General features: G+C 39.7%; 3 protein-coding genes and 15 non-coding genes across 21 annotated transcripts; 1 reads left to right on the top strand and 17 right to left on the bottom strand.

The window, feature by feature from the left end:
* Positions 1 to 3,646: 3,646 nt before the first annotated feature.
* scaf11 (SR-related CTD-associated factor 11) lies at positions 3,647 to 21,369 on the top strand. 2 transcript variants are annotated; one of them, XM_067582076.1, is made up of 15 exons: positions 3,647 to 3,831; positions 11,871 to 11,917; positions 12,125 to 12,270; positions 12,777 to 12,860; positions 14,237 to 14,316; positions 14,462 to 14,538; positions 14,619 to 14,656; positions 14,776 to 14,849; positions 15,314 to 15,439; positions 15,945 to 16,045; positions 16,747 to 18,960; positions 19,337 to 19,668; positions 19,808 to 19,981; positions 20,094 to 20,213; positions 20,528 to 21,369. In XM_067582076.1, exons 2-15 carry the CDS (start codon positions 11,899 to 11,901, stop codon positions 20,621 to 20,623), a joined length of 3,681 nt encoding a protein of 1,226 aa, XP_067438177.1. In that variant the 5' UTR covers positions 3,647 to 3,831; positions 11,871 to 11,898; the 3' UTR covers positions 20,624 to 21,369. The 2 variants fall into 2 exon arrangements, with proteins under 2 accessions (XP_067438177.1, XP_067438174.1); XM_067582073.1 differs by having other exon boundaries at positions 14,459 to 14,538.
* A 2,282-nt stretch (positions 21,370 to 23,651) lies between these two features.
* On the bottom strand, positions 23,652 to 35,430 carry slc38a2 (solute carrier family 38 member 2). Of its 2 annotated transcripts, XM_067582078.1 has the most exons (17): positions 35,328 to 35,416; positions 35,097 to 35,190; positions 33,727 to 33,843; positions 33,504 to 33,585; positions 33,292 to 33,407; positions 31,318 to 31,391; positions 31,124 to 31,216; positions 30,630 to 30,705; positions 28,891 to 28,973; positions 28,627 to 28,685; positions 27,971 to 28,138; positions 27,787 to 27,866; positions 27,514 to 27,614; positions 26,339 to 26,463; positions 26,099 to 26,243; positions 25,905 to 26,002; positions 23,652 to 25,586 (listed from the first exon to the last, which is right to left on the bottom strand). In XM_067582078.1, the coding sequence occupies exons 3-17, from the start codon at positions 33,840 to 33,842 to the stop codon at positions 25,470 to 25,472; spliced, it is 1,533 nt and encodes a 510-aa protein (XP_067438179.1). In that variant the 5' UTR covers position 33,843; positions 35,097 to 35,190; positions 35,328 to 35,416; the 3' UTR covers positions 23,652 to 25,469. The 2 variants fall into 2 exon arrangements, with proteins under 2 accessions (XP_067438179.1, XP_067438178.1); XM_067582077.1 differs by having other exon boundaries at positions 35,097 to 35,430.
* A 34,161-nt stretch (positions 35,431 to 69,591) lies between these two features.
* slc38a4 (solute carrier family 38 member 4) lies at positions 69,592 to 107,681 on the bottom strand. Of its 2 annotated transcripts, none has more exons than XM_067581147.1 (16): positions 107,546 to 107,681; positions 91,453 to 91,687; positions 90,475 to 90,571; positions 89,056 to 89,171; positions 87,085 to 87,158; positions 86,674 to 86,766; positions 86,270 to 86,351; positions 86,098 to 86,180; positions 85,298 to 85,356; positions 84,568 to 84,828; positions 83,283 to 83,362; positions 82,854 to 82,954; positions 81,828 to 81,952; positions 74,848 to 74,992; positions 73,931 to 74,028; positions 69,592 to 73,738 (listed from the first exon to the last, which is right to left on the bottom strand). In XM_067581147.1, exons 2-16 carry the CDS (start codon positions 91,575 to 91,577, stop codon positions 73,634 to 73,636), a joined length of 1,644 nt encoding a protein of 547 aa, XP_067437248.1. In that variant the 5' UTR covers positions 91,578 to 91,687; positions 107,546 to 107,681; the 3' UTR covers positions 69,592 to 73,633. The 2 variants fall into 2 exon arrangements, with proteins under 2 accessions (XP_067437248.1, XP_067437247.1); XM_067581146.1 differs by lacking the exon at positions 107,546 to 107,681 and adding an exon at positions 95,311 to 95,508.
* Positions 107,682 to 110,290: 2,609 nt separating this feature from the next.
* On the bottom strand, positions 110,291 to 110,373 carry trnal-cag (transfer RNA leucine (anticodon CAG)). Its single transcript has one exon. It is a non-coding gene; the product is annotated as a tRNA-Leu (tRNA).
* Positions 110,374 to 111,205: 832 nt separating this feature from the next.
* Positions 111,206 to 111,277, bottom strand: trnaq-cug (transfer RNA glutamine (anticodon CUG)). Its single transcript has one exon. It is a non-coding gene; the product is annotated as a tRNA-Gln (tRNA).
* Positions 111,278 to 112,167: 890 nt separating this feature from the next.
* Positions 112,168 to 112,250, bottom strand: trnal-cag (transfer RNA leucine (anticodon CAG)). The gene has a single exon. It is a non-coding gene; the product is annotated as a tRNA-Leu (tRNA).
* Positions 112,251 to 112,887: 637 nt separating this feature from the next.
* Positions 112,888 to 112,959, bottom strand: trnaq-cug (transfer RNA glutamine (anticodon CUG)). The gene has a single exon. It is a non-coding gene; the product is annotated as a tRNA-Gln (tRNA).
* Positions 112,960 to 113,909: 950 nt separating this feature from the next.
* Positions 113,910 to 113,992, bottom strand: trnal-cag (transfer RNA leucine (anticodon CAG)). The gene has a single exon. It is a non-coding gene; the product is annotated as a tRNA-Leu (tRNA).
* A 588-nt stretch (positions 113,993 to 114,580) lies between these two features.
* Positions 114,581 to 114,652, bottom strand: trnaq-cug (transfer RNA glutamine (anticodon CUG)). The gene has a single exon. It is a non-coding gene; the product is annotated as a tRNA-Gln (tRNA).
* A 232-nt stretch (positions 114,653 to 114,884) lies between these two features.
* trnaq-uug (transfer RNA glutamine (anticodon UUG)) lies at positions 114,885 to 114,956 on the bottom strand. The gene has a single exon. It is a non-coding gene; the product is annotated as a tRNA-Gln (tRNA).
* Positions 114,957 to 115,667: 711 nt separating this feature from the next.
* On the bottom strand, positions 115,668 to 115,750 carry trnal-cag (transfer RNA leucine (anticodon CAG)). Its single transcript has one exon. It is a non-coding gene; the product is annotated as a tRNA-Leu (tRNA).
* Positions 115,751 to 116,527: 777 nt separating this feature from the next.
* trnaq-cug (transfer RNA glutamine (anticodon CUG)) lies at positions 116,528 to 116,599 on the bottom strand. Its single transcript has one exon. It is a non-coding gene; the product is annotated as a tRNA-Gln (tRNA).
* A 739-nt stretch (positions 116,600 to 117,338) lies between these two features.
* On the bottom strand, positions 117,339 to 117,421 carry trnal-cag (transfer RNA leucine (anticodon CAG)). Its single transcript has one exon. It is a non-coding gene; the product is annotated as a tRNA-Leu (tRNA).
* Positions 117,422 to 117,710: 289 nt separating this feature from the next.
* trnaq-uug (transfer RNA glutamine (anticodon UUG)) lies at positions 117,711 to 117,782 on the bottom strand. Its single transcript has one exon. It is a non-coding gene; the product is annotated as a tRNA-Gln (tRNA).
* A 2,312-nt stretch (positions 117,783 to 120,094) lies between these two features.
* trnaq-cug (transfer RNA glutamine (anticodon CUG)) lies at positions 120,095 to 120,166 on the bottom strand. Its single transcript has one exon. It is a non-coding gene; the product is annotated as a tRNA-Gln (tRNA).
* A 510-nt stretch (positions 120,167 to 120,676) lies between these two features.
* Positions 120,677 to 120,759, bottom strand: trnal-cag (transfer RNA leucine (anticodon CAG)). Its single transcript has one exon. It is a non-coding gene; the product is annotated as a tRNA-Leu (tRNA).
* Positions 120,760 to 121,040: 281 nt separating this feature from the next.
* trnaq-uug (transfer RNA glutamine (anticodon UUG)) lies at positions 121,041 to 121,112 on the bottom strand. The gene has a single exon. It is a non-coding gene; the product is annotated as a tRNA-Gln (tRNA).
* A 1,381-nt stretch (positions 121,113 to 122,493) lies between these two features.
* Positions 122,494 to 122,576, bottom strand: trnal-cag (transfer RNA leucine (anticodon CAG)). Its single transcript has one exon. It is a non-coding gene; the product is annotated as a tRNA-Leu (tRNA).
* Positions 122,577 to 139,361: the final 16,785 nt, after the last annotated feature.

The raw sequence follows: 139,361 nt of genomic DNA, 5'->3' as shown, positions 1-139,361 counted from the left end.
TCTTATGCATTACAGAGATCTTGCTGCATTCACCACAACTGCTCTGTGTCACTTTTGATGGATACTTAAAGCAATAATCTGAGGATCTGTGGTGGTTCTGCAGTCAACCAATTATTGCAAGCAAAAGCAACTGTTAGCCATTGAGGTTTGGGTTTAATAACCTGTGCTGTCTTTTCAGTCATAGCCATCACTGCTCATTTTAACTGAAACAAATATAAGATTTACAGTCGTTTTAAGCATCAGATTCCCTCTTTGTGTTTCCTCGGACAGTGTTTCCCTGTTGAGCTGTGGTGGAAGGATAGTAACAAAAAGAGGAACTTTGGCACTAAAAAGACTAATGTTGAATGTTTTTCAGTAGTATGTAAACAGTTGTTTAATGCCCTTTTGTATGCTTTCATTTGCATGGTGAAACTAGACAAAAGAAAGCACCTTCTTAATTTTTACTGTCAGGTTTTCGTTTTGATATGGGGAGCCAGAAAGCATTTTAATGAATAACATCAACTTTGCAGTGTGACCATCTTGTTTTTTAAGGTAAGTAACGCAATAAAGTAAACAATTATAGCAACTATATTTGTCTCCCAGCAAGTGTTTCAGTCCCACACAATGATATTTTGAAAGTATTGACCAGAAGTGTTACTCAGTTATCGTGTCCTGCCTTGTAAGTTCCTAAATGTGACCACTATTACAAGTGAGTAATATTTTTGTACTAATATTGGTGTTACTCTTGTTATTTTTTATAATCACACAAATAATTACATGTACATATTTATATCCATAAAAATGGTACAAACAAAACAATATATGTTAGCCACGCATTTTTGTTGTGTTAGTGTTGCAGTTCCTTGCTGTAGCCACTGGAGGGCAGTGAACACTCACATTTAGATGACGTAAAACCTCCCTGGCTTTATGTTTGTGCTCGTCTGGCAGCACCATGCTGACACTAGCTGTCCTAGCTGATTTTATGTGGACACAACTGACAACATTTCATCAAAGATGATCTTACTTAAGTGAAAGCCAAGACGTGAACATATCTATTAAATATTCAGTTCGTCATGAAACGTCACGTCACTACCTAATTAGCCTACATGGGTCACAGGGGTGTGCCTGCATACAAATACGTTATTTGGCAAAGCACAAATAATGTGTTTTTTAGGAATATTTGTTTCATACAAAAATTTTTTTAAATGATTTGTTTTTGGGAAGAAAAAAAGTCAAATACCAGCGTGCAGGTTGGTCACATCGCTATCTCAGTCTCTCTCCTCTGCTCCGCTGTTACGTCTATTAGCAGGTCTCAACGAGGGAAGTCACATCCACCTGCTACATGACGCACATTTCCTATTTTGGACATCACTCCTTGAGTTGGGGGTGTTCCCCAGAGATAAAGCTGAGCTACTGACACAAGCGATGTGCTCTCAGGGGACTCTCCATAACCTGTTGTTCCCTTTCTCCTTTCCACAAAGTTGGGTTGTAAAAAATAGGCAATAAATGAAAAGTGCAAAGCATTAATCGCTTTGAAGTTCTTCCCTACATGTTACATGCTTTGCTGTCTCTGTGTTACGGGTGTATAAATAGGTAGAGGTCTGTCTGCAATGAGGCGATGAGTAAAGTTTTAGCTCCGTCTATCAGTCGACTATAGCAGTCGTCTATAATCTGGGAGACTCCAGTTTGAGGCCCAGTGTGGGGACCACCTTCGTAAGGTAATTTATTCTTGAACACTTATTGTAACACTTTAATTTTCTAAAATTAAAAGTGTAATAAAAACAAAAACAGGATTTTTAAGCCTTGTTCCACTTTTATTTAAATACAAATATGAATACAAATACAAATAATTTTGCTGCCTCAACAAATACAGATACAAATACTGGGCTCTCTGCACATCCCTAATGAGTCAATTTATGTACCCCTGAATCTATGAGGATGTCTTGTGTGTTATTATTAGGTTATTCAAATCTTGGCCTGACAGACAGATGTGCCTGGATGTGGTACTGTTGACCCTGAACCAAGGGTGTCTTTGATGGGGACTTAAAACCATCTCTATTACACCCAATAATGTCCTGTTAGCTCATAGATATTAAAAATTTAAAGATCCTCTCCAGACATGTTTTAAGATGTATATAAAATACTCTACTTTGGATAATAATTTGTGTCTGATATACTTTTTCAACAAAAAAGTTAAATTATCTTGTTAAAATCCTTAAAATGACATCTACTCCTTCTCCCCCATTAAAAATTTCAGAATCTATTAACATGCAAATATATTTCATTCCAAAAGTTAAACTGCTGCACACAAGATGTCTCCTATTTCACTGTGAAGTTCATTCTCAGTGTTTCTGCACTGGAGGCTTCAGATTTCCACATCACACTTGTGTAAGTTAATTATTCGACAAGGATTGGTTTCCAAACTATTTATTTCTCTGTGCTCAGAGAAAATGAGGACAGAGAAACCCTGCACTTTCAGCAGATGAATATGAAAACAAACACTGCACATACATCATTCTGCACAGTGAAACATCCAACTGTAGGAACAAGAAGAAGAAGATGTTTTTGAGTGGAGGGGGACTGTAAGTAAAAGCGAAAAAAAGTGAAAATATTTAGTTTGTTATTTTTGTCATGACATGTCACGTCATTACCCAATTAGCCTACATGAGTCTATTGATGTACCCTTGAACCTATGTAGATGTCTTGTGTGTTATTATTAGGTTATTCAAATGTTGGTCTATATTGTGCATGATTATTTGTCAGATCACACTGTAGACAGATGTACCTGGATGTGGAACTCTTGACCCATGTGTATCTTTGATGGGGTCTTAGGATCATCTCTTAATACACCCCATAATGTTCAGTTCAGCTCATTGATATTTAACATTTAAGGTGTGCTAACTTGTTGCTAGAATTATTAAAGCATAAGGACATTGTAACATGCTAGCAATATTTATATTCACCTTTTTGACATAATAGTTAATAGTCCATACACGTTTGATTTGTTCATTCATTTGCCAAATCAACAGTATCAAGCATCAAGAAGAAGTGGTAACTAGACAGCAGTGTGCTGCAGTTTATTACCTCATGAAGTTGCTCACTAATTAAATACTAATAAAATATTGTGGCCACCTTATCTGTACTGTTCACTTTATAACCATGTTTACTCCTCTACCATTCTTATGCTCTTATGCTCTCATCAGTAGTTCTATATTTTGTATATTTTGCACAACTGCTATTTAAATACTGTTGTCAGTTTATCTACTGTTCACTTTACAACCATGTTCACACTTTTGTTGACTTGACTTTTGTTGTTGATTGTTGGCTCTTCCATTGATAGATATAGACAGAGATTTTGTAAATATTAGCTTAGCTTTTATAATTTCTTGTATTGTGCACTGCCTGGGAGTTTGACACAACAACATTTCACTATAAGTACTTGTACGCATATGTGACAAAAATCTCGACTACTCAAAGTTTTCTCCACCACTTTTATACTTTTAGGTTGTTATTTTGATGACGACATTTACCTCTACTATAGTATTTGTTTCTAAAGTGACAGTACATTTATTTAAGTACAATTTTACTGCTGTACCACATATGGCTGTTATGTCTTTTAATGTAAATGGTTATGTCCTCTCTGTAATGCTCGGCGGTTCCAGCAGGGGGCGCCAGTTGTACCAACTCTCAGCCAGACCGCGAGACATGTGGCTGGGACTTTCTGAAAGCTCCGCTTCGCTTTTAGCCATAAACAAGTACCGGAGAGTGCGATTCGTCAGCATTTCACAGCAAGAGTTTGGGCACTAAAAACAGTTTCGGAGGTGTAAACCAGCCACAGCAGCACTTTACAAGGTGAGTAACGACAGTTGCCGCTCGCTAACTAACGTTAGAGCTAAGTACTAGCGGGCTAAAGCGACGTAAGCAGGTGCTGTTGTTCAAAGCGGCTAGTTAGCTTTGAGCTAAATTCGAGCTAGCTAGCTGGCTAACTTATGACCTTCAGTGCAATCTTCGAGGCTAATATTAGACACTATTTAGCCATGTTTGCTGCCGTGCTAACAACAGCCAGCTAGCTCTTAGGTAGCTGTGTTTTTAGCTAGCAGTAGCTGCCTGGCTAACCAACAACAACCGTGTTGTCACCGTCGTGTTGGCACTGGTTGATCAAGTTGGTGCTAATTTCTGTCTTCAGGAGCCAGGCCGTGCTTTCACAAGTAGCGTTATCTATCTGCCAACGCAAATGCGATTAAGTTAACCCTACAATCACGCCACTTAATGTAACATGGTGTTGTTATCTCATTTGAGGCTTCCAGGCATATAAGTTAGCCGGTAGTGTTGGTTAAATGGGTGTCTGTGAGTAAACGGAAAACACAGTTGACGTGACAGTTGGAGCATAAGGATTGAGATTAATTGTCGGTGTTGTTTTGGTTTATTTTAAGTATTTAGAGATTTTGCGGTTTCCCCCCAACACCAAAGCTCTGGGCTGAGTTTCACTTTGCTAAATGTTTATGATCGTCATTATTAAAGTGATCAAAGCTCGCTCTGGATCAGTTATCGGAGGCAGGCGGCTTCCTGTTCACTGTCATAGAAGTCTTGATGGCATGCTGTAGTTAGGGTTGTCCCCCATGACTGTTAAGATAACACTCAAGAAGTAGGGATTATAAAAAAAAAAAAAAAGTTGTCAAAGTTCACCTGATTACTGATCTTATCAACAGCATCTGTGAATTGGTTTTACACCACCGTTTGTTACTTTTGCTAGATAAAGTGATTCAAAGTTTCAATTGGAAAATATTTCACTTTCACTTCTAGTCAACAATAGATACCAGAAGTTGTAGACATACCATATCACCATATATGTCAGCTGAAATGTAAGAAGAAATTGCAGTGCAGAAACACCATAGATACATTAGAGATGATTCACAAACAGTATGGCCATATCGTTTGTCCAGCAGAGAGCACAGACAAGTTTCAACCTTTAATATCCTACTCAGTACCTCTGTCACAGTTCTTTAAAATTTTCCTGTAAAAAGTTAATATTGGCTTTTTTAAATTAGATTATTTAAAAATCAGCTGTGATTTCAAATATTAATATTAATATAAATTAATAATAATTAAAATTCAGCATCATCAACAGTTCACTCTGCTTGTTTTGTGTTCCTGTCCTTGAGTCTCATATCCACAGAGATTTTATTTGCAATGTTTTCATCAAGAGAAGAGCAGCACATCCTTACAGTTAAGAAGCTGGAATCAGTGAATGTTTGCCATTTGTCTTTGATATATGGCTGAAAAGACTAATCAATTATTAACATCCTTGTAGGTTGCTTTTTTCTGTTGACCAACCGATTAATCATCCAGTTGTTTCGCCACAAAAAATGTTGTCTTTGATTCTCAATTTATTCTTTTCACAATTTATCGTGAAGTAAGTGCAGGGATTTATTTATGTGTAAACTACAGACAGCATTAATAACACTTACAGCAGCCATCGAGAGAGAGTGGGATTGTCATGAGTCAGCTACGGGCTGATGTTGGTCTAGAGTGAAACGTGGATGTAAGCTTTTATATGGTGGTGTGTGCCGCAACAGAACAGTTTTCTTATCCTTATCCGCCCTGACAAGAATACAATCCGAGGAGTAAGGCTGAATTCTGACAATTTGTGTTAATGAAAATGGTCAAATTGACGAACATTAGTGTACAGAAATTGTCTGAAATACTGTCTGTTGACAGCTCCAGTCCATAAATGTGGTTTAGCCTTATAACATGAGCAGATCTCTCTCTCTCCTGTGATTACTGCACCTTTCAGCTTCCATGCTCTATTGATTTTTTTTTGAAAACTGATCTTGTAATATTTCTGTCGGCTTCTGTGATTGAATCAGATGTTATTTCTGATATGTGGGAATGTGGCATTAAGAGCTGTTGTTTGTAGAGAACGTGGACACTAGAGCTGGGCAATAGAGTCAATAATGTGACATAAGACTAGATCATCTGACATTTTGGTTGTCACAGTGTTGTGATGTAGCTCATTTTTGTTTTCCAGTTCTTATGTTTAAGTGAGAAACATTTCTGAATTTGTGTGACTGTTCTAGTTGTTTTGATTGAGCCACAAATTGCTCTACCTGTTTGGTCAGTAGTACTAGGGATATGTATTACCCTCGCTAGTCGGCACCAGAAAAACTAGTTGGTTAAACTTATTATTTTATTAATGTACACATTTAAATTACATATTGACACAATTTGCACTGAAATGTCATGTCTTCTTAGTCAAATGTTGCTTTATAAAAAAAAAAAAACTGTTACTAATGTTAATGCTGGTTAACTGTGGGATCTAAGACTACCACGTTGTTGAATACCTAATAAAACTGTTAATCTAAAGTCACATCGATCAGTAGGCCTAATTGTTATTTTTTATAGGCCCATTATTGTTAGTTTTCTGATGACTGATTATTATTTTTTACTGTATTTGCTATGTGATTGCGTTCACCCAATGAAAGTGTCGTAGTACTAATCAGGCACATTTCCTGAAGACTTTTGTTACGTTGAATATTGTTTTCAAGAAATGTTGTTTAACTTTTATTTTGTGAGTTGTTGCATGTTTTGTAGGATACTATGCAGTGTTCATAATGCACGGTGCAAAGTTCCACATGTTGCAGTGGCATTTTTCATCCAAAACACCCTTGTTGTTTTCACAACTTTGAACTCGCCCAGCCTAATGGAGACTGTACTCAACATTTACTGAGCGTTTACTGAACCAGTGTTTCTCCTATAATTATAACAACAAGAACTCCCGCCAGGCCCGAAACCATTTTTTTTAATGTCACAAATAACGCCAAATATCCATTCATTTGGAAATCAATAGCTTAGTCTTTTGCAGCGCTGTTCCGGTACGTGAGTCATCCTCTGTGTCGTTGCCTGGGAAACTATTGGTAGCGTAACACCGGTAAGGAATAGAGCATTGCGTAGTATGTTTGTGTAGCGAGTGGGAAAGAGTGAGCCGCAGGAAAGTGACAGTGGATGTGAGCGGAGCAGAGGAAAAGGTTAGCAGTAAATTGTCAGTCTGGCAGTAAATGTACAGTACAGACTACAGTGTAACATCTGTTGTTTCCTCAAGTGCTGCAAAAGGTGAAGGGGGTTAGCTCCAACGTTAGCAACAATGGGTTAGCCTAACCAGAAGACGCAAAACAGAAATAGAGAACGGAGAAATGTGTGACTGCTGAGTTCACTGTGCACTCTGTCCTGTTACATCCAGCGCCCCTGTCAGCGACTAATCGGTTAGTTGAAGATTATGTTCGATTTCAGTTGACAAAGATTTTTTTTTGGTTGATTACAGCCCTACAAATTTAGGATAACCATCTCACAGTGTGACTGCTGCTACGACCTATGTCTACTAACCAACCAATAGGAATGATCAACGTCACAACTGGCACTAAACCCAGGGTTTTCCCTGCCTATCTAACTCAACCTTGTATTACTGGCCGCCCTGCCACCTTTGTTGAAAATTCTGGCATGTGACGTTGACAGAATGAAAAAGGCAGAACTCAACTGCGTGGGCAGTGCAGTGCCTGGACAGTCTCTAGCGCGCACACGCTAGAGTTATCTTGTAATTCTTCAAAACAGGCAGTGGTTGCAAGCATTTTTTGATTTAATGACTAAATAATTATCTATGTGACACCAACGTGAACATTGTGGACTCTCTAAGGCTATGAGGTACTTAGTATATTGTTGTGTCACTCTGGATGTAGATTTTGGTAATGCACCTGGAGCTAGAATTGCTGAGACCTGTACTTTCATGCAGTTGCCATAGTCATTCACATGGCTAGCTTTCAAGTGTGCAAACAGGTTACTTGTGTTGCCACCCTATGCTTTTACGCATCGTTTGCAATTCTTGCAAAGTATATTCTTCTGTGTAGTGTCGGTTATTTTCTTTTAAGCCGAATCATCTCCATAACACTGATGAGGCACTATTTTTGGAATGAAATCCTCAGGGGTTCCAGTGCCGGTACCTGCCTCAAACTGCATCATGTTTAAGTTAGCTAACCTTATCGCATAACAACATGAACTCAAACAGCTGCCGTACATGAATGACGTGCTTTGCTACATCATGTTGCCTTTTTATTTTTACTTTTTAATCAGATTAAAAAGTACCCGAACAAAGTTGGAGGTCAGATGCTATTTGCCAATTTATCATATGGTGTCCTCGGCTTATGTGCTCCTCACAGAAACCAACCATGCCACCCCGCAACTTTCGTGACTGGAAATGACCGGTCTGTTAGAGACTGATGTCCCTCTGGTACCAGTCCCTATTTGTTTGATTCCACATCTAACACCGGCAACTTTTCTATCGGGCTTGGACCAAACAAAGACATTTTCACATCCCTGTGATAATCACTTATAGATGCCCTATGAGATTTGTAGTCAAACAATCTGGTGCACGTCCCAGGAAACTAATCACTGTAAATGTTCAACCTCAAAATTACCTGAAGCCAGCTCTCTCAGCTCTAAAATCGGCGTCTTCTGTTGCACTCGTCACTTAAGACGCTACTTTAAACTTTGATCCACAGGTTTTTAAGACTAGAAGTGGTTTTGGTTTCTTACATGTAAATATAGTATTTTGCTAAGTCATAACAAATATGATCATTTAAGTATCCTCTTATCTTAAACTCATCTGGATGTTATGATTTTAACGGAGACTTGGCTGATTGATTGATTGATAATCAAACTGTTTCTTTTAGAGGCTTTAATATTGTCAGAGCAGATAGAGCTGGTGAAGGACGTGGTGTGGCAGTATATATAAAATCATCTCTCTCTGTACTTTAGCTGACTTCAGTCTCAATTTCTAAATATTTTGAATTTTTTTCCTTGAAAACTGATCTGGGGCATAATCATTCAGTAATAGTAATCGGTGTCTACAGAGCTCCTTCTCTTCCTTCAAAAGCCCAGGAAAAATTGGCTGAATTGCGCTACTGATTGATCATGAGGTGATGATCCTTGGTGATCTCAATTTGGACCGGCTTATAATATTAACAAACAGACCAGGGAAATATCCTGCCTGTGGTGTTTTTGACCTTGTTGTTAGTGATCACTGCCTGACTGTTGCCTTAGAGATGTGAGACAGAGGAAGACTCATTCACACATAGTGGTCAGAAGAAACTCATAAAAATTTTAATTACTAGGCCTTTCTACATGACCTTTACTTTAGTCCAATCACTGACACTCTCAAAATCCCTGATCCTGAAATAGCTTTAAGTTATTTAACCAATGTTTTAAATTCAGTCTTAGTTAAGCATGCACTTTTTAAAAAAAAAAAAAAAAAGACAAGAACAAAATGTAGCTCCACTCCCTGGTTCACTGCTGAGCTTTCTACCTTATTTTATTCCAGAAACAAAGCATGGGCTCTGGCTAGGCACACCAGACCCTTGTCATTGGCTTGCCTTTAGACAGTTGAGGAATAAGTGCACAGTTGCTGTCAGAAAAGCCCAAACTGACCATGATCTGCACTCCTTTACTAATTCCTCTTATAACCCCAGTAAATTCCCGAAAATGGCCAAATCTACTGCAAACAATTCTAGCACTCCTCTACCTGCCTATGTTGTTAATGGCTTTCCTCAGATAATTGATAGCCATGCAATTTGCACTGCTTTTAACAATCATTTTGCTGCATCTTGTCAGTTATTCGAGTTAGTGTTGGTCCCAACAGTTGTGTGGAAGAACATGCTTCCATAATACTACTGCTGAGGTAAACCGCTCCCTTATTTTGTCTCCTTTCTCCAGTGGGATGGTAGCTGACGCCTTCTGCAATATTCATGAAAATCAACGGGTGACGACAAACTGGAACCATTTGCTTTGAAATTCTCAGCACAGCTAATTTCTAAATATATAACTCATATTTTCAATCTTAGCATTACCTTTGGCATCATTCCTACACTTTTGAAGACTGCCTATGTTCTTCCTCTCCACAAAGGTGGTAGCAAATCTGAATTTAATAATTATTGCCCAATCTCAAAACTATCTTGTCATGCAAAAATACTTGTTAATGAACAGTTGAAATCATTTTTATCCACATGTTCCATACTAACTCCATTTCAGTCTGGCTTAAGGCCTAAGCATAGCACTATTTCTGCTGCTTCTTTAGTTAGCAACAATATAGTCTCAGCATTCAATAACCAAAAACATTGTACTGCTATTTTTATTGATTTAATTGAAAATTTTGACACAGTTGACCACTCTCTGCTTTTACTCTGGCTTTCTTCTTTGGGTTTTGACAAGTTAGCTGCCTGTGGTTTCAGAATTATCTCTCTGACAGGTCCCAGTGTGTCAAGATAGGTAATATCCAGTCCTCTTTTCTCCCCATTACAAAGAGAGTTCCTTAAGGTTCTGTTCTTGGACCAGTCTTATTCAGTGTTTATATATACAATATTACCTCTTCATTGTACGATTGCAAATTTCATCTATACGCAGATGACACGGTCCTTTATTCCTGTGCAGATTCTGTTCATGCCACCACTCTACTATGGTAGTTTTGAAATTTGTTCTTTTAATAACACCATAATAGAGAGAGTGCAATACTATAAATATCCAGGTATTTGAGTTGATGAAAAACTTTAAAGTCTATATTGACATTTTGTTATCAAAGCTGATATTGAAATCGGGCTTTCTTTTTAGAAATAAATCTTGTTTTCCTTTATTTACAAGAAAAAGAATTGTTGAAGCAGTTTTCCTCTCTGTATTGGACTACGGGGATGTTATTTATGGGCGAGTGGGCAGTTCCACTCTCAAACCTTTAGATGCACTATATCACTCCACATTAAGATTCATTACAGGAGATAGTTATAGGACACACCATCGCCTACTATATCAAAAAACTGGCTTGCCTGCTCTGTCAGCGAGGAGGGATCAGCATCTGCTCCTATTTATTTACAAAGCTATTTTACAGAAGCCCTCCCACCCCCCTTATCTCTCAGCCCTGCTTTCTGGGATTGATGTACCCGCTCACAGACATGGCTCACCCTGCAGATGCCAACAATTCATACAGTCATGAAGATCTGCTTTCTGTTACTGTGCCCCACATACTTGGAATATGCTTAAAAAAAAAGTTGACCTCATTAATACTGCTGAGTCAATTCCAATGTTTAATTGCTAATTTTATTGATTGTAATTGTTACTGCTTTTAATCTTTTAATTGTTCTTATTGTTTTATTTATTTATTTGTCTCATTGTCAATTCCTGCCCTTTTACCTTTTAGCATAGTTAATTTTACCTTGATTTTAATTGATGTACCATGTATTCTTCCCCAATTGCTACCTCCTAGCTTTCTTTGGTGATTTTAGTTGTGTCTGCTCTTATTGTGTATCTGTACCTCAGCACCATTGTAAATGAGGGTTCTCCATCATCGTGTTATCCAAGGATTTAAATAAATAAGACAATAATGAAATTGTGTTACTTTCTTTGGAAATATGTTAAGTTTAGATCGCTAATTCTGTTATATAGTTACTTTTAAAAGGTTTTAGCAAGTTGAATTGTGTAATGACAAAATACTATTTGAAGAAGGTATTGCAAAAATGTGTGCCTTCACCTGAATCAATACCGGTATACCTTTTTAAAATAAGGTATGGCTTCCTGTGCCCTGCCTAATGGAAAAGTAAACATGACAATCTTAAAAGTATTACGTTTTGTTTCACCTACTTTTTTTATCCTGCTTTATTGCATAGATTATTTGGTGACTTGATGTTTGGACAAATAGCATTTTATGAGAAAAAAACAATTTTATCATATTTTTATCTGCTGCTGATTATGCAACTTTAGAATGAAATACCTAACATAGTTCCCCTAATAAGCTGTCCTCCTTTCTTTTGTATTAACAACACCAACATTTAATTTTTCCAACCATCTCTTCTGTGTTGTAGTGGTGATCAGGACAGCCCGGGCCTGGACATGACTGGAGCTGGAAGTGGTGAGACTTAACTCATTACAGTTATGTTTTAGGTGTCATGTTTTCTACAGTAAACTGGTCATCTGCTACATGTTCAGATACATATTGCATGAACAATGTCCTCCCATCAGCATGCACTTCTGTACTTTACTCACACATTCCTACTTCTTACTTACCAGATTAGTCATGAATAAAAACTCATGTGTGTTTATTGTCTTGGGTCTTAAGGCGGCCAGGGCCCTCCTGATGGGACGGATGCTGAGGAGGCGGAGAGGTGTCCCATCTGCCTGGGCGTTCTGGCTGGTGGCGAGCTTGCCATGCCTGACAGCTGCTGCCATGTCTTCTGCCTCAGATGCCTCCTCACATGGGCAGAGGTGACAGTCAACGCTGTTGTGTTAAATTTATAATTCCATTAACGATGTGATTACGTCTGTGTGAGGTAGTGATACAGAAGTAGGGAGTTGGTTTTTAGCCAATTTGGATTTAAGAGCATTATCTCGGGGTGTAATTATGTTTACAACAGTTTTATAGATCTCTATTGTGTGTTGGTGGCTTATAAAAATGGTTGAAACATGGAATTTCTACACTGACACAAAAAAACATAAATTGTATGTTTTTCTTACATCTCACATACATATATTTGAAAGCTTTTGTTTAAAATTCAACTAGTGTGGTTTAAGGGCCATTACTGATTTCGGCCTTTTGCCAATAAACTTAATTAAATTTGATCATTTCCATGCCAAAATATCATTTAGTATCTTCCCCCAGAATGTAATTAATGTCAATGTAGAAAAGACTAAAGCGGTTAGACCAGCATGAATTGATGTGTGCCTGTTACTGTGGTATGTTAATGATGTTTTTCTTGTTTTCTTTACCAAAGTTGCAGATGGTTCCTTCGTGCCCGGTGGATAGAAGACCTTTCAGTAATGTTTACAGATGGGATGGGAATCTCAGCTGTGTGCAGGTCAGTCTCCAGAAGAAGCCATTTGCCATCACTGCTGTTCATTCATGTCCAGTATAATAAAGAGTACAGAGAGGCAATCCATCACACTAAACCAAAAGCTTAATTTTAAAGTTCAACTGTTAATTATATGTTCTCCTCTTGCAATGAAAAAGTTATTATCACTGAGGCCGTCCTTAGTCCCATCTCTCTCCTCGTGTTTCTGGTCCACCTCTTGACCTTCACTGTCATCAAATAAAGGCAAAATGCAAAAAAAAAAAAAGATGTTCTCATTAAGGCGCTCTCCTGTGTGCATATACCAGTCAGCATGTGGTTTGTCAGCTGTCTCTGTAGACAGAAAACTTTGCATTTCATTTTAAACAGAGGAGAAAAAAAGCAGCAAATAATTGAGAAGCTGTATCTAATAGGGCTGTCACTTTTTATTCGAAATTCTAACTCTCATTAAACATAGGGAAAAAAATTAAATATTCAAACTGTAATGACCTCTTTGAATTCAAGAAGACTATAAATGCGGCAGACTGTTTGAAGTAGTTTGTCTTTATCCAGTCGGGGTTGTCCTTAAAATTCACTATGAGCTTGACCTATTGAATGCTCGTAAACCTATTAGTACACTAAGCTAATAAATAAAATGGACAGGACACAAGCAAGCAAAGCCGTGCTGATTGGATAATCACGACACTGAAGCATCTGAGAAGCAGTGTGTGGAAGTATTTTAGGGGTGATACCATAGGTGGCAAAATTACCAGCAAAGATAAGGCTGTTTGCCAACTTTGCCTATCGCCTACAGCGATAACAAAAGTGAAGACTCACCCGCGAGGCAGCGGAGGCATCAAAAAATTCGAATTCATTGGAACTTGACTTTTTGAAAAAGTGAGAGCCCTAGTATCTTAGGAATATTTGGCATTTATTTCTTGACAAATTACTTTTTTTTTTTAAATTAATTTATTCAATTATCAAAATAGTTGCAGATTGATCTTCCATCAATTGATTAATCGACTCATTTCAGCCCTGCAACTACAATACAACCTCGTATAACTTGTAACCTTGACATGAAAGTTTGTCATCTGTCTGTCAAAGATGTCAGACACACATCAGCTGTCAGTAAAGCACACAAACCCTTGTCTGACCCAAAGGTTATCCAAGGCTTTGGTCATTCAACCTGAGGACAGCATTTGTTCGCCATGAAGAAGCAAACTACAAACTTTTAGCAGCCACCTTTTATATCTACAGGGCATGCCGGATGGTTATTGGTTAAATATCACTTTAATTTCCTCTTGCACTCAGTGTAAGTCACTCTGTGCAAGCACCTGAGCTTAATGTTGAATTAAAAACATGTTTAACACCCAAACTAAATGTGCTTCTATCCATGTTGTTTCAAGGTTCCTGTCAGGAAGCTAGCGACTGAACCTGAAGCTGAGAGTTGCTGCTGTAGAAACCCTGAACAAAAAGTCTGTCTCAAGTGAGTGTCAATTTTTTACTTAAGCTAGTCTCAAAAGACTTTACAGAGACAGAAGATGATAACCTAATAAACTGTTTGACTATGAAAGCAACTTCTTTGGATTCCAATTTGAGAACAATTTAGATGTTATTTTCTTCTCCAGAAGAAAGCCTGGGAGAAGACTGAGGCGGCAAAAGGTGGAGACGGCGGCTGATTCCAAAACAAAAGGACTTGTGAGGAAATGTAAGTTAAAAACTTTTTAAGTATGTGTGACCAACAAGCATTTTTCTGCAGTGTCTAATAGTCTCTAAATGTCCTTCCAGGTAACAATGACGACCCCTCTTCACTGAGCAGAAAAAAGGTGTGTTTTTGATTTCCTTTTCCATTTTCCCATGTACATCAGTTCTAGTGGCACATGTTTTAGTTTCATGCCATGTTTTCAGTGTTAAATCTCATCACTGTTCGACATATTTTGTCCAGGTGAGAGGAACAGAGTGCTGTGCTTGGTCACCGTCTCCCTGTGTCTCATTAACGACCACATCGACACAGGACATGTAAGTCACACCTCTCTTGATTAATAATTGTATTATGATTAATTATGATAAATACAGAAACACACTGTTGGTGTATCTGAAATAAGATGGTTTGGTATGATGGTTATCTGTTCCGCACTAGTTGCTAGTCTTGCTAGTTGCCAGCTTTTTATCTTATCAAAGAGAACACAACAGTTTTGTTTACAGTGCGGGAACAGTGCGTTCTAAGAAAGCCCCCTGCTGGAGTGCAAGGCACATTACTTCAAATTGTGCACTCTACCAGCTGCATGTATATTTCCTATTAGTGTCCAAGATTGACATAATTAAATGTGATCAACAGACTAAATCTGCAGCATCTTGTTTAGGAGGGATATAACATTTGATGATTAAACTAACTGGATTATATTTTTACAGCTTAAATGTATGTTTTAACACTTGGGGAGTCCTTCATAAATAACTCATATGTTGTTTTCATCCTCATGCAGTTCAGAGCCTGTGTGGGTGACAGAGGACATACCCTACGACACTGGGTTCAAACAGTGCAAACCCCAGGCACAAGATAATCCGTGGCTTTCTCCTGCTGCTCCCATCACTGCTAATGGCACCTCAAGGTAATGAAATACCAACTGACCACTAATATGGCTTTGTTCACTCCTGTCGCTCCTGTTCTATGTGAATAACCCTTCCAAGGCCAATGTTCATACCAAACAAGTTGGAAGCAGTTTTTTCTGTCTCTGTCCTCTTTTCTACAGTCCAGTTCATAGAACATTTGAACATGAGTTGCACTAATTGTAGGGAAACACTGCGCCACAGAGACTGTAGTGCTTTGGTTCAGACTAAAGCAGTCTGTAGTTTTGTTAGTGACACCTGCAATTTAAGTCTTATAGATGCTTATTTTTGTGTAGATCGTGGTGTCCAGTTGTCACGCACGGCAATCAGCATCCATCCAAACTGGACACTGGATAAACCGTACTTACCCAGATATGTTTAATTGTCACAGTGATCAAACACAATGTAAAGTTGTAATGAAATTACAAAAGAATGAATAAGAGTTAATTACTAATTCAGTCACCGAGCTAAAATCTGACAAAGCCTTTACCTTTTTGTTGATTACAGGCAGAGTTTCCATCCCACTAATTGGAACCACAGCCCGTATCCATTTGGACTGTGCTCATCTCCCTTTACCTCCAGTTCACTGTTTGGCCCTGGTCATTTTGGTGAGTCATGTCTGACAGATTTTTATGTCAACATCCTTTTGAATTAATTGTTTTAATTTTGTTAATATGATAGTGGCAGATTAAAAAAAAAAACACTTTGTGGTTTCGTGTGTAAACAAACAAATGGTAAAAAGAAGTATTTAAACAGTTTGACATTTTGTTCACATTTATGTGTCTTACAAAACAAGAGTAAAATACCTGCAAGTCATTTCCAAAAATCTATATCCTATCTGCAAGTAGGTCTCTTCAAGGGCAAATGTTTAATAAGATTTTTAAGTCGAAACTGATCTTTGAACTCTTCTCTCTTTTTGTATAAGGGAATATAAACTCTTAATATTACTGCTGCTTTGACGTATTTTTCCATTTTTCAAAAGACGATAAAGACATTTTTGGAAACGAGCATAACCCTGTATAACCTACCCTCTACATTTGGAAGGACCCATCGTGCCGTTAAGTTTGTGTTCCACTCGGAAAGTGAAAGCTAGTTAGCTCAGCTTGCTTACGATGGCAGTGATTCCCACTAGACGTTACCTTTCATTCATGTTATTTCAACAGCTCTTTAGTCATCACAGCTCCCACACACTGCTGTGATACTACTGTGACACAAAGTGTATATTTCATCATGACTTTCAGAAAATTGTTGATTGTGTCTTTAAAAACAATTGGGGTCTTGTATATCTTATATAGTTTGTCTTCTACAGTGTTTCAGGGTGTAGTGTGCGCCATCACTTGTCCAAAAGGAGGAGAGAAGAGAGGTGGCCGAGCCTCAACCTCCAAAGCTCCCACCAAAGAAGCTGAGTCACGACCATCCAGACGATCTGGACGCAACAGTAAAACCCAGGAAGAGACTCCCGCGTCTGACCCATCATCACCACCACAGTCCAGTTCGTCAGACTCTGACTCGTCCAACAGCCAGCCCACCAAGCCAGGCAGGGCTTCTCAGGTGCCAGCCAAGAGGAAGGGTAGACAGGTAACAAACCGAAAGGCCAGTGGGAAACGGAAAGCCACAACAAGAAAAAAGCGCTCCCCTGAAGTGGTTAGCAGCCCAGCAGTAAGTGAAGAAGAAGAGGGTGATGGAGGTGACAATACTGAGAAGGAGGAGGAAGAAGACAAAACTGAAGTGGAGCAGGAGATGAATAACTCAGAGCAGCAGCAGTCTGATGCTGAAGGAAGCCTCAATGCAGACCAGGATGGTTTCAACTCAGCTGATGAGCAAAGAGATGCTGGACCTTTAAGCAATGATGTGGGACAGGGCAGTGATGAGGAACAATCTAATGAACATGAACAGGAACAGAAACCAGATGAGGGAGATGACTACCTGTCTTGTCCCCCAGACTCTGCTCCTAACAGCCCCGCTTCATCTGAGGGTGACCAGAGCACAAGGGAGGAAGAGCAGCAAGCCAGCCCCATTTCCTCCGAAGATAAGGAGTCTGAGAAGAGGTCACCGTCACCCTCCGACTCTCACAACGCATTGTTGGAGAACCTCATGTCACCACACTGTGATGAGCAGACTGAGCAGGATGATGAAATGGAGATATGTGCAGGGTCAGAAGAAGGCAACAATGAAGAATCTCCAAAGGATGTGAAGACTGAATCATGTGAGAACTCTCCACAGCCTGGTTCTCCCCCTGCTGGACAAGAAGAACCAGAAGCTTCTGAGGACAGTGATACAAAAATGCTTGGATCAGAAGAGCCTTCAGTAGTTGACAGTTCTGGGGAAGGTATCAAGGATGACAGTTCGTCCAAGGATGACAATAATGTTGTCCCTATGGACTGCAGTTCACCCATGAGTGAGCATGACAACGATCCTATTTTGGAACTATCGAAAGAGAGCGCTGACCCAGCTGCTGCAGAACCTCCGTCTTCTGCAAGCCAAGTCACCAAGGACGAGAGCACCAAGGACCAACGGGAGAGAGAGAGGAGTCAAGAGCGGAAGAATGGCCGGCAGCGGCGATCTCGCTTCCACTCCCCAACCTCCACCTGGTCACCTAAGAGGGACTCCAGACGAGATCCATCGAGACGTTCGCGCTCGCGGTCTAGAGAGCGTGATGGCAGCCCGCCCTCCAGCCGTTCTTCCCGCGCTCGGAGCAGAGAAAGAGACAGGGACCGGGATGGTGAGAGAGACTATTCTAGGAGAGACCGTAGCCGTGAGAGGAGGAGGCGGCGATCCAGGAGCCGCTCCAGATCTAGATCTAGATCCAGGTCCCGGTCTCGGTCTAGGTCTCGATCCAGAACAAGATCCTACAGACGAGGGCCCAGCCCTGAACGGCCAGCCTCCAGAGAGCAGTCTCCTCAGAGGAAGGAGCGTAGGAGCGGGTGGAAGTCGGGGCAGGGCAGTGGGTCTGGCGGTGAGGGACGGAGGTATCATGGAGGCGCTGGCCGCTTTGAAAATGGTGTCCCTGCAGAAACATCACCGGATCGCCAGGGCTGGTCGGATAACCCCGACTGGGTTACAGAAAAGACTCGTAGTGAAGGTGAGAGCAGGAACCGGGACTTTGGCTTTAGTGGTAGCTCGCGCTGGGAAGACCGCGGGAACAGGGGAGAGTCAAGGGGCCGTGGGGGCCGTGGAGGGTTTGAACGCGGCCGGGGCGCAGGACGGGGAGGTGGCAACCGTAGCTTCTACAACCAGCAGGAGGAAACGGCCGATAACCGCTGGCAGCCCAGAAACAACTTCTCAGGTACAGGCAACAATTCAGGGAACGATGCGTACAGCCGCTTCAACGAGAACCGCGGTGGTGGCCGGAGGAAAGAGTCGGAGGCAGGTGACTCTATGCTCGACCGGTCAGGCTGGTCATCGGCATCCAGCTGGGCCGTCAGGAAGACACTACCTGCAGACGTTCAGGATTATTACTCCAAGAGGGAGAGAGGAGGACCAGGAGGCTGGAACCGACCAGAGGAGGAGCAAGCAGCAGCAGGTCAAAATCCTACCGACTCTCACACAGCAGCTGTGAAAATGAGGCTTTTGTGTGTAGTTATTTATCAGCACTGCAAAAACACCACTGCTACTGCTTGACAATATAGAGATGTTAAAAAAGCAAGCAATAAATCAACCAGATTTCCCTCTAAGATACACAGAATAGTCATGTTTTCAGTTTATTGGTCTCTTTGAGGCTAGAAGTATGTAGTACCCCAGGCAACTGTGCTGCATTAGATTTTAAGATGAAACTGTTTTCTTTGACGTTAATTAATTCCTCTTGAAAGTCTCACAAATGTTGAACTTACACAGCTTCAGTTTTTTTTAATAAAAGGCTACATGTTTGATTCTACTATTGTGTCTTCCTTATTCTCCAGATCCCCCTAAAAGCGAGCCTCCTCCTCAGGCCGTCCCGGGTAACGCTCCGGTGCCTGTGATGAACATGATGCCTCCTCATCCTCCTCAGCTGAATGTTCTTCATCATCACTACCCCATGCAGGGCCCTCGAGGAGCCCTGCCAGTCAGCTTGCAGCCTGCAGCACCATACGCCATGCCTCCTCAGGTCCCCGTGCACCTCCACCCTGCTGTGCCACTGCTTCAGGTGCCCGCTGTCGGCGCTCAGGGCCTCCCACCCCCTCCCCCACCACCTCCACCCATGCAGCAGGGCAGCCAGACAGCGGCAGCTCAGCCTGATGGCCATACAACACAGGTATGGTGCATTAGGATGTGAAGATACTAAATTCTGTACTGTCACTAGAATAAAGAAGTTGAAAACAGCGACATACAAACTTGCAGCAGAACGTATAGCTTTCTCACACTCCTCATGCACATTCTCTGGTTTGCCCCAGATGGCGAGCACCATGGTGGGTTACGGAAAACCCGCCCTGCTTCCCACCCCAACCAAAGCTGGGGTTGCTGTGGCGACCCAGGGCCAGCAGGCAGCCAGCCAGGTGCTACCATCCTCTACAACTCAGCCCGCTCAGCATAACAGGGCTCAAGCTGACAGCTCCAAAAAAGAAAAGGTAACCTGCTGCCACTATACCTGTCACTCCATCACAAACCATCTCTCAAGAAAAGCGTTTTGTTTCTCTATCAATGTCTTTGACACAATCTGATCTCTTCCTCTTGCTCTAGAAACAACAGATCCAAGAAAAAGCTATAAATGAAGTGAAAACAGCCATCAAACCCTTTTACCAAAAGAAGGAAATCACAAAGGAGGAGTACAAGGAGATTGTCCGCAAAGCTGTAGAGAAGGTACACAATTTCTGACACAATGACTGTTCGCTAAGCCCCGCCATCCTCCGTTACTGTTGCTACACCTGTGAAGCTTTTCGTTTTAGTAATGGTTTACAATAATATGTGTCAGATTCTCCTCTTGAAATTCTTGTCTACTAAATTTTTTAACAAAAGCAGGCTTCTCATCACAAAAATCCCATGTGTATCCTGTAATAACCACCAGGAGGAAGTCATGAGGATTTTCCCCAGCTGGAAGCTCATATTTGCAGTAAATCTGAAAGTGTTTGTTTGATCCTTTTTTTTTTGTTTTTTTTTTTTTTTTTTTTTTCCAGGTGTGTCACAGCAAGAGCGGTGAGGTGAACTCCAGTAAGGTGGCCAACCTGGTGAAGGCCTACGTGGACAAATACAAACATGCCCGCAAGAAATAAAATCCTGCTCTGTTGCTGGCGTGGCGATGCCCTCACAGACCCATTCAGCTGCTCAAGTGCAATTTCTTCTAGCTGGAATTTGGCCTCCAAACTGAAAGACGACAGGGAGCCAATACTTTCTTTTTTGATATCTCTACCTTTTCTTGAATGATGAAGATTTTTTTTTATAGATTTTCATATTTTGTTAGAAAAAGAATGACCCAATCAGAAATTGTAATGCAAGAGCCCTTTATTTTGCATAGATCATGTGACTTGGGGAACTACTGTAAGGAGTGCAGGGTAGCGTGGGGGGGGTGGGACGGTTGATACTAAAACGCGACGCTCAGTAAACAGCGTTTGCTCATGTAGAGGAGAGACTCTCCCAGGTTGCCTGCTGGTACGAGGAATTTCTCCTATATGGCATCCTGATCGCATTGCTTATTAATTGAATATTGTCAATGTTCTTTTTTTAAATATTATATAATATTTCAGATGAAAGCCTAGTTTAAAAAAACAGTGCATTGCCTTTATTAATCTCAGTGGCCCAATGATGCTTGTGATTGTAATCAGGGCCCTGATTGGTTGAGAAGATGCAAAGTGGGACAGCCAATCAGCAGTGAGTGTGTAATGTAAGGCGCAGGTCCCAGGGGGACAGATCAGGTGAAATGAACCCCATACCCTGCCTGAATGTGTAATAAATGTCAATGCGTGAACATGAACTGTGCAAAGTATCCAGAGAGTAGTGAAATAAATTAGCTGCTTCCTGATCTGCTGTGTGTTTGTCTAAGGTTTCTCATGGAGGAAGGAAACTCCTCCATGTTAGACTTTAAACATGGAGGAATTTACTTCCTCTGGGGGTACATTTTAATGTAGTCTCCATCTTTGTTGTGATGTTTCTGCTCTGCACTTCCTGGAGGCCTTTCATCTTCATCACTTTTCAAACAATGGGTGGTACTGTAATGAGTTTGTCCGTTGGGGTTTCTGCTGAGCTGATGCAGTTACAGTGTCTATCCGTCTTTGGTTGCCAGTTGCACCACTATGGCTCCCCTTTTCTTTTTCCAAGTAAACCAACTGTTTACAATAGCAAATGTAAAAGTTTCCATTTGCTGGATGTACAGTAGGTTGCATAACTTTTAATGTATAATGTTAGAAGAAAAAAGTTGTGCTACACAAAGTTGTATTAATTTCTTGGGCTTTCCGCTGATCTTCTCTTTTGAAAGAAAAGTTAAACACTCTTTAACTCTTTTGGGCCGTGTACAGTTAATTAAATGAAACCATGTCACGAGTTTAAGGGGAAAATGTCTCTTTGATGAAGCTGCTAGCAGCTCTAGACATCTGAAATGTGTCAAGGCGTGCCAACTGTGCTGCTTTTTCATAAAGAGAGACAAGCCAAAAAGGTTGGGAACCTCTGCTTAAATCTTTAACAATATATTGTATTTTAAAAGTTTATGAGATGTGTTTACGTAGAGTCCTGATCATTAAAGTAACTAGCTGTCAGGTATATGTAGTGTAGTGAACAAACAATAGTTCTCTCTGAAATGTGGAGCTGAAGTATAAAGAAGCATCAAATAAGTAAAAATACAAGTGCCTCAAATTTGTACTTAAGTACAGTGTTTGATTAACAGTATTTTGTTACTTTCCACCAATGAAGAAGCTAACCGATGTAAGTTCCTGGCATCATCTTCTGCAAACATATTAAACTTCAGTAGACTAATGAGCCTGGCAATGAAGACTGATGAGATGAAGACATCATGATAAAAACGTCTTGTGCTGTGGCATGTCCTCTATTGACCACCAGGGAGCAGCCTTGTCAAAAGAAAAGTGATGTTCAACCCAGAGGAAACGGTTTCATTTTAATCCAACACTCCAGTCATGCTTGTTGAGATTCCCTGTTAATCTGCTCTTGGAGAATAATTATGAACCCAAATTATGACTTTTTCTATGTGCAAGGCTCAGAGTAACTACAAAAAATGTTAGTTTTATATACTCAGAAATATTCAGAATGTGAATATTTTCCTCTGAAAGAGGAAAAGTAAAGAGGATAAAAAATGCTGTTTCGCTTTAACACAAGTCATTTATTTACCTCTATAGTCACTACTTATACAGTTTATTCAGCTTGTCATTAGTATCTTTAACTATATATGTGTTACAACAGTAATGTATTTATATATTTTTAATTTATTTGTTCTAATAACTTTTACATCAATATATCAATACTGTCCAGGAAAACCAGAGAGCACTTAAGTCCAGCATCAAACACAAGGAAGAAAAATTAAAAACTAAACATAAATTAAAAAAAAAATTAAACTCAATTGCATCATATAATGACTTTGAAAATAAATACAACAACTAAATAAATCAACAGTCAGCTACATGATATATAAGTGATACATTTCACATGTCTTTATGCAACTGTACTTATTCAAATTCATGTAGATATGTCAATTTAGTCCTTCATGGCTCTCCAGGCAAGTCCAGACCATGGGTCCAGACAGTCCTTCAACTATTGTGTCTGATTTCTTTGGTCCAAGATAGTTCAGAAAAGGATCCTATATTTTATTAAAAAAAACAACCCACTAATGTATCAGTTTAATACTAGGAGCTCAAAGCTATATTAAAGGCCTTAAGTTGTATGTCTTCTGGCAGAAACTGTAAACTAGATTGAGGCGACAATGAAAAATAGGAAGGATTTGTTATTTTTCTCTTTCTTATGTTCTCCAAAGGAGAAATTTAAAATCATCCACCCCCCAAACCATAGGGCCCCCTAGTGGCCTCTGCTGAGGTTGACTATCATTCAGACAGACATATGACCAGATGTGTGAACGTCCCTGTTAGCTTCATAATGCAGGGCTTCTGCTGTCTTAGGTCTTTACCCAAATTAGATTTTCCCCACATGTCAAATGTTCCCTTGCACTACACAGTCTCCAGAAACTCATACAAATCCAGCAGACCAGTTTGAACTCTGGGTCCTCATAAACCACAATCATCAACTCTGCTCACATGAAAAGAAGCTGACACAGGACACAAAAACACCAACAAGGCCATGTCATAGATTCTCTTTTGATTTTAATTGGACACTAATTACAGGATATACATAGTGTTTCATTGAAACAAGAGTGTAACACTGGCGGGCAAAGCCCTCTTTGCTCCTGAGGTCAAGAGATGGCTGACGTACTCTCCAACCAAGATGTGCGTAAGAACATTTTGCTGATCTGGGTGTGTGTTCAGGGGTCAAAAAGGACACAAGACTGCTGCTGCTGTATCAGTGGCTTCCACAAGTAAAATTGTTTTCACAGAATCAACACAGAAGGATAATACAGTCAGTCTTAACGCCGATGAACAGTTGAAGCTCCTAATTATCTGAGGAAATTCAATATTACAAATTCACCAGCTTGGGGTTTTTTCATTTTTGTTTTACAGCTCCAATGCATTATTGTAAAAAAAAAAAAGTCCAAACAAAACAAAGCATATATACAGTTGAACTCAATAGATATATATACATATATATATACATACAATATTATATAAATATAGTAAAATAGATTAAATTACATTGATTTCACGGTCTTCCATAAATAGATGTTGGACAATAACAGTTTGGTGATGTGTTAAGTTAGTGTTGGAAGCACAGTGCACCGTCAGATGACAGGCTCACAACCTGACGGGAAAGAAGTCCGCATCAAGCTCTCAAGTTCTTCATTGTGAAACATTTCGAAAGCAGAAAACTGCGCAACCATACGCAAAAACACTCAAGATATTGTAACAGAGGCTCTCTTGACATGTTTGGTTGTAGGTGGTTAAGAACACACCTGACATTTTAGGGTTTTTTTGCAAGTTTAACAGGTATATTACAACCACTGCATGTGGTCAAATTCAAAGTATTCTCCCATAAAGAAAAAAATTTAAGTTTCCCCCGCCCCTGCGTGGGGTGGTGGAACTGGGGGCTTGGCGGCCTCCAGGTCTCGAAGCAGTAGTGTCGTTGCTGCACACACTATTCCAACAAGATCTTCAGCAGGTTATAAAGAGTAAATACAGTTTCGAAAGAGTCCTCTTGTGAGATACTCTGCAGCTCCCAGTGTTGGGTTTGAAAAGGCAGGTTCTGTTGACTTACACTATGTTTTACAAGGAAAGCTGACGCTATAAGCAAGGTCACAAAGCCTTGGTACAAATACTGAATAGGCGGTGTAGTAGCCTGTGAAAACTGAAATGTCTGGGGGGGGTTTTTCACAAGTGTGCTGAACAGTAAGTGCTTTTCAATATACAAAGATGCTTTACAAATACATTTTTGGCAAAGTAAAAAAGGAAAAAAAAACTAATGGAAGGAACTTAATTGTCCTTGAGGATAAAACTTTCAAGTCTGTTGCCTCTTGTCAATCTTCGGGAGGTTCACGTACTTTTCTCAGCAGGATTTATTGTTGCTGAGCTCTGAGGTCACAGCCACACTTGCACACACATAAAACCGTAACCTGAGTGTAAGCTGCATTTTGAACTCTACGACTATGTCATCTTTGATTTGAGGCACCTTCGAATATTTGTTTTCAGCTGTACCATAACTACAAAAAAAAAAAAAAAAAGACATTAAGGGTAAAAACGAGCAAAAAATGACAATGAAAAAAGTTATAATAAAAAGAGAAAAAACAAGTAAAACACCATCTTTGTGGCCTATAACAGCATACTGTACAAAGTTCGGATACATTCTCTTGGAATGGCATGGTCTATTGCTCAGGAAGTAAAAGCCGAGCATCAAGTGAGTTCTTGTGTTTTTCTTCTTTTACAATAGGTTTCGATCTTCGTTGGTTGCGCGTTCGTAGCAGTCCAGCACTGAGAAGTCCCCACTTCAGGCAGGCTGCGACAGAAGAGGTGGCGTTTAGTGTCCGTTGTCATGTCCCGCTGGGCTGGCAGAGGCGGTGTGGATCCAGTTCAGGACGATGAGGCTCATGCAGCCGATCATGACCATGAAGCCGCACAGCAGGAAAACAGTAGCCTAGAGAGGGAAACAATTTCATATTTAGCCAATGTGTTCACCTTGAGTGACTTGTGATATTCACCTTCTTGCTGAGAGTTAGATGAGAAAATCAATACCATTCTCTGCACAGACATGAGTATTGATCTTCTTACCTAACTCTGAGCAAGAAAGCAAAACACTGTATATCCCAAAAAACAATTATCGAAGTATTGCTTAAAACTGACTTTAAAAATAAAATCTTAAAGGCTTCTACAGACGGCTTTCTAGTGATTTTAAAGCAGGTACTTTCGCTAATTCTCCACAATATGGCTATAGGTATAACAACAAAGCCCTTACCCCAATCTTTTGCACAGACTTCATGGACTCCTTCTTGACCAGTTTGATGTAGAAAGCGGAGGGTAGGATGAAGATGAGCATGGCAGCAGCAGATGAACCTGGTGAGGGACGAAATTAGCCATTTTAGTCACAAGAATTTCTATTTGAGATGCTTTTTAATGACATTATCACACATATTAAACACAGACACTCACCAATGAAGCCGAAGATGTCCTTGATGGCTGGGACAAAGATGACCAGGGCGTTGGTGCTGGCCAGCAGGACCACTGTGATGATGGTGTGGCGCACCCAGCTGAATTCCTTAGTGGCGCACAGGAGCTGGTTGATAGAGGTACGAATCTACACAGAGAGACACAAAGACAGGTTATCCTTCATGACTCACTAAATTCTACTGACAAAAAGATAGATCCAAGCTCGACGTCTTTGACACTTACAGGGAAGAGCACCACGGGGACGGTGAGGGTGACGGCGGTCAGCACGGCCAGACGGACGATCAGCAGCAGCACGTCAAACTTGTAGTACTTGGAGTAGGTGTGCAGCAGCTCATCCTCCACATGCACTGTGTGGAAAGACAGAAGAAACCATTTAGACCTAAATAGACCCTCATAAGGTTTTGAACAGAACAGGTGATATGTAAAAACAGTAGATGGGTAGAAGGCTTCTTATCTGTCAGATTTGGAGATAGTGGGGTTAGCTGACTGAAAATGGATCCATGACACTTTAAACAGTTTTATTGTGTCTACTATGGAAACAAAATGTGTTGCCCAAACATGTCACTATTTTTGGAGCATTTTTATCAGATTTGTTGCCTCTATTTAGCACCTTTCTAGTCTTCCAACCACTCAAAGCGAGCAATACCTACTCTACCTCATGCATATAGATTTAAAACTGACCTTCCTGAGATTGCTTATACCTTCTGGCACATACCGTGTGTTCTAAAGGTGGCAAACTCCACCAAGCAGGTTAGAACAAACGTCACAGTTGTTTTGTAATCCCTACATGCCCTGACTCTACGCACTAACTACGCACCAGGTTCTGCTTTGTCATGACAGTTGAGGAGGCTTTGCTTACTATCATGCTCTTGTATAAACCGGTTTGAAGTTCCTGGAAATTTTCTGTACATTTGCGCTGGTGTCAATGCCATGACAAACAGGAACACAAACATGCTGGCATGTTGGTCAGCTGTATCAGGTGGGGTGTTTCACAGTCTTACATAACAGGCCTGCAGTTGTGTCCTGAGCATTTTGTTCCACATGGGATACTCACTATTTAACTTGGACTTTGAAGTTATTTCCCCCAAACTTTGGTTGTTTGATCCATTCTGACATTCAGTATTCAAGGATAATGACCGCTTGTAAACCCACACTGGCAAGATTGACTCTTTGTTGCCTCGCTAGGTATCTGTCTTGGATGTTTATACGGCATCAAAAATGTGCCAAAACTCTTTAAAAATGTACAAAGAAGAAGCTAACTCCCTTGAGTCACCATTTTAAAATTATTTTGAGGAAATTAGATAAATTCCAGCTGGATTTTGGTATCAGCTTTAAAATGAAACCGATGTCTGCCACCATACTTTCAGTGAAAATATTTCCCTGTTAAAGAGACTCACCGTTAAAGGTCAGATATCCAAAGAGGGCTGCCAGCAGGTACATGATGAACATGGCCAGGAAAGACACGTTGGCAACACCCTGCATCTTTCTGCGGGAACGGCTGTTTGGGCGAAAAGGGAGGGAATGTTTCATTTAGACACCAGGACACAGTAATCTTTGTTGTTTTTTGTAACCCTGAGATTAAACTCTTGAGTTTAAAAATGTGAAAATGCTGATAAGAAAACAGCTGCGGTTTGTAGTGCGGATGAACATGATGAAATGAAAGCACTTACTCTTTGAGCTCCTCGTACATGGGCAGGATGGCCGGGTGGCACACGAAGGCAAAGGTCAGGATGGGAACAGCATAGACAGTCTGCAGAAAAAAAACAGATCAAACTGTAAGTTTTACACCCAAACATCACAGAAGAGTTATTAGTTTTAGGGCAAAATTTAATTTGGCATGTGGATGAGGTTTACCTGAGAGTTAAAGACAAAGTATTTGGGCGTGCAGGCGTCCTCGCTGTAGTCTACGGCGGTGGTGTTGGGGGGGGCCAAGGTCATGTTCAGCACTTTGATCATTGTCTCGTTCAGAGCGTTGACGTCCACAGGCAGAGGGCATGGGATCTGGAACTTCTTGATGATCACCTGGAGGACCAGAAGACATTTTTTTTGATTATGATCTGATTTTGTGATGTCATATTCAAAAATGGTGGGACTGAGGAGTCTTTGAGGGGCTGCACTGACATTTTAAAGGTATTTTAAAGCTGATATTTTGGGCTGACATCCAGTAGATATTTTAATTTGTTCTTGGTGGAAAAGCCTTTTTCACCATTTAGATCGTCATTGAAAACAAAAACCTCACTGTAACCAAACTACTGTGAAAGGTTGCTTTAAAAACACTTTCCCAAATCCAGTGATATAAAACACCACAGCTGCAGCCAAATTTCAGTTTCACAATTACAACTGTTTGTGTTCTAGTGTTTTATGTGCAGGAAACCACAGATTTCATGGAAACACTGAAATGTGTTCTCTGACTAAGACTCATCTGGCAACAACACGCAAACTTGTGCCAAAGGAGGTGTGTAGGAAACACATTAATGTGTGTGTGAGGAAATGAGGTAGATTTTACTCACCACAATCAGAAAGAACACCATGCAGAGCAGGGACAGACCACTGGTGTAACCAAGGTAACCTGAGGGGAAGAGGAGCAAAACACAAACATGAGCTACTGTTTTTATCAGCGAGCTGTGAACATTTAAAGACTTAACGTTTGAGGTCTGAACATGTGCAAGTGCGTCACTGACTTTAAACGCAACCCTGCGGAAGCATGGGCCAATGCATCCGATTTTACAACACACACACACACACACACACACACACACACACACACTGCTTACCCAAGTTCCTGAGCAGTGAGAGGGGCAGGATAATGGTGAATGACACCAATAACACCAGGTAGTCTCCGTTAGTGTACCATTCTCTGAAACACAGGAAGACAGGACAAAACGTCAGTCAAACTGAGTCATCAATGAACTATTGATTACTGGTCTCTGTGTAATTTCCTTTAATTGACAATCATCAATTCACCATTCATCATCACTCTATGCAACTTCATATTAAAGGGGCACTCCATCAATTTTACACATCAAGTTTAGCTTACTTGTCACAGAGAGTATTATTCAGCCCATAAAAACAGTTATTCTGTGGCCTTCTGATAAAAAGATTTGATGAGATAAGAGCTTCCTGTTTACAACTTAAGATTTTGCATTTGTTTCAGTTGTAGTTCAGCTTATAGTAGCTTTGATCATATATACCTTCATCTTTCTCCGAGCCAAAGACTGCTTGAGTAACCAGCATCAACAGTAAACTAACTGGCTCTAAAACTGACAATTCTGTGCAGTAAACATCCCATTAAATCCACTTTTCTTCTACATCCTATGATTATCTGCAGCTTCAGGCCTGATCAAACTTCTCAGCTGCTGTTCTGGCAGATCTTGTCAACATCTGCGTGTCAGCTGACACAAAGTGGCCTGTGCAGAATGACTGCATCGCTCACAGAAATAGATTTAACAAAGCGGCACTGAGAAGAGCCCAACCACATCAATTTTTTAAACATGAAGCACGGCCGCAGTGAGCTCATCCTGTGCTCCGTCTCGATGCGGCACCGGCTGCCGTCTTCTAAAAGGGCTCTTTGAAGAGCCGCTCAGAGAGACTGAGCACTGTCCGTCCCTTGAAAACGTCCAGAATCCTCCCCCCTCCCTTCATCCCCACGCAACACCCGCTCCCCTCCATCCCTGCTCTCCTCCGACACAAGGACAAAGACGCTGCTTCACCTTCTCAGACACACTTGAAAAACAACCAGCAGCCATTTTGCTTGACATGCCACTTCACCTAGAAGTGTCTCTGCCAGGCGTTCCAGCTTTCTTTTACAACACCTAATTAAAGATTTTGATTCTTTGAATGGATATACAGCTCTTCAGCTCTCATGCAAACACTCCCTTTAGGTGTGTAAACTAGTCTCTATTGACATTTGGTTGATTTCAAAACTACTTTACAGGGCAGATCTGAATCAATAAAATCTCATCAATTGTCTTCGTCACTTTGTCCGAAGCCAGTTCTGATGAGCTGCCCACCCAATTCCTTAGAAATGTAGTCACTGTTGGGAGAGTTCAAGGCTAATGTGATACTATAAATTAGTCATGATAAGTTTCTGTAAACCAAAGAAACACCCTGCATTGATCACTGTGAAGCTTTAAATGACACTTCCTATTAGGATGCTGATAATTAAAGAGACCCCCTTCTGAGTTTTTGACCACTAGTAGCTCTACAGAGCAATGTTTTTACAAGTGGCTCCACATTTTGTTTGTACGGTGCACGAGTATGAGGACACCTTTATTAAGCCACGAGAAAACACACAGTGCCTTTTGGTCCCTAACACTAAATGCAAACATAACTGTGTTTGTTTACAAGAAAAGCTCCACAGGGTACCTTTAAAAACAGTCAAATCAAACAGCTATATCACCTTAAAGGCACTCTGACTGTTGGAAATGTGTACAAACATCTACTTCTACAGATCTGGAGGAGATCCAAAACGTATTTGCTGTTCAGAAGCAAAAAAAAATGTCTGAACACTCACCCATTGCTGGATCCCGTAAAGGCTTGAATGACGATGGGCAGCTCGTACTTGACAATGTAGAGGTAGCTTGACATGGCTGAAAAGACAAAAACAACTACAGTTAGTATATTTTCATCTGAACAAAAAAAGGCATGTCATGTCCATGAGGGAATTCTATTATAGAAATAGTGATGTCTAATATTTGGTGAGGGGTTGAGTTGTTCCATAGAAAGAAAAAAAGTTGCGTGCTTGTAGAATGAGTCAAGTTTTTACTGGAAGCTAGGCTACATTCCGAAAACACATGCTGGTTTCCATCAGCCAAGATTTCTGTTTTCCTTCCTTTTTTTTTCCCATACACTCAGTTTAGACACAGAGGGACGGAGTTTTAACTTTTGGAATAAACACATGGTGGATAAATATAGAAAACAGGGGAAGGTAGTTCAATTGTAGTTACGTAATACTTAAAAAAAGAAATTACGCCTTTTATTGGCTGTTAAAATGCAAAAGCCTCTCACCTCCGATGTTCTGCATGGTGATGGAGCAGGAAGCGGCGAGTTTCCCTGGCATGCCGAAGGCTTTGTAACCGAGCTGCTCGTACACAAGCGCGCCTTTGAAGAGGAAATACACAAAGAAAGGAAGAGTTAGGATTCGACAATGAATTCCAGAAGCAATTATGAAGTTTGGATGCATGACTGTCTAACAGACTCACCTCCTTCATTGGCTGTCTTCAGCAGCAAGTGGACAGAATACAAGGAGAAGATGGCGACGGCCACGAGGAGAATCCTGTAAACAGACGAGAGCGATCTTTAGCTGTGCGTTGACTTGCAAACAACACAGAAATGAAGAGGGGAAACTGGTCCTTGATGTTACACGTGCTAATCTACAGAATGAACACTCCTACTGAACACGATGACAAATTTCCTGACTGTGGTAAACAAACACATTGACATTTAGCTAAGGTGAAGGTCAGACAGATGCATCTGTAGAGAAATTTCAGTTTCAATACTCATTTTAAGAAACCCCCCCCAAAGAGTAGCTAACTTGACCAAACTAAAAAGTGTCAACAATCAGAGGTGCTTTCCTATGTTGCCGTTGAGACTCACGAGTCTGCAGATTTCCTCTAAGTAGGAAAAGCATCTGCTGTAGCGGAAAAACCTGCATTTTCTAACATTTTGCAGCCTGGATCAGCAAAGACCTTGAAGGCAGCGACGGTCTGCAGGTTCTGTGAGTTAAAAGCAACATCAGCAGGGTTGCAAAGGACGAAAAGTTCCCCAGCATGGGATCCTCTTAACGCCCCGGGTACGCTGCAGAGCCAGCACCGTATGCCGGGGGTATTAATAGTACAGGTGAAAATTAATCTGCAGGTCATTCGAGGCCTGTGCTTCCTTCTGTCGTGCTACCGTCCAGCCGCTCTAATCCTCTATCCGCTCGCCTCCCCGCCTAATCTTTCATATCTTATCACGTCATACACTGCCATTCAACAAATATATGCTTTGGATAACCTTTTATGAAAAATCTGATTGTTCTGCAAGAGATGTGCGTCGGAAATGCCGACGAGATGAGCACCAGGTGGTGTTTCGAAATGCAACAACTTAACATACTGTGGGTTGAATCACAGCCAGATTCCATCAATCAGTGACAGAAAACTGCTAGAAATACATTTCAGTTAGGCTTTATTTTGCAATTCCCCACTTCCGGCAGATAAAACAGCGCTCAAATTGGTCTGCCGCTGGCTGACAGTGAACAGCTCTCTGCTCCATTCATGATCTCCTGTGAGTGTACTTTAACTCTCCGTTTACATAACTCTGGCCCAAATGCGGCAGGATTAGCTCGGCTAAGCTGCTTCTCCTGCCTCTCCCTGTGTTTGTAAATTGACATAAAATTGCCAATCAGGTGGAGTGAGGTACCCAAAGAGACTTGTAGCAAACTACAAGCAAATATATTCATATTCTGACAGTGTTACGGAGAAAAAAAACACCTTATCGTTGTTTAAAAAAGCATTCTCCTGCTGTTTCTTCAGCTGGCGTCAGGCTCATGAGTGGATCTCAGAGACAGTAAGCTGATTGGGGCTCAGTGCTGCAAGGTGCTGCTAGTGTGGTAGTAAAACCTTTGGCCTCTTTAGATGGTATTTGTGTGTGATCTAAGGAAAAGTGGTGTTATACAGGACACCAACGACAACTTATCATATTGTGATCTCAAATTGTACTAAATTACCAATAGGGGGAGCTCTCATGGAATCTTATAATCAACACAGTTAAAGACTTTTCGTTTTTTTCCATTTTTCCCACTAAGAATGGACACTCTTTCCACTGTTTTTATCTACAGCAAACATGATAGCGAGTACTTAAAACTACGTCGAGCATTTGTAAACTTTTGACCCCGGCGTAATCTGCAGCCCAGGGTCGAGCGGCTGCAGAGTGAACACACACACACACACACACCACTGGCGGGAAAACTCCTGCAGAGCTACAACACATCATGGCCTGCAACCTTGCTGCAACAGACACAACCACACCTGCCTCAGCTGCACCCGCATTAGAAAAACAAAAGCATGCATTACTTCTGAGCCTTTCTCTTCTGTTTAAAGGCGCTTCGCAGTTGTTTTTGCTTCTGTATGCGGCACGTAAAATGGGAACGGAACCCAATCAACGCTTTATGTAGGGTAGAATAGATAAATACTTACACAAACAGGGCGATGCCAGTGTTTGCCATGGCGTAGGACAGACCCAGGATGCCACTGCCCATGATGGCGTTGCCCAGGTTGAAGACGGACATGCCAAAGGAAGCATTGCCCTGGTGCTGAAGAGAAAATAAGGTATGCACAGTTAAGGAATGAGGAAAAACTGATATAGCTGTTTGAATACAAATGTGTTGGAGGACAAGATAAGCTCTTACATATTCAGTCTCATACTTCTTCTTGCCCAGGTTGTGTTCAGGGAGGAAGTTTTGACTCTCGGCATCTATATCAGAGTATTGGCTTTAAAAGAAAATGAAAAAGAGAGAAGAAGAATTTAGAGAAATGTATTTAAGCGTGTAGGGTGTGCAGTTAGTCTTTCAGAATTTTTTTTTTTTTTTAAACATTTTTGTGTGTTCAGACATATTTTGAAGCCAGCCTCACCCGTTCAGTGGGAGCTTCTTGGGGTAAGGGTATTCATTGCTGTTGGTGCTGCTGCTGTCGTCCTCATGAGAGACGTTCAAACGGTTCATCTCAGTTTTGGCAGTGGCCTGTTTCATGCTGTATATTTCAGAGCAGAAGAAGAAGAAAAAAAGAGCAGATGTAATTTTTCTGAAGTGTGATTTATTTATTTTGTCGTATTTCTGCTCCCTGCGTCACATCCATCCCGCCTAAGCTGTTTTTTTTTTATTATTATTATTTGTAGCAGCGCGCGTTCACGCCCTTTAGAATAATCAATATTATAGTGAGCAGTGCGCGCCGCAGCCCTTCTTGCATCATGTGACTTTCAGTGAAGGGAGGGGGGAAGAAGGGAGGGGGGAGGGGGGAGGGGGGGGTTGCTGGGTGACGCACCGGCAGTGGAAAAATACCAGACCGGTATCCGCGTCCACCCGACATCACCTCAGCCTCGCTATAGACGCTGAATGACAAAAAACCGCAGTACGCGCTGCTGACTTTGCGCAGATTTCCCTCCGAAATCACTCGAAAAGCCAAATCAAAACAGGGTGTGACAGCGTCTTTTTCCTCACACACAACATTTTTAAAGGCTTTACTAAAAGAGAATGAGATGACACTGAGGAAAAGCTTCAATTCACGTGCATATTCCAAATATGACATCCTAAATATAATATTCATCTTTTTGGCTGAACAGTGCGCACATGTAGATCCAAACAGCCAAGAAAAACAGACCCCAGATCATTTTAATGGCATTATTTCCACAGCCGGCTCCAATGGAAACAATGGCACGTGTTGCCCGTTTATGGGCATGGCTCTCCATTTTGCGCAGAGGCTCGCGCTCTCATTCATAGACGGGTTATGATTAGAGGCTTTTTGAAATTACACAGACACAGAGCCGCTTTTTAAAATGACTTCCTTTTACATTTAGGCTGTGTTTAGTTGTCTGTGTGGCAGTGACAGTCCCGTGCCACCTCCAGACATCAGCCCAGCACTGCAGCATCACTGTCACACTGTCTTATTATTTATTTATTTGGACTAAGGCTGACCTGGTAAGAAAATGACGCCTCGGGCCTTTCAGAACAGAAAGAAAGGGCATTTCTGGCTCCATTGCAAGAGCTTCACATATTTAAATATTTAAATTTAAATGGCTGATTAGACCATAAGAACAGGTAACCCAGCTAATTCTAATTGAATGAGACTCAAAATACAAATTAAAGACAGATAATGAGGTATTTATGTAAAAATGAAACCAGAAAAGGTGAAATCTTGGCATCTAAAAGCGCAGACTTATCTTTCAAAGCCTGTGTCGCCTACATCCGGTAATTTTCGAGTAAATGATAAGCTGCCGGCATTCTTACCTTTTGAAGATGTGGCAGGATGCCTGTAAAATCCTTTCTAGTCAGATGTCCGGACGATTTGAGTGACAAAAACGACTCCAAAAGCTGACTGATCCTTCAGGAAATATATATGAACAATATATTTTTAAAAAACAATCAATGGATAGGCCTGTTATCAGACAGGATCTGATTCAAAACACTATCTTAGACAGTTCAAGTATTAAAAGAAGATACTCTTAGAATTAAACCGACCGATGCGTAAAGGTAAGGAATTTAGATTTATTTCTAATTCAACCGAAATTCCCAGAGATGCGATGCGCTCGGACAGAAGAAGAGCCTGTTCTGCTGGAGGAGGGGTGGGGACTCACCCTTTATAAAGATGAGCATTGCATCAGCCCGAAGCTGAGAGGGAGAGAGGAGGGGGGGAGGAGAGAGAGAGAGAGAGCGAGCAGCGAGGGGTGGAGCAGAGGCTTGAGTCGTGGTGGAGGAGGAGGCTTTTTACTCTCAGCAGTGACGTGGGGTTTGTATACAAACAGAGCACACAATGACCCAGAGACTCTCTCCTGGAAAACCACAGGAAGCCTGTAGTACACCTTACAATATCCGGGAATAACACACAGAAGATTACTAAGAAAATGAATAGAGATATGGTTACCACAGTCACAAGATTCTGTCATCAATATCAGAAGTCACCTTATGATAATTGTATTTTATACAGAGGTATTACAATACAGTACGGCTGCTATGAACTCACTATAGAGACTGTTTACGGGGCTTCTACTAGTTATGACATGACTGTAACAATCCTACTGGAAGTTACAGATTTGTGTTATGTGTATTTATTCATCTATTTTTTATTTTTTAAATAAAACCTAGAATGAGGTTAACGTTCCCTGGTTGAATTCCACAGATAGATCAGACACTTTTTGAAGGTGAAATGGACCCAAAGTGGCCTTGATGTGTGTCAGTCCAGATCAGTGAGTGAATGGAGCTTCAAAGCAGACCTCCCTGTCTGAAGGAGATTACACACAAATGCTGCCATGTGACAGCGTCCATCCTGATCCTCATTCACACAGTTGCCTCTCCTCGCCAGGTCAGGTGTGTGTGTGTAAACCTTCCACAGCTTTGATTTCCAGTTTATTATTAATTGCTGAGAAGACTGAGAACTGTAAAGTCTGTGAACTATCAGGTTGGTCTATGATTGACCTTTGACTCTGAGTGATAACACTCCCTACATTCGTATACTGCATTACTGCTACTATACAAACTTCAGAGGAAATTAGTCATCTATTGTCATGCAGATAAAAGGTCCAGCCCACCTTGACTCATAAGACACCAAAACACAGTTGCAGTGGTGAAACATTCGTGAAACACAGACAAGAATGAAACATCTTATATTACACTGCAGACAAAGAACTTTGTCTTCTGCATGAAATAAAATCAGCCACACAAAAGGTTCCCTTCTTGGAAAACAGCTCACTTTTTTTAATAATCTTTCATACAGAAAAAATCATCAGAAATTAAGGACATTTTACATAGAAAACAGTCTTTTCTCTTAAGGTAGAGCAGTAAACCTGCCTGTTTCTAATAATAATGTACCTGAATGTAACTCTGTACACAGAGATCTTTTGGATAAATTCTGCCTCACATAAGGCTCCACATTGTAGTTGTTTTTCATCAGACAATGTGTTCTTAATTTAGGTTTGTACCAAACATCAACAGACCATCTTTCTTTGTACATCAGGAACAGTTTGTGCTGGGCATTGTGAATAGAACACTGTAATCTGTTTTATCATACAAAATAACAACTTCACCTCACTAATCCAGAGATGTCCATGTAAAACGTCCCCATTAAAAACCTTTCTAGTGAGTCAAATCATCTCACATTTGTGTCTGACATTTGATGGTTCTCATCCCATATCACCACTAATGGCCCGCACTGATGTAAGTTTATGAACTCCCAAAAACGATAATATAGCTGTGTAAAGTTTGGTGTTACAGTTCACATGTTCACAGAAACCCCAAATGCCAGACGCATAATCTGAAACAGGACTTATACAAATGAGTATAAGTACAAAATCGCAGATCTTTACATATTTTGACTTTGCTCAGCACTGATCGCAGTGTCCTACCTGCTGAATTCACTAAAACTCTAATACCCTCCTTAAAAGTGAGATGCTCATCCAAAATAAAACCTTAATACTTATACTGGTTGACATATGACAGCACTGTTAAAAGTAACTGCACTTCTTGCAACTGACTGTTGCTTGGAATGTGCTATTTTTGTTTTATCCTGGTTTACCTTTATTTCCAGCACTATTGATAATGATACATTACTGCAACTATCTTTACCACCACAGTTTATAGTATATACAACTGCTAAAACATGTAAACCACTACTGTTACCAGTTATACTACTACTACCACCACCTACTACTACTGCAAATCTTCTCAATATTACTACTACTACTACTGCTGTCATCACTAATCATCTGTGGTAATTATGTAATAATGTAGTGCACTGATCCCTGCAATTGACTTCATTGTTCACTCATTCCATATTTTGAATGAAATCAGAAGGGGGTCAGAGGTCAGAGATCAGCTACAGAACCAAAACTGACTCACGAGTGATTCAGCCAAAGAAAGACTAAAAATAAAAAGCTGCACATAATGATTATTAAAGGATAACAAAGGACCAGCAGCGCAGTTCATGAAGTCAGTGTTTTGCATCAGCCTCAGTCAGAGGTGACATGCTGGAAATAAAGAAAACTTTCTTCTCTGACACATTATGCAACGTCATTATGTCTTTACGCCCTGAAAAGCTCTAGAAAACGTTCATTGCCTCACATTCATTTTGGCTTTGTGATCTTGTGACACGCATTCAAATCACAAAGACTGAGGAAGACACAAAATCTAATAGGAAATGATTGTTTCTCTTGGTGAGTTTGAACCGGTAATAAAGGAGAATTAACAGTGTTCTGCAAAAAAAAGTCATGGCAATCAGTTTGTGTAGCGCCCATGTGGAGAAATATGATGGACTTCACAGAAGATACTTTAATTTGTTCAACACTTAAAAAATGATCTATTTAAAGTTACATTGTGTCTCACAGCATTCGCAAACACACATTCACAAACACACACACACACATCCACGCACTCTGGGTAACAAAATGAATCATTCAAAAGGCGACACATTTGCGAGTGAAAGGACACTTCTGTTGATTCTCTCACTCACTATTCCTCATAATCTCTTCGACACACACACACACACACACACACACACACACACACATTGTGCATTCCTCTGCCCTCAGTCACACATGAGTACGTTTGTGTGTGGCTCTCTGTGTACGAGCCTTTGTTTGGGGCTTTAGCTCGACCCAGCAGATCTAAGACGGATCAGGAAACTGGAGCGGGGGCAAGGGGTGCAGGAGGGGACGTGGTCTGAATACCAGTGCCCTGTTACCCCCATCCACACATAGACAGAAACACACACACACACACTCTGATGTGATGTGGGTTAACCTGGCGGATAGAAAACTGCTCCTGAGTCCACAGGTGAGAGAAGGTGGGTCCAGGGTCAGACAGGTCAACAAAGGTGGAATGAGAGGTGGAGAAAAGCGAATGGAAGATGAAACAGGCTGGCTACTACGGAAAGTACTCCTCCCACAAGTGCTAACATGCTAGTCCTTTTTAGTACTTTCATTATTACAACTCTGCAGTCTCTATTTGACTGACCCCCTGCTACTAATTCTGCTACCAGAGCTGCTGCAGCTTCTAATAATGCTGACTTTGTCATGTGGCCGCTCACCAGTACATCGAGAGCCGATTCTGAGAAGTTTAAGAAACAAGGCTTTCACTGTAACACCGTCTGGATCTGAAGGACTGCACTGAAGCTCTGTAGCATCTGTCTACAAACCCACAACAATGCTGCTCAGCATACTTGTATGGGTTTGTGCATGTGTGTGTGTGTGTGTAATTTGGCAGAATTTGTTTGCAGAGGATAATACAGTAAGTGTAGATTTCTGACCTTTCTCAGGCACATTTTTGTGTTGTAGCTGTGGGTAGCACTTTGTATTTAGAAGGAAAAGGCATTAAAGCATAGACTTCCTGTGCCACTATCAAAAAAGGAAACCACATGACTTTCATAAGAAACAGGAAGATAGAAACATTTTTGCATTCTGAAAGTGCACAACACCAGAAGTGTTGTGCACTTTCAGAAGAAGAGAAAAAGGTCACGTGTACAAAATTCAGGAAAAAACACAAAGCAAAACAGGTTGGTCACAGTGAAGAGACAGATAACAGTGAGTAGGTCCTCATGCTTGGGGTGCTGAGCCCAAAAGGAAATGATGCTCGACAACTCTACTCAAACAATGACTCATTTGTGAATCCTTGTGACTTTTGTTTTAAAAAATTCGTTTTAAAAGGGGATTTGGGGAAATACATGTATCCACATATTTTTTTTTACCTTAAATACAGAGCTAGCACCAGGAGGTGATAAGCATAGCCTAGGAAAAGGGAGTAAACAGCTCGCTAACTCCATGTGATGTTTTTATGTTTTGGTTTTTGTATGGATGAAACTACTGAGATATAACGTGTTAATTAGTGAGCTTTAGAGGTGATGGTCGGTGGATATTATTTAACCAGGCTAGCTGTTTCTACCAGTCTTTTTGCTAAGCTAATTGTTTCCTCATGGTAGCTTCATAATTAAAGTATAGATATAAGAGTGGTATCAATCTTCTCATCTAACACTTGTCAAAAAAGTTTCCTAAAATGTGGAAATATTACTAAGTCTTCACTTGCTTGTATTCAGGAAGTGTGATATTAAAGCTGGAGTGCGGGACTTTTGTCTGCCCCCTCTGGCAGTGAGAGTAATTACAAAAACACTGTCTACACGTGCTTATGTCATAAGCTCTGCTGTAGCCTACTCTGTCTCTACTGTTGCGGCTGTGAAACGGTGGATAAATTGTTTTGAACATCATACAACCCCTGCAGAACAACTTGTTTCACTATCAGAATTTGATCCACTCAGTACGATGACATTTGGAAAATGGAGAAGAGCTGCACGATTAAATTATTTTATCCCCATTCATGTTAGTAGACAGCTAACCCGTAGTTCAGCCAGTGTTCATGCTCTGCCAGTTGTGCATATGCAGTATTCATTCATCTGGCCAGCACAGGAAAGTTGTCACAGACACCAGATTTAAAAACACTGTATACTGTGAAATACAGAGATTTATCTGGTGGTGATAGGTTTAATCAGCATTGTGTGAACTCGTTTGACAAGGGCTTAGACATTCATTTATATGGAAAAGTTATGCACTGCAGGTTTAAAATAACATTTTAAACATGTACAAGTAAGTAAGTAAGTAAGTAAGTAAACTGTACAAGTAAATGTACAAATAAACTGTTTCATAATATTTATAGCAAAAAAAGCTAACTGTACACATTGTGCAAACATTCACATCTAGAATGCTCAAGAGGAAAGCAGGTGTCCCATAACAGGATCAACCATATCACTGGCTGTTTGCACTAATAGGATGAATGACTTTGTTTGTTTGGAGAACCTGGTTTGCTGTGGTTTCTGGTTGTGGTTGGAGTTTATTTTCTCTATCTTACAACCGCTACAACACACATTTCTCTCTGCATGTTTATGTAGGGAGTATAATTTCTTTTCTTAGAAGCATATTTTCAGATCATCCACAATGCACAAATTAGCCCTTAGCAACTGTTCCCAGTATTGGGTGCTGCACTATTTGGTTATTTCCATTTTTTATTTTGCTTATGTAAAGCTCCCACATAGTGATGGTCCAGTCACACAGGTGTTCTCACTTGTTTCCTGATCAGGGGCCTGTTTCAGAAAGCAGGTTCAACAAACTCTGAGTCAAACCCTGAACTCTGAGTTGATGAACCCCGAGATGGGAGAGTTTCCCTCATCTCAGGGTGAACAAACTAAACTCACTAAACTTGCTTTCTAAAACAGGCCCCTGCTGCCTTTAGGACTGTGTGGGTGTGTACAAACTAATTGATGGACATCTCTGTGACTCTCCTGTTTTGTTGCACCAGTTAAGGCAGGAAAACTAACATCTATGTTTTTATTGGCATGTTGAGTTTGGTGACATGTAATTCCCAGCATAACCATGCCCACCTTCAACCTCAGCCATAAGTGAAAATACCTGTTTCATCACATATAATATATCCTTACTGTACTCTAATGTTACATTTTCCATATTTCCCTATTTTCAAATATGTCAAAGTGAATCAGCACCCAACTTTGCAGTTTTCTGTCTGCTCTATATGGAGCGTTTTGGTGTCTTTCAGCTCATTGTTTTGTTTTTATGGCCCACAATGTTAATGTTTTGGTTAACTCTCACTGCTCCTATCAACTTTGTTTCCAGCAGTGGCAGGCAATTGTTTTTCAGTGAAAAAGCTCAGCTAAACTCACTGTTCACTACCTGCCCTGCATCAATCAGCAGACAGATAAAGTTAGCAACTAGCTGGTGAACATAGTGGAGCATTTAGCAGATAAACAGATATTTCCCTCAGGGGTTGGTGGAGATCAAACCAGAGCTAAAATGATTATGAATATGGGACTTCCCATACATTTATCATGTGGCCAGAAACATGACTCCAAATGAACGCTGCTGGATGTGTTAAGAGACAACAGCATGCCTTTAGCCTCTGTAACTCTGGTTTGGGATCACTTATACTCATTCTGAGTTTTTTGGTTGTAAAATTAAGAGAGCTGCCTTTCAGATGAGATCACACTTATGAGCAGTAACCTTTTTATTTTTCGTACATTATTTTCAGGCACAAAAATAGGAGTGCCAGTAGAATTTCTAAATTTCTGAAATCTTTTGGATACAGTAAAAAATTGCATATATCAATCCTGCACCTCTGTCACTTGTCTCATTGTATTTGACCTTCACCTCCATTGATTGCCAACCCCAAAGCTAATCACCTCTTATGCAGCTGTCCATTTTCTTATGTAAGTGCATTGCCCACTGACCAGATAAATACCTCTCAGGACATCACATTTAACTGTGCCAGTCTCCCACCAAGCCCCCCTCCTGCGTCCAAGCCAGATCACTAACACCACCGCTCCCCACCTGCCCCCCTCCCCCCAGCCTAGACTTATTAACTTTTCATTTTCCCTGACTTTAGACTGGGGATTTTCTTGCTCTTCAACCTTACTCACCCCGTCCCCACTGTGAGTGTTCTTGGAACAGTTAACCTCTAAGGAGGATCTTTATTACAATATAGACGGACAACTTTTTTTTCCAAGGCGGAGATCTCATGATCTGCCTGCTTTATTAGGAAAATAAAGGTCGTTGGGTTTTTCTCCCTTGGCTCTAGGTGTGAACTAAAAGGTCATGCAGAGATCTGCAGGGGTCAAACACTGTGAAGGGTACAGTAACTGGGTTAGAAGAGAACGGGATGAGCTGAGATGGAGACATCTCCTGGTTCATGAGCAACCAGGGAAGAAATTATGTTTGTTCTTGTGGCGTCAACAATTAGGGACGTTTTGGTCTTTTTCCAGGAGTGATTTTACTGATATGAAAAAAACCAAAAACGTTTGCATTCAATTTTGGCAAACTAGTACATTTTCCACCCCGGTACTATTGATTTTTTTTCTTATACAGATAATTATGAAAATGTACTTTCATTTATATAGTTATCTTCATCTTAGAAGTGTTTTACATATATATATATATATATATATATATATATATATATATATATATATATATGTTTGTGTGCATTTCTTTTTTTGATGGGCATTGGGTGTATGAATGCAACCGCCATCCGCCATTTGACGCTGGTGACACAAAGGGGGCTAGTGGCCATCAGACTGAAAAGCAAACATGTCGCCAAAGAGGAAGTGAGTTATCTTTTGGAAACCTTGTCATGTCGCTCTCTCTCTCTCTCTCTCTCACACACACACACACACATACAGAGCCATAGTTGATCCTGATCGGACGTGAGGCCTGTGATAGAATCAGGGTTACTACGTAAACACTCCTTAGCTAAACAAGACTAACATAGTGGGAAAACCCATAGAGTTTGACAACCATCACGGGATTCTTTGCACAGTTTTGACTTAGCTCTTGTAGATTTGACATGCATCCAATGTTAGCTTGAATATTAGTGCACGAAAAGCACATTTACTTAATTGAAATAAAATTAATGCACTAGGGTGTTTTACACTCCATTAAGCAATACGCCAACATTTTCTACCCGAGTTGATTATCGTCTTGGGTCATACATACAAAGCTCATTAGCTCAATAAAACTGGCCTGCCATTAGTAGTTTTAATGTCCTGCCAAACTTTTGACTGACTTCAACAGAAACTAAATCTGCAACAAAAACTTTTGCTTATGCAATCCTGTTTGTGTTTCTGAAGAACCATGAAGTACTTGCCTTCAATGTTGAGTGAATCCTGTGTCACCAACATTTGGTACCACAAATTCCATCCTCATAGTTTCTGGGCAATCTGAAAGCACTACCCTGGGAGTAGGAATTACAGCCTATAACCTAAAATTAGATCAACGCTCTGTCAAAACTCAAATAAAGTACCTGAGTTCCTGAAAAGTTTCCTAGAGAGAAAGGCTCACACAGCAAAAATTGGCTGAAAATACACTTCCTCATTCCTCATTTTTCTTTCTGATTCATTGTTTTTACTTTTAAACTATCCACCATGTAACAAGAGGAATTGAAAGTTGGTGACAAAGGTATCTGACAAACTGCTTTTACAAAACTATCGCCTGCTGAGACTGCCCTCCCAAAGAAAACAATGTGATCAGTCGTTTTAGCAAATCCCCCAAATAATACGTTTACATTCAAGTGACAAAGCCTTCTTGTAATTATGACTCTTTTCCATTGGTAGTAGTGTCACATTGTTAGGCTGCAATCAGACAGAAATCAGCCCTTTGTCAAAAGGTTGGTGGGGGGTGTTGTTTTATGTACTGGTGAGACACTGAAATGCAATTTATCAGATGCCAAAACACCACACAGTGGTTTGCAACACTTGTAGACAGGATTTTATAATTGTCGAAAGTTATCACGGCTGTAAAAAAGTTGAAACCCGGCTCTTTTCTCGCGACGATTGCGAGGTTAACAATTGAATACAGCATTCACATTACAAAGTAATCCACCAGGAATGTGCGCTTACATGTTTGTGATTGGCCCACACTGTGCCTTACTGGAGGATATTATGTTGCACTGCGGCAAAAGTTGAGCCTGGTTCGACTTTTTTGCGGGACCACCATACATTGTTTCGCTGAGACCTTTTCATTGGCACCCTGGATGCGTCAACGCACTGCTCTATTTAAATGAATGAGAGGGCTACTTGTTTTCACACAGAACTAATGTTGGTGTGAACGCAGCCTTATAGAGCCACAAAGTCTAAGGTTGGGGTCAGTTGGTTGAGTCAATAAAACGCAGGACTTTAACAAGGGAGACTATTGTTTGTTGGTTTCTTTTAACATTCCCCAACATGTTGAAAGTCATGTAGCATTAACAAAATATAGATTTTAACCCAAACCATAGTGTTTCCCTAAACCCAACCAAGTTGCTTTGTGCCTAAACCTAACAAACCTAAAATCATAAAAGATTTATTTTTTGAACAGTGATTTGTAACATTTTGGAAAGTACTGATAAACAATGTCCTGTCAATAGAGGTGTCAGATCAGAAAACATTTATGTGTCATATTAGAGATCATGGACAAAAGACAAATTTTGTCATTTAATTTGGTGGACTTGTTGGCCTACCTCCTTAGGTAGCTACCTCTTTCTGCTTCTGTGCATTCCAACAAACACAACTAGTGGTGTTTGCAGGTGGGAAGCCAAATATTGCTACCAGATGAAAAGAAATGGCTGATGTCTCCATGCATATCGGAAGAGATACACGTCTTTCTACACTCTCCCCAGGACAACAAGTTAGCAGTAACAATGACCACAGCCATATCAACATGGTTAGAGAATGTAAAGGCTGATTTCAAGGCTGGAATCACTGCAAATTTCAAGTAAGATGTTTCTCTCCCCTGCTTTGATTCAAAACCTGCTTAGATGCCAAGCTAGCATCTTCAAACCAAACGTCCAGGTAAGGCGCCCGGCTGACCCACAGGGTAAAATCTCACTCCAGCTTTCTACATGAGTTATTAAATTCAGCTTCCCTATGTCTAGATGTGCCGGAGCATCCCTTGATTCATGAGCATTACCTTAGTAATCCTCTTAGTGGTGGGAAAGTGGTTTAGCGGGCGCATTCTTTATGACAGGAGCACAAATGGGGGGATCACGTTAGCCTTAGGGGCCCCAGAGGGGAGGGGAGGCCGCTCGTCTCGCTCTCCAAAAACTTTCCACCCAGGATGGCCCTCAGTCAGGCCTGTGAACCCGCTGACTCCCTGTTCGCCTCCGCCAGGCTGCTGTGGGATGTGTGCATTTTTACAATGAGAGGTGGAGAATGAAACACAGACAGATAGAGGGTAGAGAAATGTGTCAGAGGTCACATCACAACTATGCTAACCATCAAACTTATTTCTTATTTCTTTACTTGGCTTGTAGCATTTCACTAGCAGTTAATCACTGGTTCAATACAGTTAACATGTTTTTAGAGGTCAAGGGTTGAAAATTGGTTTAAATTTCATTTCAGGAGAAGTATACAATGGTGTCCACATTTTAGGTTACTTTCCATGCCAACTATTTCATTAGTGAACGTATTGCAATTAGAATTTAGCGATGTTATTCAAAAATACTCAGTAGGTATCCTGATTAGCTTTAGCTAATGTGCTATTTTTTGTTAATGCTTTACTTTGAGGCACAGTGAAATAAAAATATCCTTTTCTAGTTATAATCCATTCTCCCTGATCCCTAATTGTTAATTTATTTCTACTTAAATGGCAAATGTAAAAAAAAAGAGAGGGTTTAAAAAAAAAAATCAAAATCCCCCTCTTTTCTCTTTCTGTAAAAAATTCACATTTTTCCACGACTCATCTTGAACTCGGAGCGCATACTTAAATTTATACATTGCAATAGGATTTTGGGCAACAATAGCTGACCCTGCATATCATATAAAACTGCACTTTACCGTTAGCTTGTGGGTTGTAGTAGCTAGCACAACAGTATCACAGTAGGAGCTGTGTGTTTTTATATTTCCAAAGAACGTGGTTGAGGTCTAAATTAACTGAATTAAAGACACCAACAATGAAAAGCTGACAATTTAGTTCAGCTTAGTAATTATGAAAAATAAGACACTATTCTCCTTTTCCATTAAATATATTTCCAAAAGTAGAGCTTCACTTTAGCCAGAACATGTTGTTTTTTAGGTAATGTGACCCAATACACTGACATGTTTTTTGTGTTTATATTATAACTGATTCCTGGTTATTCACTGCAGCATCATGAGTACTTTTGGCTTGACATGAGGTAAAACTGTGAAGTCAGTTATCTCAGTTTCACTACTCACACAGCTCCAGCTGTTTGGCTTTGTGGGGCAGTGTATGTGTGTTTGTGTATTTGTGCATGATGGTGTAGCTCTTTAAACATGAATCGAGTCTGAACGTCTCATACAACCAGCGGGGGGAAAAAAACTGCAAAAAGGGCAGATGGAGGTAATTTGGTTCATAGTGCAGGGTAAAGTTAGGGCACTGCTGCGGCACAGGAATTAGTGGAGCTGCAGTGACTGAGAGGATTAGGAGGATATCAACGCGCGCGCGCGCGCACACACACACACACAGATCAACACGACTAGACACACAGTATACAACTTCACTCCTGAGTGAGGGTTGTTCCTGAGAAAAACACTGACATTAGTCTGTTAGGCAGCAGACACAAAGAAACACACACACACACACACACACACACACACACACACACACCCCATGTGTCACACTAATGACATACAACCTCGTGACTGTCATTTGCCTTCATTTAGCCTACAGGCCTTCTCATATCTGATTTTTTTTAGCTGTGTGCTCGTATTTATGCCAGAATGTAACATGACTGACCCACTGTCAGTAACTGACGAAGCCCCTTGCTACTGTTTTTTTTTCAGTCACAGTACGCAACTCTGAATCTTGAGCTATTGGACAAATATCAAGTCACTGTTTGGCTCTTTTGCATTGATGTGTCCTATACAGCTTTAATTTAACAACTGTTAAATTGTTTTGAGAAATTTTCGGTCAATAGATGGGTCAGAAGAAAACATCAATTGTATTGGCATTCTTGCTTTTTTTTTTTTTTTTTTAAAGAAAGTGAAACACAGGGCTTAGCCCACCTCAAACCTACTAACCAGATCTACTTAAACCAGTGTTAAAGGTATACTATGCAGGATTTGGTGGTTGGTGTTTGTAAACACACAGCATTCAAAGTTGACCCCTCCTCCCCGGCTCGGCACCAGAGCGAGAGAGATAGAGAGATAGATAGATAGATAGAGAGAGAGAGAAAGAGAGAGAGAGCAGTGATGGTCAAGCGAGTTAGAGAGTGAATGAAGAGAGCGAGCAGCGCTGTGAATCAGATAGATAAAATGTTATTTTCTGATTGTGTCATGGCGGTTACGTTTCAAAGCTTAAATAACAACGCCCACACCTCTGCACACCTGCACACAACCCTGCAGGAAGGTGCCGCATTGCCAGATTTTGTGTGAATGCAGAGCTTCATCCTGTCCGCTGTGGCCTCTCTGCTCTGTGTGTGTGTAACTCCAGCCCAGTATCACGCCAAAGCGTGTAATACACTCGCCAGTCCACCATGTGAGTGTCACGTTTTGCCTCACCAAAGCGTGAAAAGTCATCTAGCGGCCATAGTAATTATGACCTGGCGAAGTGACTCAGTTCAGATGACGTCTATACAAGTTAACAAATGTCCACATTAGGAGGAGGCGGGTTGGGTGGATGGCTAGATAGCTAGATGACAAAAAGTGGACTCAGCTGCAGGAGATTGCTGTTTGTTTCCCACTTCGAACTGTGAGTGTCACGTTTTTAAAAAAAACATAACTCCCGTTGTCATGGTGTTTACTGTTGCCATGAAGACGAAGAGGAAAACGTGACACCGACAAGGTGGACCAGCTGGTGTATTACACGCTTTGGAATGATACCGGGTTGGTAGCTCAGCTCAGGCAAAGAGACACAGACCTGCAGCTCCTTATACATCCATAACACAGAGATGGAGAGCAGAGCGGAGCAGAGGAGAGAAACAGAGACAGCGATATAACCTGGTCATTACACTATGAGTCCCAACCTCACACCCTGCGTGTTGTTATTGGCTGGGGGCTACACAGCCACTGCCCAAAGGTTTACGTCCAGAAACATCCTGAGCACAGCAAAATAATAAGAAAATAAGAAAATACAGGCACAGGGCAGAGTCTCTGTAGATAATTACACTGCGACACACCTCTAGTGGGTCATAAGTGATGATTGAGAGGGATTATTTTTGTATGTATGTGTTGTTTTTTAGGAAAATCCTGCATAGTATAACTGTAAGTCATGCGATGAATATAAGATATTGCTGTCTTAATTTTCATGGCTTGGAATTACAGTTTGGAGATACATTTTTCAAATGACTGGTGAGTGAGAAACAAAGCATGGTTAGCTCATGATAACCTCTGAGTTCCTGTCTAGTCTGTTTGTCTCTGCGGCCTTAGTATGGTAATGTCTCTTCAACACAGGAAGTGTAATGAAATGCCTTTGGTGTTACAGTTTCCTCTCTGCAACTGGAGGTGAAGAGGACGCAAAAAGGGTCCTAATGCCGGGAAGAGGCGGTGCTATGCAGCCACGTGCCACCCACAGTAAGACAATGCTCTCGAAACATTCACTAATCACAATGTAAAAAAATATGTGCAGCCCATATTTCGCTAAGATGTGTTGCTCTTTCTACTGGAGAATGTCAGGAATTGTTTTTTTTCTCTGTATGAGCAACCTGTTATCACTTTTTTTCCCACCTACTAAGTAAGACAAGGAGCATATTACAAAAGTGGCTAATTCAACATGAACATAAATAGGATTTGACAGCAAGTCCTACTCCCTCAGCCCACTAAGAGTAATACCTTGCAAAGGCAACTGCTGTAATGGTGAAGAGTTGTTAAGAAATGTCACAAGAAAAGTAAGACCTCTGACATCGAGGTGAAAAGGTGAGTAGAGGGTTATTGAAAGGTCACAAGAAATCAGTGACTTAACAGTTTCACATCAAAACAGTCAAGTCCGAGTCAGAGGTGAACGAGTTCAAGACAATGAGGTGATACAATAAATGAGTAAATCCAGACTTAGCACGGAAGCAAAAATACCTTGACAACATGCATTGCATCAATAATTTGCTTGTTAAAGAAATAGTTTGACATTTTGGGAGGTACGCCCATTTTTTTTGCCATGTTTTCATATTTTTATGCAAAATACGAAGCTAGAGTAAGGAGGCGGTTAGCTTAATTTAGCATTACGACTAGAAGCAGGTTGTTTACTAGCACCTCTAAATCTCATGAATTATTATCTTACTGTTTTTAATATGCACAAAAATCAAAGTGTAATGTTATGTTACGTGCTATGTGCTGTTATGTGCTGTAACTACTGTATCTGTATTCTTTCTTTCTTTGTTTTTCCAATCTTTGGACAGAGCCAAGCTAGCTGTTCCCCCTTGCTTTCAGTTTTTAAATTAAGCTCAGTTAACCGTCTCCTGGCTCTAGTTTCATATATAGCATTTATTCATATATGTCCTTTCAACTAAAAGTTATATTCTGTATACACAGAAGTTTCAGCACCAGCAAAACATTGAAAGCAAACAAGTGTTTCAGTTTAAAAAGGTAAATAACCTTCAACCGTGACTGACCTTCTGCCACAAACACAAAGCAGTTTTGAAGGACCACATATAGATCTTTTTAGTCTGCCAGAGCTATTCTTGGAAATGACTTTACAACTGTGGCAAGTCAACAGGGTTTGTTGTGCATGTGTGTTACTGTGAGTGCAGGCATTTGGCGGAGCGGTGAGACACAGTAGGCTACATATGACTGATTGATTTCTAGTGTGTATGCTAACCTGTGCTCTTCCATCTGCAGGTCGGTTATGTTGACTGACCAGAGACACAGTAGTTTAACTGGGCACTGGAATTATGTTGTGTTATGCAATGTTTTCCACACAAAACTAGAAAGGATCAGGCTTGAATTCGAGGGTCAAGTACAGAGCAAGTGCACTCTGCAGTGATGCGCTACATTTCCAAGGTTGGAACTCCCCATTTTTGACAATCCTTTTAGTTCAACTTGGGAGGTCGGGTGTGTTTTTCCAAATCCAGTTCATTAAGTGACATCAAATGAACATAGCCGCCCACAACAGCTATCTAACACTACTTTTATCAGATCACATGCTTCTTAAAACACTTATAAATATATATATTTTTAGCGAGGCATCTTTTTAAATCCATCTGCTAAAGTAATGCTAGCTGTTTAAACCTGCAATTACAGGCTCTGGTGCTCATATGCAGCTAAACAGGGACAAAAGACAAAGGCGGTAGCTCTAATGCACAGAGGTAAGAAATTTGACTTCCCACAATGAACACAACCACAGGAAAAACTAAACCTAAACAGAGGGAAAACTCGTAGCATTACTGTTAGCGAGAACTTCTTTGGTTAAACAACAGCAACAACAAAAAAAACATAGGAAATTTTAAGGATATTATGTAACAGTACCACAGGTGATCACTGAGAAACTATAGTCAAAAATAAAAGATGATCTTTAGGATAACCATTCACATTTTTGAAAAATAAAAAGCAGATTTTTTATTCAAGTAGGTCAAACCAGTTCAATTAAAAAGACCTCAGAATGTATATACTTGATGAATGTATATCCTCAGTGTTCATTCATCATTTCTGGCCTGATCTGACCTGATTTCAGTAAGGTGTGAACATACTGAGAGGCCACGTTTGGTACCGCTGACCTTCACACATACACACATGCTTATACCCTCCTACACACTAGAAATCAAGACGATAGCCCACTTTTCTTTAAGTGAACCCAACAACTGTAGATGTATTGTATGCGATATCAAACAATACCTCCTTTGTTGGTGTTGTTCCCAGCTGATGAGTCTGTGACTTTGCCTGTGGGCTAATTTATGCAAATACTTTTCCTCTATATAGATAATAATAACAGCATAACATATCATTTATGGGACTTTTTTTAAGAGAGTTATAGAAATGTCCTTATGAGTTGCTTTTAGAAAACGTCTGAATTGTGCACAGAACTGGAAGAAGAAGCAAACAACTACTACCTACATTAATTACATCAATTAAAATAACAGGTATTTGCAGTAAAATGTGCTTCACAGTTACAAATTAATTTTGTTAAATCAAATCTCACTTTTTATCTTATTTACAGTCACCATTTTTCAGCAATAGCCATTCGATGTATTTACATTCTGTAATCATCTCTTTCAATAGTCATTGTCAATGTTGGTGGCACAGTCCGCCACTCCCAGGCTGGATTCAAATTACCTTCCCACATAAAAGAAATTCACAGGAAACGAGGCGTGCATGTAATTGAGCTTTACTGTTTGTAATTTTATCTCATCGATATCAGCCTCACTGTTCCTTCTCCCAATGCCACTCTATACTGTGAACCAATCACAAGAATAAAGTACAAAACATTTAAATATGACCTGTTAAATGAGGCACAACCTTTCTCACTAAGGTAACCAACTTTATTGTGCTCCACTGCTGTGTGGAAAACTACTCGTGCAGTGTGCAGACTGAAACCAGATTGTGTTTGTGGTCCAAATATAAACAAAAGCGTCACCACACAAGAAGTCAAAGCACAGGATTGTAAGCTGCTATCATTTCTCCAACCGGGTACCGAGTCTTTAAATACACTGTCTAATACTAGACAACAACAAAGTCCAAGTTATCAGTGTTTTTCATGTAAAAGGTTTGTTTACAATCATGAACACACGAGTAAAACTAATTTATTTCTCAGTTATGATCAGTTGACAACACACACAATAATTGCCATATACTGTATAAGTCACACTCTTCATTAGCTTGTATGTAATGTAATGTATAAGCAGTATTTTAAGCATATACAAGGTCCTAATGGAGTCAGGTCTAATAGCTTAATGTCAAATCTTTTTTTTTTTATTGTTCATTGGTTTTAATTGCCTATCTTGGCTAATTGGTAATAAAATATTAATGAAAGTTGCTGAAACATGCTGATACACTGAATAATGTTTAAGAAAGTTGTGCAAAATATCCAAAATGTTCAGGCTTTGTTACTTTTTTGGTTTTGTTACGTAACAGTGACATCATTCTGCTGGGTCACATACCTTGTGTTTGGGAGCTTTACCTGTGTTGCCTTAGTTACCATCACATTTAACCAAACCATGTCTGAGATCTGAGTGAAAAAGTGAAACAACAGTTTGCAGCTAAATACCAAACTGTTGCCAACAGTTGCCAAATGCTGGGTAGCGTTCTGTTCTGTGTGGCACAGGACAGAACTTGAATATCCAACTTTGAGTGTGTGTTCCAGCATGTCTGCCCATGCAGTTATGTTGCAATGAGGGAAAAAAAACCATAAAAATGATCTGTTCCAACACCAACACCTGCTGACGTTCTCACAGGAAGTGCAGACCAGGCTAGCTCACATAGATCTGTAACCATGACATTATAAACAATTACCTTTGCGTCCCTGTTGTACAAAAAGATACAAAGATGTGTTCCAGACTTCCTCATTGCTCAGTATTGCTGTGGCTGTATTCAAAATTGACTTTTAATGGATTTTAAGCAAGGCAGTGGGCCAAAGTGCTGAGACAGTTTTGAGTCTCTGGGGGGGTGAGAACACGGAGCTGGGTTACCAGGCTGTGAGGAGCTCTGTGGCACAGTTATGTAACAGACAGTACAGGAGAGCCAAGTTTGAGGATCTAACAGAGAGTCATCAAGATGGGAAACTACATGATTCACCCGTCTCCACCCAGACCTCTAAACCAGTGGATGAAAACTACTTTATTTTGGGCCAGAGACTGATGTGTGTTCACCTGTGTCAGTTATCCCAAACCCTAGTGTACACTTTTTCTGGTTACTAACCAAAAGCAGGTGAAGTTTGATATAATTTGTAGACTGTAAATGTAATAGAAAGAGAAATTCATGCAAGAAAATGCAAAAATTCTGTATCCGGTTTAGTTGCACTGTATTACTTCTACTTATTTCCAATAAGGAATGAAGACTGTCAGCTCGCTTTTAGGTAACGCCAGCAGTTTTCAAAGTTGTGGTAAACAGCAGTTCTTCATGTGGATGTTGAATTTGACAATCTGCTGCAAATGGCAATATTTCTTTATTTGAACAATGAACTCATACTATGATACATTTTATGAATGAGCAGTGTGTAGACTTTGCCTTCAGGGACATTTTGTTCAAAGTACTCTCGTCCTCTGAGGAACTTGATTTACTTTGTCTCTGAGCTTTGTGGCTTTTTGTGTAGCGGTCTTAAAACACCAACAGTCACATGGCTGCAACAACAGTAAAGCCGTCTGGTCCATATGTTTTTATGTAATCTTCACTTGTACAGTGAGATGGAATATGACACTAATTAAACCCCCATTGATTGACAGCTCTCTTTATTGATACAGCCAAAAGATTATTTATTTTTCTTGTCTCAACTTATAATAAGTGTTTCCTCAGAGCTGCTGGTGCCTCAGAAGATGTGATTCGATTGCAAACATTTCTTCTATTAGGTTCATCTGTGCTGCGTTTCTGTGTCTTAATGTTGCATAACACTGATCTGGGGACTGACCCTGCTGCCTGAAACCTTGATGAGTGAATTGTCTTACAAAGTCAATAAAAAGAAGCCTGGAAGACACATTTGATAGTGTGAGGTTTTTTAATTCTCTCCTTCAGGTTACAATAAAGCACTGCACTCATTCATATCAGTGGGATTAACCCTCTGCTGTAGCCATGACTAAAAAGTGTTCAGTTGTGATGCAATGAGCCATGTGATGGTGTCTCACTCTCCATTATTTGTGTCACATTTCAACGTGTATCACTGCACGTTATAATTTTTATCAATGGAGATGATCTCATTTTATGAAAATAATAACTCCCACTCTGTACGATGAGCAAAGTGTGTGAAACTCCACAGTTTGCACCCAAACAGGCCTCCAGATAAAATGCTGCAAATACTCAGAGGCTCACGGGTTTAAGCATTCCTTTGTATACATAACCGTATTTGCAGAATAAGTCAGATTGAAGAGAATGGTATTTTAATGAAAGATTAACTTTTTGCCCAGCGTTTTAACCCTTCCGACCACTTATTATCATTACTGAATGCGCTTTATACCATTAACAAACTGTCTTTTCATTCAGTTCAAAGTCATCCTGTGCAGCATTCAAAAAAGACTGTTCCCATTTAGCTCCAAGCTAAGCTGTGCCAAAAGCACATTTCATCATGACCTTGATATGAATACACATTTGAAAATCTAATACACATCCCCTCAATGGATTGTTTGTGTGGTTACAACAAGAAACAAAGAATGCTCAACAGGAATTTGGAATTATTGTTTTTGACACTTACTCAAGGAAATACCTCCGATGTTGATCAGAAATGGCTCCAGTCATTTTATACATAAAGAAATGACATAATGGAGACATCACATAACATTTAAAAATGCAGATGAGACAGCAGTTAGTGTAAAGTTACACCCGACATGGGGAGGAAAAGTGCATTCCACACTCGGTTGTGGCTAGTTCTGTCTTCTCATGGGGTTCATCAAAGTTCACAATCAGAAACCTTTTTGTCTGCTTTGATTTTGTGTCATCTTCTTCAGACACTTATCTCACATTTCTATCTTACTGGCAGTAGACGGACCAGCTCAGCTAGATGAAGTTCCAATGTCTGGTTTGTCTGGATATTTTTTCATGTCATTATCACCAACAGTATTGTTCACTTTTGTGGTGCCAGTTTATTCAAGGTCAGAGCTCTTCTGTGTTTCAGTTTCTAAGCAGCATCTGGCTAATAGCGTTTGTTTCCGTCTATTGTTTACATCCTGCAGTGGTTAAACTCACTGGTCTGGTTCAGGTCAAATATTTACCTGTGACTGATGGCCACGTGAAAATACCTGGGGACTACAACGTGATCATGTAACATTTCCTGGCTTTATGCATTTATCATGCCTAAAAATGTGAAATTCGGAGGGTCTTACCCTTGGATTGGGATGCAGCTTGTGTCTTGATTTTGATCTTGATGTTTTGTTCTGACATATATTGTGTTTCTGTAATTGATCGCCAATTAACTTAATGTTGCTAGGATACTTTGGGGCAGGCTTTTATGATGAAGGATTGTAGTAATAAACCTGGCTTCCTGTTTAAAGTTTGTATTGTGCAAAGGTACAGTCTGCGAAAGGATACAAAAATACACTGACTGGTCCTTTAATTCATTATCTACCAAATAAAAATAAAAAAAAATCTACAGTCCACTTTTAATACATTTCAGATCAGTCTCATCAAACATAAGCTTGTTTTAAATTCTGGCAAAGCTAAATGTACGCTATTGTCTAGGTCACCTAAGATTATCTAGCCTACTGTCATAATCCACACGCTTCAGGGTTCTGAAATTGAAATTGTTGAATGTTATAAACGCTTTGGAATCTGGCTGGATACCAGACTCAGGTGGAGCACATGTTAAGCAACCTGAAGGTCAAAACTGGATTTTTGTATAGAAACAAATGGTGTTTCTCTTGTGCTAGTTGGAAGATCTTCGTACAATCTACAGTTCTGTCTGCGCTTGATTATGTTGATATTGTGCTTGTTTCTCCACCTTAAAGCCTCTTAACTCTGTGTTCACAGTGCGCTGCGCTTCATCACAAGTGATAAATTCCTCACTCACTATTTCATCTCATACGAAAGGGTGGGATGGTCTCTCTTAACAAACGGAGGGGAGCAGCACTGTATGTTGTTTATTTGTAAGGCTCTACTGCAAAAACCGCCTCATTCCCTCTGCTATCTGGTTACATATAAACACGGTACTGATAATGTCAGGTCACAGGATATCGTGACATTAGTTTTACTTCCTGTTCACACTAACCTGGAAAAAGTGATTTCAGATACTCTGCTGCGTACAAATGGAGTGCAAAACACTCTACACTCTCTCATGTCACTTCAAGATTTGAAAAGGCTACTTATGAACTTGCAGTCATACTTGTAATTCTTGTACACAAGTCTCTCTTGAAAAAGAGATCCCAATCTCAATGAGACTACTTCTTTAAATAAAGGTTAAAATTGTTGCTGCACACCACTAACAGGCTTCTGCACCAACACTTTTCAAGCAAATGAGAATAAACTGAACATGCGCTGGCGGTCGGTTTCAGCTCACGTTCATTCACGTTTGCATAAACCACTATCACTTACACCAGTGTTTACTGTACACACCACTGTGGATAATGAGGCATGGTGACGAAGCAATACTGCACCAACAGGAGAGGATGCTGAAAAGCCTCCTCACTCTCTTGGAGCCTTAATTTGATCATGGGTTTCTACATTTCTGAGTACGTTCTCTGTTGTTTGTTTACCTTGTATCCAGTTCATGAAAGCTCCTCTGTTATCTGCACGCTCGGTGTTCGGGTTAAATCCTCCACCAAAGAGGAAGTGATGTGTTTCATGTGCTATGTTTTGGAATAAATAAAAGAAGAGCTGGCCACCATGACTGAAATAGACAAAGAACAGACAGACAGTCATGCCTGCACAGTTTTGATCGATGTGTGATCTCTGGGAAATGCACTGTCAACATAACAACAAAACATGAATACCGTGGTATACGTTGTTCTCTGGTCTCCATCCTCATTAATCTTTTTCACATTGTGCCAAGTCATGCACCTGAAGGAAATACAGCACCTGAACAGAAACATACAAAAAAACACGTGGAGAACGAGAGCAGAGCAAACAGCAACTTCAGCTGAACAAACACAACTTCAGAAGACTGTAGAATTAAGTCGTACCTTTTGTGCTGCGAGGGGTCCTTTTTTGTTTTAATAAAGTGCCATCAGAGGGTCGGTCGCTCCACGGATTTACATTATGAATTCCATACTGGTCCTGTTTAAGTCTCTTGACCCCGCTTGTACAATAACTTACATACTTCCTCCTGGCTGTGACCGTCTCTTCCATGAAAATAACACAACTAAGCCTTTTTAAATGACAACTGTACATTCTAACATATTCTCCCTCCATTATGGAATCTTCAAAGTTATTGTTTTTGCATCAAAAGGGGTTTAATGTTGTCTCTGTTCTCTTGCCGCCTCACATTGTTTAAGTTATCATGCAATGTCTGCAAGAGCTTCAAACGACCATGTAAACTCATGTAATTCTTGAAGACGGAGCATCTCCAGCTCTACAAGGATGTTAACACTGCACATTTCAAAGAGAGGTGTAGAAGTACTGTCAGTTGTCATTATAACACCAGCTTTTCATCATATAACATAAGATAAACCCTTAGTTAAAACATTTAGTTAGTATTTTGGACTTGTGGCAGTGGAATTGACATAGCACACATGTAATCTAGATTACTTGATAAGATTAAAAAAGCAAATATAGTTTAAAAAAAAATCCACAAAACCTAAACCCTCAATTTAAATCATCTTAAATCTTATCAATTTAAATTTCGTCTCTTCAATCTGCTGAGGATGATTATGTGATAGGGCAGAAAGCTCCAGAAGAGCTACTTAATGGACCCTGAGATGTTAACTTCTGTTTCCAAGGTTGAGAAGCCAACATGGACAAGAAGTCTTTAAAGGGATTTAAAAGAAAAGAAAAGAAAAGAGAGTTAATGGAAAAGAAAATTCCATGACAACTGGATAAATTCAATCTGCTGATGAAGCCTGTGAATAAAAGCTCCTGAACAGCTGCTAAATGGACCTTGCAGTGAGATTGTCTTGTCAAATGTTCTAAACCTACACTGTACTTGTGCACATTTGGTTATTTTTTAAAGAGCAATTTAATGCCAGACTGAAAAGTGCTGTTTCACTGCTCTCTGAAATGGTTCAGGTCTGTTGCACCTCTGAGCACAGCCAGAAAGACTATTTTATATCTGTATATATATTTTATATATATATTTTTATATATGTGTGTTATGTATACTCAAATGTCCCAAGCAAAATTCATATACACACTAGTGTTCATCATACCTCAATTTTATATTTGTTAATCATTTTCATTTTAAATATTTTTGAGTAAATTACACATTTTCACTTCCTTTTCAAAACTATTCCATGAATGAACTCCTTTGACTGTTAAAAATCTTTGTTTTGTTTTTTATCTTTTGTTTTGTCTTTGTTTTTGCAAACTTGCAAATTCAAGTTCATACTGGCTCGCTTTCATTTGAAACAACTTTTGCATGTAGTCTGGAAGCATGGTAGTTTTTACTTTATACATTAATTGTGCAGTTTTAAAGTCCACCAAATCTCTATATTTGAGAACATTTATATATTATATTTGAGAGTTTATAAGTAACATGTTGGTTGGTTCATGATAATCAGCTCTGTTTATAATTCTTACAGCTCTCTTCTGAAGCATAAAAATTGGATTTGTGATTGTTTTGTATGTGTTTCCACAAACCTCCACACAGTAGGTAATGTATGGAAGTATAGAAGAATGGTACAATATATGTAATGAATTTAGACTGAGAATGTCTTTTGTTTTGTGCAATATTGCAATGGACTTTGACATTTTTGTCTTTACATGCTTTATTCTCATTCACTTAAATGTCAAAGTGTGTCCAAACTATTTTCTGTTACTGCATGTTTTAACAGAGTTTCAGCGTTTCGGAATTGGGCACACATGTCTAAACAGTGCACACAATAAGGAAGAATTCGCCAAAACAGTGTAGGCAGATCATACTTATCTGTTTTGACCTGGTTTGTTTCCTCCTCAAGCAGCACTATGTGTGTCAACATGCTGATGGACCACAGCCAGGAAGATTGCTAAAAGTTTCGGTTTTACCGCGGAACTACCTACTTACAGGAAGTTCTTTATCTGATCTGCAGCGTTTGCCAAAATTAAATAGTAAACTATAATTAACGATGCATCTTATTTTAAAAAGTATATGCATTTCCGTCAGTTGTGTTAACCAACATGTAAAGAGACATAACAAGAGACAGAGAGCATCTGCTTTAAAGAAATAATAAAATACAGGACTTACAATAGATTATTTATAATTCTTTACTATATTATTGTGGTTTTAGTATCTGTCTTTGTAAATTATGCACATTTGTGCTGGGAATTGAGATACAAGAAGTACCTCAGGAGACACCTCTGAATGTTCTGTTCCAACAGGGACACTTAACAGCAAAAGATGAAAAGATTAATTTTTGGTGAGTAACTATGGAATGTGAACCTTCTGTCGGATAGACAGATGAGTCACACATCTTTTAGTTCCACAGTTAAGAAAACAGGTGGTGCCACAAAAGCTGAAGCTGAAGTGATCAGAATAAACCAATGTAGATATATGTAGAGGCCAGGGGTGTTTTGTTGTTGGTTCACCACCAACCAATAACACATTTTCCAAATTAAGACAAGACTAAGACATCAACCAATTTACATGAAGTGTGGATTTTAAATGATCATTGTAAGTAAAAGGTTTACCTCCCAAAGAAACATTCACTTTATAACTTCAAAATCTATAATATCCAGAAGTAATTAAAAATTTAAGAACTTTGTCATTTTCCTCAGCTCTACAGAGTGTTACCTTCACTCAGCCCTTTTGCACATTGCGCTGCTGCACACACATGAACCAAAATAGCAGGTGCAGTACAGTCCGTGAGCCTAAGATCTACCACGCTGCACATTTATTATTCAAATTTCAACTGAGGGTGCAAAATATGAAACTGAGGGTGCAATGCATGCTTGTGCACCCTCGTAGAAGCGGGCTTGTTACGTCAAACTAAAGCAGGTCCAGCAGCCGTCTCTGTTTTAGGGGTTCGAAAACGCTGAAGTAGTGTGGACGCCAGGCGTAAGGTATGCCTTTTAAAAATGAAAAGGTATTAGTGTGGCTGCAGCCTCAGCCTCTTTCAGCTCATTGTTTTGGTTTGACACTTCTGGTTGACATCGCTCTTTGATAGACTCACTGATAGACTACCTGCCCAGCACCAAACCACAGGCAAACAAAGTAAGCAAGAAGCAGGTGAACACAGTGGAGCGTTTAGCAGATGTGCTCACCAATGGTCCCAACATATGGCTCATGAACATACAGCACCAGTCAAAAGTTTGGACACACTTTCTCATTCAAGGGAATGGGAAAGTGGGTCCAAAATTTTGACTGGTGCTTTATAAATTCAGGTATGTTTCACACGGACACATGACACTGCAGGGACGGGGGTCAGTATTTGCAAACATAGCAGATGCAGTATTTTCTTGGAAAGGATGTGATGTGCTCAGAGGGGGAAACAAAACAACTGGATCACTGAGGTGAGAAGCAAAGGTTTTAATGCCTACTGCTGCTGAGAAATAAATGAATTCTTTGACCATTTGATTCTTCAATTTGATATTAGTAAAACACCCATCACTAGAAAAGTACAGGACAAAACCTTCTTTTTCAGGTACTACATTTTAATTTCTGGTGTTTTTTCCCCTGTTTTAAAGACAGTCCTCTCTGCTAATAAAATAGATTTACTTTCCATCCCAGTAGGAGAAGAACAGAGCTGATAAAGTGCAGCAGAGAAGGTCTGTGGTTGGATATGTTCCCAGGCCAGCAGTTTTTCTACAGACTGGGGGAATTTAATGCAATGCAATCTAGAGGACTTCTCTATTTCTGTTTAGAGTTTTAAAATAAATTAGAAGTGTTACCTTTTTTTTTACACTTACACATCCATGACCTGCCGCAGTGTTACACTATTATATCATCTGCTGAGTTGCCTCAAAGCCTCCTGAGAGGTCAGAATCAAGACCATCCTCTTTATTGTGTGTGTGTGTGTGTGTATACAAGACCTGTTTGGGTATGTGTCCTTGGCTGGCATGGTTGCCCTCTCACACCAAAATGCTGTTTCTCTCATAGTGTCGCCATCTTTGCCACCGCCTGTGTGTCACGCAGCACCTTCCAGTTAGACACACCAAATCAAACAGCCCGCTCTGATCTCTGACACTCAGAGAGCCTGAGGAGCTGCCATGTACCTGAGAGGAGGTGACTCTCACTGGAGGTCTGAATCCCATCTCATACTGAAGGCACTTTCTAACAGAAGCAGAACTGTCATTCCAGTCAGTAAAAAAAAAAGTAATAACACCTCAGTCACTGTCTTTTGGTCATTGCATAATTTGATCCTCATCATCAGCATTCAAAATCTGCATTTTGCTTTAAATTGGTAATAAATCATCTGATTGATAATGAGAAGAAATAATAAGAATAATACTCCAACACCCTGAAACAAATGAGAAAACACTTTATCTCTCAGTATGCAAAACATACAGGACACAGTGTTGTTGATGAATTTGTTAAAAAGTGATATCTTTGTTTAACTCACTGAACTCATTGAAATGGCAGATACATACATACATACATACATATATATATATATATATATATATATATGTATATGAAAAAAATGACAGTGATCCGTCACTACAATATATATATATATATATGTAGTGACGGATCACTGTCATTTTTTTCATTGTTTACATTCTCCTTCCTCTGAGAAGGACGAGGACTGCTGTGTGACATTACACTGCTCCTGCTGCTGCTGCTGTGTGTGAGTGTGTGTGTGTGTGTGTGTGTGTGGTGGGTGGGTGTACATGTGTGAGCTGAGAGCTGATAGGATCCTGGTAATCACATGATCAAAACATCAAACACACCCTGTGCCTAACCTGTGTTTGCTGTAACAACAGTGTATGTTTTACACGCCTATATTGACTGAATGTGTGTGTGTGTGTGTGGCTGTGTTTAGGCGTGCCTTGGTACATGTGTATGTGTGTGTGTGTGTGTGTGTGAAGTCTGCCACATGTGACCCCTTTTACTGTATTAATGGATGCAGGATGCTGCTCACAGAGGAGACATCGGCCTCCAACCAGCAGCCTGAGCTTATGTAACCTTGACATCTCAAAGACACACCAGTCCTTCACACACACACACACACACACACACACACACATACATTCACACTCTCAGTCATTTCCTCTAGACTGTAAATCTAATTCATTCCATGTTATTTAGCAGAGTCGTTCAGCGGTGGTGACATTTATGTCCATTTAGCTGACGTTGTCATTCAGAGAGAACAGAGCAGTTTTTTTTTGACGCCCCTCAGCTGTTATAGAAATTGAATCTGTGTTACACAACAGCCTGTTAATAACCAGAGTCTTACACCTCAGGTTATTCACACTGAGTGCTGGAATCCAACAAGGACGTGCTTTGTCACCTTTACTGTTTGTGATTTTTGTGAACAGAATTTGTGGAACGTATCCACTCTATTACATTTTATTACATGTACGTGATGAATCAGCGTGACTGTAATTTGCAGCTTTGGGATGAAGATCACCACCTCCATGTCTGACACATTGACGATCCTTTGTCAAACAAAGGTGGTTCATCCTCTGTAAGTGACTTGCTGCCCCGAGGGAAGGTGAAATAATTCAGACATGCTACCATCTGAATGAACAGGGAGCTGAGCCTCTTGATTCTGCCTACAAGGTAATCTGTCTTGCCGCCCTCGCCTGTAGCGTGTGCTTGGGTTAGTGTCTGAAAAGAGTATATCGCAGATGCAAGTGGTTGAAAATAGCACCTGGTCTCACCCTGTGGGAAAGGGTGAGGAGCTCAGATATCTAGAAGCATCTAAGAAGCCGCTTGGAGTCATTTGGGCATCAGATCAGGATACCTCCAAGGAGCTTCCTTGTGGAGGTAATTCCTGGTACATCCGACTGTGATAAGGGCATATGAGGGTACGCTATGACATATATACCAGCTGGCTTCAGATCCCAGGCTTGGGATCCACCAAGTGAAGGAGGATACGAGAAAGAGCTACTGTGGCTACGCTGCTTATAGTCTGCTGTCCAGGATCTGGGCTACTAGCCGAAAACTAATCAATGAAGGATGGAGCAGCCGGTCTGACCATTAGACTGGAGCTTTTTTTTTTTTAAAGCTGCTATGATCAATATTTTTATACGAGCAATGGAAAAAATGGCAATGTGTAATGTGAAAGGGGTCAAACAAAGAACATTTGAATGTTAGACTTATATTCATGAGGTGGTCAGAAACACGACTCTGAATGAATGCTAATGTTGCTCTGTGTCGGCCAGATGTGTAATCAGGCAACTGTTTGCTAACACGTTAGCCAGATCAACTAAGATGTTGATCTGTCATTGTTGTGTTTAAAGTTTGTTTTTCCTGCTTGTAACTGGCCAAAAAATCATTTCATGTTAGTTTAAGGTTCAGAAATCACAAGAGTCTTACGGCCTCACCGAGGAATACGACAGGCCTATAAAAATACTTGCAGCTTTAACTGCTGCTCCGCCTCTCTGACCTGGTATGTAAATAATTCAGTCTCAGTATGGTTCAGCCTATCAGATGATGGAGTTCAACTGCAATCATAACAATTCAAATATAATAACTATTACAAAAACATCATAGTTTGAACTTTTGATTACAGGCTTTCAGTTGCTTTCCTATAACTGCCAACTTGCCAAGCAGCTTGTTTTTTTACTGTAGGGTCCCACCTGTTTGGTAAGGAAAAGCAGACTAATCCAAAACTATCTGACCCACGTCTGGTTAGTTTGACTTCAAATCTCTGCAGATTGGTGCTCCTGAGGCTTTTTCCCACACAGATAGTAGGTTATTAACGGTGACCGTATTCCTGGAATTTACCCCACTGTACAGAACAGTACAGTTAATCCTCATAAAAAGATGATAGGGTGGGGGGGTGGCAGGGGTGGCGGGGGGGAAGGGGGGGAGAGATGGGGGATGGGGTTTGGGGAGAGGAGGGGAGGGGAGGGTGCTGCAGAGCTGCAAAGAGGGGAGAGGAGGGAGGAAAGAGGGAATCTAGTGGGGAGAGAAAGAGGAGAGGAGGGAGAAGAGGAGTCCGGCGGAGAAGAAAGTGACAGAGAACTGGAGAATCATGAAAAATTGAAATGGAAGAAGAAGAGTGAGTGCAGGAGTGAAGGTGGGTCGTAAAAAAGAACAACACGTCTTCATTCAACAAAATACACATCATTTCGTCTAATTTTCACGGGAAAGTGACGATGGATTGCTTAATTATTTATTTTACACTTAAATTAAGATGTCTGTCTGCATCTTAATGTCTTTGTAGCAGTGCAGATGTTATGATTAAGGGGACATTCAGACGCACAAATGAGAGGTGAGATTATCATGATGTGTATTGTGATGTTGAGGATGAGGAAGTAGACGTTAAATTAAATGAAGTGGAGATGACAATTTCCAGAGAAGTTAAAACTGGAAATTTAAGACTTTTGAATATACAGAACTGAGAACTGCACTAACCAAGTAAACAAATTCTACAACAACATCAATATAAACTGTAAGTACCATACAGAAGACCAGTTCAACAATAATAGAAGGACTGTCATTAATATACTTTAATAGTAGAAGCCTCTACAGTCACTTTTTTTTCTTTAAATCAAAGATCACTTGAGTCAGTTCCACCAGAGTTTCAGTGTTATTGTGATATCAGAGACTTGGTTGAGTGATGATAAAGATGTGGATGTTTAACTGGAGGGAAATGAGGGAGGAGGAGTGGCCTTGTATGTGGATACAGCTCTCAAATGTAAGACTGTAGATAATATAACGACTACTATAAACAATGTGATGGAATGCTTAACTATTGAAATTGAGATGGAAAATCTAGAAATATACTTATAAGCTGTGTATAGAGAGCAGCAGGAACGTGTATTGACCAGTTCAAGGATATGATAGCTGGATTATATGGTAAATTAAGTAATAAAGTGGTTTTTGTATGTGGTGATTTTAATATTGATTTGTTAAATTTACATGAACATACAAGGACACCATGTACAGTCTCTATTGCATGATTACAACACCAAGTAGAATTACAAAAGAGAGTACAACATTAATTGACGACATATTTACAAATTGAAAAAAACTCAGTGAGTGGATTGCTCATAAATCATATAAGTGACCGTCTACCTGTTTTGGCAATTTTCCCAAAGTATCTTAAGAGCAAAACTGTTTGTCAGATGATTCGACACAGAACATCAAAGAAAATTGCTGCTTTTAAGATCGACCTGATGAAAGAAAATTGGAAAGAGGATTATAGTGATGATCCTGATAGAGCTTACGATGCATTTCTGACAACATTAACACATCTATATGATAAACACTCCATTAATAAAGTGCAGTGGGAAACAAAAATATCTGGACAAGCCATGGATCACTAAGGGCTACAAAATGCAGGCAAGAAAAAGGAATTAAGTATAAGACATAAAAAATAAATTGATATGCTTAATTAGATCTCAAAAGAAAGATTATTCTAGGAAATGACTAGAGACCAAAGAACATGGAGAGCGCTCAACAGCATAGCAGAATATTATTGTAATAATTATTATTCCATTAAGAACAATAATGATATCATAGACAATATAAAAGATCTTGTTGATGAATTAAATGATTACTTTGTGATGTTGTTCCAATACAAATAAATGTCACAAGCTATAAGGTTGGTTGGGGAGATATGAGCTTTGAAAATAAAAATTCAATGTCCCTTACAGGAGTTCATGAAAATGACGTCATTAAGATAGTAAATAAATACAAAAGTGATTCTTTATGATACTTATGAAGGATATAATTGAATGAATTGTTAATCTGTTTTTCCAGACAGGCATTTTTCCCACAAAATGAAAACAGCCAAGTTAATTCCTATTAATAAAAATGGGGATAAACCGGTTTCTCTGCTTCCTCAGTTCTCTGAAATATTAGAAAATTATTTGTTAAAATCTTGACAGTGATTTCATCATATTTCATGGCATTTTAGTTCATTTTACTCTATTTGTGTTTTTTATAATGTGATTTGTTTTTATTGCTTTTAGTTTGATTTACTCTCTTTGCATTTTAAATGTGTTCTGTTTTTATTGTAAAGCACTTTGTAACTGTGTTTTGAAAAGTGCTATTTAAATAAAGTTATTATCATTATGATTATTAATATATTTTGCTCTGGAAAAAACATGAAACAATTCCACTGTTAAAATCATGATCAATGATGTTGAAATTGAAAGAGTGTATGAGAACAAATTCTTGGGAGTAATAATAGATCAAAAATGTCTAAATCTGTTACATTATTATATAAAACTGAAGACCTCTTGAACCAGGACTCACTATATACACCGTATCGTTCTCTTATAGTTCCATACATTACTCACTGTGTGGAGGTATGGAAACATATGAAACCAACACAAACACAATTTTCATCATACAGAAGAGAGTTATGAGAATTATGGATTATTATGAACCAACTAAAGCACTGTTTATCAACTCTCATGCTTTAAAATGCAGTGATGTGGTTGACTTTAAAACTGCACAAATAATGTACAAAGTAAAAAATAACTTCCTAACTGTCTACAAGACGAGTTTAACATCAGAGAGAGTCAGAATGGATTCAGGGGAATATGTATGTTTAAAAGAATAACAAGGGATACGACAAATATAAAGAATAGATGTATAACTGTTAAAGGGGTTAATTTATGGAATAACTGTGACAGGAATTAAAAAAGTGTAGTACACTTTGTGAATTTAAAAAATATTGAAAAATAACATAGTAAACAAATATAAAACTGAGGCATGAACATAATGATGAATGAAATGTTTGTTTTGGGATTATTGTTTTGTATTGTTTGTTTTCAGCCACCTTTTCAGTCAATGATGTTTCCTTCATTGTTTGTTTGCTGTAATTTGTTATAATTTATCTGTGTGTGTGTTCCTTTGGAAAGAATAAATGAAAATAAATAAATAAATAAAATTCAGGTGTGTGTGTGTGTGGTTTGCATACAGTGAGACACATATGGGTTGAAGACTCTCTGCATCCTTTGTTATGGTTTGCTTTAGCATCACTATGTGGCTGATGAATGTCATTTTTAAATTATTTAATCAATCATGCATCAAAACCCTCCTATCTGCTACTGCAAACAGGATAAATACTAACAACACAGCGGACTCCTGGGAAATGAGAGGGAGATTGAAGGTCACAGCTCACTGATTGTATTTACATGCTTACTGGAGATCTCATTTCTGTGTTGAATTGGTGCGCACAATTCTATAAATATGTTAGAAAGAGCGACGGAGAAATCAAACATTTTTGCAAAACATTGCAAGTTGAAAGACAGATGCAGTGAGGAAAGGAGAGAGGGACAGACAGGAAGGAAGAAGATGGAAGTAGAATGTGTCAAAAGATATCCCGATCGTGGTGGAGAGCACTGACGGCACAGCGAGGTGAAGGGAGGATACAGCAGGTTATCATCCAGAGGTCGAAGCTCACAAGTGTTGTGTAACCAGATTTACAACAAAACCGTGTGGCAGAATGTGACCTGCATCCTCATCTGGTGATGCTGCTCAGTCCCTCTGTGTGTGTGTCTCTCTCTCTCTCCTTTGCAAACACACACACACACATATGTCAATAACACCATCACACCTACAGCTGCAGCCATAACAAACATGCAGCTGCTCCATGTCCATCTTTAGCATCGGTTCCACAATATGCATCTTTCATCTAAGTGGAAAGTAGAAACGTTTTTTTGTGTTCTTACTAGTTAAATAAATATCTTTTTTTTTCATTTGCTAGTAAATTGTTCATTTAATTCAAAATACAGCAGATGGTTAAACAGTTTGATGTGAGGTGGTTACTGTAACTGAAAACTATCCTCAAGAAACTGACACATTTCATTCTAGTTAACAAAAGAAGGAAACATGTTTTAGTTGGATCATATTCCAATAATATAATAATAATATAATTCTGTATCAACAATAAACACACTATTGACACGGAAGAATCCGTACTAATAGCCTCTTCATTTGAAAATATGTAACATTGGACGAATGTATGGGAGTAAAAAAAAAGAAGCTATATTTCCCTTTTGAAAGAGTGTAGTCAAAGTAATAATCTACTTAAAATACTAAAGTAAAGAACTAATACTCTTACTTAAAATTGTACTTAAAGACCCCTTTTTGACATGTACTAACACATATGAAAATACTCTGCTTTATTATGTTAAAATCCTTAAAATGACATTTATATTTACTTCTCCCTCATTTAAAATTCCAGAATCTATGAATATGCAGATATACTTCATTTCAGAAGTTGAACTGTTGGACACAAGACGTCTCCTACCTCACTGTAAAGTCCATTCTCAGTGTATGAGCACTGGAGGCTTCAAGTTTCCACATCACACTTGTATAAGCTGCATATTGGCTTCCAAACTATTTGTGATGTCACAAATCATGCTCATGGGCCGCCCCTTAAATCGGATTTTCAGTGAGCACAGCTTTGTAGTTATAAACTCTGCACATACATCATCCACCTGTAGGAAGAAGAAGTGCTGGATGTATCTTACCCCTTTGGAAACATAAGAGGGCTCAGCTCAAACATGAAAAAATGTTCTTAAATATTAATTTACTGAACAAAACAACAAGGTATCAACACACTTTTGCACCAGGCACTGCTTGGGTTATATTGGAAATCAATGACAACTGACCCATTTTGTCATGTAGCTTGGAGGACTTCATTTCTATATACCTTGGTAGTTTATTTAAAGTGTATTCAAGAAACATTACCATGCATCCTAAAGATGCTGGAAATCATAAATTCTACTCACTCAATAGGAAAAACATAATATTACATAATATTTCTCTCAGACATTTCTGAAGCTCAAATGGTAAGACCTTTTATTATTTTAATTTATTTGTGAATCAATTTTTAATTTCATGTATTTGCTGTAAGATTACTTGATCTATTAAGTCTCCTTGATGCTTTTCCAATTAAATATTTCTTTATAACTATTTGCAAAGACCTTTATGTCCTCCATATGTTGTGTGTGTGTGTTTTATAAATCATAAATACTCTACTATGCAGACACAACCACAAAGCACCCAGTTACACACATTAAGAGTCCAACAGCTACATTTATCTGACTGTGTTTTTGTTGATAAATGGAAAAGTTACTTAACTCCCCATTTCCCCCACCCTTCATTTTGACCGTCTGGGAACATTACAAGCTGGTGTTACATGTCAGCAGTAGATGCTAGCTAGACAGAAACAGAAGGATCTATTTTATTTCTAGAGGCCTAATACCATCTGATGGTTATGCCAGAAATATGGCTTTGGTCATTACATCCCGAGACGCCAGTTTGGACAGAGACATGTTATGTAAGCCCTTTTTTCAGTGTTTGAACATAGAAACTCATACATTTTACATTTGAAATTGGACTTACATAATAGCTACACAGCTACATCTTGGTATAGTTCAGTATATGAACTCAAAATACAATATATGAACCCAATACAACTTATAGATTCATATCATCCATACCAGTGGGTGAGAATTTATAAGGATTTACAAAAAACAGACTTTTTCATTTCACATTTTTATTGTTCATCATAATGAAACAGCTTCACTGATACAAAAAACATCCCCTTTGTTTGGGTAAAATTACAAATCTGTATGTTCAGCCTGATCCACAGGAAGAAAAGACACTGAACAGCAGAAACTTTGAGCCAGTGCTTCTCCGCGGCTGAGGGTCCATAGAAAAATAAGGCAGGTGGTTGTGTACAACTCCTTTCTAAACACTGTCAACATTGGCTGGGGACTGCTCTACTCTTACAAGTCCACAAAATGACTGCTAAACTTAGCCAGAATGATATAAGACAGTATTGTACAGCTTGGCTCAATCATGCAAAAGTGAAGAGATTTAAAGAAGTTATCTGAAAGTGAGAAGAGAAATTCTGCCAGACCGAATACCTGAGATACTAACAAGGGTCGAGGTGTGGTGTTGGGAGACTTTCTTTGTAAGATGAGCCTTTAAAAAGATGAAACCCAACCTGAGGAAGAGACAAAGCTCCTCCATGGACTGCCGATGAGCAGAATAAACCACTGATGGCAGGAGGCTAATCAAGTTGCAGCCAAACATTCGTAAAAAATGAATTTAGAGAGAGTGAGCCGGATTTTCAAACAATCCATTTTTGAACATTCATAGTGAGTACTGAACGGGCCGTGTGGACCCTTCGGTCATGAAGCTTGCTAACTTTATGAGGCCCGTGGAAAGCTTCGGTTCAAGTAACGTCATGGAAGTAAAACCTCACCAAAACTGGTTTTGAAAAAGTTTTTCTATGACAGTAGTGATATACATGAGTAGCCACAGTAAGGTAAGAACTACGATTGTCCAGGTAGAGCTTCAGAACCAGTGAACATGGAAGGTTCTTGTGCATTTTGTTATACCGTGGTAATATTTCACTAAAGATATACAGCTACATGTGAGCATACGTGCCATGTGATAAATAGCAGAGGAAGAGCCATGAGCTCTTGTAACAGATTTATCATATGTTCTGTCCTGTAAGAACTTTCCTGTAGTGTGCTTATGAAATGTATCAGATGATTTTGTCTTCTGTAAAGTGTTACAGCACCGTTTTTGAAAAACAGGTTTCTACATCAATACTGCTAATTTCAACCCAGTGTTGGTCAGCAGGAGCCAATAAGCTACAGAAACATGTTGCCTTGTTTCTGAAATTTCTGGGAAAACCGTGTTTTTGAAGTAGGCCGTTGAGTTATTCATCCTGACATGACAAGTTAACATTAAAACATGAAAATGGATATATAGAGATCAAATTTTCTACAAATATACAAGCTTCAATAAAAGAAAAAAAAAAAACTACTGTCATAAGCAAGAAAAAAAAGATCTAATACATGTTATACATATTTATATATATACTAAAACAAACAAATGGATTGCAGAAGACTTGTAAGGCAGAATCCCCCAACAACCCATTCACAGACAATGAGTGTCAGTGTACCATAAAATAAAGATTATTTACAGAGCATATACAATTGTCCAAAAAGACCATGTTTGTAATCCAAAAACATGCACATAATACACTATTTCATTTGAAATATCTATTTGCTTCATGTACATAGATCCGCAAAGGATCTATAAATGTTGTCCACTTTGGCTGGATGTGTTCGTGACACGCAACGACATTGGAGAAGAGGTGAAATGAGACAAATCGTTTTTTTTGATGTTGCCGTCAATGAGTCTATCAAAGGCACCAGTATAAGAAGCCAATTATGGGGAAAACCCAAAAGGCACCATGTAAAGGAATAACCCTTGTGTATCAGCGGGGACGTTACAATTTTTATCTGATTATACATTTAGATAAAAGTATCACTAAATTTTAAGATGTGTCCAATGATTTTAAAATTTACAAATATCTGATAATCAATCCACTAAGATTAATGACTCAACCTTGATCTTGTCAACATAATCAGATGAAGTGACACATGTGGCTAACTTAAAAACACAGTAAAACAAAGTGGTGTTATCTAAGCAAAATGTTCATATAAAAAAATCAACTTTGACTATTTAATGGCAGATATTAAATTCCGCTTTTGAGTGAGACATTAAGTATGTTTTTGACATCACTATTTCACTGTGCTCTTACACTTTAAACATGGGTCACATCCTCTGCAAGATATAAATAGTAAATACTGTAGCTAGTTCCTGTATGTTTGATACTGTTTACTATCCAGCTTCTTCCAAATCACCACTCTTTAAAGAAATACTTTGACATTTTGGGCCACTCTCATGTTTGTACTCTAAAGATGAAGCTAGTACCTAGCTTAGCTAGTAGCTTAGCTTGACATGAAGACTAGGAGCAGGGGGAAACAGCTAGCTTGGCTCTGTCTAAAGGTTAAAATCCACCAACCAACACATCTAAATCTCATTAATTAACATTTTGTATCTTGTTTGTTTAGTTTGTATACACACCAAAATGTAAACCTCTGAGTTGTGGTTTTATGAGGAGTTAGAGCTGTTAACCCCAGCTTCCTTTCTTTCTGCTAAGCTAACCGCCGGCTGGCGGTGGCTACATATTTAGCATACAGACACAAGACTGGTGTCAGTTTTCTTATTTAACTCTAAACATGCACATTCCTTAAACTGAATAGTACACAATCATGTTAAAAATAAGGCCTTTCATAAATTACATTTGAATGAAATTTTAAGATACAAAGTTTTCATTCAACCTTAATAAGGATATGGCACGAGTTTGAAACTATTTTACAACAATCTTTGCATCCTGAATGTACATACATATGGATACTTGACGTTTCACGTTTGGTTCTATTATTTGAATTTCATTCATTTTTTGTCCAATTGTATATTTGTATTTGTATATTTGTGTGTTTTTGTTTTATACGTGTTTTTTCAGGAATTATTTATAAAAATAACATATGGTTTATAGCTAGTTGTCCAGCCCTACATCAAGTGCCTAATAAATTATTCCAGCATGTGTACAAACTGTGTCTAGGAAATGATTGTGTAACTTCATACAACCTGAATGGCAAAAAGCCTGAGGCCAAGTAAGATATTATGTACAACACTAATTTTTTCAGTAGAGACACTTAATTATGTACATTCATATCTTGCATGTTAAGATCCTTCTGTGACAGTAACACTGAAAGCATCTCCTTATTACATGCTTCGTGCACACAGCCAGGATGAAAACAGCTTTTGGCCAGTGAGGAAGATCCTTGATAGTGTGGAGCTGGAAAGCTCTAGCATGAACCCGATTAGCTAAAACTGTATGTGCTTGCAGACTTTGGCAATGCTTCTGATTGTTAACATATAGCAGAGCAGCAAATTAAACCAAAATGTCTATCTACATGATTGAATAAAGTTGCTAATTAATTGTTGCTTTGAGATGAGATTGAGATTCATTTTAGGAATTTTTCATGGGCTGTCGATGTGTTTTTAATATATTTCTATGTGTGTGTGTGTGTGTGTGTGTGTGTGTGTGTGTGTGTATTAGTTCTGCACACAAAGTGAAACGTAATGCTAGAAGTGCTCCTTGTTTCATGGAGGGCGACAGATTCCACCTCCAAATGTCTTCTTCAAGTGCACAGAGGACTGAGGGACTCGCATCGTCTTTCCAGCTGCAAATGGCAGTTCACAGATCTGCTTCAGTTGAGGGCTGCACAATATGTGTTTGTTCTGTCTCTTCATAGCTGGAAATAATAATGATGATGACCATGATGATGATTTCAGGCTGTCTTGGTGGCACGTTAAACCACAGTCTGTTTCCCCCTCTCCGGGTTTTAATTCTCTTGTTGTGTTGTGTCACATCCAGAACTTTACAGCAACAAAGAAAAACAGAAAAAGACAAAAATAAAAATAAAAACCGAGCTAAATAGTTTCCCTCCAGCAATATTTTCTGGGGGAAAACTGAAGATGTCTTAACCCGGTGCAGCACATCATGTTGATACAGTATGTTGAGGTTTTGTGATTTGATGAAGGGAAGGGAACATCTGAGGCGAACCAGAAGAGACATGGTGGGGTGGGGGTTGAGGGGAAGGTTTGCTGCACTCTTAATTGTGAACCTAAACAGGGAAAAAGAGGGGCTTAGTGACCATCGCTGGAGCCCGGGGGGTTGTGGATCCAGTCGAGGACGATGAGTGACAAGCTGCCAATCATGAAGACGATTCCCACGATCAGGAAGACGGCCGCCTGAAGAGAGAGAGACAGAACACGAGGGGATTAAATGTAGCAGAATGTGTGATGATGCACAGCAGGGATCTGTTGAAATTTCTGACGAGTCACGTTTTGGAAACGCTATCCGCCCCTCAGGGGGGGAAAGACTGAGAAAACTGATACAGTGAGAAAGCTTTTGATAAAGTGTGTGTGTTCCTTTAGACTTACCCCAATCTTTTGCGGGGAGCGGAATGGCACTGACTTTACCAGGCGGAGGTAAAAGGCAGCAGGTAGGATGAAGATTAGCATGGTGGCTGCAGAGGAACCTGCAACGAAAAAAGGGGGAAGTTAACAAGGACTTAAAATACTCCGACCTCAGGAAGGAACTTGTATTTATGTATGAATTTAATGTTTATGAAGCTTCTTACATATTGTAGTTCTTTGACAGTTGCGGTTTGATAAATTAAACATTAGAAATATTCAAAATGCAGAAAATAGCACCACTTTTTAATATAGCCTATGGGCTTTCTGTGTATAGGCATATAACCGAGTTGGTTATGTATGTAGCAATATGATGCTAACATTAATAAAAAGCTTAAATCTCATAGTAGTATTAAGCATAAACCCCTTTAATTCCCTTTAATCAATTCTATTACACTGTCCAAAAAAAGGACGTCACTTACTACTTTCATGGTAAGATGAAAAGCTGCTATCCTTTTCCCTTTTTGATTTTCCAATATAATAATTTTTTTCTGCGAAAAGGCTGCAGCGTAACATCATGACAGAGACATGTCCAAATATTTATACTGTTAGCGTTGAGTGTGTTAGCACCGGGAATGTGAGTGTTTAGATCCAGTGGTCACAAACGGCTCACGCGACTGCACAGCTGACACGATCCGACACTCTAAGCTTCTGCAACGTCTTTGCTTAATAAACGACCCCTGAACTGAAGGCGCTAATCAGGCCTCAACTGCCACTCTCCCTGTTACATTAACTCATATTTGTCCACATGGTTTATAGGTTTATGTTGTGGAGTGCCTCATGGTGTGTGTTTTTATTGTCTGTCAACCAAATCTCCCTCACCACATTGTGACATTTTGAATTTGATCTGAAAAAAACAGAAAGAATTGTGAGCAAGGACTCACCGATGAAGCCGAAGATGTCTCTGATGGTGGGGACGAAGATAACCAGCATGTTGTTGAAGGCCAGGATGGCAGCGGCGATCAGCATATGACGAGTCCAGCTGAACTCTCGTTTGCTGAACAGCAACGTGGTGATGGAGGAACGGATCTGGGAAAAACACAAAGCATTGACATTTTAGTCTTTGGCTTGATCACACCAGAATCATCATAACATCATAACAAAGTTGTAGAAAGTTCACAATAAACTGACTGAGAACGGGGGAACGTGACACACATGCTTTTTGCATAAACTTAAGACTTTACGTCTCAATTTAATTTATTAAAATAAAAATAATGTTGCATTATAATCAAACATGTGTCACTCTTGTTTCTCTGTTTCCGCCAAAGAAATGAATTGTTAACAACAGTCTGCACGTCTGTTAGCCTTTGCCTGAAGCTGATTCCCATACTTGGCCACTGACTGAAGTGTGTCAAGTACTACAAATGCAAGTATGTGTTTGAGAGACTGTGTGTGTGTGTGTGTGAGAGTGTGAGGGAGGGAAACGGAGAGATCCAGGAGCGCACAGATCCCAGCTAAGACGCCTGGTGCTGCTGAACCACAGGCAGCCTGTTCAAGCCTCCAGTGGGTGAAAGGTCGCGAGTATCAGGTGAAACCTGAGGCACCATCAGCTCGACGGCCACGGGGGAAAAGGTTACAATGGGCGGTGCTTATGGCGCCCATTCAAAAAGGCAGGGGATTATCTCCCACAGTGCAATGGAACCATGGGATTGCATCAGCCGGTAGTGAGAGGAGGGCGGGCTGGCCTGCAGGGGGGGAAGTGTGTCTTTATATGAAGCTGCTATTGTCACCTGCAGTTGACTGTTTTCATGACAGCTTGCCTTCCTTCCTCTTTTTTTTCTACAGATGAAGGCCACCAGTTCAATAACAGTTGTGGCAGACACTTCAGGCTGTGTAGTAGTGCAAGAACAGTTTCAGGGAAAGTATCTTTACTTCTTTATTTAGTTGACCTGAAAAGGACGAAGCATGTGCAATCTTTTCCTTTTTAAGAGGCACTGCTGGCAGCACACCACATGCTTCCTCTGTATCCTTTCAAGTCGGACTTAAGCACAAGATTTATATCCACTTAGCATGGTACAGTGGAAAAAAAATCACATTAACTGGATTTTCTGCACTGTCAGATCGAACCAAGTGACCTCCATCATGACTGTCAGGCAGCACCGGGATGACGCCTGCACTTCACTGTCTACTGCCAAAAAAGTGTCATCCCGTAAGCCAAAACTAATTTTTTATCTGAGATAATGACAATAATTTAAGTGCATCCCTCCTAAAATTCTACAACCATGGCCCTACCCCTCCCTCCCTCCCACCAGCTGTTGCATAATTAGGCCAGCTTGGAAAACTAGAGCCTGGACGGGGCATTTCTCTCCAAGGCTCCAAACTATTCAGCACCCGACTGTTACCTGGCGTAAAGCCTTTGGAGTTCACCGTGTGATATTTGCACACTCTTTACTCCTACTCTTTACCTGTCAGAGTCCCCCCCCCCACGCACATATGTACACACACAGAGTATGTAGGCAGCCGGATTGGCCCGGCCACATCTAGGTTCAGCAAGTTAACACCACACCAGCCACTTCTCAGATCTCAGCTACATGATCTACTTCTGCAAAATCAGGTATGAATTGTAGAAGTATATAAATACAACCCACTTGCATGGCACAAAGTACAGCCCAGATGCTGAACTGAAACTACGCAGGGAGGTAAAAGTCCCATTTCCAAGTAAAAATATCAACAGGAAATTTTGTTTGATCACACAAGCACTGAAGCATTACTTGAAACTAGACAGCCAAACTGCTTCTTAACACTCCAGATCAGTGTTTCTTTACTGCAACCAAAACAAACCCATGAGCAACACAGAGCCCAAACATGATGCAACGAATGCAGACATGAGCGCTCTAGTGGCGACACTGGCTCTCTGCGGCATTTAAACGCCACATCAAGCACACGGACTGTGCCAGTTTTCTGAACGTTTATCTATAAAACTTCCCTCTGTACTTGACAAAGAGCTGACTTGGTACTTTTCCTAATGTAATAAAGTTGAAATTGTGATACCGCTTCATAAATATGCTATAAACCTTTAATAAGAACAACTTATTTGGTTGCCAGGTTGTGAAATATCTCTCTAGCTGGTTTCTTCCTCTTCCAGCATGACACTTGCATTCAGTTTGCAGCTCTTTAATTCATCAGGAGAATCACTCAGAAAGCCTGTTTGACCTCTGACCTTCTGGAAAAGAGCTGCAGTGCATCTAGAGTAAAATTAATTAACTCTTTATTTGTTATATGCTTGATAGATAGAAAGTAAGAGACCCTTCATGAATGACTTAATTAACATTTGATGATTTATTAAAAAGCTGGACCCATCAACTTTTATTGATTGGGAGCAGAAACAACAGCAAAAAAGGGATTTTTCATAACCTGGCAACCCAAACATGGTTCTTCTTAATGGTTTATAACAAATCAATAAAACATCAGTTAACCATTAATAAAGTCATTAGTTACAACTTACAAACCCTGAGATCAGTGTTGCAAAGTCTTGGTCATTAATAAAACCTTTCATTGTCCAAACTGGTCACAGATTTAAACTAACATACTGAGATCTGACAAACAGCATAAAGGGGGTGGAAGGCTGCTGCTATTAGCATGCAAGCTAATAGCTAATTCAAACTTTTACTGTGGTGTTTGAAATGGTGATGTAGTTGCTCTGTGTGACAGTCCCACATCTTAAAATGTAAGACAAATTAAATCAGAGTAGACAAAACGTAGACATTTGCACAGTCATTTAGTCATTTATTAAGAGTAAAGCAAAAACAGCTGGTTTTAAGTAAGAAGAAACCAACTGGTAACATGTGAGGCTTTAAAGACAAGAAGTCGAGGTGGCTCACCACGAAGAAAGGTCTGAATTAAGACTGAAATTTTACAACATGATGGTAAGACATAAAGGTAACGTTGGTGCTGTTAATCAGCTCGTTTGTGGCGCTCTCCCATGGTTTCGACCTCCAGCCGGAGCCATGAGAACTGGGGCATGTTTGACTCCACATAAAGCTCTTTCATTATGTACTGAATCCTGGCAAAGCCCTGTGTGATCTGGCCTCTGTTAGCATCTATCCTTCACGTGACTGCACACCCACAAACCCACACACACATACACACACACACATACACTTTTATGCCTCAACACGTGTCTTCACAACACTCACTCCCATGCACACACACACACATTCTTTCTGCTCTCATATACTACTTCCCCAGTGGAGCCAAGGACAGTTGGAGACAAAGCTAATGTTAATCTCTAGCTGAAGGTCGACAGCATTTCTTGCAAAATGAAGGTCAGGAGGATTCAAGGCGAGATTCTCAAATGTCAAATGGAAACTTGGCAGAGCGGCGGTGCGACTAGTTCTTTTGATCTGATGTCTTGCATGCATCCAAGTGTGTCAGTCTTGAGACTATGCCAGAGCAATATAGTTTAATTTACTGCAAGAATAGTGATGGTCAGTTAATTAAACCGAAGTGCAACAAGTAAATTATGATTTGAACCTTGTATGATTTTAGTTATAGTGAATCACAACTTTGCATAAAAGCTAACAAAAGCATCAGCTATGTCAGACATTTCTTTCACAACTCTCTCAGCAACTAGTTCTTATCATCAAAACTGACTTATGCAAAACAGGTTGTAACTCGTGTTTTCAGAGGCATCTGTGCAGGTATATACGGGCCAAAACCAGTTTTTAACACAACCTCACAAAAGGAATTTGCTTTTGCTTTTAAAGACTCCAACCCTGACTGCGTCACTGACTTGCTCTTTTCACTATGCTACAATTGATCACAATTGCTCTGCTTACACTTCAGGCTTTCTCTGTCCTTGTCAAAGTTTTATATTCTCTGTGATCTCAGTCCTCCTCCCTCTCAATCTCTTACCATTTGATATTTTTACAGGCTTACTCTTCTCTATTTCAATTGTATAATTCATTGTCAGCACCATTCAAAGTGAGGTGATCGACTTGGTGTCACATAAAACTATTGCATTTCAAGCTTCCATGTTTTCACACAATGATAACACGTTTGTGCCAGATAACAAGGAGAAAAAGGAGAAAAATGTTGCATGCATATAATTTCATGTTTGCGGTTACCGAAACTAATTATGATTTTTTTCTTTTTGACTTTAAGTATCATGTAAAAGAAAATTCCAATTTCTTTCCTGAGGCCAAGAAGACACAGCTAACAGTGTACTGGCCGACAAAGACAGAGAGCAGTAAGCACAGAAGCAGTGAAGATGAGAAAAACTGGTATTAAGTTTTCAGGCTGGCTGGCAAACTGTCATACCTTATTTGTTAGCTAATTGTTTTACCCCAAAACATCATTGCAATAGAACCATATAATACTGCAGTCTCTGGATAGTCTTCACAGTATCTACCAACAAAATGTGTTCTTTCAGCTTTCTTGTCTTCATTGTAGCTATTTTGTTTGAGAAAATACACTTTAACTTAATTATTTACAGTGTACAGTTCATAAAGATTTATTATATATCTCTGTTTTTCTATGTTCTATTTTCTATGTGTCTCTGCCTGACTACTGTTATTATATAATATGTGATTTACAGGTAAATTAACCAAACCTAATCCAGTGATTTCCATTAGGGTCAAAAGCTGAGATGGCAGCTATTGATACTCTACTAGCTAGTTAGCTTCAGCAGGGTTTTTGGTTTCCATAGTGATTGGATTTAGTTGCTGCATCATTTAATTATATGGAATAACTAACTGAATTACTAAGATGTCAGTTCATTCAATTTTTCATTTACAGACTATCTCACCAGCTAGTTTACACTTGATTTACACAGATTACCAAATCAGAGTTACTGTGCTTTGATTTTTAGCTATGATTTATAGTTACTGCAAATTGAACACACATTTTTCTGAGATAATATTTTGTATAGGGTGAAACAGAAATCAAAAACTCTGGTCTTAGCTAAATTTTAACCGAATATGTAGTTGCAACTTTTTGGCTCTGGTGGGCAGTTTTGTATGTTTTTAAATTAGATTTATGGTATATTTGGATGTGCCCCCAAAGAGTCTGATTTGATATTCCATACCACATTCCTGTTGTTGGTAGAAAACTGACCTACTTGACATTGTGCGGTTATAACAAAATTTACACAATATGTGCACATGAAATCTTGAACACAATGTCATGACGTTCCACCTATAGATGGCACTACTGCAACATGATAAAAATAAATCAGAACTCCGTGGTCATGAATCCGTATTGTATTCTTCCAAAACCATCAGCCGATCATCATCTCTCACTGTTTTTAATACAGATCCAGATGCAGATTTCCGAACATTTTCTATCATTAAATGAAAACATTTAGGGGATTGTACGGCCTTCGCAGAGGTTTATGTTTCTGTCCCCCCGCCCCCCTCCACTGTCTCAGTGGCTCCGCCTCTCTATCTCCCTGAAGGTAGCGGTCAGGGTGAGGGTTTTTCCACTGTCCACTCTGAGCCTGTAAACTTCCACTGCAGAGAGGGGGATTCTCTCTCTCACATTCCCTTCGACAGAAAAAACAGCAGTGTCTGCTGAAAGGGAGGTGGGGGGAGTGTGTGTTTGAGTGTGTGTCAGAGAGAGACATGGGGGTGAACAGGAATGTCCATTGTCAGTCTGTGAGAACACAAACATAAGCGAAACAGCAAAAAATTCAGCTATGCCTGAATGTATGAGTAAATGCGGGAGAGTGAATATTTAAGAGAATAATTAAATGAACGACTTTAAATTCTGTAAAGATGTAAAAAATGTGTGTGTGAGCTGCCTCTAGATGTGTGTTCCCATGACAGGGCATTGCTGCATCATTCTGTCAGCACTTCCTGTGACTCAACATCAACAAAGCTGCTGCCCTCTGGTGGCTGCTTGCTGCAGCTACAGCCATTTCGGAAATCATTGAAGAATATGCAGCTGCTTGTCTTTGCATACCACTAAGTTTGTGTGTGTGTGTGTGTGTGTGTGCGTGTGTGTGTGTGTGCATGAAAGCTAAAAGGGGGCATTACACTTCCTCTTAGTCAGCAGCCATTTTTGTTCTCCCTCTGTCAGATAAGGGCCAAGCTAAATTTAGCCCGTGACCATATATGAGGAGGGAAGGGTGAAGAGTGTGAAGGACTGTAACTGAGATGATGAGTTTTGTCAAGTGGACATCACACACAAAGGTTGGCCTTTGACCCCTTTGTTTAGAAAAAGAGGAAATAGACACAAAAAATGAGACAGGCTTTCTTTTCCTAACCCAAAAGTGTGTGTATGCATGCATGTGTATGTTGGTGTAATTAAGAGGCGTGGCCGTTTACGACCTCAGCCTGTGTGCTTTGGGATTTGAAATGACGAAACAAGCAAAGCGCCAACCGAACAGTGTGTTCTTTTTACCAAACTGCCAGGGAAAAAAACAGCTTCGTCCAGAAAATGACAAAAAAAAATAGACTCGCTCTGCTGCAAACACAAAACACAGTCTGTGAGCAGAATGACACAGAGTAGCAGTAATGTTTCACCGAATGAATGGAAATGGTTTTACAAGTGGCTGGTTGACATGGGGTGGAAGGCAGCAGCCAGGTATCTGAAATTACAAGGGTGGTGTATGTTTATGTGTATCTGAAGAACATGTTTGTGTGCTCTGACGTAAATCAAATTATATCTGTGGTTAAATAAGACTCACTTTAATGATGCTGAGAGAGACGAAAGAAGAAAAAGACAGCAGTGCTCAAGCGAACATTAGCATAAAAACCCTCGAAGTGAACCCATGATGCCATGATGTTTTACATTGAGGACACATAAACTGCACTGCTGTTACAGGCGTCTCCTGCTCGTCACTGGAGGAGACTGCTTTAAAATCTTATTAGAATTTTTAAGAGACAACAAAGACAGACTGTGTGTTTATGTACGATGTACTTACAGGGAACAGCACGATGGGGACAGTCAGAGTGACGGCGGTGAGAACAGCCAAACGCACCAGCAGCAACATGGTGTCGAACTTGTAAACCTTGGTGAAGGTGTGGAGCAACTCTGCCTCCACGTTATCTGCGTTGGAGAAGAAGACAAAGCAAAAAAAAACAATCGTAAACAAAAGGTAACAGAAGCTACAGAACAGCAGGTTTGGCACAGCTAAGAACGGAGACATTCAACTGCCTGACGCAACATCAAACAATTTTCATTTAAGTAATCTAATTCTTTTAGTCTACAATAAGGGACTATTATCAGTTAACTTAAGCTTAAGTTTACCTAAAACTAAATTTAAGCAATTGCGTGTCTATGATCAAAGTTGATTATTAAAGGAGACATATCATGCAGATTTCCAGGCCTATTTTATGTTCTGGGGCACCACTGGTACATCTCTCCATGATTTACAGCTCAAAAAACTCCTTATTTATCTTATACTGGCTCTTTATGTGGCCCCTCAGTTCAGCCTCTGTCTGAAACAGTCTGTTTTAGCTCCTGTCTCTTCAATGCCCTCCTCCCGATGACACTACTCTGTTTTGATTGGTTAGCTCCTGGACGCACCCCCCCAGTGACTTGGGAGGCAACATAAACAAACAGTAGCAGGAGAATTTTCTGGTTCTTTACTCAAAATGTGAACTTATCAAATATATCCGTACATGTTCAAGCTGAAATCCGATTCAAAATACGCAAGTGGACAACTTGAATCCATGGAACAACCTTAGCAATAAAGGCTACGGCTGTTTGTGGGCATGCATGAATATTCTGACATCAGTTGGATCGGGAAGTAGAAATGCAAATGAGTGTTCAAAGCAGGTTGACGCCCTGGCTTTTGACTTTCAAGGACTATTTTTAAACTTGTTCACCTCAAGTTTCAGAACTTTGACGTAGACAGGAAAATGTAGACATTATAACAGTATATAAGTAACAGAAAATCACAAAAAGCTTGTTATGTCCCCTTAAATACTTGTCTGTGTCTTCTTACCATAAAAGGTAAGGTAGCCAAACAGTGCCGACAGCATGTACATGGTGAGCATAGCCAAGATGGACAGGTTGGACACGTTCTGCATCTTTTTCCGGCTGCGACTGCAGAAATAACAAACACATACTCATATTTAGAGAGATCAGAGCATTTTAAAAAGGTTCATGGCTGCATCCAAAGGTTCCAGTGAAAATGTATCTCTGCTTAAGCTGCATTTCTGCAGTCTTGAATACTACTTTTTTAAATGTAACTTTTCATGTCATCACATTCATGTCCTTTGTATTTCGGTGGTAACACAAGATTCAAGGGCATATATCTTAAAGCCTCATCAGCAGTTAAAAAATATGCATGGCTCAATCCCTCCAGCAGTAAGTGAGAAATGTTTTTTTTGTATGAAGGAACCCTTGATTGAAAGAGAAGGAGCTCACTTACTCTTTAAGCTCACTGTAGATAGGCAACACCTCAGGATGGCAGACAAAGGCAAAGGCCAGGATGGGCACAGTATATGCCGTCTGAAAAAAAAAGGACAAATGTGTCAGGTGCAAAAAATCACCTTTAGGCAGTAAATATAACTGTACAACTGTCATGTCAGAAACATGCTCAATCAGCATATTGATTTTTTTCTGTCATGCAAGCAAAGCAACACTTAACAGTGTGAGTTTCAACTTTTTATGAGACATATTCTCATTTTATTATTCCAAGCATGTGAAAAGACCCTCACAGTGATCTGAAGGTAGAAGACTAGTTTGTGTTGTTTGTTTTAACTTAATGATTTCTGGATATAGCAAATAGACTATTGACACAGACACAGAACATACTGTAAGTTCATGCTAAGCTGTCAGCTACTGTCAGCAGTAGACTTCAAGTATGTTCAAGTGCTACTTTTACCAGATGATGCAACACAGTGTCGAGTTTGCACTTGTTCTTTGAGGTTGGCTTGGAGCGTCAGTACTCTACAGGAATAATTTAAGGTGGCTTGTCACTTAGATACTTCCAGTTTTTTCATCCACTATTTAAAAAACAAAACAAAACAAACTTTCTGCAGTACCTGGATTCTCAAACTGCAACACTGAAAATCACAACTCTGGTGAATAAAGTTAGAGCAACTAACCCTGTGTCCCAATGTGAATAGGGCGCCATGTGTCATATTCTTATCCTGGCCCAGGCCCAGATACAAATCCCTAAACACACACACACACACACACACACACACACACACACAAAAGCCAAAACACACCCTAAAAACCCCACCTTTACCAAACATGTCCTGGCAAATACTTGGCATTCCGTTTCAAATGGATTTGTAGCTTGTAAAACGCACCCTTTTCCACCCCACTGAGCCCTATTGTCTCACGTTATATTGTGCAAATGTAAAATTCATTATTCACATGGATTAATTTTGTCTAAATCTTCTCTTCATTTAACAGTTTCTTAACAGCAGGAAGATCTTTAACTTTACTGGGTCCTTGTAAAGTCTTGCAGTCGCTATTTCGCATAGTAAACAAAACAAAACCAACCTCTGTATTTCAAAAGTCACGCTCGTTATACCTTTGTCAATGAGACTTAAGACAAGGTAATGCTTACACAGAGAGCTCGACTTTGCAAGTTGAACAAATGTTTGGGATCAGTAGAAGTTTGCACACTACTGAAAGCCAATCAAAGGTTTCTGAACCATCATTACAAGCTAACATGTAGGCTTCCACCAACCCTGTTGTACCTGTGAGTTGAAGACAAAGTATTTTGCTGTGCACATCTCCTCATCATCAGGGTGAGGCTCGAAGTGGACTCCAGTGGAGTGATGAGCGTCATGGCTGCCCGGTACCGCCGGGGAAACGTCAGCTCGGGAGAAATCCATTTGTGCCGAGTGGTTCTGTAACGTGTATAAACCCGGCATGTCTGAAGCGTTCATGCTGAGGTTGGACGAGTGGTGGTAAAAGAAGGGAAGAGGGCAGGGCAGCTGGGTCTTCTTGTAGATCAACTGGAAAATAACAATTACAAGTTATGTTATGTTGTTTTATTAGCACTACTATGCCTGTGTATGAAGTGGTGTTCATAGAAGTTAATGAAAACAAGAGATAGCGACCAAACTTGCAGTTTACCACTATGAGAGTTCTCCAATTTCTTCATCTTGGGATTTAGTGTACAATGTAATTTTCTAAATCCCCTGTCATTTAAATGGTTCTTCAAGTGGGATGTTGTCAGCTTTCAGTTACAGTTCAACAAAATGTGAACTGCAGACACAGGTTTCTAAACAGGGTACAGTGTAATACACCCTGTGGTGGTTATATTGGAGGTCAATAGCTCTCAGGCAACAGGAGAACAGTGTCAAATGTCATGCTTATTAGTCAGCTTATTAGCACATTAACAATCTGGTTAACTATCACTGCTGTGTTGTTAAAACTGCATTAACAGTTCATACTGTCATGCTGTTAAAAAGCTGAACTTACCACACCCAGGAAAAACACCATGCAGGAAAGGGAAAATCCACTGGTGTAGCCCAGGTAACCTACAGAGGGAGAAAACATCACTGATTAAACACAAGACTACTTCAATGACAACAGCTATATATACTATAGTTTACTATGCACCTCTGCACTCTGGTACTCTGTTCTGTATTTTTAACGCTGCTGTTAATTCATCTTGGCTGTCTATTCTAGGATATGGATCACATCCCATTCTAGGTTGTGACCCACATCCTAAAATTGTCGAACAAAAATCAGTTATGAGCAGCAGTTTGCGATGAGATACAGTGAGAATGAATCCTTAAAAGGTCTGGATGGAACGTAACCAAAGCCACAAATACAAATGTAATGGCAATGATCACTGTGGGTGTTATTTATTAAATTCAGCTCTGACATAAATATTTGATCCTATTTTCTGTTTTACGTCCAACTGTCTTAATTACATAATCTGGGCAGTGGGCTCGATGTGTCTTGAGGCAGAGCCAGCTGAGGTGGCTCTGACTCTTGGGTTCATAAATTACATGTGAGTGGTGGAGCTGACTACAGACTTAATAGCAGTGTTCCATTACTGTAACTCCTAATTGCCAGAGCTGACTAAGGGCTCGACCAGTGTTAGATTTCTTCTGGTTATGCAGAGCTGATTACAGACAGCTGCAAGATCCAAGAGGCACAGAAGATTCTGGCTTCAGACTGAAGGAAGTGACACAGATCCTGCCTCTTACAGTTGGGCAGCAATATTAGAAGTATCTGAGTTACAGTCAGCAAAACGTAGAGTGTATCCTTACCTAGATTTTTAAGTAGAGACAGAGGGAGAATAATTCCGATCGACACAAACACCACCAGGTAGTTTCCGTTCATGTACCATTCACTGCGAACACAGAAGAGAGGGTACAAATCAGAAGAGAAACACAAAAATTTAACTTAAATATCTTCAAACTCACACGTACATATACTCACCCAGAGTTTTCTTCTAAACCCAGGAAGGCTCGGATCACTTCAGGCAGCTCATATTTCACAATAAAGAGGTAGCTGGACATGGCTGCAGGAGAACAACAGGGACACAACAGAATCTTATTAGACTCCCTGAGATTTGAACTCATACTGACATTGAAGGAAAATTCTCGTTTGAAATACTGTAGGTTGTTTCTCCAAAGCAGTGATGGAAAGTAACTAAGTGCATTTACTCAAGACTGTGAAGGCCAGGATGTGATTCATTTTCATACTGATCAGACCACTGAGAAACCCCTCATGCTCTTATGGAAGCATATGCATTTGTTTTGTTTGTCCGCTCATCTTTTCAGGTGTTTCCTTTAATTTGTCTCCCATCAGTATACACACGAACACACTGATTTATTGCCTACCTCCTATGTTTTGCATAATTATCGATCCAAATGCCGCCATTTTCCCAGGCCAACCAAAAGCTCTCTCTCCCAGCTTTTCATAGATGAGGGATCCTGCCAGAACAGACAAGTTTATGGAGAATTAGATATTGAAAACAATTCAAGCATCACAGACACGAATGAAAAACAGACAAGAGGAGTAACTAGATAAAAACATCAGGTGTATTTTATACATTCACATTAGTTGTTCTTACTTTGTTCCAAAGTAAGTTCCATTTCATGCATACATAACTCTATAAGACATCTATCACTTTCTTTAACCTGTTTTGTCTACTTTTACTCCGGTTCATGTTTTCCTGGCTTTCCCACAACGCCCTCAGAGAAGGGTGTGAACATTTTGCTGTTGCTGCTGAAGTAAACATGAATACCAACCTCCTTCTTTAGCTGTCATAAGAAGCAGATGTACAGAATACAAGGAGAGGATAGCCACGGCGACGAGAAGGATTCTGCACAAAGAAGGAAAGTAGAGTTCAGCTTTGAGTACAAGACTGTGAAAGTGATACCATCAAACTCTGTGTATGAGGTCAACTCTGTTATTTTTAACAATTTAATCTAGCCAGTGGGGAAGTGAAAAAGAGTAGGGGAATGAAATGCCTGATGAATGTCTGAATGGAGTAGGAGTCAAATGTCTCTTGACATTCAAAACCCCAAAAATGAAGTTTCGAATTCATCCAAATGTTGTTGCTTTGACTCAGTTCTGGCACGTGGGCACTCGTTTCAGTTGTTTTTTTTTCCGATACAGAACATAACAGTGGCTGTGACATGCTCCAGCTGCTTAGATGTGGGTGTCATTTGGTTGTTTGGGTGTTTGGGGCTTGTCTTAGGGGACACTTTAACGTGGTGGTAGCATGACCAGAGCAAAGTAATATCAACGCTACGTCAATGCATCCCTCTGCTACATTCTTCAGATGGCACCCAGCCCGTCAACAGGGTGATACTGGAAGGACTGGGACTGGGGATATATTTTTACCCAGTTTATTCAGTTTCTAAGTTACAGGATAGATGATGTTTTTGTGGCAAGCTGAGAAGATGGCAGAAGAGCATTACTATTCCCTTTCAGCTATCATTCTGCAGTAGCTACTGCAATATTTCTCTACTACATTGACATCTATGTTTCCTCTTTCTTGCTCCCTGTAACTTTGGCAGCTCATGAGGGGGCCATGCACCAGGGGCATGAATACTGGGTGGAAGGCGGGGGGAGTTGCATTTGAGGGGTGTAGGGTGACAGAGGGGTGTTGGATGTTGGATGTCAGCCATGAATGCTGATAATGCATGTGCACGGGACAGACAGAGCCGGGCGAAAGATGGCAGAGGAAATAAGGGCCAAGGGTGCAGGAGTTCAAACATTTCTGTGTGGTAGAGCTGTATTCCAGGTAGTAGTCTGATTGTAAGAGTTCCTTCCAGTTAACAGATAACTATGACTTTGGTGATCCCTTTAACTTTTCCTCTGGTGCCACCATCATCATTATTTTAATTTGTCCAATGCCTGCAAAACTAACTATTTTCCCATTAGCCTCAGTGTGCTACATGCTAACATGCTAAACTAAGATGGTGAACATGGTAAATTTTATAGCAGATAAACATAAGCATGTTAGCCTTCTGACATTAGCATTTAGCTTGAAACGCCATTGTTTGTAAGTGTAGCCTCACAGAGATGCTAGCATGGCTGTAGACTGTTTCTTTACATTTTAAAATGTAAAACAAGACAAGTACGTCTTGTTAATATTTTTTATTAACACTATATACTGTACTTAAATTATGAAGTCATACTGCTTAAGACAGTTAAAGTCAGAAAGCAGAAACATTTTTACTTATCACAACACACATGGCCTAATTTGAAGATTACACCATTCTTAACTACTGTTCTACCCAAAAACGTTGCATTCAACCAACCTCATTTTCTGTCTGCAGGAAATGTTTGTACAGCACCTTGTAATTGTGTCTTTTGCGTAAAACCCACAATGACAATCCTGTCATCTAAAATTGCTCTATAATTAAACTTGAAAGGATGTATATATTAATTTGAAGATGATGGTGAGACTGACACTTCTGTCAGTCAAGAAGCCCTATTGATTATTTCAGGGCTTTTATTCAGAATTTTAAGGCAAGGTGTTACTGTGAGATGAACGAATGAATGACATGTCAGAAGCTTCAAGGATAAAAAATATTTTAAAAAGGCAACATGCAGTAAATGGAAAATATGAAATGATAAACATCTACTTCGTGTCAATCTGTGAGACTACCTACCTAGACTAACTACCTGCCTGTCCTGTCATGCCACTTCATGTACACACCCTGACATGAATGTCTTTGGTTTCTTTGTTCTGCTGCAGCAATACTCACGTAAAGAGCACAATGCCAGTGTTTGCCATGGCGTAGGACAGACCCAGGATGCCACTGCCCATTATAGCATTGCTCAAGTTGAAGACAGACATCCCGAAAGAAGCATGGCCGGGATGCTGATCAGAGAGAAAAGAAAGAAGGAAGAGGGATCTGTATGAGAAAGTGATGTAGCAGTGACATATTTAGATAAGTCTGCCTTTAATCATTCTTAGATAATTGATTAGATATTTTAAAATTGGAATCATAATGTAATCCTCTAGAATGTCTGCCCTGCATTGCAACAAGAAAGAGAGCAAACATTTGGCAATGTGCAGCAAACCACACAAGACTTTACTGACATTGGCAAATACTTTGTCACCCACTGGCTGCAATTCAAGGAAAAATCCACCCTTGCATTTCCCAATGCTGTAAAGGTACCAACCGTTTGGTGCGTTTTATTGGACAGTTTCTACTTCAGCTCATAGCTGATTACATTCCTCACACATTTCTGGAGTGCCAGCACTGTGTAGTCTCAATAAAATGATTGAAAAAGCTATGTTTTTTTTTAACAGAGCTACTGACTGCTGAAATGCCGATTAAGGCTGACATTACATTCCAACAAAATCCAAATTGTTATGTTTGTACAGGTAAAAAAAAATCACATACAAAACTAAGTGCTCCATTAGGCTGTGGTGCATGCAGGATGGCCATCTGAGTTTGTCAAAATCACTCAAGGGCCAAAAATATAGCATCACTTGCAATCATGTGTATGCGATTGCAGAGCACATGCTTTTGATTTACTGACATACAGTTCAACTACCTTCTAATAACCTCTGTGGCTGTTTTCACAGTGACTCACAGCCTCATGTGGCATGGATGCCTTGAAACGTACACACTTTGATTGTAGAAAATAAACTGAAGGCATAAAAACTGTCTCTCTTTCTCTTGATTATTAAACATAGGTACAAAACAGCAGTTTTGGAAAGAAATCCTCACTTATAATGAAGGAGAAAAAGAAACATGCATCAAATGCCTAAATATAATAGAATATGAAAAGAAATATGATCAACACAAAAATAAAATGTTAGTCTCAAACAGTGACACGACCTCTTTCAATAGCACCACAGTGCCAGTGATCTCTTCAACAAACTACTACTAAGGAAATGCACTGTATGCTATGGTGAGGAACACATACTGTAGATACTTCCAGAGAGGCTTCTTGTTAAGTCTGAAAACCATAAATGTTAGGTTTGTTTCTACATCCTCTTTGGTGTTGAGATGTTTCTACATCCTCTGTAGTTATTGAGTGCCTGCTTTCGAAATAGAAAATTGCTTCATTGCATCAAAATAAATAAGACTGCTTTCAATCTTTTTTAGGATTAATTTGCTTTCAAAATCTGACTGACAGACACAGACTACATTAGCGTTGTGAATTCTTACATATTCTTCATGGTATTCCTCATATTTCTTCTTCTTCATCATCCCATTTGACAGGAACTTCTGGCTCTCTGCGTCATCATTATCGTCCAAAAATTGACTGCAAAGATAAGGAAACAAAATTTACACTTGCATATAAGGTAGATAGTTCACTTTATGTCATTTCATGCGTATTATATATACAGTGTGCTATTTGTATTTTGTGTCACAGTCTCAGACAATTTAATTTACATAAGCATTTTTTAAAAATATTTTTTCAAGTAAGTGAACCTGGAGTTTCTGTGTTTTGCTGGAGGGCATTTAAAGGACCAGTGTGTAGGATTTAGTGGGGTTCTCCCTTCCCCTCCCCTTTTAAGTGTGTAGGAGAACCTACGCTGGCAGCAAAACTTGCAAAAAACTCTCTCTAGAACCAGTGTTTGGTTTGTCCATTCTGGGCTACTGTAGAAACATGGTGGTGTAACATGGCGGGCTCTGTAGAAGAGAACCTGCTCCCTATGAAGATATGTTGTGCTCAAGAACCTTTTACATAAGATGTCAGGTGATGTGACACAAACAGTTCTGACCGGTTGACATCTGTCAGTGCTATTTGAGGTCAGCTGGATGTGTCAGGGCCTTTAAACTACGTAGAGAGTGTAACATTACTTCTGGTGATGCCAAATGACCATTAACACTTAACAAATGCTATGTTTAAATGCTCATGATTAACCAGGTTACAGGGAGAAGTCAGGTTAAGGTTAGAATTTGGGGAATATGTTTACATGGACGTCAGTAACCTGGTTGCAGTAAAACCCTGGTCATTAATCAGATATGTTCTCTACAGCCTACAATATTTGAGATCAAACTTGAGGCAGTGATGAATGTTGCACCCAAAATATGACTGAGAGTTCTTGAGAAAAGTTGCGAACAAAGCTGCAATGTCAAATGACTGTTGGTGCCAACTCATGTGGGGAAGAACAATAAATCAATCTCATGGTGGCTGACCTGTTGATGGTGGCCTTCTCAGAATCGATGGGCTCTGTGTAGCGGTCGTCCAGGCTGTCATTGCTGTCATCGTCAGCATCCATGGAGACTTTCCTTAGCTCCATACGATCCACAACTCCCGGCATAGTGGTTCGCAGCAGAATGACAGAAGGAGAAGTTCGGGTGCTGATTTCAGGTTTAGGAGTTTACAAGGTGGTGATGCGCTTCTTCCTCAACCTCTAATAGACCTTGTTACCTAGAAGAAATGACCCAAAACAAACAAACAAAAGAAAGTTACAGGAAAGGTTTAACGACATATCAGTTCAGATCTTCAGCAGTACATGCAGTCTGTTAAGCCATGTTTTCACTACATGGTACCGGCTCCGCTCGACTCTACTCGCTTTTGGTACCAGGTAGTTCTCTGGATTTTGTTTTCCACTGCAGATAAAATGTTATTTTCTGATTGCTTCATGGTGGTTATGTTCCAAAGCACAAATAAGCAACCATCAAACACTCAACAGATGATTTACTGTAGAGACAGACACTCTTATGGGGGGTTTGTGTAGGATGTCCTGTGTCACTCATGTGATGATTCTAGCGACGGTTCTCTCTGACCAATCAGTGGTCTGCAGTGTTTTCATATCACCTTTTAGTATCGACTCAGCTCACTTGGAACCTAGATCAAGGTGACACCAAAAAAAAGTACCAGGTACCAGGTACTATCTACAACTTTTGGAAATGGAAAACCAAAAAAGGTGAGGAGGGTTGAGTCGAGTCGAGCCGTACCATGTGGTGGAAAAGCGGCTTTAAGTGTCTTTGAACCATTATGTCAGCAATGTATAGTAGAAAAAAGCAGTAGCAACTGGCCTGGTCTTAAAAATTCACTATCACTTAAGTTCACCACAGGAATGCCAATTTGCAACTGATTACAAGCCTGCAGACACATGTGCTGTATTGTCTTGCCTTATTGGCCTTGAGGAAGAACACTCAGGAGTGAAATAAGGCCCTCTAGCCTGCAAACAAGTCCATCTCATTTCCTTGAACTGAGGGACTATTTGTTGCTACCTTGAAGAGGAAAGCTGGGGCGTGATGCAACATTGGCACCTCTCATACAGCTTCGCCAGGACTAGTTGTTTATACCAGCTTGATTTGTGGTATTAACAACTAGATTGTGTTGTGTCATGACTGTCAGTAACGGTTAATAAAATACATAACGATGTCTAACTTGGGTGTCCTCTATCTTTAGGAAGACATTACGGGCCAATGTTGACGTTCATAGAGATTGTGGGCTGGAGTTAAGTCAACAAACCCTGAAACCAGGTCATGGATGCAATGAGTTCATGAGGGTGTCTGACCGCCACCATCAACAGGCTCCCTTGTTCATTACTGAGCCTCACCCACTGCTATTAAAGAAAAAAAGGCAACAGCGCCACACAGGGACACACACTTACATTTTCCTTCTGTAACATTCATCATTAAGTTACGTAAGGAGATAAAAGGCGAAGCCTGTATGATTATAAATGCTACTAACAGCCAAATTAATCACACTGCTGTTTTTCACTCACACAAAGAGCTCTTTGATAGAGTTGGAAGGAAAGATCCCAAGTGTTCCTCACTGACAAACAATGCAGGGTAAACACAAACAAGAACAAGAACAAGAACAAGAACAAGGCAACAAGTACACAACCACACAACAGAGACATTACACACAACAAGGGACAAACAAGAAAAAAGTTGGGTTCTGAAATTTTCTGTTGTTGTTAAAGCATTTACAACAGCAAATAAGTCACAGCAACCCTGTGAGTTGCAACCAGGGTACAATTTAATGTTTGAGTGTGACGTTGAGGTAGAGATGTTGATGGTGTCTATGTTTCTGTAGTTGGTGCTCTTTGATTTGAAATTAGTGTACAGTGTGTTCTTAAGTGTATTTCCACTGATAAAAGCTATCTGCATTGGCCGAACATGATGCTATGAGAGCAATAAGAATGAACCAATACAGTAAAGTTACAGGCCAGTAAACCAAAGCAAAGCTGAAAGACACTACAAAAATAGAAATAGTGATAATGCAGAAGCTCCTTTCAGGGTTCTATGTTATTATCTGTCTATTACCCTATTACATATTACTGAACATGAAAGCTGTACCCACCTCTCTCAGCTAATGCTGTAGCTGGACATGGTGGAACAACTATGGTTGGGTAGTTTAACAATTCATCATATTTTCTAAAAACTGATTTTGAAAGGAGAGTCTTGATCTACAAAGTAAGTAGTGACTGTAGCTGTCAAATAAATGCAGTGAAAAGTATAAAGTAACAAAAATTAAATAACAGAAGTACAAGAACCTCAAAATTGTACATATCTTACTTTCAACAACTGATCACTACTTCATCAGAGTCTTTGTTTCGTAATTGTGACTTAATGAGGGAAGTGGTTGAGCAGCAAGATCTTTGCATCACAATGTATGAAGAGTGTTTACAGTCAATAGGCCTCTATGCAGCCACAGAAAGCTTTCCTCAAGCTGAAAACAATGTCAGAGGTATCAGCCCCCACTGGGCTGATCTGGTTTTGACCCACAAGACTAGACTTTCATTTAAATTAAGTTGTAGTCATTTATAGGGTGTTGTTCTTGCTGTGATCTTGCTCTTCGGAAGTAGGCCGCCCTAAAACCTGATATGTTTGAGCCAACAGAGATTAAACGGGTACATTACCGTTAACAACCACATCACACACACCAGTACACCTAATCTCTTGGTGTCGCTCTCCGCTGTGTGGCGAGAGAGAAATCGGAGAACGGTTTCACTTTTCATTGCCAAAAGGATTAACCTGTCTGACTTTGTTAACTTCATATGTTCTCGAGTCTAATGCTGCCCTTGCTACAATCATAACATTACAGAAGCACACGTTTGGCAGAGTGCCGTGCAGTGCACAGGCCCTGCTCTAACATGGGATCAAACGTGCACAGCTGAGCTGGACAGCAGTTCACACCTGCAATTAAAATAATTTGCGTAAAATGCATCTTGAGTGATCACTTGTTGCTGGAATTTGCTTTAATTCTGCTTAACAGAGGAAAAAACATTTGCACTTTGTCATACAGATAAAAAAGAAGATTGCTGAGGTTTGCATACTGGAGAAATGTGCCTTCATGCTTCAAATCAACAAAACCTATCAGTAATCACATTTCCTGCTGTTTACAATCTCACAGAGTATTCAGAAACACCAAGCACAAACTACTGAACTTTGTTTTGGCCAAGAGATCACACAAATTCTGTTTGAATCAGAGAGTTTACGAGACGTGCAAGCCTCTTTTTAGCTGAATTTGATTGACAGAATATTCTCCAGTTTTTATGTGGTTAGATCAAACAATTATTTTAAAATATAAATTGTGCAGCAATACAGAAAAGCTGAAAAAATTAACCATCAAGATGATCTTTTGATTTGATTTGATATGTGTTTATATAAGGTTTGAAAATACAAAGCACTTTGCTTTCAGAAGAAATATCAGATGAATTACTAAAAGATCAGTCCAAATTTCTCCAATCTGAGAAAAAACTCCTGCTACTTCCTACGTCCTCAACCCAAACAAAGTCTTGCATCAGCCAACCACTTGAGAGCAAAATTCCTCCAGGAAGGCACACTGCAGAAAGTTTGAAGAAAATACACATTCACGAGCAGCTGTATTCCTCAAACACACCCTGCCACAGCTAGAGGAGTGCACATCGAGAAAAGGTGAGAAGAAAAATGTCCAAACCTTCCTGTTGCCAAGTTGCTGTTTTAGTAAATCAGATTTAGTAAATCAAAGTGTTGGTAGCCAAAAGGTGGAGATGTAATTTTCATTCAAAGTATGAGCCAAATTTGTCAAACAAAGCAGGCATATTCACTTACTCAGAAGTTCCTTAAAGAGGTTCCGCGTTGTTCCCTTTTTTTTCTTTTTTGAATTTTTTTTTTTTTAAAGAAGGTTGAGACAGACAACTGAATGGGTGAGGGGCAGGAGCTCTTTTGTAACTCAGGTGAGAAAGGAAGCTTTTAAAAGGGAGGAGGGAGGGCCTCTGTGGACCAATGAGGACAGACACAGATCAGTCAGGCCCCTTCTCTGAGCACGCTCATAAAAACCCACCCACCCCCACACCCCCAATACACATACACATGGCTGCTTCATTAGAAAAGAGCAAGAAGGCCAAAGCAGAAAAGTACTGTAATTTGGGGCCTCTATCAAAAGTATGAATTCATATAGCTAGATAGATAGAAAGAGAAGGGTTCACGCCTGTGTATAACGAGAAAACAGGAACCTAAACTGTAACATCGCCAGGAGGTCCGCCTCCATCAGACTGAACACACCAGCATGCACTGACACTGTTAAATATCCTCGGCTGCTTCAAGACGTCATCACATGATATGTCACCTGACTATGACTATCAAGTTTCATACTGGTGCAGAATTATACAGGCCAAACACATGTGGACCAGTGAGAGGCTGAGGTCACACAGGGCTGCTGGCTGCCATGGGTGGACGAACTAACTGATCACACACACACACACACACACACACACCTCCCAGGCTTTTCAATTCCATCGTCATCGTACACACTGTGCACACGCTTGTTTGCGCACGCACCTGTGCACATGTTGGCACATGGATGTCCAGCTGGGCTACGAGCAACTGTTAGTAGTTTGGGGTAGGCTGTGCCACCGGCCGACCAATCAGAAGACAGCGTTTGGGATGTCACTGCGCTCAAGGTCATGTACATGTCAGGGATGAGGTTTTATCTCTGTCTATTTTGTAACACTGTCCAAATGGAGGAAATAGACACACATATGCACATGTGCGGTATGTAAGGAACCAACTGCATCACTATTGTTTTCTTTAAATTAGCTGTCGAAAGGTTTTTGTCCAGTGAGCAGCTAAGACTCTGTGAACTCTATTAAGTGAAAACTTACCTACTCAATCATGAACAAAGAAAAAATGCTTTGATTTGAACTTGTTTTGAACTCATGAACTAAGTTCATCTACTTGGTTTTTAAAAGGTTTTCAATGAGGATTTAAGACTTCTCTCAACATACAGAGGAGCAATCTTTCATTTGGAGTTTAAACGACAACCTCATCCATAAACAGTTTAAATTTTAAAATATCCAACACCAACAGCCGCAAAACACAGAAAGAGACATAACTGTTGATTTCATTCAGCTATATACCATTTAAATATGTTAAAAATACACAGGTGACAAGTAGACATGAGTCATAGAATCAGTGAACTGACTCAGCAATGTCAGTTATACAGCACTGTTTATCACTTATTAAAGATTCAACACTCAGCCTGCTAACATTAGCCCACATTAGCCACCATAAGCTGCTGTGTATACCAGAAATAAGGTGGTACCAGCAAGACTGTGTAATGAATTGAGCATGACGATGAGTTAGCTATTCAGCTTTTCCTTTGTAAGAGGAAGAATGTGCTATTTTTTTCTTTCTAAAGTTACAAGGTCTCTCCTTCAGTCCAGAAAAAAATCATAATCTAAGCTATATTACAAAAACCAAAGCAGAGTTTGCTAGCAAGCATGCTAACAAAATTGCTTGTTACAACTAAAATAAACAAGGAGTCTGTTAAAGTTGCTGGTTTTCTATGGACTCACAGCCCATCAGCCTAAAAAAAGCAACTCTTTGGGTCTAGTCATGTGGGTATCGGTTATTTAAGAAAAAAAGTGAAGGGAAGCCACAAGAAAGATGTTTTTATGTAGCCAATACAGAGGACAACACAGCCAAGCCAGCCAAGTGAATGGCAGTGAAAGCCAAATTCCCACCAACAGTGAACTGCTCACCACGATCTTCACTACAGCTCCAGGGACATTCCTTAAATGGCATGGCAGTCCTTGAAGTGTGTGTGGGGGCTTCACACACACATACTCGCCCAATCACCTGTGACTAGAAAGCTGTTCCTTAGCCAATCCCGCGACATACCAAACAGGGACGGGATTTAGCTGGGGGGTTGTAGAGGTCACAAACTTCAGAGAGTGGAGCAGCCAGCTATAGAAGTGCCTGAGCTGAGTGTTTGAGGTCAAAGATAGCTTACACACACCAAAACAAAAATACTTAAGTTTCCAGTCATGGCATAGAAACACGTCCAGTTGATATCTCCGTAATATCACACCTGAACCTCCTTTAATGAACCATATCAAAGCAGAAATAAGGTTACTTTAGGACATGTAATGATCTGTAACAACTGCAGAGATAGTAATGTAATCTTGTGTAAAACAAAAACTCACCCAATTTTACACATGAAGACTGTGATGATGGAAATTTTAGAGTACCACATATTCAGAACTTCACGCATTTTAGAAACTAAAAACCACAATGTCTCAACTCCGCTTTGTTGATTTTGACGTCCTTTTTTTAATGCATTTCCTGTAATCATCTCATAAATTCTCCAACTTTATGACAGAATTTACAAAATCTCCGGATTGCCTCTTTAGGCACAAATTACTTGCTATATTTGGTAAAAGCCTCTTTCCCCAGATAATACGAATCCATCATCTGGCTGAGCAATAATTCAGTATCTGGCGTAGATAACCAGCAAACATTAAATAAAATCTCTCAGAATGAAATCTGAAACAAAGTTGAAAACATGGATGTTCTAAACATATATGAACTGGTTCAGTTATGTAATTTCTGTGTGATATAGTGTGATATAGTGTCAGTGCTGCAATCTGTGTGGGAATTTCTTTGACTAACTTTAGAAATAAACATTTTTAGTTTGGCTAAATCAGACATAATGAATGGTTAAGTGCCGGTCTTTTATGTGACTGCATCCATGGAATCATCCAGGTAAATATGGTAGAAAATTGCCTGTTTGACTGAAAATGCTGGCAATGCAATGATAGCTTTGTCTGGAACAGGCTGGTGCAAAAAATTGGACAAGATCCTAAGCTCGCTCATTGTTCTCCTGCTTCAGTTTCCTTCTGTTTCACTGTTCTTTCCAGTAAATGTTGCTCATGTTCTCCCCTGCTGTCTGCTCTGTATCCACCTCTCTCTGCAGTGTGCATGAATTGTACCTTCTTTTAATTAGTATTTTGGTAAAACTGTGTCCTGTTACCGGCAGAGCCCGCCTACTGAAGCAGCATGCCAAAACATTTTGACTGAAGTTTACTCGATGTAAGCCCATGAGGAAGAAATGTATACCTTCTTGGTTTTGACACAGGGTTTGTTGAAGTTATTGCTCAGAATCAGAGATTAAGTAACATTATTACTTCAGTGTATTTCATTTCCTTTAAGTAGCTGTTTTGCTGCTGGGTTTGACCCTTGTATGCATTTTAACTTGAGAGCACAAGACCTCATAAAAATCCTGGCGTTGAAAATTTTCTAAACAACCAAACACTGTAAAAATGTTCTCACTTTTTGGCTAACTACATTTCCGCATGTGAATGTGTGAATGTGGTAACTTCTGTAGCAGGAAAATAACGGAGTGTTGACATCAGACAAGAGGCTGAGGAAAATGTTTCCACCATGGATCAGTGGGTTAATAACTTCCCTTTTTGACAAAAACATCTGTGACATGACGGCATGCACAATATTTTGTACCTCTGGTTGTTTGAACAAGTCAATCACTCCCACACAGTTGTATCCAAAACCACATCAGCTTGCATCTTTGTTGTGCAGCTGACAGTCAGTGATCATTAAGAGCTGTAATTTGAAGGTCTCTAAATTAAGCCTATACCTCTAAACTCCATGTGACTGGCTGGAAATACCACACACAGCCTGCCGCTGAATCATTAGCCAAATGACAGCTAATATCAGCCCAAATACAAAATAGAAGGCAAATTTTCTCTTGGACTGTCTAAAAAAGGAAAGACATGAAAGGTGAAAACTTCCAAATAATATTAAAAAAAACCTTTGATGTCTTTGAAATGTTTGAAAGTGCTTGGGCCTCTTAAAGAATTTCACAGGTCCAAGGCAACAGATATTTCTGTCCCCTGCGTGTAAAATCTATCAGCTCTATGCACTTGTTTACAAGTAGGCAACTGCTATATGACATAACATTCATCATATGACACTTAGTCATTATTCATAGAAATTAGTCCAACACTTGTTTTTCCCCCCATCCAAGAGAGTTCTCAGGATATTCATTTTATATCTGCTTTATAACAAATTATTTACATTTTAACATGTATTTATACTACGTCTGGACTGTCACTGAAAAGCAACTTTATGTAGAAAATCAAACTTTATTTGCAGCTTATGTTCATGAACCAGTGTTTTTACTACTCATCATGGGAGCTACAAATTGCAACTACAGTCCTCTGCTGGAAGCCACGTAGCAACTGTAATGAAGTAGTTTGGATGTATAAATGCAGTATTTAAAGGGAAACTGACTTTTGCACTTGTCTGGCCACTGGACTGAAAAATATTTAAATGACTGAACACTGTCATTAAAAATGATTGAATTGAATCAGTAACATCAGGCAACTTATAGTTTCTCTCATGTTCATTTGAGGGATCAAATCTGTCCTGAGAGAGAAATGGACCTTAGATCAAAGGCATGAGTTGCTAAAAATCTTTTTGTCTTATAATGTTCACATGCCCTGCATTCCTCTCGCAAAGTCAACTTACAGCCATAGTTTGACATTTTTTGAAATACGCTTATTCACGCTCTTGCCGATAGTGAGATGAGACGATCGATACCACTCTCATGTCTGTCTGTCAAAAATGAAGCTGCAGCTAGCAGCTGGTTAGCTTAGCTTAACATAGCATAAAGGCTGGAAACAGGGAGAAACTGTTAGCCTGTAGATTCATATTCAGCGTACAGACATGAGAGTGATACCAAACTTCTCCTCTCCTGTTTGCAAATAAGCAAATAAGTGTCTTTCCCAAAATGTTAATCTATTCCTTTAATAGCTCCTCAGCTCTAAACGCCACTATGTCATTGTCATCTGTGTTAAAGCTGTGGTATTAGAAACTAACCATTCCACAGCTGCATGAGGTTGCGATACTATGTGAGAGTTTGTTCAGGCAGTGGCTCTCATGTAAGTGGTTCAACCCAAGCAATCACAGCTACTAGTTAAGCACATCATGTAGCAGAGATTTACAGCTGCTGGTTACAGTCAGCGCGGTGACCTAGGAGACTACTGTGCTTAATCATAATACGTAACCGTCGTGTCCTACTGCAGAAAATGGTGAAGCTACACAAATACAACCACATCATACAGAGCTGACAGCCACACACATCTGTGTTGAACTGAGTGAGTGCACACACTCCTCCAGAAGATCAAGTTTGTCTGTGCTTCCACTTGGGAGGATTTTTATTATATCTGACATGTTGAGACAACTCCTTCACCCTTCTCCAGTCACACAATTTACATGTTGGCAGCATGTGAACAGAAAGGCCAGGCTGTAGTCTACTATTAACATTAACATCTGCTTCCAAGAAATCAAAGCGTCATTTTTGTACTCCAAGAAGATAAAGTTGGAAAATATAAACAGATAGTGTAGACTTTAAAGCACTACGCTACCTTTAACCTAGAAATCTTCCCTTCCAAGAATTTAGAAAGTTCCATAGAATAGCAGCCCTCTGATATTGTTAGGAGATGACCATGGTAATAAAATATCCATGCCTCACAACTCTACCGTCTAGTGTTGGCGAATATTCAGCTGCATACTTCTGATTCTCCAGCTGAACACTTGACTCCTGCAGTCTGCAGACGTGGTGTACGTGGAAGTGTTTCAGCCAGGGCCATCATTTATCACCTGGCATGCACTGTAGGTGTGTTTCAGACCACCACTTGATAGTATATTTGTTTTAAGCACTTGTATCCAGTCATTTTACATTGTTATACTCCATTCACAGTTTACAACCTACAGTATTTGAAAGAGGAGAAAGCTATTATCACCCTATGGCTGTGTGTTTTGCCCATTTTTTACTATTACGCAGATGTATCTGTATTTGGAATGAATCAATAAAAGCATGACTGTACAAGAGCGTCACACGGACTAACAGAACACGTCAGAGCTCTTTCAGAGCATCACTGGCACTGCGTCAAAAATCAGTTTTCTTTCAATGATTGCTTTGCTTTGAACTAAATGCTTATGTCAACATGCTAACATGCTCACAACTGCAATTCTATCATGTTGATATTTATAAGGTTATGTTTACCATGACCATCTTAGTTTAGTGTGTTAGCATGCTAATATTTTCTAATTAGCGCTAGATACAAAGTAGTTAAGGCTGATGGGAATGTTATTAGTTTTGCAGGTATTTGGTTATAAGCTTAAGTATTAGACAAAATATTTTTTTGTCCTGATAGTGGTGAATGTCTGTTGTGAGATATATCCGTCTGGACCAAAGTGGCCACCCCTAGAGCCATGCTACTAGTGATAAAAAAACAAACAGGGGTAGACAGTAAAAAAGAAGGATGTCTTGGCTCTGCTTTCCACAGGGTAATACAACATAATCACTGCAGTGACCAATTAGATCCATGCAAGCCCACACACCAGATGGAATAGCTTGTAGCATTGTGCTAATTTGACTCTTTTACTGTTGCAATAAATTATTGTTGTTTTGCCTTAGGGGCTAATGTTTGTCGCGGCTTTCAGAAGACAGAGATGTCCAACACCTGAATTCCCACAAGTCAGATCATGTGAGCCAATGTCCCAAAAGCTGAACTAATGCACAGTGCTAATTAATAAGACACATAAAAGTAGCTTAACAGCCTAGCTTAGACAACTAAAATATATGGATGCATGATACATGAGCAGAGGTAATAATACTGCTGAGTATTCTCTAGAGAAATCACTGGGACTAATTAAAGTTTCACTTTCTCTCACCACATTTCTGATGTCTGACACCTCCAGAGTAAGTTAGCGCAAGACCTGTTTGGACAGCCTAATTATTTTCAGAAGTGTGGTTGCTAGTAGGTTTTACCTCAGTACCTCAGGTTTTTTTATCTGGTCTTTAACTGTTCTTGACTGTTGACTTGGCATCTCTATACCAAGGGTCATATATCCACTGAAACAGCAGTGTAGGCTGCTTTAAGGAAGTTGAATGGAATGAGCAGAAAAAATGAGACCTTCTGCAACAGCTAACAAAGCTGATCTTTGTTTCTCCTCACTGGCTGAAGCTATGAGGAAAACTGCAACTAATAAGGTTTATATGCTGAAAGCAGGCAGAAGATCACAATGAGCATTTGCATTGGTCTGAATCGGGATTTCTGACAAGACAGACTGAAGGACACCAAAACTCAAAAATTCAGAGCCAAAGACAAAAAAAATATATTGACAAAACTTTGACTTCAGTGTTGTCATGTGACATTAAAGGCCAGTTGGCCTTTAGTAAACACCATAGTGGCCTTTTGTACATAACCTTGTTTGCGAACCTGTTCTTGCGGACCCTTGCTCTGTTCATCTTATCAGTTTGCATTGATCTGCTAAGGATGACAACGTCATCATGCTTTGTAACAATGTGTAGGTCTTCTGAAGCTCAAGGTTTCGACCTTGACTTTAGTCAGAGGAAGTAGGAGGCTGGAAGAAGGGTTCAGACAGAAAGAGCCTAAAAGGTTCTGAGGATTTTTTTCTGTTATTTCAAGAGTGCAAATGTACATGACTTCAGTTTCTGTTTGACAAAACTGGAGCCCAGAGACTAAGAAAGCTCAGTCTGTGCTATTTTTCACCACTACGAAAACACCCCTCTAAGTGTAATTTGAGAGCATTCAGCCCTTGCTTCTGTCCATAAATCACCTGTACAAAGATGTCATTGGTGGTCAAACATTTGTTACAATGTGCACATTCCTCATGATACCACATTTACAGAATAATCTTCCACTTTTCTTGTTTCCCTGTTTCGCACCATGAATGCTTGCCAACTTAAACAGACTATGACAAACACTGTGTAGAGAACACTTTACATTTTCAAGTTCATTAGATAAGTAAAAATAGGGTAATACACAGAACTAATCAGACTGCTTATTTAAAGATATCTGATGACTGTGATGACTCATGACCTGTTCCCATCCAACTATATTTTTATGTACTACAGTCGACGCATTCAGTATTGAATTAAGGGTCTGCCTTTAAAAGAAGACATACTTACTGACATTTTGTAGGTCAGAAAAACTCTGACCTACAACTCGTCTCAGCAATTTAACTTCCAGGAAGCTGACCCTCTCTACTTTCTCTAGCAGTTCAAATTAAGTGCAGCAGAAGCTGGAGGACATCGCTTTACATTATGTAAGCATGAGTTCATAATAGATCAATTTAATAATGTAAAATGGGTCATATAAAGGTACTTTTCCACTGAGTCTACAACGCATTTTCTGTTGCATCAGTGACCATGAACCTTGAGTGCTCTGATCATTCACAGGCCCGTTGAGAGGCATTTGGGCACTGGTTAGTTGTGACACGCCAACCATGTGGGGAGAGTGTCAACTAGAGACTTAATGACATCACCTTCCCCACTTTCCTGATCTAGGGCTGTTTCTATTTCATCAATTGCAGTTCTGCTTATTGTTACTGATTCTTAATGAACTTGGTTCTGTTTCTCAGCATAGAGTACAAAACAAAAACAAAATTTGTTAGAAACAAAAAAAGCTTCATTTTCAGCCAACGTAGTCATTTGGTAAATGACAAGGTATTTTGTGGTGCTGTATAAATACACTTTTCAACTTGTTTTTAACTGTACTGGACACATAGCATAGCCTGATCCTATAGCACTGGGTCTATAGGGGCATTAAAAATGCTGCAATCTTAAAGGAATAGTTCAGCATTTTAGGAAACACGCTTATTTGCTTTCTTGGTGAAAGTCAGATAAGAAGATTGATATCACTCTCATGTCTGTATAGTAAGTATTAAGTTTACCCCAATTTCCAGTCTTTATCCTAAGCTAAGCTAAACGACTGCTGGCAGTAGCTTTATGTTTATTGTACAGACAAGGGCAGCAACTAACAATCATTTTCATTATCGATCAATCTTATTTTCTTGATTAATTGATTATGTTTTTAGTCTGTGAAATGTTTGAAATTAGAGACAAATGGCTATCACAATTTCCTAAAGCCCAAGGTGATGTTTAACACTCCAAGATATTCAGTTCACTACAAGTCTTTGCACTTTTAGGAACTAGAACTTGGGAATGTTTGGCATTTTTGCTTAAAAAATGACTCAAACGATTATTCAGTAATATCAGTAATGTTCATTTTAAATAAGGTGACAGAAGCAGTTGTAAACTATCCCGTTGTCAGCAGCGGTCATAAGCTGTAAAGAATTTTGTAGCGAGAACAAAGTATTCAAGCAGCTGTGTCTGCAAACATCCCTCCATGTTTATAAGGTCTTCAGCAAGACTCTGAACCCCTGCAGCTGACCTCTGACCTCTGACCACCATGTGGTGGGTGAAAGGGATTTTCCCTGTAAGTATCAACATTGTTTCACACTTTAAAAGCTATAAAGCAATTTTGCGCGGCTATTGATTTGCGAACATCACAAGTGTCCTCAATGCACTTTCAGATTTACAAATTATGCAATACGGCAGGTAAAAATAGGCAGCTTCTTATATTGTACAGTGTGCCACCTTCTCAGATTTCAATTGAATGTGTTGACAGCAGTTTGGAAAATTGCCAAATGTTTTTTTCCCCTTGTGACACTGCCTCACTGTGTCTTTGTGTTAGTGATATCCACTCCTTTGAAACTGATTCGGCATCTGGCTCACAGCTCATTTGCTCATCAGCCAGCACCAGCAGCGCTTTAACCCCAGCTGCCCAGCAGGGTCTGACCTACATGTGTCATTCCAGTCTCCCAACAGCCAATGAGGAGTGCGGATCCACAGCCAAGCTCCAACATGCTGACAGGTGTTTAAACCTGTGCCGGCATTGCCCCTCACCTGCAGTCTTATGAAGTTACTGTGGAGTCTTTGTGTTTGAGTGTTTAACAAAATGGTTTAAAGTGGTGCAACATTAAGGGGGCACTCCTATGATTTTACATATGGAGGTCAGTTTACTTGTCCTGAGTCATCCTCCTCAGGCTGTGAAGATAATTGTATCAAGTCTTCTGCACTTCTGGACGGAGCAGAGTTTGAGAAAATCAACCTGATGTCATTGTGACATCATTTGGCTTTTCGAAGCTTGGGCTTGGCAATGAAACATTTTAACAGAAAGCCTGCATTACAAACTGGAGCAATGGAGGTTGAAAGGTGTCGGCATTTACCAGGCAAGGAGGGTTTAAGGCCAGACACCATCTAGTTGCACTATGGGAAATATAGGATCCATACTAGGGACTAAAAGTCAGGGTATCTTGGCTTCTGCTGCTTCAATTTTGACCATTCTTTTTCTAATTTATCTCTTGCAAGTCGCCCAACTTTATTGAAGTGACTAAATAGCTGGAGTACCCCTTTAAACAAAAGGGATTAATAATGCAAACTACAGATTACCATTAAAACTTTAATCAACTTAATTACACCTTGTGTCCCCTGCAATCCTTCTTTAATGAATGGTAGCCACTCGTCACATTTGTGTTCTTTCTTATTTACTCTTTTTCCATTTCAAGTTAAGCACATTCATTTACAGAAAACTATTCTGTGTACCTGCATGGAAGCAGCCTTTACCTAATCACCATGACTGTGCACCTCACAGCTTTGATAATGATCATACAACACTCCTACTTGGGCCATTTGACAAAGAAATAGGTAGAGGTTCATTGAGGGAAAACATTACTAGTTCAGTATTACGCAAGGTGCATAGAGAACAGAGCAGGTCTGACTGTATATATATATATATATATGTACTGTGTGGCAACTGGGTATTTTTAGCGGTCAGAATGGCAATGACAGAAACTGAACTCACCACTCAAATATGCTTAAGCCATATTCTCCTGGCTGAATCTGGTCTTTGTTTTCAGTCAAGAGCTGTTACTCTGCTGTATGTGGTGGGGGATTACAGGGCGTGTTGCTTCAAATGCTTAACTAAAAACTGGCTTAAGACAAGGATGAGCATACAGAATCACAGAAAAGTAAGTGACAACAACTGTGCAAATGTCTGAAAAGCGCTAAAGCAAAGGCACATTATGGAAAATCCCACTCAACACTTTAAAAATACTGTTCTGTCTTATCGTCAAATCCAGAAGATTTTCTTTCCCAGAGTTATTACTGAGTACTTACAGCATCAAAGAGAGGAGGCCCTGAATTAAACAGCAGTAAATTCAATATGAAAAGGTAAAATATATAAGATATAAAATAAAGAATATGTTGCACCGCCATCAAATCAAGTTAAAATGATCTCAGCAATTTTGTACAATAGTTTCAACCAGAACATGGCAACAGTTTGAGCCCGTGATTGCAGTCATAACATATTTATGAGCCCTCTGAGCCCTGCAGGCCACACTCAGCATGCTACTGTCTGCTGTTACATAAATCCATGATCCATATTTCAGCTATTTTTTTTTCTTCATATATTCGTCTGGTTATCTCTTCAAAACAAATACTCTAATTTATGTCTGCTATGATGTGTGAGCTGCACACAGGCTGCTAGCAGCACACAGTGCAGCCTAAATGATGCAAACTGGAAACACCAATAGTCGCCTTTGTGTTTTCTCTCAGTAAATACGGAAAGGCAGCACATGCAAAACACATCAGCCCCGTGCAGAATACAGTTTCAGTTCATGTGATCAACTGGTGAGCATAAGTGGAAAAATGTGTTTTTGAGCGAAATTTAGACATGAGTGTAAATGATCAGCATGCACCAAGATAAAGAGTAATTCTCTGGTATAAATAAAGACGCGTGTTTGGCGCTTAACGCCGCTTTATATTGACTTCAGGCAACACCCTGCAGGAAGCGTTCAGTACGCGCTGCTACTGTTGCTCTTTGGCTTACATTTAAAGTGTGTTTATACATTTAAGCTGTCTACTAATACAAAGAAATAAACACGGCTTTAGAAACCAATTAAACTCATGCACACTTATGCACAGGTAAGCTTTCTTTTATTGACAATTAGGCTACAAGGTCCTCAGAGCCGCTTCCTCAAGTCAAATAAATAATCAGAATTAAATTGCCCGCTTCCGCATAATCAAATATGGAGGTCCAAATTAACCAGCAAATCACATGCAAGATAGAAAAAAGTAAAAGTAAAGACTAGATGTTTAAATGTTGGGTCTTACCCAGGGTTTCAGTGTAGCGAACAGCTGCAGCAGGCGGAGGAGGAGGCGGACTAGTGGAAACAAGAGTTGGAGACCCTTCCCATTTAACAAGCAAGAAGACTGAGTGGAAATTTCCATCTGCCATGTGATGATGGCAACTCCTGAAGCGTCGTGTTACACCGCCTTGCTCTGCTGGGGGCTCTTTATTCTCTCAATTACCCCCGTTCCAGATACTCGTTTGAAAAGATACTTAAGCTGCCATGAGCGAAACGTCTGCCGCCTTAAATTCATAAATGTTTTAATTGTTTTCGAGGCGGGTCTAATTGTTCCAATTTCTTTATCTCTATTATCTTGAGATATAATAATCAGTGTGCATATTTATACTGGCTAGAGGGTGCTTGAGAGACGTCTGAGATATAAAAAAAGAGGAAGGTTTATTTAATGATTGTGAGCCTTTTTGTGACTGAGATCCTTTGTTTACATTCCGGTTGGCCACGTTGTAAGGAAAAAAAGGGCGATCCACACTCCCAATTGACTGCCATTATGTTTTAAAGGGGAAGTAGGGAATAAAAACATGAATATTTTAAGAAGTGGAATTTGCCCAATAAACTCAATGGACAATAACTTAGAACTCAAGTACTACTTATGTACAATTTCGAGGTACTATTTCCATTTTATGTCACTTTATGTCGTTATAACTCCACTGTATTTCAGAAGGAAATATTGCATAACAAAAACAAAACAAAACAAAAAAAATTACAGCTATAGTCACTATTTTTTAACACAGAAAACCAAGGATGAGATTATAAAATGACACATTGGATTAAACTACCCCTAATATGCTATTTACATGTTATTAGTAATAATAGCTGCGATGATTAATCAAACTGTCAATCAAACAGTGTGTGTGGTACTGTGATTGATTTTCTGAGGCGCTCCTTTTTTTTGTTAGTCCAGACAAACCACAAATATAGAATACATTGCTTTCTTACTGCTACAATTTTAACACTTTTTTAAAAACTTTTTTTTCAAGGAGAACTACCAGACCCCAGATAGATGTTTTCATGAACTGTTCCAAAGAAAATTACTAATACCCCCCCCCCCCCCCCTCCCCCCAAAAAACAAAAAACCCATCCCACATGGAATTACAAGAAGAGGAAAGAAAAGAGGCCCACCCAGTCTTTGTGTTCCCTCCATGTTTTAAAAAAAATCAGTTTCTGTTTCTATCTTACTAAACAAACTTTAGTTCCCAGCATGCACTGGTCATAAACCCTGGACAGATCTATCATATACTGTAGACATACAACCATATTTACAAATTACATTCACACATTGACAATTTAGATTTCTCAGTTCACTAAACCTGCAGGTCTTTGGACTGTGGGATGATTTTTTTTGCGTATGGTCCCATGAAAATTATTCCTGGCCCTTTCAGTTTCTTAATCATCCTCACAAGACCTCACTTAGGAATCACCAGTGTTTATAAATAACTACAAACTGCATGTCATCTGCATTATTTAATTGAAAATACATTGCACGCTACCAAAAGGGTCAATGGCCATTTGCAAAGCCTCGCCCCACTTAGTTACTGTTTCTATGCTCTATGATTTCTGTTCTTGCCCAGCAAATATGCAGTTTATATTAATAATGGTGGCAGATTTACCACTCGAAAATTGATTCTGAGTCTTCAATTTCACACAGAAGTAAACAAAAGCGGCTTCTCATATCTAGCTGAAGACCGTGGAGTTTGTCAGCTGAAATTTTGGTAGAGCTACTAGAGCTAGTTTGCTGTAGTATTGTAAATAAAAATGTGATCAAAATGTTACTTGTTCTAATATAACATTTGGGGGTTTGGATACTCACTGTAGAAAAAAACGTGCAAGCAACACAATGATAACCTTAATTACAATGCTGAGAAAATACAACCTTTTGCTGGCAAAATTCACCAACTTATTTAACTTTGCAGCATGCTCAGGTTCCTCTAAGGCTCTCACTTGAAAACCAATCAGGTTATCAAAGTTACCAGGCTAAATGATATTTGACAATATAACAATTTTAACAACAAACTTAATACATGAATAATTCTAATCTGTAGCCTTGTGAATCTTTCAGATGCACAGAGTGCTCATATCATCATAGCACCATGAATGTTATACAGACCATACAGTATGACATAGAAAACATCGAACGATACCAGTGACGTGGTGGATAATTTTGTGAAAAAACAACCATTCCTGGCTGACCCAAATGATTCATTCAACTTTTGCTACATGTTAAACTCCCTCTCTGTCAATGCTCTCACTTGAATATCAGAATTATCAGGCCTGATGATACATTCACTTACAAGAAAACTACTATGTACAAAGAAATCAGACTACAAAAGCAAACTAACTCAAATCAAACCAATGTTTGCTGTACACAAATTCTCAATTTCCAGCTACTGACAAAATCAGGTGAAGGTAGGTTATTATGCATAGGTAGGTGGACAGGTTGCAGTCTTAAAACTATGCATAAAACCAGGTTCCACTGACATCTGCTCATTCAAATCAAATCAATGTTTGATTTGCTAAACAATGTTTGCTGTTCATCAAAAAGATAGCAGCAGAGCCACCGTACACCAAGACTTTGATTTCTCTGCAGTAGTTGAGAGTGTGGAGACTGAAATGTTCAGGCTTTTTTGTCGAGCGCTCGTCACCTAGAGGTCAACCCTTCTTTCCCAATATTGTGTAACAAGCATCTAGAAGGCCTACTGTGAAAAACACTGGCTGTCAGAAGTGGGATTCGAACCCACGCCTCCAGGGGAGACTGCGACCTGAACGCAGCGCCTTAGACCGCTCGGCCATCCTGACTGTGTCTCAAGCACCACATAGCACTTAGCAAAGCACTAGCCTAGTTGTTATAGCGTGAGTATAAATACTGTAAAGACAACAAAGTTTACATATGAATCATGGTATGCAGTCTTTGTGTTTACTATGCAATTCTGACCAATCACAGACCAGTTCTAATTTGAGAAGGGTCCCTGCACACTCATTCAGATATTTCCAGGAACTGACAAACAAGGTGGAAGATAGGCAATTTTCCTACAATCCACTTGACCTGTACTTCCCCCTAAAACGAAGTTCCATCAAGATTTAAAATCAGATCTCTGGATTCAGAGTCCAGAGTGCTAACCATTATACCATGGAAGTAGCACTTGGACTCATAAGAAAGTTGTGAAACTATTTCACACATGGCATCACTAAATATGTTATTCAGTGCATATAACAGAGATAGTGTATGAGATTACAACACAGTGGATAACATTTTAAAAAGGAACCTTTACTGCCTAACATAAGAAACTTCTTAAACTTTTGCTACTTGCTCGGCTCCCTCCTTGACCAGACTTTCACTTCAGGATGAACTTTTTAGCCCAATTTATTCCTGTTATCAGCCCTCATGATATTTAAGACAATGGGAAAATTGTGTCTATTTCCACATAATCAAAAGATGAATATCTCTTAAGTGTAGATTGCCATGACTTTCAGACAGAATAGAAAAACAGTAACTACAATGGATTCAGTCTTTCAAAAAACAAAGGGTCTTCCAAAGAAAGGGTACTGTTTCCACATTTAAAGGCGCTGACAAGCTAGGGCTAAAGTCACTGCATTTTACCTGTAAATTATCTTTCAACCTCTTAAAAAGAGGTCCCACCGAGATTTGAACTCGGATCGCTGGATTCAGAGTCCAGAGTGCTAACCATTACACCATGGAACCACACTCTCATTCACATAATGACTCTTGAGCTGGTGGAGAACAGTGTCAATTTCCATATTAGCCTATGACGATGGTATTTTGCTATCATGTATATCACAAATAGCCTACGGTAAGAACAGTAACCACAAAGGATTCAGTCTTACAAAAAACACAGCGTCTTCCAAGAAGAGGGCACAGCATTCACATTTTCAAGTCCTAACAAGACGAGACAAAAGGTACTGCGTTTTAACTGTAAACCTTCTTGAAAGGTTCCACCAAGATTTGAACTTGGATCACTGAATTTAAAGTCCAGAGTGCTAATCATTACACCGTGGAACCAAAGCTCACAAGTATCTGTAAAGTAACCTCACAGGTGATCAAATTGAGTGACCAATCTTGATGTTCCAGCTACTGGCACTATCAGGTGAAGGTAGGTTACTTAGGTAGGCAGACAGCCTACCTAGCTATTACACCATGGAACCATGCACTCTATTGCATAATGTCTCTTGACAACCTACTGGAGAACAGTGTCTCTATTAGCTTATGGCGATGGTGTTTTGCTATCATTTATAACAAAAATAACCTACATTAAGAACAGTTAACACAAAGGATTCAGTTAATTCCAAGTCGCAGGTGAAAACACATAAATCTGGTAAATCTAGCTAATGCGTCGTTCACAGACAAGAGGGGATGCAGGAGATGATCTTTCGGTCAGTATTTTGAAGGAGTGGGTCTACTCATTTTACGGAGCACATAGTAGCACAACTACTGTACGCCAACACATTACTTCCTGTGCACAGGTTGAGAGTGTAGAGACTGACACGTGGCTTTTTCTCAAGCGCTCATCATCCAGTGTCTTTCCCAACATTGTCTTACCAGCAACTTTTAGGCCTACTGTGAAAAACACTAGCTGTCAGAAGTGGGATTCGAACCCACGCCTCCAGGGGAGACTGCGACCTGAACGCAGCGCCTTAGACCGCTCGGCCATCCTGACTGCATCAGAAGATCCAGACCTATGATTTTGGATCCACATAGCAATTAGCAATGATGGATGGACTCTCTCATCCATTATTCAGTCCACAGAATGTAAACACAACCGCAAAGTTGGTGAGCAACACAAAAAAGCACCGTTATTAGCGTATAGCTGCAAGTAGTGACAAAGTTAAGCAAACTGACAATGTAGATCATTAAACGAATGAATGAATATAACAGAGACAGCCTATGAAAATACCAGTAACACAGTGGATAACATTTTAAAAAGGAACATTTACTGCCTAACATGAGTAAGTTATTTAACTTTTGGTACTTGCTCAGCTCCCTCCTTGGCCAGACTTTCACTTCAAGATCAATGTTATAGCCCAAGTTATTCAGGTCATCTGCCCTCATGATATTCAAGACAATTGAAAAATTGTGTCAATTTCCACATAATCAAAAGATGAATATCTCTTAAGTGTAGATTGCCATGACTTTCAGACAGACTGGAAAAACAGTAACCACAATGGATTCAGTCTTTCAAAAAACAAAGCGTCTTCCAAAGAAAGGGCACTATTTCCACATTTACAAGCGCCGACAAGATAGGACTAAAGTCCCTGCATTTTACCTGTAAATAGTCTCGCGACCTCTTTAAAACCAGGTCCCACCGAGATTTGAACTCGGATCGCTGGATTCAGAGTCCAGAGTGCTAACCATTACACCATGGAACCACACACTAGGTTGTGCAATGGCTCTTGACAAGCTAGTGGAGAGCAATGTCGATTTCCATATTAGCCTATGACCATGGCATTTTGCTGTAATGTATAACACAAATAGCCTACGGTAAGAACAGTAACCACAAAGGATTCAGTCTTTCAAAAAGCACAGCGTCTTCCAAAAAGAGGGCACAGCTTTCACATTTTCAAAAGTCACTGCATTTTAAGTGCATATCTTCTCCAAATCAGGTTCCACTGAGATTAGAACTCGGATCACTAACCATTACACCATGGAACCACAGCTCACAACTACCCGTAAAGTCACCTCACAGGACCCTCAGCAGAATTGGACGATTTGAAGAACGAGTGATGAGTCAGTCGCAGATTCCCAGCTACTGACACCATCAGGTGAAGGTTGGTTACTTAGGACAGGTGGCAATCTTGAAACCAGGTCCCACCGAGATTTGAACCGCTGGATTCAGTGTCCAGAGTGCTAACCATTACACCATGGAACCATGCGCTCTGTTGCATCATGTCTCTTGACAACCTAGTGGAGAACAGTGTCAATTTCCCCATTAGCCTATGGCGATGATGTTTTGCTATCATTTATTACACAAATAACCTACGTTAAGAACAGTAACCACAAAGGATTCAGTCATTTCCAAGCGACAGGTGAACACACATAAATCTGGTATATCGGGCTAATGCGCCGCTCAGAGACAAGAGGGGATGTGGGAGATGATCATTCAGTGAATGATTTGAAGGAGCGGGTCTACTCATTTTACAAGTTTATGGAGCACATAGTAGCAGCACAGCTACTGTGCACCAACGCATTGCTTTCTGTGCACAGGTTGAGAGTGTAGAGACTGAACCATGGTGGCTTTTTTCTCAAGCGCTCATCATCCAGTGTCTTTCCCAATGTTGTCTTAGCTGCAACGTTCAGGACTACTGTGAAAAACACTGGCTGTCAGAAGTGGGATTCGAACCCACGCCTCCAGGGGAGACTGCGACCTGAACGCAGCGCCTTAGACCGCTCGGCCATCCTGACTGCGCGTGAAGGTCCGGACCTATGATTTTGGATCCACATAGCAATTAGCAATGATTGATGGACTCTCTCGAGGCAAAAAAGGCACCGCTCTCAGCGTATGGCTGTGAGTAGTGACAAAGTCAGGCAAACTGACAGTGTAGATCATTAAAATAAATTAATGAATAAAGCAGAGATAGCGTATGAAATTACCAGTAACACAGTGGATAACATTTTAAAAAGGCACCTTTACTGCCTAACGTAAGCAACTTATTAAACTTTTGCTACTTGCTCGGCTCCCTCCTTGGCCAGACTTTCACTTCAAGATCAACTTTTTAGCCCAATGTATTCAGGTCATCTGCCCTCATGCTATTCAAGACAATTGAAAAATTGTGTCAATTTCCACATAATCAAAAGATGAATATCTCTTAAGTGTAGATCGCCATGACTTTCAGACAGACTGGAAAAACAGTAACCACAATGGATTCAGTCTTTCAAAAAACAAAGCGTCTTCCAAAGAAAGGGCACTGTTTCCACATTTACAAGCGCCGACAAGATAGGACTAAAGTCCCTGCATTTTACCTGTAAATAGTCTCGCGACCTCTTAAAACCAGGTCCCACCGAGATTTGAACTCGGATCGCTGGATTCAGAGTCCAGAGTGCTAACCATTACACCATGGAACCACACACTAGGTTGTGCAATGGCTCTTGACAAGCTAGTGGAGAACAATGTCGATTTCCATATTAGCCTATGACCATGGCATTTTGCTGTAATGTATAACACAAATAGCCTACGGTAAGAACAGCAACCACAAAGGATTCAGTCTTTCAAAAAACACAGCGTCTTCCAAAAAGAGGGCAGAGCTTTCACATTTTCAAAAGTCACTGCATTTTAAGTGCAAATCTTGTTGAAATCAGGTTCCACCGAGATTTGAACTCGGATCACTGGATTCAAAGTCCAGAGTGCTAACCATTACACCATGGAACCACAGCTCACAACTACCCGTAAAGTCACCTCACAGGACCCTCAGGAGAATTGGACAATCTGAAGAGCGAGTGACCAGTCTGCGATCACTGAGCGACTGACCAGTCTTGATATCAGTCGCAGATTCCCAGCCACTGACGCCATCAGGTGAAGGTGGGTTACTTAGGCAGGTGGACAGGTGGCAGTCTTGAAACCAGGTCCCACTGAAATTTGAACTTGGATCACTGGATTCAGAGTCCAGAGTGCTAACCATTACACCATGGAACCATGCGCTCTGTTGCATCATGTCTCTTGACAACCTAGTGAACAGTGTCAATTTCCCCATTAGCCTATGGCGATGGTGTTTTGCTATCATTTATAACACAAATAACCTACGTTAAGAACAGTAACCACAAAGGATTCAGTAATTTCCAAGTGACAGGTGAACACACATAAATCTGGTATATCGGGCTAATGCGCCGCTCAGAGACAAGAGGGGATGCGGGAGATGATCATTCAGTGAGTGATTTGAAGGAGCGGGTCTACTCATTTTACAAGTTTATGGAGCACATAGTAGCAGCACAGCTACTGTGCACCAACGCATTGCTTTCTGTGCACAGGTTGAGAGTGTAGAGACTGAACCGTGGTGGCTTTTTTCTCAAGCGCTCATCATCCAGTGTCTTTCCCAATGTTGTCTTAGCTGCAACGTTCAGGACTACTGTGAAAAACACTGGCTGTCAGAAGTGGGATTCGAACCCACGCCTCCAGGGGAGACTGCGACCTGAACGCAGCGCCTTAGACCGCTCGGCCATCCTGACTGCGCGTGAAAGTCCGGACCTATGATTTTGGATCCACATAGCAATTAGCAATGATTGATGGACTCTCTCATCCATTATTCAGTCCACAGAATGTAAACACAACCGCAAAGTAGGTGAGCAACACAAAAAAGCACCGTTATTAGCGTATAGCTGCAAGTAGTGACAAAGTTAAGCAAACTGACAATGTAGATCATTAAACGAATGAATGAATATAACAGAGACAGCCTATGAAAATACCAGTAACACAGTGGATAACATTTTAAAAAGGAACCTTTACTGCCTAACGTAAGCAACTTATTAAACTTTTGCTACTTGCTCGGCTCCCTCCTTGGCCAGACTTTCACTTCAAGATCAACTTTTTAGCCCAATGTATTCAGGTCATCTGCCCTCATGATATTTAAGACAATGGAAAAATTGTGTCTAGTCCAGAGTGCTAAACATTACACCATGCCTGCCAACTTCCTTACATGTTGGGAGTTGTGGTATTTCAGGAGAATTTACAATATCAAGACTGAGTGATCAAAGATGAGCACACAAAAACCAGGCATAGCTAACCAACGCTGTGTTCACAGACAAGAGAAAGACGAAAAATCTCAAAAGATGTAATCTTTCAAAGACACAAATTAACTCAAATTTTTAAAAAAAGTTTGACTTTTCTGGGTGCCGATAAAGTCAGATGAAAAATGAAACTCCCTTTCTGTCAATGCTAAAGTGAAAGTAGGTTTTTTAGGCAGGTGGACAGTTTGCAATCTTAAAACTATGCATCCTTTTAAAATAAGGTTCCACCGAGATTTGAACTCGGATCGCTGGATTCAGAGTCCAGAGTGCTAACCATTACACCATGGAACCATTTATCAAGCATCATACTGTCTCTTGACAATGTAGTGGAGAATAGTGTCAATTTCCATATTAATGTATGGTGATGGTATTTTGTTGTCATTTATAGCAGAAATAAATTACAGTAAAGCAGTAACCACAAAGTATTCAGTCACTTGCCACCAATTCCCCCACCAATTCAGTACACAAATTTTCATGTTTGTGTCCATACAGTTGTAGAAAAATGCAATACGTATGTTTGTGTCAATAAAAGCTATAATACTTAGTATTTGACAGAGATAGCATACAACGATATAGAGGATCGTGAAAAAAGGAAACCTTCAACCACTAGCTAGCTACCTTAATGAACTTAGCTAACTTCAGCTAGCTATTGTCTGAAAGTTGAAGATGAATATTTTAGATCTGGTTATGAAGTTATTTGGTATGGTATTTGAGATAGGCTAATAATAAATTAATGTTTGTATATCAACACTCATATCAACATTATTTTTTCTTACCTGTAACCTGGCAGACCTTTGAGCTACACTGGACCATATGGTGACTACGTGACCCATGTCAGTAGGTTGAAGGACGAGGTCTACTCGTTTTACAGTTCACATAGTAGCACAGCTACTGTACACCAACACATTACTTTGTCAGCACAAGTTGAGAGTGTAGAGACTAAATCTTTTTTGTCAAATGCTCATCACCTAGAGAAGGTCAACTTTTCTTTCCCAATATTGTGTTACAAGCAACTGTGAAAAACACTGGCTGTCAGAAGTGGGATTCGAACCCACGCCTCCAGGGGAGACTGCGACCTGAACGCAGCGCCTTAGACCGCTCGGCCATCCTGACTGGGTTACAAATGCCAGACCTATTATTTTTGGTCCACATAGCACTTAGCAAAGCACTAGCCTAATTGTTATAGTATGAGTATAAATACTGTAAAGATAACAAAGTTCACATATGAATTATGGTATGCAGTCTTTGTATTTACAACTTAATTCTAAGCAATCACAGACTAGTACCAATTTGAGAAGGTTCCTTGATAGTCCTCCCTGCATACACATTTCCAGGCACTGACAAACAAGGTGGATGATAAGCAATTTCCCAATCCACTTAACCCGTACTTCATCTTAAAACTAGGTTCCACCGAGATTTGAACTCGGATCACTGGATTCAAAGTCCAGAGTGCTAACCATTACACCATGGAACCACACCCCACAACTACCTTAAATTGTGGGAATTGTGGTCTTTGAGGAGAATTTACAATATCAAGACTGAGTGATCAAAGGTGAGCACACAAAAACCAGGCATAGCTAGCTAAGACAGAAACCCCCAAAAATGTAATCTTTCACAGAAACAAATTAACTAAAATTTTAAAAGTAAAGAGTTTGACTTTTCCAGGTGCCGATAAAGTCAGATGAAAGATGAAACTCCCTCTCTGTCAATGCTCTGACATGAAAATCAGAATTATTAGAATTAATGTTACATTTTTTCAGTTCCATGTTTTCAGTTCCTCTGAAAACATGTTTCACATGTTACTAAAGCGGGTTTAGTGAAAACTCTGAGTTTGTTAACTCTGAGATGAGGAAATTTGGATTTTCAATTCCAGAAAGAGAGGTAACTTAAACTCGGGGTCAGTTACCATGGTGACTGACTCTGTGAAGTTAACTTGCTCACTGGCAGCTTTTCTTCAACAAACCTTGAGTTTCTCTGCCTCCTCCCTCTTACAGAGCAAGATATGCGGTTTCATTTCCTCATTCAGTTCATATCAAAGCGCATATTGAAGCACATTCATTAGTGGAGGTTTACTGTCTGTCAGGATCAAAATCCTGGTTGGATATTAGTTTAGTTATTCAGGACTTTCTAAAATTACTGCTTTTACGTGCATTAGTCATTTCTTTGAACAGTGGTTTTTGCTCTCACATTCAAATATGACACAGCATGAATTCACCCTCAGCTCAGAATAAAACCTCTGCATGTCCTTCTTTTATAACACTGAGACAGACAGCTGTCAGCTTGTTAGAGCAGCTCCTGACCTGAAATATTTATTGCACATAATGTGTAATCTCAGTTTAAATCTAAAAAATCAGTATAGAGCTTTAGACGTAGGAAGTAGGATCAATGAATAGTTATCTCTATCACTCATGATGTGATTGATCGCACTGATGGAACATCATTCCTATAATATTGGAGATTATATGTTAATATTTCTGAGTGAGCAGGATCGAGCAGCATCACTGAAAGCTGTTGAAACAAGATATAAATAGATATCTAATATTTTAAAATCTATTGTGTTTTAACCTCAATGCCTTTTCAAGTGCAAATCACCAAACACATTATTACTGGATCAGACTGTGAGCTTACAGTCATGTCTCTATGTCTTTGATCTATATATTTTTTAAATCTTAAACCATATTTTTCATCTTCAGTGCCATCTCCTGTGTTTTGTCCCTCGTCAGATAAAAGCTGAATAAATACTGTATATTAAAAATGTAATGTAGCTACAGCCCGATAAACGGTCAGATTCCACTTTATCATCATTAAGCAAATATAAGTATGGTAAATGATGAATTAATAGACAATACTGAATAAAACTGAATTGTGTTAACTTATTGACACTTTCCCCGCTCTGACTTAGGTTCTTTTTTTAAAGATAAATGTGCACGGTCCGCATACACATGCATTAATATCTCTACATCTACTGGATTAAAATGGAGGCTCTGTCTTTTATTTACCTGTTGCCATGGTGAATCATAGTATTGGGGCTCGATTGATGATGGCTTCTTTTGTTCATGTACGCACTTAATTCAGAGTGAACGTACTCAGAGTTGATTGAACCGACTCTGATCAACTGTTCTGGATCTGAAAACTCAGAGTTTCCCATCTCGGGGTTCATCAACTGAAAATTCAGGGTTAGACTCAGATTTTGTTGAACCTGCTTTCTGGAATGGACTCCTGGGGCCTGTACTATGAAGCAGGATCTGTAGTTAGTGAGGAAACTTCAGGTTTAATCCTGGGTTTTCAGGGTTACGACGGTGGTTCACTTCTTACCAGGGTACACCACCATGGTAATTTAGGCCGAACAGCTAAACTGCTCTGGAGCAGGTTAACTTCAGAAGATCGGATCACAACCTGTCAACACCCTGACCACTGACCAATCAGATCACTGGAAAAAAAGGAGTCATCATTCCAACAGGATCCCGACGATTCAGAATGGTTACTTCATCATCCAATTAAATAGCAAAAAATACTCACTCTATATTTAAGTCATATACAATAATACCTACATGTATTTTAAGCCTTAGCCTACTTTTACTATTTGGAAATTATTTCTAATTATTTCTAATGTTTCTACATCTTCTTATTCTGTTGAATGATTTCAGCCTATTGTTAACATTTCACTTCTTTGAATATGACTTTTTGCTGTCCCAAAAACAGAGGTTTTCCGCAGGTACTTCATTGGATCGTTTCATCTCATATCTGTGTCCAGGTTGTCTTAAAACTGCGCATACTCTTAAAACCAGGTCCCACCGAGATTTGAACTCGGATCGCTGGATTCAGAGTCCAGAGTGCTAACCATTACACCATGGAACCATGTGTTCAAGGCCATAATGTCTCTTGACAAGCTAGTGGAGAAGATATTATTATCATTTTCAATATTACTGTATGGTGATGGTATATTGCTGTCATTTACAACACAAATAGCATATGATAAGAACAGTAACCACAAAGGATTCATTTGCAAGTCATGTAATTCAAAATTGTACAGATGATCTGAGTGCTAACCACCGATTCAGTACACAGATTTTCATATTTGTTTTACTACACGCTACACTTTTAGATCCTGGCTGTATTTATCTATATGTTTTAAGACAACTGAGGATGTGGGAAATGCTTGTTCACGTCAGTTGGTTGAAGGACCAGGTCCACTTGTTTTACAGTTCATCAAGCGCATATTAGCACTGTACCGCAACACATTGCTGTGTGTGGCTGAGAGTGCAGAGACTGAAACTTTCTGGCCTTTTGATCAAGCGCTCGTCACCACCTTTGTTTCCCAACATTGTTTTACAAGCATCTATTAGGCCTACTGTGAAAAACACTGGCTGTCAGAAGTGGGATTCGAACCCACGCCTCCAGGGGAGACTGCGACCTGAACGCAGCGCCTTAGACCGCTCGGCCATCCTGACGATGGCACAAATTCTAGACCTATTATTTTTAATCCACATAGCAATTAGCAAAGAACTAGCCTAGTTGCTATTGTATCAGTATAAATATTGTAAAGACAAAACGGTTCACATATAAGTGGTGGATTCTTTGTGTTTACAATGCAATTGTTACCAATCACAGACCAGAGGTTCTTGGTAGCCATCCCTGCACACAGATTCAGACATTTCCAGGAAGTGACAAAGAAGGTGGATGATAGGAAATTTCCCAATATTCCACTTTACCCATACTTCCTCTTAAAAGAAGGTTCCACCGAGATTTGAACTCGGATCACTGGATTCAAAGTCCAGAGTGCTAACCATTACACCATGGAACCACACCCAACAATGACCTTACATTGTGGGAATTGTGGTCTTTGAGGTGAATTTACCTTATCAAGATTGCGTGATCAAAGGTGAGCACACAAAAAACAGATATAGCTAGCCAACGCTGTGCTCACAGACAACAAAAATGAAAACCTCAAAAATGTAATCTTTCACAAAAACAAATGACCTAAAATTTTTTTTAAATTGTTTTTTCCAGGTGCTGATAAAGTCAGATGAAAGATGAAACTCCTTTCTGTCAATGCTCCCACTTGAATGTCAGAATTATCAGGCCTGATGATGCATTAACATACAAGAAAAGTATTATGTACAAAGAAATCAGACTTTTACAAAAACAAACCAACTCAAACTTAAACCTACATTTGCTTTACACAAATTCTCAATTGTCAGCTACTGACAATATTATGTGAAGGTACATCCTTTAGGCAGGTTGCAGTCTTAAAACTGTGCATCCTATTAAAACCAGGTCCCACTGAGATTTAAACTGAGATCTCTGGATTCTGAGTCCAGAGTGCTAACATTACACCATGGAACCACACACTCAGTTGCATAATGGCTCTTGACAAGCTAGTGGAGAACAGTGTCAATTTCCATATTAATGTATGGTAATGGTATTTTGTTGTCATTTATAACACAAATAGATTACAGTAAGAACAGTAACCACAAAGGATTCAGTCATTTGCAAGTCATGTAATTCCAAATTGTACGGATGGTCTGAGTGCTAACCCCCAATTCAGTACACAGATTTTCATGTTCGTTTCCATACAGTCATAGAAAAATGCAATACAATATGTATAATTAGTGTCAATAAAAGCTATAATACATAGTATTTGACAGAGATAGCATACAGCAATTAACAGCGATAGATCATGTGAAAAATTTAACCACTAGCTAGCTACCTTAATGAACTTCCGCTAGCAACTGTCTGTAAGTTGAAGATGAATATTTTAGCTCTGGTTATGAAGTTATCTGGCATGGTATTTGAGATAGGCTAATAATAAATTAATGTCTGTATATCAACACTCTTAAGACACAATTTTTTCTTACTTGTATCCTGGCAGACCTTTGAGCTAGACTGGACCATATGGTGACCACGTGACCGCAGGTGAACACACACAAACCTGGCATAACTAGCTAATGTGCCATTCACAGACAAGAGGGGATGTGGGAGATGCTCATTCATGTGGGTTGAAGGACGAGGTCTACTCGTTTTACAGTTCACATAGTAGCACAGCTACTGTACACCAACACATTGCTTTGTCAGCACAAGTTGAGTGTAGAGACTGAAACTTTCATGTCAAGTGCTCATCACCTAGAGAAGGTCAACTTTTCTTTCCCAATATTGTGTTACAAGCAACTGTGAAAAACACTGGCTGTCAGAAGTGGGATTCGAACCCACGCCTCCAGGGGAGACTGCGACCTGAACGCAGCGCCTTAGACCGCTCGGCCATCCTGACTGGGTTACAAATGCCAGACCTATTATTTTTGGTCCACATAGCACTTAGCAAAGCACTAGCCTAATTGTTATAGTATGAGTATAAATATTGTAAAGACAACAAAGTTCACATATGAATTATGATATGCAGTCTTTGTGTTTACAATGCAATTCTGACTAATCACAGACCAATACCAATTTGAGAAAGGTCCTTGAGGTCCCTGCACACTCATTCAGATATTTCCAGGAACTGACAAACAAGGTCCACCTTGCAGGATTTTCCCTGCAATCCATTTTACCCGTACTTCCTCTTAAAACAATGTTCCACCAAGATTTGAAATCAGGTTACTGGATTCAGAGTCTAACCATTACACCATGGAAGCACCACTTAGGCTCATTAGAAAGTACTGAAACTATTTCATACATGGTATTGCCAAATATGTTATTCAGAGCATATGACAGAGATAGCGCATGACAATACCAGTAACACAGTGGATAACATTTCATAAAGGAACCTTCACTTCCTAATGTAATCAACTGCCAAAATCATGGATGTCGTCCAATCTACTCAAACTAAACAGCAAAAAAACAGAGCTCATGGTTGTGGCACCTAAGGCGCTGCTCCAGAAGGTTTGGCATTTCTCCTTGAGGTCAACGGTTGCTCCATCTCCCCATCCCCTGAAGTCCGCAACCTTGGCGTCATCCTGGACTCTTCCCTCTCCTTCCAGTCACACATCAAATCCGTCACCAAATCTGCCTTTTTCCACCTCAAGAACTTCTCCTGACTCCAGCTGTCACTCTCAAACACTGTTGCTCACACCTCGATCCATAGCTTCAATTCAAATCATCTGGACTACTGCAATGGAGTCCTGTTCAGGGTTTCCAGTAAAACCCTGGACAGGCTCCAATATGCCCAGAACTCCGCTGCCAGGGTTCTTACCCACACCAAACCCTGGCAGCACATCACCCCCACTCTCATTCACCTACACTGGCTCCCTGTGAAATACCGCATCTCCTACAAACTCCTCCTCCTTACCTACAAATCCCTCCACTCCCTGGCCCCCCAGTACCTTTCTGACCTCCTCCACTGACCCACACTTTCCCGAAGCCTGCGGTCCTCTGACTCAGGACTGCTCTCCGTCCCCCGCACCTGCTGACGCACTTTTGGAGACAGAGCTTTCAGCCTGGCAGCCCGCACCCCCTGGAACTCTCTCCCTTCCGAAATACGCAATGCTCCTACCCTGGACTCTTTCAAATCAGCCCTCAAAACCTATCTGTTTACTCAGGCTTTTGGCCCACAGTTAACCTGTTAACCTCTAACTGTTAACCGACTAAAGTTACGGCATTTCACTTGCAAATCCTCTTGAAATCAGGTCCCACCGAGATTTGATCACAGTTCACAAAGTCCAGAATGCTAACCATTACACCATGGAATTACTTCACATTTACAGACAGTTCAGACAGTTGTGAAACCATTTTGTACATGTCATCGCCACACGTTATTCAGAGCATATGACAGAGATAGCGCATGGCATTACCAGTAAGACAGTGGATAACATTTTAAAAAGGAAACTGTACGTACATTTATTCAAGATTCAAGATTCAAGATTGAATTTGCATACACAAAAAAAACGAAATGCTGTACCTCCCAGCCCACAGCAGTGCAACAGCAGCAGAAAGGTTAAAAATATACTATATATATAAAAATTCCCTTTAAAAAAAAGAGTATTTTTAAAGCATTATGGCTAATTTTTAAAAAAGAAAAGGATTTGAGGATGAGGAATAACCAGTTTGGCAAATGTCAAAATGTTATACACAAGTAAATAAAGAACCTGACAGAGCTGCTCTTGTTGCGCTAAACTCTCATATGTTAGCACCTTGGCTCCCACAAGGCAGATGTTCCAGTCCTGCACAGGTATTTTTCTAATGCAACCACACCAAATGTTGTAGTTAGCTTAGAAATAACACTAGGTTACCATTGTAGGTAAATTACACACCTGGACATGCGAATGTGTACTCACCTGGACATGCTAACGTTCGCAGCTTACATTATATAAAACAGTTTAATTCATTCCTCACACATTTGCTCTTTGTGTTTTTTGATTTAAAAAGCTAAAAAAACAACACTCTCTAAACTCTTGAGCATGGGGCGAATGAGATTAAGACAACAGTGGACCTCGAGCTGATTAGCGGTACAGTACATTTGGGCTGTAATCAGTGATGAAGTAAAAATATCTCCAAGTGCCTGTGTAGTGTAAAGCAGATTTTGAGAAATAGTTAGCTGTTTTACTGCACATAAAGCATGCAGAAAGTATTTATCTGTGTGTTTCCAAGTATAAGTTGAGAATTTCCTGATGGAAAAGACAGAAGAAAGAATACACCTGAGCCTAAGTGCTAAATTGCAATACCAAGATACCCCATTATCACCGTATTGGATGAGTCTCCACAGTACACAAATACCCATTTTGGATGTTGCAGGGATGCTCACTGTGCAGCAGCAGCAAGACTCATATTTTGGTGTTACGTGACATGAGTTGTCTCATGTTCTGAATCAAAGCACAGAAACTCAGTAAAGCATCTCACATGAGAGTAGGCCTCCTTCAGCTGACAACAATTAAATACTCCAACACTGAATAATCAGGTTTAGTTTCAGTCAACAGGTAAGTGGGTCTTGACAGCATGTTATGCATTTGGCACTGCTTTCAATGTGTCTAGCAACAAGTAAATGATGTGGACTATTATTACTTAATAGCTGCTGAGCTCGGAGCTGCATATCTGAGACTGAGGGATTTGCAGGCCGAGATACTGAACTGCAAGTCCAAACTGTGTGGAACCTGGCTCACAAAGCTGGGTGACCTAGATAGCTGAAACAGAAAATGCCTTTCACTTGCGGAGTGGGAGAGAGGTGAGAGTCTTCGAGCCAGCGAAGACATGGTGGCACTACACAATGCATGACTCGTCTTCACTGATTTTATTTTCAGTTACAGTATACTATGTCTCAGGGGAGTGATGCTGCTCATGATGTTTTACAAATAAATGTAGCAGAAAAAGTGAACAATGAACTTTAGCACTAGGTGTGGGTGTAAATTATGTTATGATAATGGGATGGAACCATGTTAATTTAAAAAAAAGCTGCCCACATACTGTGCCCATTTGTTTGTATGTAAAAAAATTAAGAAAAGTCTGAATGCATATCATATAGAATGTAAGAGCTACTAATCATTATTTTCTATTTTACCAATAAATCAAATGGCTATATGTAACCTAAAAAATGTCACTCATTGTGAACCCACAGACAATTTAACAGCTTTTTAGTCTCTTTTAGCTCATTGCTTACCCACATATTTACTGTATGGGTCGGAAAAACTCAAATAAATTGACCTGACACTACTTGCACAGCACCAAACAACAAACAGACAAAGTTAGCGACTAATGTTAGCTTGTGAAGAAACTTAAACATCAAGCTAATGTTAGCTAAACCTAAGGACTCATATTTATTCAGAAGTTAGTGTAGACCATAAAACTAAAAGAGAGTGAATATTGGACTTAAATTAATCAGGTGGACACAAACATGACTCCAAATGCTACCTGTCTGCTGGATGTGTAAATAGGCCACTGCTTGCTATGATGTTAGCCGGAACAACTTGATAATGCGATAATATGTCAGATGTTGCATGTCTTTCAACTGGTTTGTAGTTCTTCTGCTCCCAAGTGCCCCACAAATAAAGGAAAGTAGCTTTTAAGTGTTTCTTTTTTGTTGTTTTTCTTTGTTTTATTTATTTTTTTTTTTACTTTGTTTCTGTGTTATTGCTGTAGTTTTGGCCAGTATACCTACTGAACAAAAAAGCTTTATGTTGCACTCAGTAACTGAGTGCTATTAAGTAGCAGCACTGGTGTAACTATTAACATTAAGATGCATATGGCTCTGTTCCATTAATGTGTGTCAGTAATCATGGTTGTGTCTCTCCCACACTCATTCGCTCATTCACTACTCCCTATGTAATCGACACTCAATAGTTAACTCAATAGTGAGCAGCAATTCAAGATTTCGGACACTTATCATCATCATTTTGCCTCATCACTGGCAGCTGTAGAGTCGCACAACAGTAACGTTCACATCTATAAAATGTGGTGCATTGTTAGATTGTTATCAGAAAGTAGTATACATGTGCTTTATGTACAAAACTTATTTTGCTACATAGGGTTGTTGCATGCATATAACTTTTATACTGAAAAATAAAGGTGTAGGATTTTAGATACTACCTTTATTTGAATAATTTAACTTGAATAAATTGTCCTTAAATAATAGCTGTACATTAAAACATGAAACATGTTGGATTGACATAAGTATTAAAACTGGAACTGTGCATTTTACTGTTTGCATTTAGACTGAAATGACCTAAAGGCAGTAAAGGAGTAACCTGAAAAGTCCTCACATGCATGAATGCAACATTCTTTCGGAGTCACTTGCCACACTTAAGCCCTTTAATCCCACGCAATAAAGATAATGGAATCAGTGAGCTCACGTTTAGTTCTACATTGAAATAACGTTTGACCTACATGATGAAAGAGGCAATGAAGGCACTTCTGGCAATGTGATAGTGGATTATGTTGCTCCTCCTTTTCTTTTTTACATTTGGCACTTTTTTAGAGCACTTTCTGACTTTTGCTTTTAATTGAAGTGTGATAATATTAACACTTTTTTCATCATGTTGAGTCATGGATTTGGATTGATTCTTAGTTGCACATCTGGCTGTAAAGAAGGAAACCCTTTCTGCACCACAAACATTCACTTTTTACCAGGCATGTGGAGGCTTGTCATCTTGGACCTCATTTAGTCTTTGGTTAACAAATTGGATTAAAATGACCAAGAGTGAGTCACATAGCTTTTAACAAGAGATCAGCATACCAAAAATTAAGCAATAAGAACAAAATTGTCTTTAACTTCCAACGGATGATTGTAACTCTACCCCTTCGTTGTTTCTCCTAGTAATTAAGGGTTGAAAATTTGTTTGGCGACATGCAACTGAACCAGCAGCCATCCACTCTGTTCAAATACTGTTGAACTTGATAGCTTGAACTTGCGCATAATACTGACAAATAGAGCTTACATAAACTGCAGACTGGAACATACCTGTTATTGTGGGATAACTCCCATTGAGCAAACCAGTCAAACAAGAGCTCTCGTTATATAACTGGCACTGAAATGACACAAGTGTGCTGAGCAAATGTCTGCTCTTTTGAATTGAATGATCACTGGGACAACTTCACTTTACTGCACACGAAGATTGAAAACCACAGTGACTGAATCTGTTGTGTTCTTCGCAGGGAATTGAGTTTCTAACCATGAAAATGCCTTGTTCAGAGTCAGAATAAGAAATGCCATGGTGCAATCACTCACTGTTTTCCTAGATAATAATCACATCTGTGTTTTGCTGCTGTTTGATTGACATACAGTGCAGGAGGGCCAATGCTCAGCCCCTGTATATGTGTTTTTGCTAAATCCAACATCTGTCTGTTTTATTTAGAACAAAAAGAGCTTTGCATCTGTTAGAGGGAGAGACCACAGACCCTGACAAAGACCCTTCACCTCTTATGAATGGCTGTTTATCCAGATGGATGTTATTTTGACCATGAAAGCAAAGACAGTCTAAGAATAGCCTCAAGTCTATGCATTAATAATGGAATTACACATACTGGAATACTAAAATTAAGTTGAAGCCATTACTGGCATGCAAGAAAAATTGTTTTGCAGTAGGAAAGCTTAATAAAACCAACATGTCACCCAGCCATGGACAAATATCAGCTGATAAGGACAGACATGGAGGCTTTTTTTTTTTTTTCAAAACAAGCACTTCTGACTCTATCATGAAGGTCCAGACAAACTTTTGCCTAGCATAAACAATGTACTAATGAAATAGAGTGACCAGTGTACATGTTGAATGCATTCTGTGTATTCATGTTGAGCAAATAGTGAATTTATTTTCAAGTGTAGGTTTGCAGAACTCAGTAAACTGACTTTTTGCCCTGCTAGCTGCATGAGGTCACCATGACATTCATTTTTGTGGTTTTAAGTGAAATATCTCAACAGCTATTAGATAGATTGTCTTCTGACTTTTCATCTAGCGTCATCATCAATTTTAATGTGTCCAATACTGGGGTTTATTTTTATGGAGGTTTTTAAGCTGCAGGCTGTCCTTGCAGCTCAGGTCGGGTCTGTTTCTTCCACTGCATGGTACACAGACCTGTAACGTTATCCACTTTTGTCTTCTTAAAAGGTATAATATGTAATTATTCCACATTAAAATGTCTAAAAACAACTAGACCTATGTTATATATTTTGTTGAGTTGTGTACTTAGGTTATCCCAAATGTTTCCGACAATTTTCAAACCCAGAGAAATCTGTAATTTAATCAAAGTAACGGACCGTCTCATTTGGTCGCATGTCAATGGCGTCACACCTCCTATACCAAAGAGTAAACACGCACAAGATGCATAAGGCGGCGCTGTGTTTGTCCGCTACAATGGCGTCTACCAAAGAGTAACTTACACACATACAAGATAATATATCGGCGTTGTGGTTGTTCCACAGAAACTGTTATGATTTGACTTTATTTCATAATAAATTTAGGTTGCTTTTAACTATATCTTTTAGCCGGAAGAAGAATTTTAGTCATTGGACGTCTGGATCTTAAGTTATCAGAGAAATAAACTGGGGAAACGTTAGCAGAAGCTCGGCTAACAGCCCCTCCGGGAAGTCCGGTGGTCGCCGAACATCGTCGGAGAAATATTGACTTTTTAGGTGAAACAGCTTAAATTAGTATTTTTAACGATTTTAATCTGCGTGGACGTTTGTTTTTGGAGAGGAGGAGACCTCTGCGGATAATTCGGCTCCCGGGAGAAACCGGCCGAACGTCTGGATCTTACGTTATAAGAGAAATAAACCGAACAAGTGTTAGCAGCAGCTCGGCTAACAGCCCATACCGGACGTCCGGTGGTCGCCGTACATCGTCGGAGAAACTCTGATTTTTATTTATTTATTTATTTATTTATTTATTTAGGTAAAACAGCTTTAATTAGTATTTAAGCGATTTTAATCTTTGTGTACGTTTGTTTTTGGAGAGGAGAAGACCTCTGTGGATAATTCGGCTCAAGGGAGAAACCGGCCGAACGTCTGGATGTAAAGTTATAAGAGAAATAAACCGAACAAGTGCTAGCAGAAGCTCGGCTAACAGCCCGTACCGGACGTCCGGTGGTCGCCGTACATCGTCGGAGAAACACTGATTTTTTAGGTGAAACAGCTTTTTTCAGTGTTTTTACCTGTAATCACTGGGTCCGTTTGTTCTGGAAAGGAGAAGACCTCTGCGGGTAATTCGGCTCCCGGTAAAAACATCCCGAAAGATTAACACCGGAGTAATCCTATCCCGGTGACGCTGGTTATTAACAACGAAGACAACAACTCCCATGATCCCTTGCTACTTCACACCGTCATCACACGCCGTCTTTTGTTATTGTTTTGATTGAGAGACCCCTAGCGGCTGAAATTACATATTGTACGTTTAAAGGCTCAGTTTTTTGGTTCGGCAGCTTATGAAATCTTAAAGTCATTGTAAAGAAATAATAGTATATACAATCTTAAATATCTCCTTGATTTTAAAATCAGGAGATGCTTTGGCATAGGCACGGACATTAGATTGTGCTATATACTGGTTATTGCTCCTGTAAACTAAGCTATCTAAGATACTTTAACTAGCTTTAAAGATACCTGTTCCTGATTTTATTTGTCTTTTGAAAATGAAAATTACTGGCCCTACTGTGCCCTGGATAACTTTTCTCCATTTGGACCATCTGCTCTTGCCTATCTCTTTGTGACAGACAAGATAAAGATCAGATAAAGGCCAAAGAGAAAATCCTCAGAACAGGACTTGCTAATACTTGAAATGGTTGTGTTGGCTTTTTAGTTTCACTTTTTTCTGTTGTTAAGCAGCTGTTATTCCTCTTAGACCTGACATCAAGAGTAAAAAAATTATTAGGATGATATTAAAGGACTGGTTCATATATCTGTCTTAAAAACAACAGTCAGGAGCCCAAATGAACATTGAAATAGGTTTTTCTTGCTGTAATCATTCCTCCTGTTCACACTGGCCATTAGAAGATCCCTTCATAATGCACTTACAATGTAAGTGATTTGGGACAAAATCCACAGTCCTCCTTCTGTGCAAAAATGTATTTAAAAGTTTATCTGAAGCCAATATAAAGGTTCAGATGTCCTAATGAGTCAAATCAAGAAAATGTCTTTCAACATTACAGTCTTTTTAGTGCCAAAGTCCTTCTTTTTGTTACTATACTTCCACCACAGCTCAACAGGGAAACACTGTCCGAGGACACGCAGAGGTAATTTAATGCTAAAAAGACTGTAAATGTGGCAGATATCCACTTGATATGATTAAATTATACTGCTTAAGCCTCATATAAGCTTCAGATCAACTTTGAAATATATTTTTGCAGAAAATGACTGTGTGGACACACTGTGGATTTCAGCCCCCATCAGTTACATTGAAAGTACATTTGAAGGGGATATTTTAATATCCAGTGTGAACAGGAGGAATGATTACAGTGAGGAAAACCTCTTTCACTGTTCATATGGACACCTGATTGTTGTTTTAAGACAGTGAACCTATTCTTTAATGTTGCACATGAACATTCATGTGTTGCACTACACGAACGTGAACCTGTAGCTTTGTTATCAGGAATTATCTGTGTGTAAAAATGTCATTGCCCTATCACACTGTTAAAACCGAGATGAGGGCTGTAACATTCCTTCTTATCTCAGAAAAGTCAGACTTGGATGTTTCCAAACATTACATACGAAATAAGTCTTCTCTTATCTCAAAAACCTTTGCTTATAATTTTTTTTTACCCAAGCTACACCTCAGATAGGTGGGGTTTGCAACCAAGACTGTGATAACAAGACAGTCAAGTTTAGTTTCAAAATTAGATTACGATGAACTCAGAAATGTTGTTTCCAGGATGAGACTGCCACAAATATTTATTGACCACAACACAATGATTGCTGAGCTGAACTGATGTATTTTGCTGTTATAAGTTTTTACCTATCTTGTTCCTCTTATCTTCAAAAAGTGACGGTTTAGAGGAAGTTATATCCGCATCATTTATCCTTCAACTGTTGTACATTGTTAGGCTTCTAAACTGTCCTTGTCAGAGTGTCTAGCCATGACAAGCAGTAGCGTCCCCGTTCATGAATCCTCTGAGCCCTCCTGTGTGCCCCTCATGCCAGGGCGCCAACACAATACTGCAAGGCCTCGACATAATTTCCCGATTCTTCCGCTTCTCTGCTCCAAGCTATTAATTTCAGAGGCTTCTTACATAAGGTATTATGCAATGTGTTTTTCTGTCGTCTATTTTTCTGGCCCCTGCACGCTAATGGGTCTGGGGGCAGGTTGTTGGTGGCTGAGGCTGCTGTTGACATTCACATGCTCATGAATGGAGCCCCCTGCTCCTCTCCTGCTGTCGGGGTCTGTCCACATCAAACCCAAACAGGCTAACGGTCGGCTGGGTTGGAGGGACCACCGCTATGACGCACACGTGTCCCAAAAAGTTTGGAGAAAACAGGGGACACGTGCAGACGGAGAAACCTGTTTGTCAGTTACTGCACAGCATGGGTCCTCCTGATCCTGAATATTGTCTGCTGTGTTATTTTGAGTATTTTGAAAACACAGAACAGAAAAGCAGGATTCACAGGCCATCTGGTGTGACATATTTCCGATCTGGACTCACACTGTCTGTTTTGGCCTAAGTGTTTTTGTTTAAGATGAAGGTAGAAGTTCAAATAAAAAACATCTAATTGGTGTTATAGTAACCCAGAAAGAAAATGGAAAGACCTGAGTAGTTTTTATTCTTATTCTTTATACTTTTTTTCATTTAATTCACCAGTTGAAGGTGTGTACAGGCTACAGTTAATTAGTAATTTAAAGCTGCACTGATAGATTTTTTGGCACCGGGGGGCAGCAAAACAAACTGTAAACACAACATTGACATGGCAGATGTAGCAGGCAACTGCCTATTTACACATCCAACAGATATGGAGCAACATTATTAATCACTTGGATACTTTTGGCCCCCTGACAAATGTTATCGCTGTTTTGGTCTCCAACAACTCTTGAGAGGAAATATCTGGGTCTTTTTGCTAAAATTGGCTAGATGTTTAACCTTCCTCATGGGCTAATATTGGTCTGTAACTTTAACCCTAACCATTTTATGTAGGTAGAATACAGTCAATTCATTTGCACATTTTTTGCTGAAAACATTGTCCTGCTGCTGCTGCTGGAAATTAGGTTGATGAGAGGCTTCACCAAACAGTTAATTTGTTTGCCGTAAAACCAAAGCAATGAGCTAATTCACTCTCCTTTTAGTTTTGATCTCCAACAACTCCTGAGAAAAATATCTGGTTCTTTGTTAACATTGGCTATATGTTTAACCTTCTTCAAAGGCCAATGCTGGTCTTTAACTTTACTGTTTTCCTGAAGTTACTGCACTTTTTTTCCCCCTACTGGAAACAGTATCATGCTGTGGTTTGAGATGAGGTTGATGAGAAACTGAACCAAACAATAAATTTGTTAGCTGTAAAACCAAAGGAATTAGCTAATTCACTCTCCTTTTAGCTTTGTTTTGCTCTCCACCAACTCCTGGGGGGTATATCTGGCTCTGTGTCTGTTAAGTGCTCCAATATGTTCACCAGCTACTAGCTAACATTGTCTGCCATTTGGTGCCGGACAGGTAGTTTATAGTTTATCAGGGCCTTTTCAACAAAAACAGCTGTCAGTACCAGCTGGAAATTGGGTTGATGAGGGTGGTGAGAATATACCAACCAAAATAGTTTGCCTGCCATAACACCAAATAAATGACAACAAAAAATGCTAAAATGCTCTATAGAGCTGAGGGAAACTGCAGAATTCTCCATGGGTTCATCACTACGAGCGACACCTTTCACTTTACAGATGATAATTTTTTACAGTGCTAATAAAGGAATATCCATACCATCTGTGAATCAATACCAATCATTTCTAACGTGATAATATATTTCCAGTCTCAAATACCTAAACATAGCCCTTATTTTCTAGCTTTATACCTGAGACTAACCATCTGCAATAACAAAACCATCTGTAATATAACATTTGAATATAACCATTCCTATATAAAGATAAATACTATCTAGCAGAACTCAAACCTTGCAATATAAGCCTCTGACACAAGACCCAACAAGCAGACCTCTTTCAAACCCAAAAATAGCCATTAGCTATCTTTGTCCCGATGTGACCGACAAAGGTATCCTCTTGTTACCTCCACTGGTCACACGAGTTAATCATATTTGTCCCTGTAGTGCAGTGTCTGTGCTAAAAGTGACTGAAGTTTGGAAAGGACACAGAAATGCGTCAAATCCTTTGAGTGGGTGGCCATTCAAGGCCACTTCAGCTACAGGTGTGCTGTCAAAGTACAGCCGTCATTTCCTGCCAATCAAACATCAGTCAATGATGTGAAACTCAGTTCAGCCAAAGCAAATAGAACTGTTACTAACCTGAGAGTGCCAGCGTCTCTTAAAACACTCTAAAAATATCAAAAAGGCTGAGGAGTTTTGTTCCAGAAAATGGTTATCACCTTTTAAAAGGAAGTTGCAGTTAGCTGCAATAAGTTTTTGGCCACTTGAGGGCACCAGATAAGACTTTAAACACAAAATTATCACCTCTTAAGGTAGCGTAGCAAACTTGTTTGCAAACTGTTACTTATTTACACAACCAGAAGATACAAAGCAACATTAGCAATCGTTTGAAATCGTGTGTGGCCACCTGACAAATGTAAACCTAATATTTACTCTCCTTTTAATTCTGTTCTGGTCTCCACTTACTCCTGAGGGAAATATCAGGTTCTTTAGCAGCTAAATGCTCCACTGTGTTCACCAGATAGTTGCTAATTTTGTCTTTCTTCCATTTAGTGTTGCGCAGGTAGTGTATAGTGGGTTTTTAGAACTTTTTGCTGAAAACTGCTGCTTGCTGTGGCCCAAAACAATGCACGAGAGCCAATAAGAAGTCATTTGATCCATTTTTATTCCAAAAAATTGACTGTGCCCACTTTAAAATTGGGCTCATTACTTCTATAACAATGATAAATTACTGTTTGTGCTTCAAATACTGCTGAAAAAACATAGAAATAATGTTAGTAGGCCAAGTGATGTTTTTTAATGTCCTTTAAAGCCCCTGAAAACTTTCAAATCCAGTATTTCTCCATAACAATATATACATGATATTATTTATGATTAAATAAGCAACAATCAATGTTAAAGTTTGGGGACAAACTATAGCTTTAACTAAGATTTGGAATCAAATGTTGCTAAATCCTGATAGGTTCATGAAAGTATGTGACATCACGATATTCCAACTGAACCAGTCAGAAGAGCACAGACAAATATGAAATACTCCAATCTCTAAGTGAAATAAGTAAAACTGTTCTAACTTTGGCACAAAGATGTGTGTTCATGTCAGATCCTATCCCTCATACTAGTAAGAAGCTTATTGAGCAGATGAGTTTTCAGGGCCTTTCATTTCTCAAAGCTCCTGGGTACTCTGTCTTTTATCTGTGATATTTCAGTGTCTGCTGTCTGGGTATTCCTTCCCTGGCTTGTTTTTTGTCCTGCTGTGTCACCACTCATGATGTGAAGTTGTCCCTCGTGAGAACGTTTGCACAAACAGGGATTTGTCTGACGGAACGTCATGCGCCAGTTGTTTTCACAAATTGAGTTGCGCTAATTCTACACACAGAGCTGCAGCTCAGGAGGATGAGATGCTACCATACAAGCGAGTGGGTGGGTAGCGAGCCAGAGCCCTGTACTTTTCCATCAGGCAGCTGAACAAATGGAGAGGGCCTCTGGAAGTTTCTAAGCGGCTGTGCCTTATCAAGGGGGATCTTTTTTTTTTCTTTCTCCTTCTCCTCCTTGTGCTTTTGTCTGGCTGGTCAAGGGGGGTTGGGGGGACGAAAGTAGTCCCTGACCAAGAATGTTATTGTTTCCTGAGCTGCAGATGACACGCTTCTTTGCGACTGAGTGAGGATCTGCGGAGTGTGAGGCCAAGGCTTTGTCTGAACGCCTGCCACCTGCATCATGGGCCCCACCACCTTCCTGTCAACATTATATTTTTGGATTTGACCTTGTGCCCTTATAAACCGACCACAAGTGGAGGCAATAACATTGACTTAGCAGGAAATTGGTGACAAAATAAAATCTGTGGCTCTGGAAAAACTGCATTTTTGCAGCATTTGCATGTTGGACAACAGATTGGAGTTTATAACAAACACAAACTCAAAAGTTGTGAAGCAACTGAAACTGTAGTTATGAATTTCACTCAAGGACACTACTGGGCCTCATGTTCTCTACCTGGAATGTGAACTCTCTAACCTCCACTAGGCTACACCTTTCCGCAGTGGCTGCTGGGTAAAGGCTGAAAGAGGGAAGTGTGTATGTGTGTGTGTGTGTGTGTGTTGAGCGGGTTGGTCTTTATATTCATACAGTGATGAGAGCATGACGTATGATGTGCGCAGGCCTTTTCACCTCCCACAGTTGTCACTGCAAGCACACGTGTGTCAACATGGTGGTGGAGGAAATAGATGGCTGACAGGAAGGGCCACACATACATCTTGATAAACAGGCTCAGAAACACACACCTATACATACAGAATGTACAGCTACACAAACACAACGTGAGTGTGGGTACACTGACTGACAGTAGAAAAAAATGTACATAGATTTTAGTTTTGATATGATATATATTTATATATATATATATTTCAAAATAGCCTTTTAGAAGATAATTAAACATTTAGAACTAAATTAGAAGGCTTATCATCTAAGAGGTTTGAAAGCATTTCATTGGACAAAGTATCACAGTTTCTCACAACCCATAGACCCCGCATATCTGTCCTGTTATAAGCTATTAGGTAAAAAAAAGAGTCTTAATAAGTTGTGGATTTCTTTTCATTCATTTGTGTTTTCTGATAATTCACTACCAGCAAATTCATACAAACAGTGAGTGCACTCTGGGTTTAAAGCAGTTTCTAAAACTACAAAAGCGCCTCCATGCATCTGTATGATCCAGTATGTGGCAGCTCAGAACAAATGTTCCTCACACTGACACACTTAAGTAATATGCTAACAATTCTACAACCTGTATGCAGGCCTCCTTTCAAGTGCTCATCTCTGTCATGTCTGTCACCGCCACACTGTAATCAAACAATATGTGGTACACCTTCACCTAAAACCAACAGTCATGACATTTGATAAGCATCAGATCATCATCTGCTCCACCTTTCAGTCTGTTTGCACTTCCTGGCACCACACAGATACAACGTACCATTGTACTGACCCTTCATCTTGTCAGATAAATATTCACAACCTCAATACCTTTCACCGAACTGATGATCACATGCAAATTTTTGTTGATGCTGAAAAACAGTAAGCAAGTCCCAAATACAAGGCCTGAGTGTCATAGAAACACATTTTAGGACAATCTAATCTCTGCACATTATCAGTTGGTAAACATGAGCATGCTGTGTGCATATTACAACATTTCTGTGTATTAGAAATATTAGCCTTTTGGAGCCTGTGCACTCTAATGTAGTCCAATACAAAAACCCTGCAACAACTACATTTGTGAACTTAATAAGATTACATTTTTGTTGAAACTGATGTGTCCACCAGTGTATTTTTCAGCGTCAGCATTTGTTTCACCAGTCTGATGCTCATAATATGAAACAGCATGGATTCAACTAAAACTGAAAGACTTTTTACTGCTCCATTGCACAATATGGTCATAAGGGGCTCGGGAAAAACATCTGCTCTCACTGGAGTTTCAATACATTTCTATTCAGTTTTATCCTCACTTCACTGGCTGTTACTGCTCAACTATTGGATAAAATAATAAAAAAGTTACAAACTCACTGACAGATCATTTGGAGAGGGAACATCATCATGTTTGGATTTCCGTAGATTCACCTCGTAAAAAATTACACAAGCCATGGACTAAATGTAAAAAATATGAGGAATGTCTTTGTAGTATTGACTTGAAGCCTCATATCCAAGCAATTCATCTCTAATCAACATCTCAGAAATGTAAAACACTTCTCCATGCTCTCTTCCATAAAATTGGGGGCCCTGAGAGAGACACATTTACTCTAAATCAATGCTGCAAAACCCTGAGATATCCTGACTTTTAGTCCTTAGTATGAATCAATCTTCAAAAAAGCTGGATCCTACACTTCCCATACTACAAATTCCCAAATTCATTAGACCTTCCCTGCATGTTAGTCTCAACCCTGTTGCCATCATCAGGGTTATTTTCTCAAAGCTATACCAGAGTCATGACATTTTACAGCTGTTTTAACAGGCTAAACAGTAATCTCCATGATGAGTATGACCTTTGTGTAAAATCAGCAGAATCTCCCTTTAATTAGGAAAAGGGCTTTCACCTTGATGCACTTTATTTACTTTAAGAATAACCATCCTGTTTTTATTTCAATCAACGTACCACTTATGTTATCAGCATTCAAAGGTTAATGGCCAATATTATCCATTTCAAAGGCATCAGACATAGGTTAGGACATGTACTGAAATGAGCAGCATTGCAGTGAGTAGAAATATCTCATGTCTCCACCTGAGAGCGCTGTTTCTCTACAATAACACTAGAGGAGGTTAGTTGATCACTTGTTCCACAGGTTGTGTCTTCACAGGTTTAACTTTTCAAGACAAAAAAAGAAAACTTAGACTATTTTTCACATACTTTTAAATCTTGGGCAATGATTTGATTAATGATGAATGATTTTACCTCAGTTAGCGAATGAACTACATGCATCTATATTCTATATATGTTAGTTCAGACTCCAGTAGAACTAAAAAGGAGAAATCCTTTCCAATCCTACTGCATAAAGCCAAAATGCATTGTCATCAGGCAAAACCAAGCTGTTTCCAGCTCTTGATTTCTTTGGCTGTGGAAGGAGAAGAACTGCCTTAACTGAAACAAAGCAGAGCAGAGCAGAGTTTTTTTTTTTTTTGCTTTAATTGGTGCTGGACTGGAGGATCGGGGCTGTAGCTATTCCCTGGGAAATACTGTACTCATCAAAAAGAGAGTAAAAGCCGTCATTGTTAGCTACCATCAAACAGACCTAAATCTGTCACACGTATTAACCTACACAGCAGCAGCCAGAAGATACGTTTATCCAAAGAAATGAGCAGTGCCAATAGATAGACAAAACATTTCTATTTCAGCTCATTATATTTTCCCAACTGCTTTTCCCACACTTCATTAGCCTAAATGATCAGAGAAAGATTTGATTATTTTCATTTGCAGTGCTCTGGTGGTGTGGAAATTTAATATTGTGCCAGGAAATCACTCTGGATGAGAATGTAAGCTGGATGGATATAATGTGGAACGTAAACCGTGTAGAAACTTTTATCCAAAGCTCCTTTAATGTTCTTGCTTTTTTGAATTCTGTTTTATCTGCTGTTGCAGCACTGTACATCCCAGAGACCACCTGTCAATCAAACACTGTGGGCAGTGCTGCCAGGTGCTCCTCCATGCTGAGTTTTAGTTTTTGTCTTTTCTTTGTCTGCTCAGTTATAAAATGCACATTCTAACCCTCTAAATTACAATAAAAAAAATCAATGAATGGTGCTCTGCAGTTTGCCAGGAGTGCAAAGACAACCTGGAACTTAAGATAACATTCTGGCTTTCTGTTCAAATAGAGA

The sequence above is a fragment of the Thunnus thynnus genome, chromosome 23 (assembly GCF_963924715.1).
Source record: "Thunnus thynnus chromosome 23, fThuThy2.1, whole genome shotgun sequence".
Classification (NCBI taxonomy): Eukaryota; Metazoa; Chordata; class Actinopteri; order Scombriformes; family Scombridae; genus Thunnus; species Thunnus thynnus.
This window is presented reverse-complemented; position numbering and strand designations above follow the sequence as displayed.

What these genes read in the sequence shown, in the direction of transcription:
- slc38a4 (XM_067581147.1), bottom strand. Translation starts at nt 91,577, where the DNA reads ATGCCGGGAGTTGTGGATCGTATGGAGCTAAGGAAAGTCTCCATGGAT. An exon ending in TATGACAGCTAAAGAAGGAG is followed by an intron (nt 86,767 to 87,084) that starts GTTGGTATTCAT and finishes CTGTTCTGGCAG; the next exon opens with GATCCCTCATCTATGAAAAG. An exon ending in AATTATGCAAAACATAGGAG is followed by an intron (nt 86,352 to 86,673) that starts GTAGGCAATAAA and finishes GTTCTCCTGCAG; the next exon opens with CCATGTCCAGCTACCTCTTT.
- slc38a2 (XM_067582077.1), bottom strand. Translation starts at nt 33,842, where the DNA reads ATGAAACAGGCCACTGCCAAAACTGAGATGAACCGTTTGAACGTCTCT. An exon ending in GAAGACAGCCAATGAAGGAG is followed by an intron (nt 31,217 to 31,317) that starts GTGAGTCTGTTA and finishes TCCTCTTCAAAG; the next exon opens with GCGCGCTTGTGTACGAGCAG. An exon ending in AGTCTGTGCAAAAGATTGGG is followed by an intron (nt 25,587 to 25,904) that starts GTAAGGGCTTTG and finishes TTCCCTCTCTAG; the next exon opens with GCTACTGTTTTCCTGCTGTG.
- scaf11 (XM_067582073.1), top strand. An exon ending in GGAGGAGCAAGCAGCAGCAG is followed by an intron (nt 18,961 to 19,336) that starts GTCAAAATCCTA and finishes CTTATTCTCCAG; the next exon opens with ATCCCCCTAAAAGCGAGCCT. An exon ending in TCCGCAAAGCTGTAGAGAAG is followed by an intron (nt 20,214 to 20,527) that starts GTACACAATTTC and finishes TTTTTTTTCCAG; the next exon opens with GTGTGTCACAGCAAGAGCGG.